General features: G+C 43.7%; 8 protein-coding genes and 1 long non-coding RNA gene across 15 annotated transcripts in view; all 9 read right to left on the bottom strand.

The window, feature by feature from the left end:
* The window catches only part of LOC306831969 (cell adhesion molecule DSCAM-like), a 100,652-nt gene extending 51,012 nt beyond the window's left edge, over positions 1–49,640 (bottom strand). For 3 of the 5 annotated variants that reach the window (XM_079356286.1, XM_079356290.1, XM_079356287.1), the window contains exons 1-4: positions 48,606–49,640; positions 25,697–26,014; positions 25,454–25,603; positions 24,954–25,004 (exon numbers count right to left, since the gene is read on the bottom strand). In XM_079356286.1, the coding sequence (XP_079212412.1) occupies positions 24,954–25,004; positions 25,454–25,603; positions 25,697–26,014; positions 48,606–48,648 (562 nt within the window). In that variant the 5' untranslated portion in view covers positions 48,649–49,640. The remainder of the gene's footprint in view (positions 1–24,953; positions 25,005–25,453; positions 25,604–25,696; positions 26,015–48,605) is intronic. The other 2 variants (XM_079356288.1, XM_079356289.1) reach the window with 1 other exon arrangement.
* On the bottom strand, positions 31,923–32,782 carry LOC306832056. The gene is made up of 2 exons (XR_013780176.1): positions 32,171–32,782; positions 31,923–31,966 (listed from the first exon to the last, which is right to left on the bottom strand). It is a non-coding gene; the product is annotated as an uncharacterized lncRNA (long non-coding RNA).
* Positions 49,641–74,046: 24,406 nt separating the features above from the next.
* Positions 74,047–82,279, bottom strand: tmprss2 (transmembrane serine protease 2). Of its 2 annotated transcripts, XM_079355538.1 has the most exons (15): positions 82,157–82,279; positions 81,057–81,100; positions 79,855–79,917; positions 79,512–79,710; positions 78,516–78,608; positions 78,307–78,423; positions 78,092–78,221; positions 77,320–77,436; positions 76,528–76,568; positions 76,219–76,387; positions 75,912–76,087; positions 75,688–75,783; positions 74,768–74,910; positions 74,502–74,654; positions 74,047–74,332 (listed from the first exon to the last, which is right to left on the bottom strand). In XM_079355538.1, exons 3-15 carry the CDS (start codon positions 79,873–79,875, stop codon positions 74,324–74,326), a joined length of 1,464 nt encoding a protein of 487 aa, XP_079211664.1. In that variant the 5' UTR covers positions 79,876–79,917; positions 81,057–81,100; positions 82,157–82,279; the 3' UTR covers positions 74,047–74,323. The 2 variants fall into 2 exon arrangements, with proteins under 2 accessions (XP_079211664.1, XP_079211665.1); XM_079355539.1 differs by lacking the exon at positions 82,157–82,279 and having other exon boundaries at positions 81,057–81,140.
* A 3,332-nt stretch (positions 82,280–85,611) lies between these two features.
* acat1 (acetyl-CoA acetyltransferase 1) lies at positions 85,612–94,195 on the bottom strand. Its single transcript, XM_079355720.1, has 12 exons — positions 94,039–94,195; positions 91,995–92,042; positions 91,790–91,907; positions 91,501–91,596; positions 90,602–90,702; positions 89,444–89,587; positions 88,971–89,121; positions 88,793–88,888; positions 88,563–88,676; positions 87,954–88,018; positions 87,066–87,223; positions 85,612–85,948 (listed from the first exon to the last, which is right to left on the bottom strand). The coding sequence occupies exons 1-12, from the start codon at positions 94,087–94,089 to the stop codon at positions 85,828–85,830; spliced, it is 1,263 nt and encodes a 420-aa protein (XP_079211846.1). The 5' UTR covers positions 94,090–94,195; the 3' UTR covers positions 85,612–85,827.
* Positions 94,196–95,330: 1,135 nt separating this feature from the next.
* Positions 95,331–100,542, bottom strand: mmp30 (matrix metallopeptidase 30). Its single transcript, XM_079356026.1, has 10 exons — positions 100,235–100,542; positions 98,817–99,064; positions 98,552–98,700; positions 98,350–98,475; positions 97,918–98,079; positions 97,642–97,840; positions 96,823–96,953; positions 95,865–96,024; positions 95,678–95,781; positions 95,331–95,606 (listed from the first exon to the last, which is right to left on the bottom strand). The coding sequence occupies exons 1-10, from the start codon at positions 100,331–100,333 to the stop codon at positions 95,503–95,505; spliced, it is 1,482 nt and encodes a 493-aa protein (XP_079212152.1). The 5' UTR covers positions 100,334–100,542; the 3' UTR covers positions 95,331–95,502.
* Positions 100,543–101,001: 459 nt separating this feature from the next.
* Positions 101,002–104,364, bottom strand: LOC306831966 (collagenase 3-like). The gene is made up of 10 exons (XM_079356282.1): positions 104,253–104,364; positions 103,894–104,141; positions 103,657–103,805; positions 102,750–102,878; positions 102,416–102,577; positions 102,182–102,311; positions 101,956–102,089; positions 101,689–101,848; positions 101,482–101,585; positions 101,002–101,349 (listed from the first exon to the last, which is right to left on the bottom strand). The coding sequence occupies exons 1-10, from the start codon at positions 104,349–104,351 to the stop codon at positions 101,240–101,242; spliced, it is 1,425 nt and encodes a 474-aa protein (XP_079212408.1). The 5' UTR covers positions 104,352–104,364; the 3' UTR covers positions 101,002–101,239.
* Positions 104,365–110,370: 6,006 nt separating this feature from the next.
* On the bottom strand, positions 110,371–114,143 carry LOC306831968 (collagenase 3-like). Its single transcript, XM_079356285.1, has 10 exons — positions 113,896–114,143; positions 113,543–113,784; positions 113,306–113,454; positions 112,243–112,371; positions 111,909–112,070; positions 111,674–111,803; positions 111,448–111,581; positions 111,181–111,340; positions 110,971–111,074; positions 110,371–110,838 (listed from the first exon to the last, which is right to left on the bottom strand). The coding sequence occupies exons 1-10, from the start codon at positions 113,992–113,994 to the stop codon at positions 110,732–110,734; spliced, it is 1,416 nt and encodes a 471-aa protein (XP_079212411.1). The 5' UTR covers positions 113,995–114,143; the 3' UTR covers positions 110,371–110,731.
* Positions 114,144–124,901: 10,758 nt separating this feature from the next.
* LOC306831967 (collagenase 3-like) lies at positions 124,902–129,817 on the bottom strand. Of its 2 annotated transcripts, XM_079356284.1 has the most exons (12): positions 129,673–129,730; positions 129,473–129,593; positions 127,872–128,071; positions 127,502–127,749; positions 127,273–127,421; positions 126,726–126,854; positions 126,482–126,643; positions 126,257–126,386; positions 126,023–126,156; positions 125,768–125,927; positions 125,581–125,684; positions 124,902–125,469 (listed from the first exon to the last, which is right to left on the bottom strand). In XM_079356284.1, exons 3-12 carry the CDS (start codon positions 127,968–127,970, stop codon positions 125,363–125,365), a joined length of 1,422 nt encoding a protein of 473 aa, XP_079212410.1. In that variant the 5' UTR covers positions 127,971–128,071; positions 129,473–129,593; positions 129,673–129,730; the 3' UTR covers positions 124,902–125,362. The 2 variants fall into 2 exon arrangements, with proteins under 2 accessions (XP_079212410.1, XP_079212409.1); XM_079356283.1 differs by having other exon boundaries at positions 129,473–129,817.
* A 1,470-nt stretch (positions 129,818–131,287) lies between these two features.
* LOC306831985 (collagenase 3) lies at positions 131,288–141,322 on the bottom strand. The gene is made up of 10 exons (XM_079356315.1): positions 141,266–141,322; positions 136,932–137,188; positions 136,499–136,647; positions 136,102–136,227; positions 135,532–135,693; positions 135,304–135,433; positions 135,057–135,193; positions 134,212–134,371; positions 132,646–132,746; positions 131,288–131,458 (listed from the first exon to the last, which is right to left on the bottom strand). The coding sequence occupies exons 2-10, from the start codon at positions 137,072–137,074 to the stop codon at positions 131,319–131,321; spliced, it is 1,248 nt and encodes a 415-aa protein (XP_079212441.1). The 5' UTR covers positions 137,075–137,188; positions 141,266–141,322; the 3' UTR covers positions 131,288–131,318.
* Positions 141,323–142,820: the final 1,498 nt, after the last annotated feature.

Genomic DNA, 142,820 nt, shown 5'->3' with positions numbered 1-142,820 from the left:
AAGCGTAAAGGATGTTTTCATGTTATTTTCTGGATCCAGAGGTGATCATGTGACGGATGAGAGGGTGGAGCTGGAGAGGAGGGAGGGTAAAATATCAGAGATTTACAGCATTAGCCTCAGTGAACAACAGTGTTCACATCACTGTTTGTGGAAGAACCTGAGCAGATATGTTGTGTTTTTTTTTTAATTGAATAAAGCTTGCAGTTTTCAGTTTGCAGCTCGCAGAAGCCGAAAAAAGAAGAAATGATGTTTCTCTGACTGAACTGATCTTTAAGTCACAACAGCCTGAAAACAAACAGCAGCTGACAACAGTTTGTGACCTGTTTGCTTGATATGACGATTAAATCAATTTCAGAAGAATACAACAAATCAAAAAGCCAGATGTAGTTCATGGAGATGCTAACCTGCTAATAAATGCTAAGATATAAATAATCTGATTCCCTGAAAATAGTTTGGACAGTCTGGTATTACGATAAACGAGACAGCAAGGCAGATTATTCTGTTTCCAAATTTTCATTAAGCTCCCCAAAAACTTTGACACAACACAAACAAACAAACAAACAACAAAATAACATTGACGGATGATTTTTTTTTTTTTTTTACCTGTGTCGCTGAATTTGAAATGTTTTTCTGCATCATAAAAATGTTGTTTAAGTTGAAGCGTCGCTCTTAATTATGGGGCTTAATGGGGACTGACTCGCTTTCGGAGCCAGCCTCAAGAGGCCACACGAGGAACTGCAGGTTCCAGCTTCAGCTGCAAAACACAGAGGACAGAACTCGTTCTATATAAATGATATTTAGTTGATTATTCATCATTGGCAGAAACCCATAAACCAAATAAAAACGTGCACCATGAATGTGTTAAAAGTATATATCCTCCTATCTATTAATGTTGTGATTATATCGCCTAGCAACAATCCCTTCTGGGTGGCAAAACTATCAGGAGACCAATCAAATGTTTTGCCTCTAATTGCTCTGATCTACCTTCCCATACGGTCCCCATTCCCACTCTGAGCCTCTCTCCAAACATGCCCCCCCCCCCCCCCCCCCCCCCCCCCCCCCAGCCTGACTGCTGTACATAACGCTGAGTGGTGAAACGACTCCCCGCAGGCCATCGTCTGTGCCACGAGTGCCAGCCCGCCAGCGGAGGGTTAAGTAAATATTGGGTGAAGCAGCTGCTCTCAGAGTAGCATCGTCTGCCTGTGTTTCTTCCTGGTCCCAACCTGGTATAAATCACACGCAGCAATTAGTGCCACGCCGTCCCCATGCCCTCGTTAAACAGCCCCGCCTGCACAAGAAGCCCATAAACAGCAGATACCAGGCTGCGTGGGTGGAGGAGAAGCGATCGACGGGTGGATGGATGGACTTGAGAGAATGGTGGGAAGTGTTTACAAAAATTACACTGCAAAAAAAAAAAAAACTAATCTGCTGTTTCAGCGAAATGCCTGAATCAACATTTGAGTTCCCCGTCTTCAGCTCTTTGTAGAAATAAATCTCCTCAGGGGGGCCGAGGTAAAAGAAATGTGTGAGAAACTATGGAGAGGAGACTCTTTGAGCTGCGCCCTTGAGCAAGACGCTGAACCCTGAGCTGCTCCCTCTGCTTGGTCAGCAGTGTATGAATTAGTTACGACTACATCACTGAGCATCCTGTGAACGAGTCAGGAGAAAAGTGCTACACGAGTTCAAGTCCATTCATCACCACCTTTACGTCTACTAACAGAAGACTCATTTACAGAGCAGGTTAAACGGCCCCTTCGTTCCCCGCACACCTCGGTGGCGTCTTTTATTGTTGCTGGCGGCAGAATCTACTTGATGTGTCATGAAGTCCGAACTGAGCATGTCATGTTTTGATGTCTGGGATTTATCATAAAGGCAGTTTGGCCTTTCACAGAGAGAGAATGTGTTTGAGTCCTGAGGGTCAATCATGATTGATCGGTTTCGTCGCTCCGCTGAGAAAAATCTTGAATTTATAGATGGCGGTTTTAAAGTTTAAAAGTCAAAACCACAACGATCTCACGTGAGCGCGAGTGCAAGCACAGACGAAAACAAACGGACGACACACGGCGGCAGGCGGCGGCGGCAGCGGCGGCGGCCTGCTATTCTGACTTTACGTATAGGAATAAAACAGCATGAGCCAATGATGGTGATAATCAATGATCACTGAGTTTATCATTCATCAACTGTGATGGCCGTGATCTAAAATACCCAATTAAACCTTCAGCGTAATTTAGCCGCCGACGGCTTTGTGAAAGGACAACAATGGCGTCTGGCGAGAGGAGAAATAGCCATCAGCGCCACTATTACCATGATGCTCTAAATTACTGGAATCAACCGGGGGGGGGGGGGGGTCCCACAGATTCTGTCAGAATGAATTCAAGTGATTTCCACTGTGCTGTCTTTGTGATGGTGGCTGTGGCTCAGCGGCTGCTGTGTGCGAGGTGGATTTCTTGTCTTATAGGGACAATGCTGTATGGGCAGCACCACCTCCACCCTGACTGCCCCCCTCTCAGACGACGAGGCGGGGGGTGTGCAGGAGGGGGATGGGTGAGGATGTCTGGAGCAGGTGGAGGATGCGGGTTACTGGTGCTGTAAATGTAACATGTCATTCTAGGAGTGCTTGGATTGCACACATGTGGCCTCCCAGCACATCTTTATTCCCTCATGCCTGCGTTTTTTTTGGTTTTTTTCCCCTCCCTCTGGCTCTTTGCTTTGTCTGCTTTTTTTTTTTTTTTTTTGTGCGTGCAAAGATAAGAAATGTAGAAAGGAAAGACAATAGTGCAATTTTTTTTTCCTCACACAAACCTTCCCCAATTTCCCTTTTTTTTTTTTTTTTTCCCCCCTGCGTGTCAGACTGAGACAGACTCTCCTGTTTAGGTGCATTGTGAGAGGGAGAAAGAGAGAGAGAGAGAGAGAGAGAGAGAGAGAGAGAGAGGTGAGCTGGTTACTGTGGCAACCAGGAGAGTGACTCTTAGGCGATGGCATATGCAAAGGGAGGGAGAGTGCTGGTGAAGGGATGTAGTGAGGGGGGGGGGGGTGGAGGTAGAGTGCAGGAGGCAGATCAGAGGGAGGTGTCAGTGGGTTACTGCGCACACACAGATTCTCCCTCTCTCTCTTTTTCTCCCCCTGCGTGGCAGAAGAAAGGGAGGCAGAAACAAAAGGAGCTGTCTTTTGAACGGTCTCCTCGCCGGATTGGACTGTCAGCGCTTCCTCCTAACGAGCTCACTTAGCTCCCCGCTCGCACTCCCAGACACTTCCTTCCTCCGTGGCCTCTCTGAACGCCGCACGCGAGCACAGGTGATGCTCACTTTTAAAGGTGACACACTGATGGGGAATGACTTTGTGATTCAAGAAAATACATGAATAGACTCGTTCTCTTTCAACACAATAAAATCATGAACTCCCCCCCCCCTCCGATGTTAGCACGGAGAACAGAACGTGTCAGCTGACCGGACAGAACCGAGACTGAAACCAGCCTGTACGCAGCGTCTCCCTGAAAGTAGTTTACACTTCAAATGAAGGCTCACACAGTAACTGGCTCCTGATTGGACGCACTCGTCTCTTTGTTAATTATGCAATAATGGATACCATACTCTGCATGACCCCTTTCTACAATGACAAGACCCGACTCATGTCTGCTGACTGATGGCAGGTCAGGAAGTGGGCCTCATGAGGCAGAATCACAGAGCCAAGGACATCACCAGTACTCAGAGTCTTGTCCCTCACTACTTGATAAAAAAAGGAGGTTTCACTCTTTGACAGATTTCCAGTTTGGGGAAGTGTTCTGGTTTGTAGCAGCTGTATGGACCAGTACCAGTGGACTCGTGTTTGCAGGCTCATTTCCTGCAGAACCGTCAGCCAATCAAATGTTTTTGTAGCGTTCATGTATGTGCAGAAAAGAGTAACCCTGCATGCTAACATGTGATGTGAGCATACAATCTGCAAATCAGCAAAAGCAGGCGCAGCACGGGTGTCACATGGGCGCGCAGCACGAGCCAATGGGCTTGGATCTGTGATGTCACACTGGCAAGAGACCGAGCGAGTTACATGCAGCTACTGCTACAGCTAATTTCTGCAGACTTTAAAGCATGAACAGAGACACCTGGAGAACATGCTAAAGAGAAAATAAAAGAGGAATATGAGACCTTTAAATTTGGGCCAATTAACCTTTTTCTCTTTCCGGGGGCGCTCGCACTTCGCCGGCCTCTAGTGAAGACGAGAGGAGGATGATAGTAAGAACCCTCTGACCTTTTGACAGGAGCCCACAGAGAAACAGACTGCCAGAGACAAACAGAGCCATGGGGTGGGTGTAATGAATATGCTGCCCCCTATAGTGGGGATGACCTTATAAACAACAACAAACTGTCACTATGGCCGGGCCTGCTGGGAGCTGCCCTCTGTGCAAGGGCAAACGGCCTGGAATTTACTGGACAGGACTGCCGAAGCTCACAGAAGAGACTGCTGTTAGGTTTCATAAACACGGGGCGAGCTCGTGTCGACTCAGTGAGACGCAACACGTGGAAGCGTCTGAACCCTGCACGGCCAAAGACACGCCGACAGGGTTCGATATCTGCAGGGATTCTTGTTCTCGGTCGTGATGATATTATTATTTTTAGAACGTATCGTTACCACGTGACCTTAAACTCTGGAGGCGTTTTATCTTTCATGTGTTAACGTGTTCATGAACAGAAACCTCGTCAGGTCAGGCTTTTTAAAGTCTCCACTGCTCGCCGTTTAACGACACGGCACCATGAAGTAGGTACTGAGGTGTCGTCCTTTTGTGCCGAGTCGGTTCAAAAAGAGGACGCCATGACGGATGTCGCTCGTCTCTTACAGACTCTGTTTTTTTTAAAGTCGGGATCATTTAACCCCAGGTGAGCTGTGCAGGAAGCATCGCTCACGTTACATCACAGGTTGTTTGTTGTTCTGGCTCAGGTCGATCATCAGAAGTCGCCTCGCTGATGTAAACGCGCTCCTACAGCGTGCTGCAGTGCTAAACGACAACTTTTATGATACACGACAAGCTACGCCTGTGATGGCTGTGATCTCCGCCGGGCGTGAATCAAACAGCGGAGGAGAGACATCCTCGTGTTTCAAACGCGGGGGGGGGGGGACTTTCATGTCACCATGAAGGAGACGGGGAGGGAGGAGCGGTGGAGGTGGGTTCAGAAGCCAGAGCGTGGCATATGGCATCTTGAATTTTGGGCAATGAGAACTGACAGGTTAAGCGAACATTTGGCAGGGAGGGGTGGCGGTGGCGGGGGGGAGGCACATGGAGAGAAAAAGGGGCAGAGGAGAGGTGGAGGTGTGTGAGGGTTCTGTGTGTGTTTTTGGGTGGGAGGGTTTAATGTGGGCAAGGTTGCTAAACGCTCCCATCTGTTCGTATCCCGAGGCGCCACCAGGGCGCCCGTCTCATGCAGATGAGGTGTTGCTGCGCCGACTCCTTCCACCCTCAGCTGATACATAACGAGAGAAACACATGAATACATCTGAAGAGGAGGAGCGGCAGGATCGGGGAAAACAAGGAGCAGCCGGGTCAAGCTGTTTCCTGGGGAAGGTTTTTAACCTCCCGATGATCGCGGCTCTCTCAGGACGAGTGAGAGCTTTAACTATGTCCTCATTACTGATTGGTTCCTCCGGGTCCCAGCGCCGTCCCAGGAGAGACAGAGACACAGATCTGCACACTGACGATCATTTTGGGGGATACGGAGGAATGCCAAACAATGCTAATAGAGGATTCATGTGCTGATTTTTTTTTTATCAATCAACGTTCGCTTCCAAAAGCCTTAACTACATGAAATCAAAGAATTCAATTAAAGAAGCTAATTAACAGAAAGGCCTCACCAAAGCAATGAGCACAAATAGGACAAATTAACCAATTAGCAAAAGAGTTAAAATCTTATTTGTAGCTTCATGACCATTTTTATGTGTTTTAGTTCCATGAAATAAACATTAGTAAGTCATAAACATATAGCGGCGTCACTGCGGCCGTGAGACGCCAAAAACATCCGACAGAAAAAGAAGAAATGGCTGCAAACTTCTGGGATTTTCTGTCTGCTGTTCTGGAATAACCCTGCATGCTAACATGATGATGTGAGAATATAATCCGCCCCCTTTTCAAAGGAACTAAAAAAAATAAAATAAAATAAAAAATAAAAAAAGGCTGAGTAAATTTGACTGAAAAATTCATCCGATTCTCCAGTAACAACAGTCTGAGCCGCTGGTGTCTTAATGAGAGAAATCAGACTTCTCATCACATCACTCCTGTCCTCTCTCCCCTCCTGACTACCCGTCAAGCTCCTCTTGGTCTTGCCCCCGGACCCCCGGCGCCCCCTCATGATCCCCCGTCAGCTCTGCTGCTCGTTCCAAAGTCGAGGCTCAAATCGATGCGATCAGCGCCCGCCCCCCCCCTCGACTTTGGATCGACCTGTCTGAGGAGTTAAAGGCGAGCAGAGTCGGTTTTTGTTTCTTTCTAAAGATTCATTGTTGGACGACGGAGAGAAAAACCAGGAAGAGAGAGAGAGCGGGTATCGACATGCGGGGAAGGAGCCACAGGCCGGATTCGAACGCCGACTGCCTCCGTACATGTGGACCCGTGCATTAACCACTGCGCGACCATAAAATCACTTTTATAGACTTGCTTCTACGTGATTCAACTTTTCTCACTCTTTTCCTTTTTACCCCTCTTAACGCTTCCTTTAATGTCTCATCCGTACATTTTATAAATGTTTTATTTCCTTTATTCATTTTATGGCTCTTCTTCTTTTTACCTTTGCTGCTTTTTTATTTTCACCAGCTTTCTTCGACTTTTATTTCACTCCATTTGTCTCAATCTGTTTTTCTAACCTGTGATGAGACGTCTTCTTCTTCTTCTTCTTCACTAAAATGGTTTTAACTGTCTTATTTGATCATTGTTTATGGTATCATGTCTGTAAAAACTTCTTTTTCTCCTCTATAAATAAAGTTATAATTATTATTGATGTGTGTCTGACGCAGTGTGTCGGGTTAGCATCTGTCTGAGATGTTGCTAATCTTCCCGGGCGTCGACGCCATCCTTCAAGGATTTCTCAGCGCGTCCATAAACACGGCCTCCGTCCTCCACGCCACGTGGACGTCACCGACTGACGAGGTTTGACGGCTAATTGAGCCAGATTCTTGCATCACCCACACGCCTGTTCTTAGATACAGTCAGGCCGCGTGTGTGTGTGTGTGTGTGTGTGTGTGTGCGCGCTTAATGATCACATATTCAAATGCGGATAAGGAGCTTTCGATGGAACGAGGAGGGGGAGGGAGGGAGGGAGGGAAAAATGGTTGAAGAAGAGGAGGAGGAAGGAAAGCAAAGCCTGAACTGATTTGAATCTGGTAAACTGTCAGAGAGAGAGAGAGGGATTACTCCACCAAATCCCCGGCGAAAATAGAGGGCCTGAGTTATTTACTAGCCTTACAACCAGCTGCAAACCATCTGGACTTAATTGTAAGACACAAACTTTATGAAGATCAACTGGGGATTTGTCCACAAAGCCTCTTAGTGCTGCTGAATTGGTGTCCCTGCTTCGAGGGAGAGTATGGACGGCTGCTCGAGACATGTCACATGTGCTTTGGAGGACATGGCCCCCGACCTCTGAGACACACACACATATATATATATCTATATATATATATATATATATATACAACATTAAAGTGTGACTGGGTCATATTACAGGAAAATCCTCAGAGTCAAGAAAACGTCAACTTGACAAACACAAACACATTAGAGATTGAAGTACGTTCGCTCCTTTGTGATTTTCAGCTTGTTTCTGTGGAGTGACCTCGGCTCGCTTAAATCAAAACTAAATGGACGATAAACTCTGTTTATTTTAAACAAGCGTCCATGTTGATTCTCTGGGAAAAAAACCATCAAACTTGTGAACAAAAAAAAAAAAAGAAGTTGTGAAAATAATCATCGGCCTCTCTTCCAGGAGCTCCTGAAGAAAATCTGAACTTTCACACATGAATGGCCCGGGCCGGCATCAAAACCTTTAATTGGCTCGGGCCTGCATGGCTGTCATCAGCTCCTGATTAGGCGTGCAAATGGCCTGGTGACCTCCGCTCAGTCAATGGAAACTAGCGGCGTGGAGACGACGGTGGCGGTGAGATAGCAGCAGACGTGCGTGCGCCATTGTTTAATGTAGGTCGCTGTGCATTATGTTGTTGTTGGCAGGCGTCTGAAGACGGGAGATAAGAGGTCCTGTCCAAGCGACCCGATGGCAGGTAGCCAGCTTAATCCTATTTACCAAGATCTGAGCTGCATCTGTGGGAGGGGCGGGGTGGGTGGGGTCACAGAGGCGAGCCCGGCGGGGTCAGGCTGTGGCTTTGTGTGTGTGTGTGGTGTGTGTGTGTGTGTGTGTGTGTGCGTGGGGAGGGGGGGACACTGCACCTCTTAAAATGACTGCACAACACACTTTGCCTACATGTCCTCAAAGAATGGACGAAAAGTCAGAACTGTCAAAATCAAACCATGTCCACGTCCTCTGCACCACATACTGGATTATTTCTTGTTTTTGTTTTTTTTATAACATGCACACAAAGTTCACTGCAACATTTCTGCAACTGAGACAACGTCGCCTCCTCTGGATCATCTGTTGGTTTGTACGAGACGTCAGCAGAACTTTTGCACCGCGGGACTTGAGAGATATTCGAACGTGATTTTTCTTTTTTTCTGGATTTTTTTGCTCTTTAAAACCATTTTAAATTACACAGTTTTAGACATTTAGACGACTTTGGTGTGAAGAAATGAGTGGACCTGAGGGATCTGTGTGTGTGTGTGTGTGTGTGTGTGTGTGTGTGTGTGTGTTCTGTGCAGCACTTCGAAGAAACTCCCAGCCGGGTCACCCAAGAACCAATATTGTCAGATCTAAGCCGCTGGCCGCTTTAACTCATTTATTTTCTTCCACTGCGCTAATTCCTCCCATCTCCATATGTTAAAGGGGCAGGGGGGGGGGGGGGGGGGGGGGGGGGGGGGTGCCTGCGTGTGTGCGAGGGGTGTGTATCGGCGTGGGGAGGTGGGGGGTGTCAGGGATTAGGCCGTCCTGTCTGGACATCCGCCTCGTGTAATCAAAGTGGAAGGGCTGGTCATTGTACAGTCCACTCCAGACCAGACCGACACAGGACCCCCCGTCGTAAACTCAATAACCACCAGGAAAATTAACCCCCCCCCGCACCCCCCCAATCTGACTACAGCTGCTGTGAGCAGCAACCTGTTCAAGCCTCCTCGACACACGGCCTGTTTGAGAGTTTGAGAGGAAGAAAATAAAAAAAGAGGAAAAGTTGAACAAACGTTTCTGTGACATGAAGAAACGAGACATTTGAGTTCCTCCTGAAGATTCAGAGTGAAAACGATCTCACGACTTTAACGATCAGCACAATTTAAAAAGAAGAAAAGCTGAAATTAAAAAAGGCATGAACGTCGACGATGTCGGTCTGAATTTGAACTTTTGCAGGAAGAAGGATCCCGACATCGGTGAAGTCTCGGACTGTGTGTGTGTGTGTGTGTGGGGGGGGGCACATCTCAGGAGTGAGCTTCAGGTGGGGGGAGGGAAACACGAGGATGCTGCACAGCTGTGGATCCGGAGACGAGTCCAAGCCCGCGGTTCTGTTTATCATCGTTCTATTTAGAGTCTAAATACACATTATGTTATAAATCCTGATGTTAAGCTTTGCTGCAACGAATGAAAAACTAAAACGTTCACATCGACTCTTCGTGAACATCCAGAGGAGGAGGTTTCTTCTGTGCTTAATTGGTCACATCATAACTTGTAATACAACCCCCCCCCCCGATCCTCATCTCTTCATTAGCAGGTATAATCCCCGATGGCCCATCTGCCAGACGCCAAAGCCACAAAACACAGAGCAAACAAGGCCTGGAGAAAAGCGGCCATTATGTCTGTGTTTGAATGGTGCAGAGTCTGACGGCTGACACGGACGCTGTGTTTGCTCAGGGCCCCGCACACCAACACGCACTTCACATCTGCACACAGATAAGGAAGGAGTGGAGCTCGGGGACAATGGCTGCAGCTGATGAGAGATGCACCTGTCTGTCTTTGAGGAGGAGGAGGAGGGACGTGTTGCATGCGTGACGTCCCGTCCACACAAACAAACAAGTGTCACTTTACAGTCTCCAGCTCCTGACTGGGAACGTTTTCACCTTTCAGCGTGGCCAGAATGATGAAGCGATGTTAAGAGTCCAGACCTGAGAGTGCTGGGAGGAACGTTCGACAGACTCCCTGAAAGAGTTCGCCATGTGCCGAGTGCAAAGGAAGGTCACGCCAAACAATGCAGACACGGTTTATTGGATTCCATCTGGAGTCCATAGATTCTGTTTGCATCGTCAGGAAGAGACTCAGTCATGAAGCAGCTCCAGGTGACCTCCGACAAAAAAAGCCTCAGTTCAGAATCAAAGAGGAAGTGAGTGTCTTTTTATGTGAGTTGAGATCCAGCTCTGTACACACACACACACACAGGCTCACACAAAATGGCTGCCTTGGACTGAAGGAGGCAGTAAGTCAGAGCAGCAGCAGCAGCAGCAGCAGACACGGCGAACCTTTTACCTCTCTGCTGCTCTCCTCCTCACTCTGCTGGAGAGAAGATTAACAAACCGTCACTAAAATCACCACTTGATTGCTTTTTTTCCCCTCCACAGTATCACCCTTGCACAGAGACATTTGGGGGCTGCAGTGTGTGTGTGTGTGTGTGTGGGGGGGGGGGGGGGGGGGGGGGGTGTAATCCTGGTTTGGGGGGCTGAAGGGATCAAGGCACAAGAAGACACAATGTAATCAGGAGGAACGTCTACACCCCGAGAATCAGACTGCCTGATAAATCCAAGCAGAGGTTTATCCACAATGTCAATTAGAACATATGTTGGAACCGATTCATCGACACGTCGTCGCTTAAAGACCGAGTCACAAGCTTTCCTTCAAAAATCCACGACAGACTTAGACGAGGAACACTGCTCAATCCTCCTCCGTGCACACATTCTCTTCTCCTCTCACTGGATTTTTTTTTCATGTTTGAGTTTGTTTTGGTTGAAACTCAGCGTTTCCTCCGGCTAACGAGAGCGCACGTGTGTGTTTAGGAGTGGGGTAGAATCGAGACAACGCGGAGAATGACTGACACGGGTAAAGAGAAGCACATAGAGCTCCTGTGTTCTGTGTTTGCTCAGCTTTTCCTCTGTGCAGAGTTGTGGTTAGCTTGTGCTAGCGTGCAGCAGCTTGCAGGGTACGTAGGTACACGCATTAAACATACATGTTACGACCTGCAGTGGGCGTGCACTTCTGCGGGAGGAGGAGCCAGGGAGGCGGGGCCAGTTTGGATGTTGCGCTTCGAAGCTGCAATGAAAAATCCTTCTGAATGTTCCTTTAATGTTTGCATGCTACGAGCATGAACACTACTTGTTTAAATCAGCCACATCTTCAAGAATAAAAGTAAATATAAAAGTAAATATAAATATAAATATTTCATGGCTGCACTTCCATATTAGTGCGTGTTCTTTTAGTGTGCACGGTGCAAAACATCTGTAAACAGAGAATCTCCATGAAGGACTGTGTTTGTGTTTTCCTGTTGGTCTTAAAGCTCTGCACAAGGTGACACCATGTATCGTCAGTTTAAGGAGTTCAGCGTGTGTGTGTGTGTGCAGCTGCAGCACACACACAGACACACACACACACAGGTAAACACACACTCTTAACTTTAAACCTGCACCTTGCTGACACCGAGTGCACCAAGGTGACAGCTTTAAAAAGAAAAAAAAAAATCAAGCTGTAGTGGAAAAGAAAACAGAAACTGGCGAACATGCAGAAGGCTTAATATCTGCAGAGAGAGAGAGAGAGAGAGAGAGAGAGAGAGAGAGAGAGAGAGAGAGAGAGAGAGAGAGAGAGAGAGAGAGAGAGGAGCTTATCTTCCCACCACAGCTAATATGAGCTTCTCAATTAGATGAAAGGCTCTCTCCCTTTCTCTAATTTTTTGTTCAATTTCTCCAGGCAATTTATTTAGGGTGGGGGGAAAAAAAAGAAGAAGAAAAAAAAAAAAAAAAAGAGAGGAGAGGAGAGGAAGCCGTATTGGCTCAGCGCATGACGAGTCATAGCAGGCCTCAGCCAATCAGGAGAAGCTGACAGCGTCAACTCAGGCCCTCAGCAACAACATGACTATTTACTGTATGCAAGAGAGAAATCTATTTGGAGTCCATCACTGCACATCCAACACACACACACACACACACACACACACACACACACTCAATTTAATTCTATTTTCATATGAAAATAATTTCATGCATTTTTTTCCCCCTGCAGTTTTATCATTAATTATGTTGAATGTAAAAGTTCAATGTTACATCTCATCCTGTAATGTAAGACGATTTCTAACTGCTGCAGGAACGAGTTTCTCCAAACGTGCAAATCAAACGTTTCTTCCTCGGCGCTCTGAATGCAGATATTTTTAGACGGCTCACTCTTTATTCTGCATTATGGATTAACTGGGATTATGCAAAGGACCCTTCATGCATTTACTTATCAGTTTAATTTCTTTGTCCTCTGAATTATTTTTACACACACTCCCTCTGCATTGTATCTCTCCGTGTACGTGCAGAGTGGAACTAAAGGATTATGCAAGCGTTTCCAAAACATTTACTTCCCTCACCTTCGACAAAATAATGTAAAGCGCTCGTTTGGGAGGATCAATATCTGCCTTTCAGTTCAAACATGTTAAATATATGCTGCAGAAAAGAGCTGCATAATTATTTTAAATCTTGCATTTAAATGATTTGAAATTCAGGATCACGATCCTTCAATAAAACAACTGTTTCTTTAAAAAAAAAAAAGATTTAATTTATATTCATTTAAATTAAGCAGCATTATGTGGTTATTAAAGGGGAATAAATCAGAGCATACATTTCTTCAAACAATCGAAAAATGTGCCGTATGGATTTCCTTTAGGCCCTGAATGCACCACAAATTAAATGTTATTATTCTCTGTAAAACTTTAATTACATTTCAATATTTTTATTAAGGTAATAATTTAAATCTATAATTTTTTATAATTTTTAATCATTCATTTATTTGTATAATTATTTTATTTTTTTGGATGGACAGTTTTGATTGGTTAATTTTTGAGGGATTGAGGGAGAATAATTGAAACGGTGATATTATGACGGTATTAAATAACAGGCATTTTTGATCATGTTTAATAAACACATGATGTGCGAGCCTGCGGGCCTCCGGTCGGATTGTTAATCATCCTCTCTCACCATCTGCTCCTCCTTTCTGCTCTCACACTCAAGGTTACACATCACAGCTTGAGAAAAAACTGCTGCGGGAGTGAAGCCGGACATGACAGGGCACCTGTGCAAAGATGGAGGGTTACAAATCCCAGAATGCACTCTGCATGCTACATGCATTGCTCTGGGATATCAGCTCCCTCGCTGCCTGAGACGTCCATCTATCAAGGTGATTTCCCATGGTGGCTTCTCTTAGAAAAAACCTCTCAGCAGGTCACCTTTATTCCGGCAGCGGCTCCTCACTGAATGAATTCACTTCATTACTCGTAGTTTTGATTAGCATGGAGAAGCAAGGGGAGGAATTTTTGCTGTCATTATCTTTGCTCCGGACTTGTTGGACAGCGAAGGTTGGTCTGACTTTCGGTGAAAACGTTTCTTTCAGTCACTGTTTGGATTTTATAAAAGCAGCAGAAATATTTGAGGCCTGCGAAGATTTCGTCTCAAAAGAAGAAGACAAACAGTCATTAGTGCGTTGACGCGGCGATGTCTGATGACAGTTCATTTCTTGCCTGTCCTGTGTGATAATCGCGAGGGCGAGGAAGACGAGGCCTGCATGTCATGAGTCTGCACGAAAGCTCAAGTCATGATTTTCTCCCCTCTTTTCTTTCTCCGACTTCCTCGTCGTGAAAATGCAGCACAGACTGGGTGAAAAAGGAGAGAAGGGGGGGATGCAGGGAGGGAGGGAGGGGGGGGGAGGGAGGGCGGGCGGCGGTGAATAGGCAGAGTGAGTGGCGTGCATGGACGGCCCCTCCGTCTCTCAAAGACACTGCAGCAGCTGCATGCACGCGATAAGAGCAACCATTCACAGCCGACTCCCCCTTTTTCCTCCTCCCACACACTCTCTCTCTCTCTGTGTCTCTCTAACACACACACACACACACACACACACACACAGGTTCATATGCATGTAAAGGTTCTTACACAGATGCTGAGATTAGACGCAGCCTCTCTCACCTGTCCAAGGTCTCCTCTGGAAATCATTTGGTTGTATTCTTTCTCACTGTAAGTGTCGTCACAGAACACCAGGGTTAAATGTGACAGCGTGGGAGGGGTGTGTGTGTGTGTGTGTGTGTGTGGGGGGGGGGGGGGACACACCTTTCTTTTCTTTTTTTATCGCAGGCAGAGTGCAATCACGGCGCACACAGCAGGCGCTTGTAAAGCGCTGTGAGTGACCCTCGTCGAGCTGTCACACCGCAGCACTCTCTGATTGCTGATGAGCTTTTCTATGAAAAGTCTGACAAACGTTTCATCCATTTCTGTCAGCTGCTCACATGCTTCACTGTCTCGTCCTGTGTTAGGGGGCCCAGAATGTTCTCTGGACACTCCCGCACCACCAACACAACTTTTGCATCCCGTCGTACTGTCGTATCCAAACACACGTTCACGTGTGCCGTCTTTCCTCTTCACAGCCTGACAGACAGGAAGTGATCTTTATGCTCCATCCATCCGAACCAAAGACCAAGAGGAACCAACGAGCACACGACCATCATACTGACCCACAGAATACACAGGTGGGTGTGTCTGTATGTCTGATATGTATTTACTGTATATATTTATATATATTCTTTTCTTTTTCTGGACGGTTGTTGTGAGATATTATTTCTTTTTATATATATTTATATATTTTGGACTTTTATTGGAGGGATGGGAAAATGGACAGAGACAGAAATCAGGGGGAGAGAGAGAGAGAGAGAGAGAGAGAGAGAGAGAGAGAGAGAGAGAGAGAGAGAGAGAGAGAGAGCCACAGGCTGGATTCAAACCCATCCGTGTTGAGGACTGTAACCTCCGTACACACTAACCACTGCACCCTCTTATCATCCTCGTTACCACGACAGATGTTTTCATCTTTTTAAAATATATTCTATTGTTTTATTAATCCAGATATTGTGCGAGTGGTCCTTGGATCAGAAATACGTTATTAATCCTAACAAAGCTCAAAAACACAGTCCAGAAGTAGAGAAATAAAATGTCAAATAAAATCGAGTAGAAAAGAAGTATGAGGTGGAATAATAAGGAAGAGAAAATGACTGAAACAATATTCACAGTTGCTGCTGGTGGTGGTGATGATGATGATGATGATGATGATGATCAATACTGTCAAAAACGTGATGTTTAAAATCTCTAAATACAAAGAATAAATAAGTTGGTGCAAAGATAAACTGGTATAAATGTCTTTTTTTTAAATGCTGGGGACGAGGCTAACGCCTGGAACAAACGGGCCTTCACACAAAGATGGCTTCATCCACTTCTTATCCATAAACATGACACAAACACAGCTCAGCACTAGCCTTCTGTGCAGCCCTGGAGCCTCTTATTCAAATGGAGCTCTTAGCATACAAACACCCACACATGTTTGGGGTTTCCCCCCCCCCCCCCCCTCAGTATGTGACACAGTATCTACACATGCCAATCACTTTGATCCACCGATAACGCCGCCCCAAATCCACGCAGTCCACAAAATGTCTAAGTGCCAATTAATTGGTGGCTCCTTCCATGATTAGCTCATGTTGCGCTTATAGCTAATCTGTATCTTGGCAGGGAGCCATGCATGACCTGGCATTCATCCAGGGCTGCGAGCGGCGGAGGCAGCAGCAGCAGCAGCCATGAGCTAGCCCGGCCCGGCCCGGCCCGGCCCGGCCCGGCCCGGCCCGGCACAGCTCGGCACAGCTCTGAGCTGCTGGGAGAAGATGTGCCAAACTGCAGCGGCACAAAGGAGACCTCACTGTTTATCAAAGATTAAGCAGTGTTTAGTATCCTCCCCCCCCCTTCTCCTCCTCCTCCTCCTCCTCCTCCCTTATCATGCCTGCGCTCAAACATACGCATGCGTACACACACACACACACACACACACACACACACAGCACCTCCAGCTCACACCCTAATTGTTCCCGGCCCCGAGAGTTTAATAAAGAACAAATTGCGGTTATTGGTGAGCAAACAGCACAGTACGGAGGAGGGAGTGTGATCATTGCAGCGGCGGTGCAGTAAAGAGCGAGCGAGCGAGCGAGAGAGAGAGAGAGAGAGAAAGGGCATCAGCCAATTTAATTACTATGTGTGTCAGTGTGAGCAGCAGGCTGTGTGGAGCACGCACAGAGTAATCTCAGAGTCATGTTTGAATGTCCTGTTGGACACACCTGTAACGTATGGACCTTAGACACACACCTGTAACGTATGGACCTCAGACACACACCTGTAACGTATGGACCTCAGACACACACCTGTAACGTATGGACCTCAGACACACACCTGTAACGTGTGGACCTCAGACACACACCTGTAACGTATGGACCTCAGACACACACCTGTAACGTGTGGAACTCAGACACACACCTGTAACGTGTGGACCTCAGACACACACCTGTAACGTATGGACCTCAGACACACACCTGTAACGTGTGGACCTCAGACACACACCTGTAACGTATGGACCTCAGACACACACCTGTAACGTGTGGAACTCAGACACACACCTGTAACGTGTGGACCTCAGACACACACCTGTAACGTGTGGACCTCAGACACACACCTGTAATGTATGGACCTCAGACACACACCTGTAACGTATGGACCTCAGACACACACCTGTAACGTGTGGACCTCAGACACACACCTGTAACGTATGGACCTCAGACACACACCTGTAACGTATGGACCTCAGACACACACCTGTAACGTATGGACCTCAGACACACACCTGTAACGTGTGGACCTCAGACACACACCTGTAACGTGTGGACCTAAGACACACACCTGTAACGTGTGGACCTCAGACACACACCTGTAACGTATGGACCTCAGACACACACCTGTAACGTATGGACCTCAGACACACACCTGCAATGATGTCACAACTTCCACTTCACGGAGGAAGTGCAGCTGCGTGGATTTTAAACACACGGCGGGCGCTGGAGCTAAGTCAACACGACTTTGAACCTGCGAGCAGAGAGACTTGAACAACAGGGCCTTTCATCTTTGCTTTTTTCTCCTCTACATCTTTTTAATGTGTTTTAACTGTAGAAATAAAAACATCTTTTTTTTTGTTTTTTATGAGTGACGTCTTTATTCAGGAGGAAACCTACAGGGCTACAAGGCTCTTTCCTCTCCCGTGTTCATAAGCAGGATAATCAAACAGAAGGTGTAAAATAAAGGTCACAAAGAGACCGACGGCTGGAACTTTGTAAACTCTTTACTCTTGAAAGGAATTGAATCTTTTTGTGTTTTTGGACCAGATTCACTTTTTCTCATTTCTACTATTCACTATTAAAAACCTCCCTCTTTTTTAGTGCCCCCCCCCCACCCCCCTTAAAGAGTCCAGTAAGGTAGGTTCTCTCTCCCCGCACCACGGCCCCGTGAAGTGTGGCCCTCCTGAGAGCTCCCCTGTCTCCCCCGCTCCTCTTCACAGAGATCTGATTGGTCTGAAAACACCTGCAGAGTCCGATTCCTCGTCTTCTGCCTGATGGATGACGCGTCTGTTTCTCACGCGTCATTTTAGCGTCGGCCGGCTTTCTGTGTGAACTCTGCTGGGATGTGTCTCTGTCTACATGAAAACACAGTCGATTGAAGGATTGATGGTCGCGTCCTGGTCGTGACGGGCAGCAGCACACACACTTCAAATATAAAACACACGAAACTTTACTTCCATTTAACTTCATTCAAACACATTTATTCTTTTTTTTTAATTTATTTTCCTTTAAAATTATTCAAACTGTTCAGTTCAACACAGCAGTCTGAAAATATTTAACTCACATTCATTTATGCTCAACAGCAGCAAAACCACTGAGGAGCTAAATTCGTTCAAACATTAAAATTAAGATTTTTTTTTTTTTTTTTTAAACTGAAAAAGAAGAACAAATGTTTTCAATCAATAAAAATCATTAAAAAAAAAATTGTTGTCATTTTTTGTCCTTTTCATTGGAGCTCTGTTGTTTTTTGTTTTTTTTTACCTTCCAGCCAATCACGCCGCCCGCACGTTGCCCAGCCCAAGTGTATCTACCCGTCATGTTCCCATAATGCTTTGTGGCAGCTGCAGCTAGATTCATGCACACAGGTATTGATTTTCCTCCCAGTTTTTTTTCCTCTCTCTCTCCTCCAGTGCAACCCTTTATTTATCTCGCTAAGCTCCTGCCGCTGAGTAAGAGGGGAGAGAAGCAGCTCGCCGCTTGTGAGAGAAAACACGCCGAATTCAACACGAGAGACGCTTTAACACATAACCAGGATTTATTTTCATTTATCTGTTATTTATCTGCCACCAGCAGCACAGTGTAATCCTGCAGCCGTGTGGGACGCATGTGTAGGTATGCATGTGTGTGTGTGTGTGTGTGTGTTTGTGCTGGTCCGTCCATCCATCCATACAAACACTCTCCATTCTCCACACGCCACCTGACCCATTTTTTTTTTTTTTGTCGGTGTGAATAACAATACTCCAGCCAATCATGGGCAGACAGAACGACCAACGCTGGAAAAAGACTCTACATCCCGCCTGTCACACGTCACACTCCCAACCCTGCCTGTCGACAGAGCGAGTGAGCGAGCGAGCGAGCGAGGGACAGAGAGAGAGAGAGAGAGTTAGCTATCCTCTCTCTCCCCCTCCTTAACTCCCCCCTCCCTCTCCCTTCACATCTCCACCAACACGGGGACCAGTAAAACCATTACACACCCACCCCAGCCCCCAGCTCAAGGTTGTGCTGCACCAATGGCTGCGCTTCCTACATCACAATCTAAGAAAAGGGCAAAACCGTCAGCGAGCAAGCTGCGAGGCTGCGCCCAACAAAAGGTATTCATTATCCCACACTACCTGTAGGCTTGAACACTACTGCCATCCTTCCATGTTTACAGTATAAATACACATGATACAGGAAGACCCGCAACTAATATATGATCATAATATGTCTGCTACTTGTTGACGCACACTGATTAAATGAACACAAAGAGGTCACCTGACCACGCTGACAGACGGGGATACGGGGAGAATGGGATGAAATGTTTCTTGGATAAACATCGGATGTTGAAATAATCACTGACTAGTCCATGTAGATTTGAGATTTCATGGTCGGAGCTGGATTCTGCTCTTCAGACAAAATTCAGTGAACGTCGGATACCTGGAGGTAATCAGAGAAACTAGCGGAGCTACATTTAGTTGCAGCTCGGCTAGCAGCCCCCTCACTGGGTACACTGTGACGCCAAAAAAAACAACAGACTCATGAGCTGCAACTCTTGGCTTTTTTTTTTTTTTTTCAGTGTTATTGAGATATTTGCAAGAAGAAAAAAAACTCTTCAATGCTCACCGTTGACCAAAAATGCTAACGTGAGTCACAGTTCTGCACACGGCCCACAAGGCCCGTCATTTTTAGCGTTTCCTTCGGTGTCTTTACCGATTTTAATAACTTTGGTTTTTGAGAGCATGAGACCCTTGCAGAAACTCCACTCCAGGTAAAAAAAAAAAAAAAACCTCCTGAATGATAAATGTAAGAAAGAGCTTTTAAAGCGTAACAGCAGCAGTGGCAGCTCAGCTTGCAGCCCCTCCTGTCTGACGTCGTCTTGGTGAAATGCTGCTTTTTTTAAGCTTTTAAGTTGACTCTGTTTTGTTGTGATTTTTAATGACGTTCACTTAAAAAAAAACACACACAACCTCGTCTGGTGGACAGCTGCTGTTGCATGTATTACCACTGTTAAATGTTTTCAGGCCTTTTTTAAGACAGGGAGTAATTTACAGTGAATAATATATCCGCATCACATCAGTCGTCCTATCGGTTATCATCAACAATGACGAGGACGAGTTGAAGTTCAGCTTCACTCATGGTAACTGTGTGACTGTAGTCCAGCTGAGGACGGAGGACGGAGGAGACACAGCGAGGACTGCAAACGCACGATAAGGTCCAGTAGCCCGTTTTCGATGGTGACTCTTGATATTCCTCTTCAAAGGATTATCATACACGGCCAATTAAAGCCACATGGTGTGGCTGGCTGTGCTCCCTCTCGGCGATGGCTGCAGGGCTGGAGGCTGGCTGCAGCAATAACTCCAACACACATCCCAAATGTCAACAAACATGAAAGAAACTGTGAAACACACAATATGGTTGAGCAAACGGGCCAGACTGAGAGTGTTAGAATAATAAGTGTTTCTAAACCCAGCAGCACTGAGGGCTGCTTTACTGGACACCAGCTATTCACTGCTTAACCTGCAATCACTGGTGTTTATTTCATGGCGTTTAATGTTGTCGTGGAATAAATAGGTAATCGCTTTATCGTCGACATGATGTGTGAGAGATAGAGACAGAAACGTGAAGAGGGAGCAGAACCAGAGAGACTGAAAAGAAGGAGAAATGAGGGAGAGCTGAATCTGTGTGATGGCCGACGGCCCCTGTGCTTTAGCTCGTGTGCTGAATGAAAAGAAGCCCCTGCGTGTGTGTGTGTGTGTGTGTGTGTGTGTGTGTGTGTGTGTGTGTGTGTGTGAGTCTCTGCAGCATTGCTGGGGGGTCGGCCCCCACTCGGCCCTGCTGCTGCTTGAATGCAGAGCAGGCAGCATCAGGCCAAGGCAAATGACTACAAGGCCTCCTCAGTGACTGCAGCACAGGCTGCACCTGGGGAATGGCCCTGCACAGAGAAACAGCCGCAGCCAGCCACGGTCCATCACTGCGCATCCCATGAAGCATCACTGCAGGAAGTGCACGCATTAACAACAAGGCACAGTCTTTCACCCAAGTACAAGCTTTCCTTTTTGCCGATTTTTTTTAATCTCTTCCTGGTGAGCTTCATTCACGCCGATCACGTCACCATTAATCAAAGTGATCATCGGGGCCCCGGGGCCCCTCAACACAGATATAGTATCCTGCTCTGTTCGAGCATCTCCAACACAGACACTCAAAGCAGCTCTGGATTATTACTAACTGCTTTATTACGCTCTATATAGAGAGTGATTACTGCAGAGATTATTAACAAGAAAGGAGAAAATGATGTGAGATTTTTGTTTCTGCTCTTGTTCTAAACATTCGGAGATGAAAACTAAAACAAGGAGGTTTGATCGATTTGTCCGTGTGCTTATTTGTATGTGATCTGATACTTTGCTTTCTGGACTTACCTGCCCTGATGTAAACGGCCATGACAGTAAAATCATGACATTCCTGTTAACTACTGTTTTTATTTTCAGACAAGCACATGAGCATCACTGTAAAAGGTAAATGAACCTGCAGCTACTGTTAACGGCATTACATCAGACGCACAGTGGAAATAAACAACAGTGAACAAGTTGTTTGCCAATACGAGCTCAATGATTTTAATTTTTTTTAATCCAAGAATCAATTTTTGTTCATGGTTGTATTTTTTTTTATTTTTCTTTCATTTTGCTCGTTGAACTCTAAAGTTGTCTCCTTCTGCGCTCCGACTTCTGTTTGGCATCTTGACAAAGATATGAAGACGGTGGTGCAGCAGCTGGATGAAAACGAGACTGACTGTTCTGAAATCAATGACTGGGCCTTTGATTGGTCACGTGCAATCACTGCACCATGGTAACACCAACAGCATGACATAGAGTTGGTTTGAAAGTAAAAATAGCCCGTCTGTAAACAATAACATGGAGAACAGGCCAAACCACTGAGCCCCAGTTTGGTTCATTTTTCCGTTTTTCATCCCTCCTGGCTTTTCTCAGAGCCAAATTATACAATGACTGATTTCCCCTTCATTGTGTCCAATCATTACCAGTAAACCCAGCGTGATCAAACTGGGACCTGATTGGTTCCCCTCCTTTAACACTGACTGAAATCCTCTTAGTGGGGACAGTGGGTAGCTTTTGAATCGATGCACGCAGAGATAAATAAAGCTTTTTTTTTTTTTTTTAAATGTTGAACAGAGATGGAAGTCGGGGATCCAGTCCTGCTCTGTACTCTTACTTCAGCTACGTTTAATAAGTCATTAAACTGGACGGAGTGATTAACCAACAATCAGTCCATATGACGGCTGAGAAGCTAATCCTGTCCTCCAAACACGGAGGAAAGTTGCAGCGTACAATAGAGCTCAACACAATGTGAGTTGTTCTAAAAGTCCAAGAAATAATAACAGATTTGTTTGAATATGCTAATTGTCATCGACAATGACTGGTCCGACATTGGCTACACAGTCGATGATTCATTGTCGAAAATCAGCGGGTTTGTCATTTTCTGGAAAATTGACTTGTCCTGGATTTTGGAGCATGAACTCCTTTTTAACCGGGGTCTTCATTTTGACGATTCACACGCTCACGACGAGCTAGCGTTCAGTCACAGGTAATCACAGTGTTCTGATTGGATGTCGTCGGCTCTTTTGGACACTAGAAACGTGAACAAATGCAGCATGGAATAAAACACCGAAGGTGTCATGCAACATTTTTAAACATTCAGAAGGACGACGTGAAATATATCTGCTTCTTTACTAAATAAATCAATGAGTGAAGCCTTCCTGTTAGCGGCTCTGTGTTCACACGGGATGGGCCGGCGCTTCCTTTCGCTTGTTTGGTGTTTACGTCAATCGCTCTCTGTCCAAGCGCGAGCGCCGCCTCCATGGTGGGGGAGGAGGGGCCAGGTACCAGAGGGCGCCACCTACTCAGGGACGGTGCCAGTAGAGAGCACAATTCAGAACCCACAGATTTAAGATTAGAATTGTTTTTGGCATAAAATACTTAAAAACGTAAGCAGTGAATCAACATGGAGCTGGTCGTAGATGTGTCTGCAATCGGTCGGAGAACTCGGGGAATGACGGGGAAGAGGGGTGCTGATGGTAGCGTTGTGTTTGCTTGAGCGGAGGGTGGTCAAATATTGCACTTAAGAGGTTGGTTGAAGGAGGAAAAAGTGTCTGGATTTGGACAAGACCAGGACCAGGTGTCTTAAGTCAAAAATAAGCGAGACGTTTAATCAAATCGATGAGTTTGTAGATGCTTAACGAGCGTAACGATCAACATTTCTCTGTTCTTATAAAACCAGAGTTCACCGGACAGCCACTTTTAAAGCACAACACGGTACACAGCAATGTGACTGAAGCCCTTTTTCATTATAATTTTCTTTTCTAATGGACCCGGGGCCTCTTCTGAGTGGCTCTTTGTTATTCGACTGAAAAAAGGCTCCACGTCCGGTGAGACCGACCGAAGGCCTTTCTGACGGCGCAGCACATCACGTTACACCTTCAAAAAATAAAAAACTGAAAAGCCGACTCAATTATTCATGTCTGAAGACAGAAAAGCGACATTTCACCAAGTTTTTTGTTTTGAAGTCAAAGTGTTGATATTATTTTTAGTCATTAAAAATTGAACCGTCGACGCTCGGCCTTTCGAGATGAGGGGTTAAGCCATCTTTCAGGGAGCTGTCAGTTAGTGTGCATATAGACTCACAGACATGGATACACACAGACAAAGTGCACTTAAAATGTGTGTAGAAGAGGCTGAGGGGAATGGACGCAGCGTCGGTAGGATGCGTGCACTGAGACGTGAATAAGGACCATTTGCTCATGGATTCATAGGCTTCCGTCATCCATTATTTAGCATGGAGAGGAGCGCTGGATTGGTGGCTGGATGATTTTTCTGACAGCGTTTACATGGCTGACGGCTAAAGACGTGAAGATTTTTACCGCTTGAAATAAACACTCAAACTTTTTTTTTTTTTAAGTCTCTCAAAGATCTGAAAACATGCAGTCGAGACAAAGAGACGTTTAAACAACTTAAATATCGTCACAGTAGGAGAAAGTGCTGAACATTTTCCATCATGGATACACCAGTATCTGAAAACATGCTGCAGGCAGATCCATTTATGGACAATTAAGAGATTGCTATAGATTTCAACATGGCTGATTTCGCCTCAGTGGACAAATGTGAAACGTCAACAAAAAAACAAAAAAAAGCAGTTGCTCGCCAGCGTTTGCCCTCCATCCAAAAGCAAAATGACATTAACTCTTGTCTATTGAGTTTGCTAAATGCCCCACATAAAGTGAATTTGCCCCCCAGGGCTGGGAAACAATCACGCAGGCGAGCGTTCCATTTAAGTGATTTGAATGATCGGAGAGCTGCAGTGCCTCCGATCAGCCGCACAAATGGGTCAATACACTGAGGCTAAGTGACACGGCTGGCAGCCTGCGCTCTCGTGGAAGGACGGGCGGAGGAAGGAGGACCGGGACCTTGCTGTCATTGGGTCAGACAGACATGGATACACACACACACACATACACAGAATGGGCCAGGCTGATTGGACGGTACGGGATAGGTTCAATGTCAGATGATAGGAAGAGTCCACACGTGCACCTGTGCCGTCACAGTACTCATCACCAGGACAGACTTCACTCCGCCCTCTGATCTCTGCAGGAGCACTGACCTGATGACAGCTACATGTGTTTGCATGTATACGGTCAAATCACTGAAAGTCTTTAAATGCTTCATATCTCTGAAATCTGAGCAAGCTGAGGTCATGAAGAGGTTATTGTGTTTTTTTTTAATAACTTTAACAGAAGTGACTGCAGTCACATTTGCACGTTTTCCACTGTGCACAATGAAGCTATGTCATGAGCAAACATACAGCGTGATGATGCAAAAAGACGAAGGCTGAATCTTTTCTCTGACAGGAAGAATAAAACAGTCAAGCTACGGCGATCAGGTGTGACTCTTGGATCAAGGTAAACATGTTCATAGTACCTATCTCCTGGAGCCAGATTGCAGCCGTTTTCATCCTGTTGTAGACCCCACCTTGCAAAATATAAGTGCATTGCATACGTAAAAACATGATTACATGAATGACAGAAATCTCAGCTTTTCGATTCTTGTCATGCTTTTTAAGAGGCTAAAGGGTTTTTTTCTTTTTTTTAATGGTTTCTACGGAACCACAACGTTCATACCAAAGCAAAAGCTGCTTTGCTACGTTTCTCTTTTCTGACTCCTCCATTTTGTTTTTTTTTACTCTAACTCGTGACGACCGGGTCAGTTTTATCTTAATCCAATGTGTGTAAAAAAAAAAAAAAAAAAGACAATCGATGTCCGACCAAATCTGACCTGGTGACACGCCGTGACTTGTGTGGAGTGTTTCATTACAGAGAGTAATGTGGTGCATCATTAATCCAGATGCTAAATCTCACGCAGACATAACCAGCGTGCTGACTGGGACTGTCTGACACAGAGACGACGACGCCATGACTTACTTTCAGCGTTGATTGACATTGTGTCTTTCTCCCAGGACACAACAGTGATGTAGGCCTCCACTGAGGCGGGGATAATGCACTTGAAGACCGCCACATTGCCTCTCATGGCTTTCTGGTCCTCCACCCGGACTGTGTAGGGCTCTCGTAGGACTGTGAGGAGGGACAGAAAGCAGAGTTGAGTGTGAGAGGACAAACTGCAAAGACAAGCACCTGAGAGAGCCCTGAGCATGCAGAGGAACTGACCGGCCTTAATGTGGACATCTTGGCTCCTGATTCTCCCTGAGGGGTTCTCCGCTGTGCAATAGTAGCTGTTGTCATGGATGAGTTTGCTGAAGCTGGAAGGGGGGATGTGGAAGATCTGAAGGGTGCCATTGGGGTGCACATGGCGGATCCCTGGCACATCGTAGATCTCCTCGCTGGTGGCCAGGTACCAGCGCAGTGAGACAGGGGGCACGCCGGCGGCGGGACAGGGCACCGATGTCCCTGTGGTGCTGGCAAACACTACCTCTTGCACAGATGCATTGACAAAATATAAGCTGGAACGTAGATCTTCACAGAAAACTGCAGGAGAGGAGGGAGAAAGAAGAAACAAAGACGAGCGTCAGACACGCAGACACACTTTAAGAACTTGATAAAACCTTGAATATTGTAAGCCAGAGCTCTTTGAATTATTTAAATGACAAAAATATTCTCTGCTGTTAAACCTCGCCACGTAACAAAAGAACATCCGCAACACTGCATCTGTGTCTTGCTCTGAATTGAGGCCAAGTGTGTTTTTCCCTGGTTGACCATTGTGTTTGTGCTCACTGCAGTAGGAGGAGGTTGCAGGAGTGAGTCTCTTGTTGTCTATGAAGAGACATTGCAGCAAAATTGTGGGAGAGGAGGAAAGTGGATGGAGAAATAACAGAGTGCTGCACAACACGCGTGTCTCTCGACGCAACGATCCAATAAAAACATGAACGCCAGTGGTGAGCAGCTCAGGACGCTGGTGGCTTAATCAACGGAAAAGAACAATAACCTTCAGATGTTTGGATCATCATTTTTATAGTTCAGTTTCAAAGATGACACGAACCTTGGTGACTTACTTGTGAAAATGTGAATTCTGCTGTTTTTTCTGATTTAATTCACTTTGAAGGTTTGAGATTAAGACCGTTGTTAAAGAAAATCAAGACATTTGTTTATGTTCCTTTTGACTAATCGGACAAATCCCTCCTAACAAATATCTACCTTTGTATACAGAATGTCAGACAAAGTCTTTGGTGTGTGCAGCTTTTGTTTTGTTGTTGTCTGCAGAAAGAGTCCATGTTGAAGAGGGAAAAAGGAGGGTGAGTTCAAATGCAATCTATGGTACGTCAATCCCTCTCAGTATATATCTGCATCTAAAGGCAGAAATCAATCTGATAAAAAAAAAAAAAAACATTGTCTCAAACTAAAAGTGCTTTCTCACATATCAGGTTGACACTGTTATTTAAACCCCACCTGTGATTTTTTTTATTCTTCAAAAAACTGTTTTTTTTTCTGGATGTCCACAAAAATGCAGCAACAGTTAGCACAATTAATGTCTGCGTCTAAGTGTGGCTAACGTTAGCAGTGCTAGCACCAGCCTCTTGGTTAACATCCACATGTCTGTGCTAAACGTTAGCACGCATTCCTCTGAGCGATGTGCTAGTTCAAGCTGACGCAAACACTTTCATCAAAAAACCGCCTGAAACCTCTGAGATACGACCTGTTTATTAAGCTAACGTTACCACAATTATGTTGCTAATTCTCTTAGCCCGTTTATGGCCATTTCCACTACGTGTTAGCATCAGGCTAAATGGCTAAAGTGTGCACATGTTGGTGCATCTGTGAGAAAGTGTGCACCTGTAGATGACGATTTAACAGTCGCCACAGCTAATGAAAACCCCCCAAGCTCCTTTCTGAAACCAACAGACGAGTTCGAAGGTCAAACACAACCAGACGGAGCAGTTTCTCAGTAAACATACGGAGGCACAAGCTCAACGCAATTCAAGCTCAAGTCATCATCCCAGAAAAGACACAAACAGCACGTGTAGAACACGAGTGGAAGTGTCACATTACCAGAGCGGTTATGTTCACAAGATTAAATTGGTGTTGTGAAGTTTTTATTTGTCTTCATTTTTACTGTTTTTTTTTGTGTTTTCAAACTGTCACTCAGCCAAACATCAGCCATCACTCTCCTCTGTGACAAACTCATTTGCATCAAAGCTTTCATGAAAATGAGAAGCTGTCACCGCTGACGTCACCTCCAAAATGTTTTATCTTGCTCTAAACGAGTGGTCACATCGCCGTCGCGAGCTCAAACACTCACCGAGAGTCGGCTGTCATGATTAGAATTTGGATTCGGGCAACAGTCCTGCTGAGCGGCCAATTCATCACGTTCATGTAGGCCTGCACTGAGAGCAGCAGAGGATGTCTCCAAGTCATCTTAACTAATGAAGCAAGTCAATGTAATGTGATGCACTTCCCCTGTAGTAAGTTACCATGCTGGAGAAAAACTGACAATGTTACTGTGTGCTGTAATGGACAGCCCACACAGCTGGCCTGAAGCCAGGATATGTACACTGGCTGGATCCCAAGGAGGAGCGGAGGACTGGTTTATTACATCCACGGACTCCTTCAGCGTTCCTGCTGTTTATTTTGCAGTTGTAGAGAAAACAAACAGCAATAATAAACAGTAAGTAACTGCATGCAAAACTCTCTCTCTTTTTATTTATATCTGCAGCTTTAGATGAAGTGAAATAAAAACCCTCTGGTTTGAGTCGAGGAGGTTTTAAAGAGAGATGGAGAGCTACGTTTAAGGAATACAATGACATTGTGATTATGGTTATAAATGTACATCGAGCAAGAAAATACAATACTGGATAGTTACAGCCTTCTTACACCAAGAAGTCAATCAACACGGCGAGGGCCGTATCTAAGAGTCCGGCTTCGTTATTTCCGACGGTTAAAAGATTTCTGCGTTGGCTTACATTTTCAAACACAGGAGGAGGATACATCCGCTCCTTATTCCCAGAGTTGTTCCTTTGACCCAGCTCATAAAATCCAGACATTTCATTTATTTAGGAATGGAAAAAAGACAACGAGCTAGCCTTGGTTTCAAACATCAGACAGCAGGGGACAAAACTTCTAAAAAAGTCAAACATCCATCCATCATTTTAGTTTCAGTTTCTACTCCTGCAACAATATATGGACAAAGTAAGTGCTGTAAATGTAGATGTTCTTCATCCACTACATTCAAGTTTGCAGGATAAATGTAATAAAGCTGCTCGTTTGCCCTGTGGACATCAGATGTTCAGCTTTGCAGCATCACTTTAAAGTGGAGGGCTGATCTCAGCAGCCACTGTTACTCGCAGACTGTAAATATTTCAGCTATCTCCTCAGTCTGTGTTCTCTGTGTTGTGGGCTCTCCCCGCCTGTCGCCCGCCCGCCCGCCCGCCCGCCTGCCTGCCTGCCTGTGCGACAGCTGCCAATCCCCCCTCCCCGGAGACCCAACATTTTAGCGCTTCATAAATTCCTAATGAGCGCGCTCAAATCACCGGCCACTTCCACCCACCGGTCGTTCAACCTGTTACGACAAACAAACACGGCGGCGTACACGTGTTTCCGCACGTTCGGAGCTACACTTACTTCACACATGCAGCACTCGGAGGGCCCGGGCCCCGAGGTGTGGAAAGGCAAACAGCTGTAGTTGTCGACAGCTACAAGACTGTAGTTCCTTATCTAAGAGGCGGTGAGAGCGGGGCGGGAGAGCTGCGTTTCTTTCTTCTTTTTATTGATCGTCACACTGACCAAACATTGACGAGTCATTTTGATCAACTATTTAATGTAACAAGGTCCAAACTGGATGAAAAAGGGACTTTTCTCAGGATATCAGGAAACACAAACCGAAGTTTGTGGCTAACTCACTCCTGTTTTTTTTAATTTATTGTTTTATAAATGTCCAGCTCTATCCACTGTTCTATCTCTACAATAAAGATAAATAAAAAGCTGTTGGGTGTTTTTTTATTTGGTCTTCGGTGTTTGGATTCTTTTACTTTGTAGTCATTTTGTATTTGCTGTATTTCACAGTTTTTAAAGGAGTTGTATAAATAGGATGCCAATGATATACAAAGTTACATCATAAATGGATTAAATCAAATGAACAAAGCTTAAAAAGCAAGGATTAAATGAAATGGCTCCGTCGCCTCATGACACATGAAGAACTCATCAAGAGTTAATTTACGAGCTTGTAATCACAGCGAGCAACAGCTTGTCAGCGGTTTCCTCGAGTAGAACAATCTGCCATCGAGACCGTCATAAAAATCTCAGCATCTGTTGTGACTGTTTGAACAATCGCTGGATGAACACCGCCACACGTTGGACTTAACTCAGCTTTAAAAAGGAGACATATTGGCTCGTCATATGCGGCGCTGCAGCAGCAGCAGGTGGTGCTTGATTTATTTAGAGGGAGGAACATCTGAAGTTTAATGAAGCAATGCGAGGATATGACGAGAGAGAGTCATAAAAAATACTGTCTTCAAATGAACCCATGTCGTATTTAAACACTGAGATTGTTTGGCTGACGTCAAAGATTGAACGTAACAAAAGCAGTAAAACAGCGATGTTGACGGAAACTTAAAGGACAAACGTCTCAAAGAAGAAGAGAGGCAGCGTCTCCTTTTTAACTGCCTTTGTCTCCATCCGTTTTGCACCAACTCATGAAAAATTGAGTCCCCCCCCCCCACCATGTTCACCAACCACTTCTGGGTGGCTGATTCCTTCAGACAAGAAAGCCTGATGGACGCAGAACTCAACAGTTCACATAGATACAGTAAGAGTGCATTTATTTTTCAGTGCGGTGCCAAAGAAAACGGTGAGGGTGGGGACTGAGTGGGGAGGCGAGCGAACTGGAAAGCACTCCGACAAAGACGCTGCTATAAACAGAGAGTGGAAGAGAAGAAGGGAGAGGTGTAGTTGATGTCACGACTGAGGTCGAAGGTACGCTCCATCTCCGCTGCATCCCTCCAACCTACTTCAATTAATACTTTATTTCTCCCCGTATTTCCTTTTCTTTTCATCCGGTCTCCATTTCTCTGCTTCGTATGCCGTCTTCCTCTGCAACCTTCGCCTCTCCTTCACGCTGCTCTGACCCCGTCTCTCACAATCTGACCCGCTCCACCTTCACATGAGGACACAGGTGCAAAAAAAAAAAACCAACACAATGCATGTAAAGGTAAGGGAGCCAGAGAAGGGAAAACTCCTCTGTATCACAATGCAGCCTTAAATGCTGCAGCTCGAGCAGGTTAACAAATAAATCATCAAAAATAAAACAAAAAATAACGTTGCTAAACACTTTTAGAAATGATGCAATCGCCATTATTTTTAGATTGATAGTATTTTAAACCGAAGCTTTAAATAAAATATTTTGTCTTAGTTTCACAAATATGTTGGCAATGTCTCAGTCCAATTCAATTATGGTTATCAAAACCAAGAAATCACCCTTTATATAGGCTAATAACAATAATTTGAACTAGAGTCGTTTCTTATGCTACAGTAACACTGTCCCTGCTCGGGAGTAATGCAGCCCCCGTCTTCATTTACAAGGCAGAACAGGTGAGCAAGCAGGGAGAAAAGTTTGCTTCAATACCAGGAAGAGAGTAGCCAACGCTGCGTTTCTTTATTTTAAAGGAGGTGCAAAAGTTCTCTTCAAACACTTGAAAAAGAAAACGATCAAATTCACAAAGTTAGTTTCTCTTTGAAAGTCTGTTGAGGTGTCTGAAACATTTGGTTCTGCAATGTTTAGTATTGCAGAGTTCTGCTTTAAGCAAAGTGTGTTGTGTTCTGTAAAAAGCGTCTTTAGTCTGGCCTCACAGCAGCGATGCAAGTTTTTCCCAAAAACAGAGTGAAGGGCGCATTTGGGAACATTGTGATGGCCATTGTTACAAAACACAGCAGTCCGAAAATGCCTGAATGAAAACAGCTATCTGACAAAATCCTACATTTGACGTCCCAGAAAAAAAAGACATTCTATGTGTACTCAATGAGGCCGAGTCAAAACTGTAGCAATCCTCAAGATCACTGGATCAGTCTCTCCACAAAGAAGGAAATCTGACAGAAACCTGCAGGAGCTAGCATTAGCATACCCTCGCTAATGCTAACGCTAACGCTAATGCTAAACTCAGTTACTCCAGTGCTTTGGGACTGTATGCTAGTGGGGCCAAATAACATTAACACCGAAGCTTTGGCTTCCACATGAGATGTCACACGTTCAGATCGTTGTTTTCCTCTCAAACTCGGACGAACAGACACACACAACCACGCTGGACACACGCAGACACCTGAACCCTCGGTTACAACAGGAGTCGGCGGCTGTTGATTTGGCTAAATTTAAGTTAAACGGGAAAAAAAAATGGTTTACTGTTTAAAGTTTTGCGTTTTTTTTTTTTTTTTTTATTCAGCCTGGTGCAGCTTCTCTTCATAACATAATCCAGCCCTTGGTATTTCCAGGACAACCTTCAGATTTTTTTTTTTTTTAAAGGATTATTTTTGGCCTTTTTTGATAGGACAGATAGAGTCGGAAAGGGGGAGAGAGTGGGGAGAGACATGCGGGAAAGTGGCCACAGGCCGGACGCGAACCCGGGCCGCCCGCGCGAGGAGCAAGGCCTCGCAACATGGTACGCGCGCAGTCGCTGCCGCTGAGCTATCGGCGCCCCGAACCTTCAGATTTATCCTTCATTGCTTAAAGTGTTTAAATGAAAAAGCACAGTGAAGAGGGAAGATTCTTTTCACACCAACCCTGCTGACATTACATAACCATATAATATGTCTGTTTAAAAAAAATATTTCATCTGAATATTTGCTTGTGAATTAATAGAGCATAAAAAGAACAGCCCAGTTTGTCACAATGCTGGCGTTGCAAGCAGAAGGAGACGGTATGTGGGTGGCTGTTGGCTGTAATCGAGTGTTTGTGTTCAGCACCGTTAAAGAATAATCTCATTAACGGCTGTCACAAAATAGTAAGATGTTACACACATGCAAAAGGCCCGTCTCAGAGATGTGTATGGCATTGTTTTGTGCAGGAGGAAGAAGAGCTCTTTGGGGGGGATCTGTTGATAAAACTGGGAACACAAGAGCAAGATGAAAAGAAGCAGCAGATGAAAGATTCATGTGGACCCTATCGATAGTCGGTCAGCCGTCAGCCAGCGCTGCCAGATTACGACTGCAGTCTGCAACACTTTGGTCCACATCTCAAAGTGTGTCTGTCTCTGGTGATAAAGCTGCGTCTCTCAACCTCAAGTTAAAAATGATTTATCTTTTTTTTTAATGTTGCCAAATGTTATTTAAAAGCCTTAAAAAAAAAAGCTTTATCTTTATTTTTAAAGGCTTTTATTTTGAAAATTTTCTGGGTTTTTTTTCCAGTGCCACGCTGAACATAAAGGAGATTTTTGATAAAACCTTGCAAGATTTTTTTTTTCTTCCAATCTTTACTTTAACATTGTTAGCGAAGCAGCTCTGCACATGAAACTTCACCATCTTCAGTCCTCTATGGATCCCACAGAAGAATGTTCTGAATGTTCCTGAATTTCCCTCGGGATCAATAAAGTATCTATCTATCTATCTATCTATCTATCTGGATGGAGATGATCATGTAGTCACTTTCAGACTGAGAGAAAAGGAAAGCGTGGCCATGTGGTTACATATCAAGCCAGCCAGCTGGTTCGAAGAGGAGCACACCTCGTCTTCTTTCCCCTTGAGTCCTGAAATTCGGATTTAAATAACAAATTCCTCCAATGTAACAAACTGTACAAAGTCATTCTCTCTCCGTCCTTGGCATCACACACATAAACCATTTCAATATTATGCCGAACACCAACGCACTCCCATGCCTATCCCACCCACCCACACACACACACACACACACACACTCGCTCGCTCTCACTAACAGGCACCATATGCCTGCCTGTGCTGAAGCTTGTCTTAATCGACATCAGTTTTCCATGAGCCAAAACCACAGAGAGGAAAAACTGATATTGTTTAATTATGAATCACACACATGTATAATAGATGGAGCCCTTTTTTTTCTGTTTTCTGTCTTCAAAGCTCAGAGAGGGGGCAGGCGGGGTGGGGTCCTGTTGGGTAAGCCCCTTCTTCTTCTTCTTCTTCTTCTTCTTGTTGCGTGAAATAAGGCTCGGCACGGTCCCAGATGTCAGCACCAATCGGTGGCTGACGCCTCTCATGACTTCTGATGCGATCCGCCCACGGAGGAAGGACTCTGCTCAAGGGCAGCAGACACGCTCCGGTCAAGGAGAGTGCATGCGGGCGTGTCAGAGGGAAGTGGGGGGATGAGCGCTAATGTCTAGAAGACCCTGAACATGGAGGCTGACAGCTGACACAATGACGAGTCAATGCAGACAGTTGTGTTCTGGCGTTGGCCTGCAACCATTTCTTCCTGCTCGGGTTGTCACGATAGCAGATTCTGAAACTTGAATTCGATTCTAGTAAAATCGAGGGAGATCAGGATCCATTTGGATTCCTGCACCAGAGATTGTCTTTCAAAAGGAGGAAGAAATGGCGGAGGATATTTTTTTAGCCTCATGCGTCAGAAAAGCATTTATCACGAACACTGTTTATATTTTTTATATTTGTCCTGTCAGCCTGAAAGTGTCCAGATATGTCTCAGTTTCAGTGAAGGTGGTTTCCTCTGTGCAGCGCTCCAACATGGCTCTCTCTCTCTTGTGTCTGGGAGAAACAACAGGAAGGGGCGATGCAACGCTGAAACTAACATTTGTAAATTATATTTATTTGTAATAATATTTATTCCCACACAGAGATGAGAACGTGAAACGTTAGCTCCTCAATCGATGCATGTCGACGATTTCATTTTTAAGTGTCATGAACACAAATTTATATCTGATGACCATCGATGCTCGCACGACATTTCAAAATAAGAGCATTGGGTGTATTTGTGGACCACAAATTGAATTAAATTTATAAAAATGAATCAAAGACAAACGTGTAGAAGAGAGGATAGCTGTAAGGACGTATTTATTAAAATGTACTTATATAATTATATTATATATATATATATATATATCATGGAGGTCTTTGTGTAAACATTGTTGACTGGCAGGACAAAGATGCGACGGTTACTTTTTTTATCATTTTTAATCAACTTCTGTTTCATCAACACAACAGAAATAATGATCATCAATCTTTCAACATGGAAATATATGATTAATACGGAGCCACTTTTTATTCTGCTGCTATTTGCCTTACATTTGCTTTTTTATTTTTTTTATTAAATATTGTAATTTGAGTTTAGACCTCTTTGTTTTTCTCCAACAGGCATGAGCATCGATGATTAGGAATATTTGAAGTCTTGGGCTTAAAAAAGAAACTTTGGGCCGTGAACTTTGAACTAACAAATAACGCTGTGATGCAAATACTTCACAGATCGACAGAGAAAACGTTTGTTTTTACGGGAGGACATTTTTCTGCATTCAGATCTATTCAAAGTAAACACAAAGAAACTCAGAACAAACTCAGGAGCTTTTTTTGATTTCCCTGTGAGGTGTTTTCAGTCGCTCTTTTTGACGATGCCCATCAGCGGTCGCCTCCAAATCATCCAGGCAATTTATTTAAGTAAATGTTGGATCAATATCGGTCCCACCAACACACCACATAAATAGGCCTGTGCATTAGTCTGTGCATTAGCGCACTGATGTGTCAGGGGCTTTTTAGCTGGGCCTGTGTTTACCTCAACCCAACACCATTAATCAACGCTGGAAGGATGAATGCGGTCTGCAGCCTCTTTGAAGCTTCGGAATATTTCTGCACGTCTTCCTGCACCGTCCCGATGTCCAGCCTGTCTTTGTATTCGACCACACTGAATCAGTAATTAGCCACACAACAACACGCCTGTCCTGCTCAAGGCCGCTGATGTAGTTACACATGGCCGTGTGATTGGCTCTCAGCCACAGTGTGGCCCTCAGCCGGTCAGAGAGCTCTGCGGCGCTGCAGCGGGCACCGGGGCACCGAGACATTAGGGCAAGTCCACTGGGGCAAACACACACTGACAGCTCATGGCAGGCTGCGCAGGTAATTAAGGCAGAGCTCTGCAGAAAGCGCCTGGGGAGGGGAGAGCAGGGGGGGTGGGTGGGTGGGGGAGGGGCTGGAGACGAGGTTGGGGACAGGACGGCCTCACGATGACAGTGAGTAAGCATCCACACCCCCCCCCCCCCCCCAGTCTCCTGCCTAGGGGCTTACACAACAAGCAGTAAAGACAAGTGCTGTGCTGATCTGAGACGCAGATCAGAGAACCAGGGTCCCCCCCTCACTCCCCCAAATCACCCGCTCCCATTTTGCCCTCATGAATAATGTTGAGGGGTCGCTTAGTGCCACGCAGCCACGATGTAAAACCAATGATATCCTCCTCTGATCACAACTCTCTGGAGGGCGGGGATGAGAGTGGCGGTGGAGTGGGTTAGTTTATGCATACGATGGGCTCATTTACATAAACGCTCACATTAGAGGAGGGAGCTCACGACGTGCACTTCGAGGGCGTTAATCAGCTACATCACCGGGGTGGAAATGGACCAATCCACCGATGAAGAGGCAAGCGGGCGGAGGAAACTCCTGCGTTTGTCAGTAAACAAACCCGACCTGCTGCTGCTGAAGTAAATATGCAAAGGCACATCAAGAGACAGAAGAAGAAGAAGCGGTAACAACAACCATATGAGACATCCGTGATGCTCCATTACCCTCCAGAAAGTGACACAGCACAGAAATGACAGAACGTTCCCCATGCAGCAACTTCTAATATTATTCCACATGAATATCAAAGTGTGAATCCGAGCTTGATGTCGACGCTGGTTTCCTCCCAGAGCGTCGTAGCCACAGAAAAGAGCTGATGGCGTACGAAGTGTGCAGCTGAAGACATTTAATCCCACGATGTCGAGTCGACATGGAGCCTCTCATCCGACACACCAGGATCAAAGAATTCACATTTTTCAATGTTCCCTTCTGCTTATTTCAGTTAAGCATCTTGAAAATAGGAATGATGTTAACATGTGTGTGATGTACTGTCGACCCCCCCCCCCCCCCCCCCCCCCGCCTGCAGAAACCTCCTGAAACACTCTGCAGGAGGAGACGTTCGCTAAGTGTGTGAATGCAAACAGTCATTTTTTTAGTTTCTCGTGCAGGACCCCTCGTATTGTTTTTTCAGAGCGGGGGTTGACGTGAGAACCCAGCGGGATATTCTCCGGAGAATTCACCACGAGCCAATCGGAGGGCGAGTGACTGCTGCATGGTGCATCGAGGGTCTGCACGCGACCGCTACCATCACCGTGGACGTAACTAAACGGCTGCATCACATTTTCTGTTTCTTGTCATTCAGTCAGATATTGTCACTCTTAGCGACATGAGATAAAGTAGTGTTGGGTTTGGACGTTTAGATCACCGTCCGACACACAGATATGAGTCTCAGTGTCGTCAGACTTCGGGACGATCTCAGTATTCAAAGTGTTATGAACGCCATTCGATATTTGAAATCCTGGGGGCCCCCCCTCCAAACGAATGTGAATCAAAAGACCTCTTTCCAAAGTGTAAAGTAATGCATGCATAGATATGATAACATTTCCTGTTTATCTGCCATTCACACTTTTTCCATGTGCTTATCTCGAATGTTCATCTTGCAATAACTAGCACAGCGCTAATGTACATAACAGAGGTCAAAGTACGAGCCACCAAAATGTTTCTCATAATTTTTAGGAGCATTTATGGAAGCCAACAAATCACGCTACAGATAAAGGCATCTTTATTGATTATTCATCAAATGTGTCCTAAAGAGGATTTATATACGTCGGCACAGCAAAGAGAGGCCAGAGTGTTCTCCTCTATCAGACACACGCATGTCTGAACAGTCGTACAGCACTTGACTGTAATTTGTATGCAATATATCCCGGCACATTAAACACTGAGCATGCTTTCAGAGTGTGAAAGAGAGGCTTTATTTCTATTTCGGTAAAATCCTCACCACCTCTGCCTGCTGTACTGTCAAGTATACTCTGCCTGACTGAGCTGATAGACGGCAGAGAGGATGAGCGAGGGGAGGTGGATCTCAGGTGAGCTGAGAGGGAGGACATTAAACCCAGCAGGGAGGGATGAACCAGGAGATTAGCTGAAGGAGGACGGCTGACAGCTTTAAGTTCAGCTCCATGTTATACGACAGCACGGCATGGGAGCCTATAGCACACATACAGAGGAGCTTGATCATTGGCTAATAAAACACCTGAGGTAGACCCATGTCTTTGGACTCCATTGCAGGTGTATCTTTGTATCTTCATTGGTGGATTCCTTTTTTTTTTTCTTTTTAAGAAAGCCAATTAAAAAGCATTTTAACGATATTAATATGTGTAAGTGGTGACATCACTTATGGGGGTGGAGTCACATGGTAACCATGCAATGTGTAGCGTAACGTTATGACACTGTACAATACATGGCCCACAATAACAATATCATGCTTCAGCGGCTCGGTCATAAAAATGTATTGCTGTTTTTATTTTTACATTTTTATATTTGTTTTACTTTTTTTTTTTTTTTTTTTTACATTTTTATATTTTTTTTACATTTTTAAATTTTTTCTACTTTTCTTTCTTTTCTTTTTTTTTTACAGTTTTATTTTTTTATCCAACGTAATCCTGCACTGTGATTTTTCTTCCTCTATCCTGCTTTGCTGCAGTCACTCTGTAAATGTCTCCGTCTGTGAGATGAATCAAAGATTATCTTAAACGATGCACAGATGATTCATCAGCACATCTGCTTGAGTCAAAGATGTCCATTCTTTTTGGTCTCAGTTTCACCTTTTAACATTTTTACCTTTACTTTTACCCGCCGTCTTCATCTTCCTCTTTGGCCATTTCACTCTGTATTACTTCATAATCACCACCGTGAGGAGGAGTCATGCAGTGCTGATGATGTTAGTTACATTTTTTAATAAAACTTTTCTTTTTGTACCATCATGAAAAACTGTATCAAACAAGTCAGGAGAAAGTATTCACTGCTGATTTGACAAATTCTCCCATCCAAAAACACGGCCACACTCTGAGTCGCTCTACAAAGTAAAACAATCAGTATGTTAAAGAACTGATTTTATCCCCTTTATTTATTACCAGTCAGGCTTCAATATCTCGTTATTTTCAAACAATAAAAATCACTTCTCTCGATAATATCTGATTATGAGGCCTTCCAAATACTCACTGCATGGCACATCTTTATTTAAATGTATTTTATTTTTTGTTTGTATTTTAGAGGATTTGTTAAAGTTATTCACATTTTATGTTTTGGAGTGTAAAATGTCCTTTTCCAAAATAAATTCTCCAAACATGGAAAAGAGAAAAGGATGGTAGAGGTTTTAATCCACCTGATCCTACTGGAGAGGGAAAAAATAAATAAATACAAATGAAATAATTCTATAATGCATTTTTTTCGTATTGGGCTACAAAACAGAAAAATAAGAGTGGATGTTTTTTGTTACTCTGTAAAGTTGTTTGCATTTCTTAAATTGAGTTTCAGACCTTCAAATAGATGAAACATATTTAACTAACATCTCAATCATGCTGGTTTAAATCCATTGTACTTCTGCTTGTGTAAAATAAAAAGCTACACGATTGTGTTTCTGTTTGTTTTTTCTCTCTCGTGCTTTGTGGCGTTGTTGTTGTTTTTTTTGCATCTTCTCTGAAAACCAAAGCGCTCGGCAGCACAGAGACAAAGAGGCGAAATAAGCTGGCAGTTGACAGCGGAGGGCAAATCAAAGTCCTGGGGTTAAATGGGATTGTGGGTCAGATGACTAGACATCGTTGCCTTTTCCGCTCACAGCCATCCTCTTATGCCTCAGAAAAATATCAACCACCCCCACCCACCATCGCTCCCCCTCCACCCTGCCTGCCCCCCCCCCCCCACTCCACTCGCCTCCGAGGCGACTATTTTATCTGTGAAAGACTCCTCCCTCTCCATGCAAACACACATACGGACCTATGTTTCCTTTTTAGAAAGTTTTCAGCATCAAAGGTCGCCAGGATGAAATAATCACCACATCAATTTAAATATTGATGCTAAAAGTGGCATCGAATGTTATAGTATAGGCACATGTTATAGGGCCCTCATTATGTAGTCCTACAGGAGCCTGTCTATACAGCGCTATAAATCACCCTGATGGATACACAGTCAATTGAGAGTAACACAGCCGGGCAATGGCTGAGAAAATGGCAGCAATCTGCATTAGAGCTGCACTCAATCTGCACACAGATGAGAGTGATTCTTTATTAATCATCATGTTCTCTGTGATCAGCCGACCAAAGTACATCAAAAACACGCTCTCATTCATGTTCAGAACCGTCTCCCGCTGCAGCGTGCCGCGCTCGCCGTCCTTCACCTGCGTCAGCGCGTGGATCCAGCAGCCTGCCCGGCGACAGGGCGGCTCTGCAAACACTGCCAGGCAGCCGGCAAAAACACATCCCAACGTATTCAGAGCGTTTAGTGCCTGGGATTAATCAAATTATAATTTAATCATCTGATCAAACAGCAATTAGCATAATCACTTCTGGGGGAGGCCTGATAGAGCGGAGACTGGAGCGGGATGGAGCTGCAGGCGAGCGACACTTTAATGAAACATTTGGCCCAATGTTTGAAAATGTTACACGTTTCAGGCTACAGGAACAGAGCGGGATTTTGAATGCTAATCAGCTGGAGTTTGGTTATGCATGATGAATACGTCCAACGCTCAGCCACAGGGGGGGGGGGAGAATCTCCAGTAAGGTCCGGCTTCTGTAATTTGTTGTTGGCAATGTCTTTTATGCTTCAACATTCAGTTATTATTCACACAAAAAAACCTTACAATGTCTTTACTTTAAGAAATGTGACATATTACATGACTGTTGTATTTAATTCTAATCCAGATCTTGACCGGCTCTTTTGTCCAAATATTTGTGATAGAAGACTTTAGCCTGACAGTCTCAGGCTCCAGCTGCACTTTCGCTTTGACTTATGATAAATTGAACGTCTTGATACAAGGCGTTTGTTTCATTTTACTATAAATATGTGAAAATGTTCAAAAAAGAATCTGACCTGCAGTCTGCGTTTAAAAGGTAGGAGTTTAAAGCTGGACTCAAACGGGTCGTGGTTTGTATGTTATGTGTCGTTAAATAAACAGTCTGTAATATGGAGCTTTAGCTGGCTCTTAATGACAGACGTGTGTCTTTTATGTGACACCACAGTATATAGAGAATAAGTGCAGCTTTGGGCTTTCTATAAACACACCTCAGCTGCTGGAGCTAAAAACAAGGACTGAATCAATCAAAGGGTTAAAAGGAAGAAAACTAAATGTCAAGCAGAATAATCTTTATGCACGTAAATCCAATATTTACACGTCAACATGAACTGAATGCAAAGATAAACATTCATGTAGCACACCGCTGTCAGGATGACATCATGTGTCGACTCTCTCTCCGAAGAATACCGTCCAATATACAACTCGTGTTTAAGTGTTTATAATCAGTAAAAAAAATAACATGTGAAATTAAACTTATTTATTATACATGTTCAGACCAAACGCAGTTTACAGTAATATCAACATTTATTTTTTATTATCATTATTATTTCACAAGTGGGATGGTTAACATACCCATAACTAATGAATCTTAAAGACTTTGATGTTAACATGTTATTGATTTGTATGTTTGCTTTGTTTGTTGTTTGTTTTTCCATTTTGTCACATTTGAAAAAAAAAAAAAAAAGTACATTTCCCTTCTATTTATGAATTTATGAATCAGAGAATCACCTATTTTAACTTAAAGAACATAAAGGTTTAGATCATGTAAACCTTTAGTGAGTGAATAAAAACAAAACACTCCTGTTTAAATATTCAAATGTCGTTTTGACTTCCAGGAAAAGGACGAATTCAAACCTCGATCTCTGCACTGAGGTCAAGCAGGACTCTATTAATGTCACCTGCAAGTCAATATTATTACTGCAGCTCGGTTACTTCATGACTTATTTTACTATGAAAAAATAACTCCAGAAAAGACCTGATAATTAGTCGTCCATGTGTTTAGCCTCCTTTAACCAAGGTTCCTGAAAATGAGACTGTATATAAAAATGGACGTAGTATCAGTGACATCACTCATTGGTTTCCTCAGCTGACACAGGAAACTCTACTTTCATTTATTTTTATTTAACTTTTAGTAAGAAAGTAAATATGAGCATTGACCCAATCGAAACTTTTGCAGGTTTTTGGCCAAACGGCTCATCGCACCTGCACAAACGACAAACCAGCCACACCTCTTATTATTTATTATCCTTCAAAGATGGATACTTTTTTTTTTTTCTTTTTTTTTCAATGTAAATGTGTGTCAGAACTCATGAGGTTTTTTTTGTATTTTGAAGCAGGTTGTAAACATGCTAGTTTTGGTACGTGCCTGCCGGGTCTTTTACAGCCTGCCCCAAGTGGACACTCAAAGAACTGCAGCTTTTTGCATTTCTGTATTGGCTTCATCATGACTCTCTGTATTCAAATGTATAATTATCAGTCAGGCAGTAATACTGAAACATGTCACACAAGGAACAAACAATCATGTTCATGACTTTGTGTGAGTGGGATCTGTTATGTATGTTGGTTCATTCACACCTGCAGTATAATGTGCTGAGGTCTATCTACACGACACAGGGTGCTTTTAGTGGGTCAGTGTAGCTGCACTAAAGAAAAAAAAAAAAAAAAAACCTGAATTTGTGTGAATCTGAAAAAGAAAAATCTTTGTAAAGTCCATCGAAATAAAAATATAAGTGGAGACAATGATTAAAGAGCGATGGCCTTTAGTTACAGAGAAGGCCGAGCTAAACTTACATCTTGTTGTACCTGTGTGGCTGCAGCATTAACCTACTGGCCTATTTCCCCATGAAGCCTACAGACACAAACAACACAACTAATTGTCATCTTGTTAAGTAACCGGTCCAGTTAGCATGCGCCAAATATATTGTACTACGTGTGCTACCTCCCCCAACACCGTCTCCTCGTCTCATTCCACAGTCACACAATGTCCTCGTTTTTAAGACATGCGTCACATGAAACACCAAAAGGCACTCTGGAGATCTTATTTTACAAGCTGCAGAGACGTCTCGCTGCCCCTTTACAACAGAAAACTATCAAGTGGGCTTTCTGTGTTTGGATGCTAATGAAGTCACGTGATGAGTGATTGACAAAGATCAGGAAACGCTGATTGAAACGGACGTTTTGTTGAACATCTGCGACACGTTCCCCGAGCTCGTGGATGGTTTAATGTCCTGCAGAGCTTTCTCACCCCCATTTCATCAACCTTATTAAATTCATCTTCCAATGTTGCTGCTGTGTAATAATTCTTGCACCGCTCTCATATCACTTGCAAACACTTAAAGCATTATTAGTAGCATTGTTCGAGGTTATTCAAACATGCTGTTAAAGCAGCACATGTAAAGGAAGGGTTTTCAAAAGCTAGCATGATTTTCGAAGTAGCATTCCCTCAGTGCTCCATCTACACGTCGGCCCACTCCCCTCTGTGCTCCCTCAGAAGCACACTACCTATTCATGTCTGTCAGGACCTGAAAAACTAACTCTTATAAAGTGGATCTGGAGGAAATGAGCGACGCTGCCTTTAAATGCACATTAGGGCTACAATAGACTCAACGATGAAGCAGGAGAAGAGTCTTCTGGCAGCTCCAAAGACGACAGGAGAAGAGGCTGTTGAGACTTAATCCATGTCCGACAATATAAGTGTGTGATATAAGAGAGCCTGAAATAGCTGTTTCTGCATGGAAAAGCAAGCTGATTGGATATGATTCTGTGAGCTTTAGATACAACATCACACAAGCTGACTTCCTTGTCCCTCTTCCCCCTCTCTTCCTCCTCTCTTTCTGCCTCACTACACACCATCATCTCCTTAAGCATTCCGGTCTGGGTTAAATGAAACCTTTAACAGTTCAATGTGCAGCCATTAACATATGCTTGAGTCTACTCTCGTCTCAACGGCCAAGCTAAGGCGCGAGCATACGCACACACACACACACACACACACAAAAAAAACTTGACCCGATGGCACTGACAAATCCGGCTGTGATTAGTGAGTCCATGCAAACAGCGTGTCACTAATACCTCCTAATGTTAAGCCTCGTGCAAAATGAAAACAAAACAACAAAGAAACCCTTCTTTAATCCTCGACATCAAGTCAATAAGAATTCAGCGTAATGACCTGTTCTGTCTTTTAAACCTACATATGAACAAATGTTACCGACTTGTCTCTTCTTAACGTTTTCAAAATGACGGATAAATTAAAAAAACCAAAAACAATCCCTGGGTTAAATGAAGATGTGATAATGTGATGAATCCAGTGAAGCAGCCGCAGTAAATCCAGCAGCACCGCTCGACACATTAACACATTAACAAAGTTGTTCCCAGTGGCCTACATTGTGTTGACTGCTGTGCTGATTCTAACGAGAGCCTGACGAGCTGAGCCGACTTGTTGTTTGCTGATGTGTGTTTCTGTGACTCCGTCAACCCGCCCCGGCTCCATGTGAAGTGACAGATGTGAACCAAAAGACACCAGTCTGCACAGACCCAGTTTCCCACTGGCCTTAATGTGACCTCTAACCAATGCACTGATCACTGCTTCAAACACGAACCTGTACCGGAGTGTAGACACAGACGCTGCATATGGAGCCCAAACGGATTGGCTTGTTTTAAAAAAAATTGCAAACCTCCTCATGACGGTAAGGAAAAGGAGACAAACGGGATCCCAGTTAAATTGTAATAAAGTGATCTTATCCTGCACGGGGCCTCAAGTTACTGCTGATATTTTTGAGCCAGTTGATCTCAGGACAGTCAGAGGAAGCTGTCGCTCAGTTTTCTATCGTAGCATTCGCTCTCATGGAGTTCGGTAAGATGGCGTATGCTCATCCGTCCACATGGGTGTGCCTCAGGGCTGCGTGTGAGGTCCACTTTCATTCCCCATTCAGATGAATAATCTGGGTCCAAATGGAGCGACTGCTACGTTACATTGTTGTGCTGACGACACGTTTGTGTGCTGCTCTGCTGCGTCTCAAACACAAGCTGTTTAAAATGTGCAAAATCCAACGACAACTACTGTTCAGGTCGGATGGCCCACTCTGACACACCGGTACACCTTTAGGCATATATAAGGAAAGTCTTGGTCTGCTATGTGTGTTTATTATCATAAATATTATCAAGTACTGGACAGTATTCTTTATGCTGTCTGTACCAAACGCTGGAACAGAAATAAGAAAAGGGGCCTTTGGGTGTTCTGCACCCTCAGCTTAAAACTCAAGGAGCTGAGTGTCCTGAAATGGTTTTAAAGCTAAAATAAAAGCCATGGAAGCAGATTTTATAGGATGTCGATGTTTCAGCTCGACTGTTCGAACAACTGACTCATAAACAGTCTTTCTATGTCAATCCAAAATGTTGTGTTTTGTAAATTGTTTCTCTTTGTGTCTCCGTCTGTAACTTTGTGTTTTTGCTGCGCTCTGTCTTGGCCAGGTCTCCTTTGAAAAAATAGGTTTTTCATCTAAAAACAAAATGACATTTTTTCCCCCAAATGTTGGAAAAAACATGAAATAACCATAAAAACTAATGCTGCATGCATGATGCATATTTTACAGCTGCAACACCCGACTCCCTGAAACACCACGAGTAAAGAAAAACTGCTTTCTGCTCAGGCGTCACACGGTCACACTCAGCAGGTGAGCTTGAGCCAATCAGGTGGGGTTAAAGATGCATCCACATCATTCTGCACCATCAGCTGATCTCTCATGTGTTTGTTTATCCCGCATCATTCAGCACACTGCACTGATTTAATGCAGTCCTTATGATAACTGTGCTTGGTTTGCTATCAGCAGATATTTCATGAAATGTGAAATATTTTTGAAGGAAAATTGAAAGAACTTGAGCAGATATATTAAAGAAACACAGACAGATAAATAAAGTGTTTCACATAATTACACCTCACCACATGATGTGCATGTTTGATATTGTTCTTGCAGACCCGCTCCTTTGCTCTGAGCATGATTGTTTATGATCTCCATCCTTATCAGGGTTCAAATTGATTGTGCAACTCCTGATCAAAATAAACAATCCTAACAGCTGCGGACAGCTGCTTGTTGTCTTTAGTCTCTGTTCAGCATGAGGAAGCTGTTTTGCAATCTGTGACGAACTGAAGTGGAAAAAAAAATATCCAGAAATACAAAAAGGAAATTCTGCTGCTACATTAAGCACGTTTGAAAAACTGGACTGAAAATGCTGATGTTTTAATCAGAGGTGGAACCTTTTCTCCAGCAACCCCTCGCCATCCCAAACTGAAAGCTAAAAATACACACGCACAGAGTGATGCTAAGAGCCAATTGAGGAGCTCGCTGTATATTTACACAGCTTATTAGTGTCCAATTGAGCATGTGTCAGATTTCCCCCCTCTGGCATAGCTGAGCAAAAAAAAACAAAAAAAAAAACAACATTATGCCATTCCCCGATTTTATCTCTTCATCACTGGAATATGTTGTTCCCATTCCATTTAGCTTTTAATAGACTCTTCTGTGAGAGCACTTTAAACGCTGAAGCACTGCAGAAGTGAACTCCACAGCAGATTTTACTCTCTCCAACGCTGAATTGTTTATATCTGCTGTAGCTGGGATTGCAAATGCGCGCTCAAGTTGGCAAACTGCAATCCACAGCTACGGGGAGTTATGACTTTGTATCGTTGATACTATTCATAAAACACCAAGCTGGGGATGTAATCAGATGTATTCCACCGAGGGGCAATGTAAATGTGCTCAAACAATCAAACATGTGCATGAGGAGGAAGAGAATCCCAGCTCTGCTATCAGGCCCAAATCTATCAGCAGGGTCACCTGAGCAGAGTGCAGTGCTGCCTGAGCCCAAAGCCCACACTGCAGCAGCACTCATTACCCAGTCTCCATAGAGACAACCTCAGCAGCCTGTACCGGGCCAGAGCCCTAAAAGCCTTTATTTCACAAACACAGGAGAGGTGCACTATGCTCATTAGGACTATTATTTGCAAGGGGGAAACAACTGTGCAGTGTAAGATCAACAATCACCGGCCCTTTTATTCTGCCGTACAGTCAATTTGGCGTGCTGCAGACGCGTACAAAGAGAGGCTTGTCGTCACGAACACAAGCTTTTTCTCAATTCTGCCACAAAAGCAACATTCGAACCTTCGAATCGTTAGAAAAGGTCAGCGTCGACACGAAGCGACTCTGTCGACATGAATGGCACCAGCATCAGCAGCGACCACAGACGTAGCATTCATCACAAATACAAGTGCTGCTGCTGCTGCTGCTGCTGCTGCTGCCATTCAAAGTTTCCATGTAGATGTCTGTAGCAGCAGCCATTTTGCAGCGCGCTTGCCTGGAACCCAAAGAGACTGAAAGAGCCGCTCGAAAGCAAAGCCATGATTGTGTTCAGCAAAAAGAGATTTATGCACGGCGCGGAGGGAGACGTGAGATGGACACTGGCGTCCTGTGTGTACGGAGAACGGTCTTGCGTTGCTCGTACAGAGGAGACGTTGCTGCACCCGTTGCCGCTGCTTTGCCTCCTACAAATAAACACTGCCTTCGTTGAACCCTTCAGCGTCGGCCACAAAATGGTTTTCCTGTCATCTTTGCTTGACGCATCGCCCTCGACTCTCTCGTTGCATTGTGTCCACTTTGATTTTTTTTTTTTAACCCTTTTCTTTCCGCCCACCTTTTTAAAACATCTCCTGAATACCCCCAATTTCTTTTCGAGCTGATTTCTGCCCCCCAACACGCGCACATCATCCCACCCCCCCCCCACCCCACAGCCCCTTGTCCTCCTCACTGCCCCCCCTTTCCTTACACACCCTTCTTGTGTTCGCTGTAAAAACCAGTCACCTTTACTCTAAAAAAACCAAACAAACAAAAGCCACTTATCAAACCGAGCTCTTGAGAATTTGCTGAACAAAACAGGATGTGGATGCTTTCTGCAAGATGCACACTTGGGCAAGGGTGATAAGGGCTTGTCTCTCTTTTTTTTTTTTTCCAATCCAAAATGACTCCATGTCTGTGCTTCTAATATGGCGGGTGCAATGCCAGAAAAAAAAAAGCACAGCAGACCTATTTAATCCTTTTTTCTAGAAGACAATCGATAGAGCAGACAGAGAGCGCGTAAACAAGCACTCCTGAATGCAAGTTGACTAAATAAATACTTCAAATCTAAAAGGAGGACTCGCTTCAATCATAGCATGCAAGTAAATAAGCCACATTCTGCATCAACACGTCTCGATTGACATGTTTTTTTTGGATTGAAATAATTTAAATGTTTGTTCAGAATGAATCGCTATCCCAGTCAAATTCACACAATAATATCTGTGTTCAAAGTCAATTAAGAGCAGCTTTAAGATTTAGTCACACAATCTATGAATACACCAGGTCACTGTGTGAATTTGTTTCAACAAAATGATTCACAACAACACAGTTTCTCCTGAGCTTTATGTGAAAAAGAGGAACTGGAATCTGTTGAGATGCAAATTGAGCATCAAAAAAATGAGGTTTGAAGATGCACCCAGACTCAGGCCTAATGCAGCTTGTTAAGAGCCAGGGGATAATCCTCCATGAGGCCGGAAGGAAAGGAAAGAAAAATCACTCGGAGAATTTATTCCCAAGCAAACATTTTGAAAATAAATCCAAAAAAACAAAACAAAAGCAGAATTATTTTTTAAAGCTTTATTCCTCTCACGGTACAGACTGCACCTATCATTCAACCTACATTTCTCCCCCCTCTCTCTCTCTCTCTCTCTCTCTCTCTATTTGATTACAGGCTGATCTTAAGTGCTTAAAATGCTAAAGTGGTTAAACGTTTGTAAAGTTAATCTCTAGAAAGGCTAATGTGTGGAACTATTAAACACCTAAATCAAGCTCATCATCGCCTGTGTCAGGACACAGCAACAAGCTGTTCTTCCCTTTTCACTAAAATCAATATCTTCATTGTGGACGTGTTTGCCTTTCATTGAGCATCTTTTTGTCAACAAGCAGCAAAACGCACAGTAATTCAGATGAAAGTTGAAGTTTAACGAGCATCACCTACCATTCAAGATGCACTGGGAAAAGATGAGAGCCAATATCCACATGCCCCGCTCCGTTCAATATCCAAGCTTATGCTTTTTCTTCTTCTCTCCCCGCACTCTTTCTGCTTGTTTTTTTTCTTCCTTTTATTCTTTCAACAAGTCAGTTGCAATGAAAGAAAAAAGGGAGCTTGCAAATCTCTCTCTCTCCCCCCTCTCTCTCGCTCTCTCTCTCGCTCTCTCTCTGTCTCTCTCTCTTTTTCTCTCCCTCTCTTTCTTTCAATCCTTCACGTTGGGAAGAAGAAGGAGAAGAAGAAGAAGCAGAGGAGGAGGTTTGCGCTTCTTCCTGCTGCTGATTGTCTCCGGGTACGGCGGGAGATACTGTATCATCCACAGCTGTGCGTCTCCCCCCCTTTTTTTTTTTTTTCTTTTTTTTTTTTGGACTGACCGCACCGCAACGCACCGCGCCGGGCCTCAGTGCAGCCGTCCCCCCGTGTCGGAGCGCCGCTCTGCGTGGATCATGAGGGAGCTCGGCTCGGTGCGCTCCGGTCCAGGTGAGCTGTGCCGCTGCTGCTGCTGCTGCTGCCGCTGCTGCTGCTGCTGCTGAGTCAGAGGCACGAAACGCATAGGACACACCGCCTCTGCGCACAGCCAACTCCACGGTTAAACAATTAAAATCACAAAAGAAAATACAAACGTCTCCAAAAAAAAAAAAAAATCAGAAAAAAAAGAAATCAAAAATAATGAAGAAATAAATCAGAGTTCTATGCTGTGAAAACACCCGAACATGTCATCTCAGGTGTGTGGAGAAAAAAAACGCGTAAAAGTTGGATATTTTCGAGGATTTTAGAGCGCATGGAGTTGATTGTTAGCTGCGCTGGAAACTCATTCTCTCTTCGCCGCCTCTCTCCGTCCGGCGAGCAACAAGCACACGCATCTTCCCCCCGCAGCCGCACACACAAACTGCGCACACTATAGTCCCTGCGCGTAAAACCTGCGCTGCCACACTGCACTGTGGAATAAACCCTCGCCTCCTTCTCCGCAGCCGCCTTTCTCCCTCTCCATTGCCTTAAAGGTGCAGGGGTGGGGAGGTAGTGTGTTTTGGGGGGGGGGAGGGGGGGGGGGGGAGGAGGAGGGGGGGGGCTAATGGGGCACGCACTGAACCTCTGAAGGAAAAAAAAACCTCTCTTTTGTTTTTATATAAGAGAAAAAAAGGATCACAATGTCCCACTCAAAGACGGAAAACTGTGCAGTAACATCAGCAGAGAGAGAGAATTAGCCCATGCAGGACATCCTTGTATGGTTTGCTGGCGCTGTAGCAGGCTGGAGGATGGATGCTGAGGGAGGGAGGGAGGAAGGAAGGAGGGAGTGATGTAGACTTCACCTGACTGGATACTATGTAGGCATTTTGTGAGGGGGGGGGGAAAAGGCTAAATTATCTTAATTGGAGGAGATCAGATCCTGTCTTTTAATGTGTTTTCTGGATAATTTATGAGCCCCCAGGGGCATTTTGGGGGATCCTGCAAGCCTTGCCCCTGCATTCATTAATTGACCTTGACAAATATAAGCAGCAACCCCCCCAATGCACCAGGGGGCATCAAACGGCAGCCATGTCAGCCCCCTGCCTGCTTCGCCTCCGTTCAGTGGATTGATATGTGAACACATTTTAGAATCGCCCTCGTCTGTGTTTAAAGGATGATTTGGCGAGATGTCTCCGTGTTTCCCAGCCATGCTGTTTGTGTGTTTCGTGTCGTTGCACGCTGAAGGCACTGACACAATGCTGACTGCAGCCACATCCGCTGCCACCAGGCTCTTTGGATTTAGCGTGGCCCGTTTAATGTTCAAACAGTGCAGCAGGCGAGCCGGTGACTTCAGCCCTGCACCCGGGTTCACTGTCTGTCTGTGAGACTCAGCATCCACATCAGACCTGCACATGAGCACGCTCACGCTGCACCAGGAACACCCGACCTGTCACCGCCTGTCTGGCCCCTGAATGTGCTTCCAGCCAGGCATCCCCAAAATAAAACAGATCATTATCACCAACTCCAACCATCCGGACGGAGGCGGCAGGGTGGAAGACGTCAGCTTTTCCCCACACATTGAATACTATTTTATTTGTGTGTGTGTGTGTGTGTGTGTGTGTGTGTGTGTGTGTGTGTGTGTGTGTGTGTTCAATTTGCCTAATCCCCCTCCCTGTCAGTCTCATTGGCTCCAAACGTTCAGGGGGGTTTGTTGTTCTGCTGTTCACGCTCTTGGGCACGCCTCCTGTTCAGCGCAGGTCTGCAGCCTAGTGTTTCCAACACAACACTACTCTTACTATTAGAAACCATACTTCACATGCAGCGACAGGAAGTGCCTGCAAATAACAGGAAACTCTTCATATAACATGTTTTTTTTTGTTTTTCTTAAACAGCAATGCACCAATAATAAAATAAAATAAAATAAACAGCACTGATATTTAACAGGCCAGAACGTTGATTTATTCCGGTTATTTTTGACCTTTTCTGGCCGAGCGCTTCGAGGATTTTGGGCCTGTTGTTTTTTTCTGCGAGGAGAAAAATATGACGATGGTACTGTACGTTTTATAAATCGATCAATATCCAACTTTTTGGCTCTTTCTGCCACTTTGAAGACATCAAACGAACACAGAGGCCTCAAAGCGTCGAAGAGCTGATTCTTATCTTTGGAGATTTTAAATAGAATCACAACTTTTTTTTATGCTAATTAATCACTCCCTGCTAAATGCTAAGCTAGCTCTTTAACTCAGTAGAACTCCGAATGGAGCGGCAAGAAATCCCCGACTGGAGAAGATCCTGAAGTTCGTACTGATTCATAAATAAACTTTGAATCCATGAAGCTGTGAATCCTAAATGGTTTTGAATCCGAACATAGAATCTCTTTCGAATTGTGACCCAAAAAAAATTGAAATTGCGAGACAATCCCGAGAATAATACAAATCCTCAAGTTTCAGGTTCAACATCTTGAACCTTCTGCAGACATATTTTAATCACGGCCAAGCTGCCATTAACGCCAATAAAATCAAACTCATGTTGATAGTTTTAGTAAAAATTCCCTCTTCTTACTTGGATTTATACAAAACAGAAAAACCCAGAAAGGCTGGATTTAAAGCTGCTGAGTGAACAAAAGACAACTTCACCAACACGACTGAGCCAGAGGAACTGGAGACCAGTTCTGTCCAATCATGCTGCCATATGGAGAATGATTGGTGTGTGTGTGTGTGTGTGTGTGTGTGTGTGTGTTGAGAGATTGGATTAAAATCACAGGCTCATAAAGAGCTCAATCCCTGTTTCTGTAATCCCAGCTTTAACTCCATGATATGTTGGGAGGTTATGATCACATTTAAAGCCTTCTGTTATTTACACATGAAACACGTTTCCACGACCTCTTTTTGAACCGGTCGAAGGTTTATCATGTTTCAACTGCTCGGACATAAACTCACTTTTGCAGAATTTCAAATATGAGCTCGCTGATTATTTTAATGATGAAATACAGATCAACAACAAAATGATCATCTGCTCATCCTGACGCTTGTTTTAGCGTCCCGGTCCTCTATCAGCTGTTTTAACATCAAGCCGCCATGTTTACAGAGTTATTACAGTCCAAACATGATGTGTGTGTATAAATACAAACGATCCATTGGCCAGTTTAGTTTGAGATCTTTTGTTTTTAAATCCTCGTTGACGACGACGACGACATGTGGGATGTTGATTTAAGATCGTCATGATGAAGATGAAGTTCATGCTGTTGATGCTGATGCTGCTTCTCTGCACATCTTGAGCGTTACATTTTTGCGATGTGTGTTGGCACACGGGCCTGAGTCGGTAGAGTCGGTCGTCTCTCAAAGTGGAAGGTTGTGGGTTCGATCCCCAGCTACGCGTCCACTGTGTCCTCGGGTAAGACACTTCACCTCTGCCATCAGTGTGTGAATGTGAAGGTGGGAAAGTCCAAAGACAAGAAGAGAACTAAACACACTTTTGATTGGAGGCCGATTGTTTCGTCCCTGCTGCCTCCCGCTGAAAATCGTCCGCTGAATGAAATCATAACATCCATTCAAATACTCCAACGAAGAATAAAACCCTGGTATCTATAGGTGTGGCAGGTGTGTAGTAAAGTGTGTACTATAGAAGCACTTACAGTGTGTGTGTGGAGTCTTAAATAAAACTGATTTTGAGCGAGCTGAGAAGCGGACATTTTGTCTCCCACACGTTCCTCCGCTCGACGTTGGTTCATGCTGCAGCTACAGACTCACCTGTATGAACATCCTTTCTCACCACACCTCCTCATTAAGACATCCACACTTTAACTGGAGGATTAACACACGCTAAGATCAAATACATGTGTTGATTTTGAGGAGCGGGCCGAAGCAAAGAGGCCCCCTGCTGACGGAGCAGGAGAGAGAAGGAGGACGCATCGAGAGAAGCAAAAGACTTGAATCTGAAGTGTTTGAGTAAAGCAAATGAATCTTTTTTTACTGGAGGATTGTAATAAAGTGAGCACAGATAACAAACAGAGATCAAAGCAGGACGCACGACCTCGTGTTTCACTTCTCACCAGAGAGCGGCGACGTGAGACGGGGAGTTGTATATTTTCTAAATTAAATTCAATTAAGCCAATTGTACAATAAGGTGGAGTTGAAACAGCTCGTTTATGATCACATGTATATATATGAGCTCATCAAGCAGCTACTTTACAGCAGGGAATCATATCGTCCATAAATCTTTACTGCACACGAAGAGATTCCCCAAAGGGAAACTTTTACGACTCTTATTAACGGGACACATCCGAGTACTTTGATTACACTCAAACAAGCCAATTAAAGGACACATCGGCTGATGTTTTAAAGATGACCGACGACGGCAGGTTTGTTCTCGGTGTGCGTCGACTCGCCACACAAAGAGGAGCCGCGCTGCCTGGGTCAGACTGCTGAATAATTCACGGCGCGTTATGAGCTAGAACAGTAGTCTAACGTACATCCTGAGACCCGGGTTTTATTAGATCAGCTTTGAATCCTCCTCGCTGCCCATAAATTCAGGGCAGAACACGAGACAAAGTCACAATTCAAGTTTAATGAGTCGACATGTCCCCCGGAATAAAGAAAATGGAGAAAGCGTGTTCCCTTTGAGAGTCGTTGGCGGCCATTAGAGGAGGGAGGAAAGTGCTGCGTCTGCGTGGAAACGAGCCGCGTGCCACGAGCGTCCCGCTGCACATTTCTGTTGTAACCAGAACTGATATTTAGCTTTTAGAGCAACACGGGATGGAAAGGAGCGAGTCAGCCTGTGACACAAGAAGAAGGAAAAAAAATATGAGTCTGCTGATTCTTCTTAAATCACAAGCACACGTTTTCAGATAATCTCACTATGCTGACTAAGCACAGAGCCGCTTATTTATTCTGGTTCAGTTATTGAATTGTAATAGAGATGCATGTTGGGAACATCATGGTGTTGCTGATTGATTATGACGAGGGTTAGGATACAAGAACTGTATGTTTCACGTTGGGCTTTGCTTCCAGCTGTCCATCATTACACTGATGGGATTAAATTCACACCTGCTGACGGCCATGTTGTTACAGCAGATATCAATGTTCAGCAGATACATCTGTGAATTTCATTTTCAATTTTTGAGATTTTTTTTTGTGATTTTTTTTAACCAGAAATCAGATTTATTTACAGACTTAGAATAAATGAGTCTTTACTCTAAGTCTCTTTTTTTTTTTTAAGTATTTTTTTTTTTAGTTTTTAGCTGTGTGCACTTTAAGTAATCTCGTTGTACAATTTGTATAACAACAATAAAGACTTTCTATTCTATTTTTTTTTTTTGACTTTTTGACTTTGTCCACCTCCTGAACAGGAACCGTCCGGTCCCAGTCTTTCATCCTCACGAGTGTCCATCAGTACAAATGTTTTTAAATGATTATTTTACTTTACCAACGTTTAACACTGAACACAAACGACTCAAACTGTAATGTCAGTCTGTCAGTCCAGATCTGAGGCTCACATTGGGGTCTATGGAGCTCCCCTCACAAACATGCTTGTGAGTCTTCGGATGGATTAGCTGCGTTTAGGAACAGAGAAGTCACTAAATGGCTGAAAGAGCTCGGGTTAAAAAGAGTGAAAAACACTAATTCTCCTTTATTGGTTTCCATAATCACCTTCCCTCATAGCAACCAAGTGAGTGGATCTATACATTGATTCCCCACATTGACTATTTTACATGTCATGGCTCAGTGCACTCCTGTCCAGCCGCTGAGTGAGTGGACAGAAGGGTCAACCAGAGGTAATTCAAGGATTTTAGTGCTTTTGGATTTCAGAATGATCCTCCGAGTCAAAGGATCAAAACGTTTGAACGTCGGCGACCAATCAGCTTGGCTCTCTGTTGCAAACAGCCAATCAGAGTCAGAGACGACCGATCAGAGCATCCAAACATCCTCAGACTTTATTTTCACTTCCTGAACCTGATTTGATCATGTCGCCAAACTGGAAATCGAACTCGCAACCGCTTCTTTTTCTGCAGGCTCGTACAGCTGACGAAGCCTCACAGGAGCAGACGTCCCCCAAGGGAGGACGAAGGATGGATCAATCGTGTGGACGTGGAGGGCCGCATCGCTCGCCACTTTTGATTCGAGTACGTAGACGTGCGTGGAACAGGAAGTCGTTGTCGCTCACTGCCGGCTGCACAGAGTTCATCACTTACAGCAAAATGGTTTCCAACATTACAAAGATTTTCCTTTTGAATATGTTTTAATGTTGAATACAAAGATCGCTGGTCAGGACGCCGCTCTCTCATCGTACGTCGGCCACGTCTCCCCATGTGTCCCTCCTCGCCGAGCGTTCGCAGCAGAGCGCCGCTCCGAGCGCTCCAGTTTCAAAACATTTCAGAGAGGCTCTTTTTTCTTAAAAAACGTCTGATATTACCTCGTCTATAACTCGTTGTCATGGAGACGGGGCGGACGCTTCATGCACACGCTCCCGAGCGCAGAGCCAGAAAAATAAATACATTTAAAAAAAGTCAGGGTCTGGCACCAAAATGTGAGGACGAAGTCGGGAGATTTAAAGTCAGCCTGAAAAGAATCTCTGCTCCAATCAGAAGTGGCAGAAGCAGCGGTCTGTATTTACAGATAATAAAATCATTTAAGACGACCTTTGAGGCGGTTTTAAAAGTCTCACGTAACGGAGACTTTTTGATGGAGTCCTGTGGAGACAGTCTTTCTGTCTCGTGTCCATGATATGAGACTGACCGGGGACGTCGTTCACTGTGAAATGGTAAAAGACTTGAGTTTGACTCTTCTGGTCCGTAACTGTCCAACATGGGGTGGCAGTGTTGCTTAGTAACCACAGCACATGACTGACCTTATCGGTGTGGTCATAAAAATGTATGAAGTCCTTTTATTCATTTCTCCTCCTCTGCAGTGCTCCCTCTCTCCCTCTCTCTCTTACACACACACACACACACACACACACACACAATGAAGATGAACACACCCGGATGCATTGTTCTGGTGTGCATGTGTGTGTGCATGTGTGTGTGCATGTGTGTGTGCATATGTGTGAGAGAGACAGCAGCAGGGCGGTAATGAAGGGCTATACCTGACACATGCCATAGAAGAGGGGGGGGGGAGCATCAGCAGTCTCTCACACACACACACACACACACACACACACACACACACACACACACACATACACATACACACACACACACACACACACACACACACACACACACACACACACACACACACACATACACATACACATACACACACACACACACACACACACACACACACACACACACACACACATACACATACACACACACACACACACACACACACACACACACACACACACACACACACACACACACACACACACACACACACGCTGTAATGTTCATTACATGTGTTCCTGTTACACACGCAGTATAATAAGGGACCATGTGACTCAGTGGTCATGGGTTCGATCCCCAGCTCCCGCAGACATCTGACCCCGAGTTGCTCCCTCTGCTTCAACGACAGCGTGTGTGTGTGTGTGTGTGTGTGTGTGTGTGTGTGTGTGTGTGTGTGTGTGTGTGTGTGTGTGTGTGTGTGTGTGTGTGAAACAGGGCTCTCCAACAGGTCGCTCAGGAGCAGACTGTTAAATAAAATAATCCCAATATTCATATACACTCAACAAAAATATAAACGCAACACTTTTGTTTTTGCTCCCATTTGTCATGAGATGGACTCAAAGATCTAAAATTCATTCCAGATACACAATATTACCATTTCTCTCAAACATTGTTCATAAATCTGTCTAAATGTGTGATAGTGAGCACTTTTGCTTTGCTGAGATAATCCATCCCACCTCACAGGTGTGCCACATCAAGATGCTCATCAGACACCATGATTAGTGCACAGGTGTACCTTATACTGCCCACAATAAAAGGCCACTCTGAAATGTGCAGTTTTGTCTCACAGCAAAATGCCACAGATGGCGCAAGCATTGAGGGAGCGTGCAATTGGCATGCTGACAGCAGGAATGTCAACCAGATCTGTTGCTCGGGCATTGAATGTTCATTTCTCCACCATAAGCCGTCTCCAAAGGCGTTTCAGAGAATATGGCAGTACATCCAACCGGCCTCACAACCGCAGACCACGTGTAACCACACCAGCCCAGGACCTCCACATCCAGCAGGTTCACCTCCAAGATCGTCTGAGACCAGCTACTCAGACAGCTGCTGAAACAATTGGTTTGCATAACCAAAGAATTTCTGCACAAACTGTCAGAAACCGTCTCAGGGAAGCTCAACTGCATGCTCGTCGTCCTCATCGGGGTCTTAACCTGACTCCAGATCGTCGCCGTAACAGACTTGAGTGGGCAAATGCTCACATTCGATGGCGTCTGGCACGTTGGAGAGGTGTTCTCTTCACGGATGAATCTCGGTTTACATTGTTCAGGGCAGATGGCAGACAGCGTGTGTGGCGTCGTGTGGGTGAGCGCTTTGCTGATGTCAATGTTGTGGATCGAGTGGCCCATGGTGGTGGTGGGGTTATGGTATGGGCAGGCATCTGTTATGGACGAAGAACACAGGTGCATTTTATTGATGGCATTTTGAATGCACAGAGATACCGTGATGAGATCCTGAGGCCCATTGTTGTGCCATACATCCATGAACATCACCTCATGTTTCAGCAAGATAATGCACGGCCCCATGTTGCAAGGATCTGTACACAATTCTTGGAAGCTGAAAATGTCCCAGTTCTTGCATGGCCAGCATACTCACCGGACATGTCACCCATTGAGCATGTTTGGGATGTGCTTGACCGGCGTATACGACAGCGCGTACCAGTTCCCACTAATATCCAGCAACTTCGCACAGCCATTGAAGAGGAGTGGACCAACATTCCACAGGCCACAATTGACAATCTGATAAACTCTATGCGAAGAAGATGTGTTGCACTGCATGAGGCAAATGGTGGTCACACCAGATACTGACTGGTTCTGAGTCCCCAGACCCTCAATAAAGCAAAAACTGCACATTTCAGGGTGGCCTTTTATTGTGGGCAGTATAAGGTACACCTGTGCACTAATCATGGTGTCTGATGAGCATCTTGATGTGGCACACCTGTGAGGTGGGATGGATTGTCTCAGCAAAGCAAAAGTGCTCACTATCACACATTTAGACAGATTTATGAACAATGTTTGAGAGAAATGGTAATATTGTGTATCTGGAATGAATTTTAGATCTTTGAGTCCATCTCATGACAAATGGGAGCAAAAACAAAAGTGTTGCGTTTATATTTTTGTTGAGTATATTTGGTCCATAAACACAAATTAAAAGTAGAAATGTTTTCTTGGACATTGATGTGATTGTTTTTAGTAAAATATCTGAATATGTGACTAAATAATTAGTGTCAAATATTTTTTTTTTCTTGGGCCTTGAAGTGAATTTTAGATTATTGATAAGGATTGGCTTATTGCAGTTCAACACGTGTACAAACAGCAGCTTCATTCAGCTCTTGGCATCTTTCATTGAGTCAAAGTAGCTCTGAGATGAAGAAAGGTTGGAGACCCCGTGATGTAAAAGCAGCACCAATTAAATGTAGAAGACGGGACCCAAATGGATCTCTATTAAAGAAACATACTTACATTGATGTCTCTGTGTAGAAGCCCCTCAAAGCAAACAACAGATTATTTCCATATTAAGAGTAAAAGCTGATTCAGCTCGGGGAGGTGTCAGCTAAAGTGATGAGCAGCCATTTTTCTGTTTTTTTTTTTTTTTTAAGATTTGAAAGAAATACTAAATTAAACTGAGAAAACAAAAAGAGGATGAAAGGTTCAGTTAAAATCAGTAAAGGTGAGCACGTGCAGGAAGTGTGACCCTCAGTTAATGCTTAGCTTGACGGAGCGTTCGGACCAAATTTGAAGATCGTCCATGTTTTCCAACATTTCTTACATATCAAGATGGAAACGAATGGAAATACTAAATATGGAGCAGGAGAAAGCTTTCATGTTTTAGTGCCTGTAAATATTCACAACCCTTCAGTCAGTCTGATGGCTAACTTGGACTCGGGTCCTGATCCCTGACTGTCACCAGATGTTATTCCCGATCAGAGGCGCTCCATGGATGTGCGAGTCGGAGGCACGAGACCCGTACGCAGAGGAAGCCGATCTTGGAATAATGAAATTTGGATTACGTGTTGTGTAACCTATGATCCGGAGCGCTTTCCGTATCACATCACAGTGATCTACTTAGCTGGCGTAAATCTGTCTAGTTTACGGTGTCCTAATCTGGCTTTAATCCCACGAACATATTTATGGAACTGACAAAGTGTTTTTGCAGGAGGGGGGGGAGAGGGGGGTAAAGCCTGCTGACATGGTGTCACAGAGAGCGGCTTCCTTGCAAAGTGCTGCTCTGTTGTTCCCACAGGGAGCACAGATGTTAGCGTTGCTGTCGCCATCTTGATGCCTCGACAACATCTGCACAGCTGTGTCGTCGGCTGCCACACGCAGGCAGGAACGCCACAAACTGCTCCTGAACCGCTGACAGCCAGGGGCAGGGCGGCACAGATGGCAGGAGGTGGGGGGGGTGGGGGGGTGTCAGGGGACTGCCACTGGGGGGGGGGGGGGGGGCAGGTAGAGACCGGAGCTCCCATCTGGCCTCGACGCTGGCTCTTTGCCCCGGAGCATCTTCGACGTTCACTCGACAGAAAGCCTGTCAGGAGTTGGAAGTCACCTTGTGGAAAAGGTTGTACTCTCAGGGCGGGGGGGGGGGGGGGGGGGGGGGCGGCAGCGGCGAGGGGGGGGGATCACACGCAGCAGTCTGAGCAGGGTGTAAAGACAAGAGTGGTGACTAACTAATTGATCCCAAGGCGACAGCTTTCCCAAGATTCTGTTTATAACCTGTAGTCTCACAAACAGTCGGGGGGGGGGGGGGGGTTCAGCCTATCACACTTGATCTGTGTTTTCTGTCACAACATATATTTGAACTGTAAATAGAAGTTTTCTCTCATTTTGTCCTCGGGATACAGAGGACTACATTTCCCATCTTCAACACAACTTTCTTGTTACTGTGTTGTAAGAGAGTTATGACATGTTAGTAACAACACTAATCTATTTAAAGAGCTGTTAATTAATATAAAGTAACTGTATGTTGTTGTAGTTTATTTTGTATTTACAGTGAATTTTTTAAAGTTTAATTACAATTTATTTCTTGCTTTGTTGTTTCAAAATAAAAGGATGTAAATATCCAAACTGCATCAACAGGTTTTATTTCTTGGATTTGTTCGAATGTTTTGGGGAGCTTCTCGTCATGCTGTCGATCAAACGTTTCTCAGTCTTCATATCTGCACACACTTTTTTTATCGTCTCTTTTCTTTTCATTTTCTGTCCTGACGTCCGAAACGCTTCCTCACCTCCGAGCGTTCTGCTGACGCTCAGCGTGTTACTGCGATTCGTTTTTCAGACGTGAAACCTCGACACCTCTGAACCGATTCATCACGACGACGTCCCTGCGCACAAGCGTTCACTCTCCGCTGTGTTCACACACTTCACACAGCCATGGTACAGTAACCTACAGCACCAGAGTCCCATGAACCAGGACTCTTCCAAACCAGCCAATCGGCTCGTGGGAGGAGTGATGGCAGTATTTCTGCCTCTGGGTTAATCTTCTGCCCTCATGTTTTCCACTTGAAGACAAGAGAAGAGGACTAAGCTCGTCCCCAAACTGCATCATAAGACTGCACGTCACAATGGCTTCTGGCTGCAGCACATGACATGGCGCCCAGTGGGGGGGCGGGCGGGGGGGGGGTCTGGGTTTGACCTGGACTGGCTGTGGCAGGGCGCGAGGCCAGCACAGAAGAAAAGCTCTTTACGGATGGAGCATGTGGTCAGGTCATCTTTCCTCCGAAGCTCCCCCACTCTTAATCCCTGCCCTCACCTCCCCTCCTCAACCAATCCGTGAGGAGATGCCAACAGATGCCCCGTGTCTAAGACAGGCATTATGTTCTTAGAGGATGTCCTGGTAATTCTGGTTTTTGCCAGGCGGGCTGATTATAACCACGCTGTCTAGAAATGTGGCAGATGAGAGGCGGCGGCGGCGGCGAGGACAACAGGTAGCCATCTCTGCTGGCCGGGTCACGTGCTGCGGCGGAGGAAAAACAACATCTTCAGCAGCCGGAGGGGACATATGTCTGTTTGCTGCAAATGATGGAGTGATGGGATTAACATTCAGGGAGCGAACAGGAAACACAGACGGCAGAATGCGTCTCACACCGGGGCCATCGCAGGTTAGAATATCGAGGGGAGAACGAAATGAGAACGCACCAACAGCGGCGTTTAGTCTTCTGTTTTATAACATGTTACTCATCAAGAATTTAAAACCGCGAGGAGCGGGACTTCATCGGCGATAAGGAAATGTGTCAGTCACGGGGACTCGGGGAGAAAGTGGTTTGTCAGACCCTGAGGGGGCCACACTGACCTAAATACAAAATTGTCAACAACAATCCGACGATGAGCGTCCAAAAGAGCGCGCTGGGGACACGAACATTTAACTCTGCAAAGACGGATAAAATATCTCGTGGGAATCTGCAGCTCCAAAGGCTGTTTGAATGTGACGAGGGTCAGGGGGGGGGGGCACAAACAGCACACGGCATACGGTCTGTGTCAACAAAATACATGTTTACATGTTTACTGGATGAGGAGGCCGTGTATCAGGAAGTGGGCGTCTTGTTGTTCCAGATGTTTCCGTCTTATTGTTCCTGACGTATGTTTTTAAACGGAGGCGGAAAAAAAAGAGATTGTTTAAAGATTAAAGCTGAAGCCTTTCCAGTAAAGAGGATTTCTCCTCAAGCTCATCAGTGGTGCAGAATCCATCAGCCAGGGGAGGGCTGGTGCCCCCTTGTGGTCAGGGGTGGTAGTGCAGCTGGAGTCCACTTCTGGGATGCACGAAGCTGAGAATGTCTTCTTGAAAATATATGAAATATTTGTCCTCCGAAAGATTCAATATATTTAAAAAAAAATAAAAAAAATATGTGCAGTATTTAAAAAGTTGCTGCCAACTTTGGTGCTGCACTTCAGCGCAATTTGAAAGGTTTAAAAAACGTAGTAACCGAAGCGTTTATTTAACTTATGAACCATCTTTTGTTCTGCCGACACAGCTGATTATAAGTAAAGACGACATGACAGATTCTGTGTGATTCTTTGAACAGCTGGAAGTATGATGAAGCTTCTCCTTCATGATGATGTGACGAGCGTCAGGGACGCTTTCTAACAAACGTGCTGTGTTGGATGTGGAGTCCAATCATGTCTGCCATTGTCCCAACGCTTACTCCCCTTCCCCTTTGTTTCCTCCCCTACAGACCAATCATCCTGCTTGTGTTTAACTGGTGAACTTTTGGTTTTCACAGCAGTAATGCATGTGATGCTCTGCAAGGCAACCAGAGTGCATGCTTCTTAAAAAGGGACCGCCTCAGGTCAGTTTGACTCAGTGTGTACTCACACCAGAAAAGTCCTTTAGACCAAATACAATGTTTCTGTTTTGGTTTGTTTTCACATTGCACTTTTCACAAGAGGCCCAGAATTCATAAACAAAACCACATGTGTGCGAAGATCGTTCACTCATTGGATAAGAAGGTTTAGGGCGGGGTAAAGCCGTAATCACAAGATGAAAGTAAACAATCATGGAGAACTTGCATGCTGCACTCGCTGTCCTGGTATTCAACATTTTAGCAACAATTTCATCCATTTAGTTCAGGTACGAAAATATTTGTGTAAAAAATTTAGATCTATGTGCGGGCCGGTGTTATGATGAATGTGGCCGAGGTTATAAATGAAGTCTGTGGCGCAGGGGAGAGGAGGAGGATCAGACTGCTGCTGTTCTGTTCATAGTCTGTGTGATTTAAATGTTTTGGATAATAAAAGAACAGAGCGATGAAACACCAGTGAAAGTGTCTGAAAGATAGACTAAAGATTACCTCCACGTCTTATATCAAAGAAGTAGGCAAACAAACAAGAACACTGTGCTGCTAACCAAACAGTTACTTCACTTAATGCGCGAGGCTACGGGAGCCTGTGATGTCCAAAAAGCCGAACGATTTTTAGAGCTGGGTCGGACTGAGGTCTGGTTGCTTTCACACCTCGAACGAACCGCACCAGGGTTCGTTTGGAAGCGGACCGAGACCACCTCTTTGGCCTCGTCTCGGTCCACCTGATGTTCGATGGTTTGTATTCACACCTACTCAAAAGGTCCGCACCGGGGTGTTAGTTCGTTTCAAGCGAAGCAAACAAGTTAGGTGTGAATACACGCTTACTGTCATTTCAAAATGTGCACGTTTTGGTCCTCGGCTGTGGTTAGGGGCCCCACTAATGTTCTGAGGCCCCAAGCAGTTGAAAAGCAAACGCCTCTGAGATCAAGTTTTGTTTTGCAGAGAGTCTCTGCAGCACGCCTCACGTTAGACGATAAACCAGCCCAGCTTCTATTATTGATGCCTTCGAGTGTTTCACCTCCTCTGAAACGATTCTTCACTTCTGAACCTTTGGAAATGTGAAGCTTCTATAGCTGAAAGTTTCCTGGTTGACTTTGATTCAAGCTCCGAGCTGACCATGACCCGGATGACTGAGAACCTGCACACACACACACACACACACACACACACACACACACACACACACACACACACACACACACACACACACACACACACACACACACACACACACACACACACACACACACACACACACACACACACACACACACACACACACATCATTCAAGCTGAAGATTTCATCTCTCCATCTGAGAAAGATTTCAGCTTGAAGTGAAACATTCCTCTGAGGGACAAAGCCTGACTCAGAGGTTTAGTCCTATGAGGTGTGTGTGTGTGTGTGTGTGTGTGTGTGTGTGTGTGTGTGTGTTTGTGTGTGTGTGTGTGTGTGTGTGTGTGTGAGTGAGAGAGAGCGTGACATGAAGGGGTTAAATTCTACATGAACACATGACGTCTTTGCTTTATAAAGTGGCACATCCCTTAGTGTGTCCTCCAGGTGTCTCGTGCATGTTCAGACACATTGTATCAGTTTTTATATTAAATATTAGGGATGGTAAAAAATGTCAATTCATCAATGCCTTGCATTTTTTTCCCCCCCAAATTTCATATCGATTCAGTAAATCGTGAGATGGATTATTTTTCGTTGTAACACCCCCCCTCCAGCTGGGGGCGCTGTGGGCGCTGCTGTACTAAACACCAACAATGCACACACAGTTATTTAACAAACATCAGAGGGTATTGTTATGTGTTATCTGGCCAGTTCAGTCATTAATGTGCATCATTAAATCGATATCGATCAATAACGAATCCGTGTTGAAATCGAATCGAGACCCAAAGAATTTAAAAAATAATCATTTGTGAGGTTGTTAAAAAAACTCTATTAGCGAAACAAGTCCACGCAAAAAATAAAGATACTTTTAAAAGGCGGTGCCGTCTTTAACATTAAAGTTTGACTTTGTCAACTCGGGTTGAAACATCTGAATGGATTTTAAACGATGAACATTCAAATGATAATAATACTTTACTATAATACTTACGTTTTTACGAACGCTCAAAGACACTTTACACGTGTGAAAATCATAAAATGTACCGTTAAAAACAGCAAAAGACAGAATGATGAATCTGTACTTTACAAACATCACACTGAATGTGGTCGAGAAACTGAACTAAAGAAAGGAAAGTTGCAGATGACCCCAGACAACCTAATGGAGTTTCCCCTCTGACCTTTGCTCTGCGTCTAAAAGCTGCACACACACACACACACACACACACACACACACACACACACACACACACGTGTGTTGGGAGCAGAGCTGCACCCGTAAAGCTCAATACTGGTTGACCTACAAAACCAGTGAGAGTGCTGATGTTCATCAGGAGCGCGGGACCCTGGTGTGTCGTAAAGACTCACGCTGATCTGAGAGTCTATGAGGCTTGACGCGTGACATCGACCTCACGGAAGAACGGGGGGCGGGGGGGGGGGTAAACACACAACTGCCCAGTAACAAGAGCTCTCTCCTCATTGGCTGCTCAAGAACGTTGCATTGATCATAGTCTTTGTGCAAAAATGACACATGTGGTCGGATCCACGCACACAGGCGGGATTACAGTATGATACTCCACACACACACACACACACACACACACACACAGCAGTGTGTGAGTGCACATGCATGGTTGGAGGCTTAGGCATCCACACACACACACACACACACACACACACACACACACACACACACACACACACACACACACACACACACACACACACACACACACACACACACACACACACACACACACACACACACACACACACAGAGAGACAGAACTGGTGAGAACTAGGGCAGAACCACACCAGTAAGCCTCTTTTTTACTTAAACATCCTCTGAGAATTCAGTTTTTCTTCGCCGCTCCAGATTAGCACTTAGCCCCCGGTAACAGCGCTGTCATTGTGTCGTTCCACGTCACCGTCCACGCTTCACACTCTAAACAAACACGCCGTCCTCGTTTTGCAGAAGCTTTAGTTTTGTGCATTTTCGAGTCCTCAGCGTGATCGTCACTTCAGAGGACATGAAGATCTGTTTGGTGATACGTTGAGCTGCAGTTCACCTGTACACGAGAGAACCACCACATCTATACAACAAACCCTCCTAGCTTTGCATTTTGACATTTTATGATATCTTCTATTATCTTCTTATTTACTGTGGGGGAGGAGATTATATGCTGTTATGTGTTTTGCTTTTATTGCTTCATATTAGTCTTTTTTTAATCGTTTGTTTCTCTTGAACCTGTGCAGCACTTTGGTGTGTTCAGTTTTAATAAACTTTAGTTGGATATTAAAAAAACAACAACAGAAAAATCTGGCTTTTTTTAAAGATTTGTGTGTGTGTGTGTGAGAGAGAGACATGAAGGGGTTAAATTCTACATGAACACATGACATCTTTGCTTTATAAAGTGGCACATCCCTTTATTTTAAAGCTCCCATATTCTTCTTCTTCTGGTTTTATATTTCCTTTAGCGTGTCGTTTTTTGTTTTTTAATGTTGTGTTTTAATAAACTTTGACTTGATTAGTTGAACATTAAAAAAACAACAAAAAAATCAGGCTTTTTTTAAAGATTTTTTTAACACCTTTTTTAAAATTTCATATTTTTTTAGTCATAGCACAGTTGGACTTCTCTAATTTCTCATATATATATATATATATTTTTTTTTTAATTATTTTTATTATTATTATTTATTTACTTTATTTTTTTATTTTTTTAATTTACTTTTTAATTTTTTTTTAATTATTAATATTATTTTTTTTTTTTTTTTTGTAGAGTTCATCAAATCCGTACCATATAAGAAATGTGGGTCTGGATGTTTCATGGAGTCGTCGGCCGGTTCTGAAGCTAGACCAGTTCAGAACTTTCTGGACCAAACACACGCATACAACTAGACTAGGCGGGCGCCGTCACACGCGAAACAGCTGGGAATAACACAGATGTGACATCACACCTCTCAGCTGAGCCGAAACAGGAAAAAAAAAAAAAAAAGACAGTCACAGTGGGACAGAAATGGGAAAAACATGATCACACCCAAAACCAGGAAGTGTGTGGACTTTGATGTGCGGTGTGACTCCGAGGCTCCTCCTCAGCTGAAACACTGAGTGTAAAGAGCTCATTGAGGGATCTGCTGAAAGGGCTGTTTGCTCAACACGCCGGGGTTCCCGCGCCCGCCCACGCCTCATTTGAGAGGCGAGGAGAAAAAAAAAGGCAAATAGATGAAAGGCGGTCCCTCACAGTTGGAGATGATGCACCGAGGGTCCTCGCGCTAAGCAGGCAGCTATTCAAATGAATGGCTAATTGTGGCATCTGTTAACCCAGTGAAGAGGTGTCGGAGCGGCATCACACGCCTGTTAATTGGTACAAACAGGTAGCAGATGTAGACTCTGCGATTGAGCAGCTGCCATTTAGTGAGCCAACCTCCATGAACGGTGATTAGACAGCCGAGCTGATGGAGGCAGAGCGAGGAGGGAAACCCTCACAAACTCCTCCATCATCAGTGTGGAGGATGGTTTACCGCTTATTCCTCTCATTTCTTTGGGACTTTTCTTTTTTTTTTTACATTTTTAAATCAAATTTTGAGTTCTTATTATTTGTTCCTTATTTAAAACGTTTTCAAAGCAGTCTATGATTTTGTTTTTTTTTATCATTTACAGCTGATTGAACAGCCTGTTTACATTTCCTTGCAAGGTTGCACAGTAAGTGAAATGTTAGCTATGTTAGAGAACACATCGAGAGGATGAAGAGGTTTTAAAACGGAGGCCAATTCTTCTCCCTCTGTTTTATTCAGGAAACACACACAGAGAGGCTCCGTCTCTCACTGTCCACGTGCTGCTCGAACATGTTGAACTTTTTGACGACTCACAGACAGCTGAACTTTTTTGCACACAGGCTAAACGAGTTGTATCTCTCTGTCACGACGATCACTGCTGCGTAGCGTAGCACACAGGTACATGACTTCATCACGTGCATCGTGCAAACACGAGAGCTTTAAAGGCAGCTTCGTGTTAACTCGCTCTGCAATGTTCAGGGGACTTTTAATGATGATCCACACTGTGATCCACAGTGGGACTGTCACGGGTTCGTGTTTTAAAAATGAAAAGATGATGGCTCAGGTGGGTTTTTATTCACCAAACAAAAATATATACAACCATGTAAAAATTGTGCCCAAATCCCGGTCAGTGAACAAACCAAAGGAAAAGCAAAGTATTTACAAGACTGTACAGAAAAACAGCAACATGACAACTTCAGCTTCAGCATCAACCTCCACTTTCAACTCCTACTCCCCACACTGGCAGAGCAGAAGTGCTCTGCTTTTATCCCCCCTGGCCCCTCCTTCGTGCAGACCAACATTAATTGAATGGGGGGGGGGGTCTATCCTAAAGCACCGGTTCACTCCATATAACCACAAAATTTAATAAAACATAATTATATTAATCCAACAGACCCAAACTACCCCACATTTGGCCTCTTAATGGTTACAACACTCTGATTGGTTGAATGAATAATGTGGTTTAAAGTCTTCACTTCTCACCAGCAGAGGGCGATGAAAGCTTGCTCTTTGCAGGCTTCGTGCTGCTCGTCTTAAAAAGTCTCCTCCACACAGAGAGCTGCTGGTTCTTCTCTTTGTTTAAGCCACCAGCCTCTTTTTTTTTCTTATTATGTTGTAAATACATTTTTATGTAACCTCAGAGCCTGGACGTACAGGATCTCCTCCTCTAAACTACTCAAACATTGCTGTGTTAAATGTTTTAATAAATAAAATATGCGTCATGTTTCTTCTGAAATCTACAAGTACAAATTCATATGAACTGACACAGACTGCAAAGGAAGTATCCAGTATCTACCTGCCCCCCCATCCAGGACTTATACCGGTCCATGCAGGGTCAGGGAACATCACCGCAGACCTCTCGCACCCGGGACACAAACTGTTCAGGCTCCGCCCCCTCCAGCAGGCGTTACAGATTTTCTAGGTTCCTCCCCCGGACTGTCACTCTGATCGAAGAGTGTCAGACCTGCTGCTGCTGTGAAAACACCCTCAAACTAAACCCTCACTGTCAATGTTCATATATATATATATATATATATATATATACATATATATATATATATATATCTCTTATTTAAATCATCAATCTTTGCACGCCTTTAATGTAAACACTCAGCATCGTTCACACTCCTCACCTCTGCACTGCTGTCTCATGTAGTTTATGATTATTTGTGTTCATTGTTCATATTTAATGTTTACACTGTACAAAGAGAGCCCAGCTTACTCATCCCTGTTCAGTAAAGCTGATCCTGATAAGCTCTAAAACAATACACCTCTAACCACAGACTCTCTGTTTTCCACGCTGCGGGCGATCAATGACAGATTAAGGTTTTGGTTAACCAAATGATGATCTGTGAACGATGATAGTGTCTGACCATCCACCGAGCCCGGTGCATGTTTGAGACAAATAAAAATAAAAACCACCCCTCGGTCATCGTCTATAAAAAGCCGGTATCTGGACTGCTCCTTACTTTATTTGGTGACTCTCTCTCTCTCTCTGACGCTGAGGTGGGCCGGTCTCTTCTCTCCTGACAGCTCGTCGGATGTCCCGCTCTGCTGGCACGTCAGAACATGATGCAAAGAAGAGACAGGCGTCAGACAGGACTCATTGTGTTTCACGTGTTTGTTTACTTTTTGCTAAATGTTCAGTTGTTGTTCATGTGTATTGGACTGTTATGTACTTGTTTCCATGCAATGATTTTCAAGGTCACACACACTGTTTGTTCAGTCACACAGGTTATGGGAAAGTTAATTCATTCAATTAAAAATAATCACTTGTGGACATGCACAATGTGTGACTGACCTCCTCCTCATCATTATAGCCATTATTAAGGTGGGATTAATACATGAATGTGTTCTATAGACCATAAATGACAAAAAGCTGCATAACACTTGTCTCATTAATAGACAATAATACAATTAATCTTAAGGCCTGTAGAGACCAATGACGCTCTCAATCACAACAATTCACTGCGTTTGCATTGTTTTTAATCCATATAGCAAAACTACATCTCCCATGATTCCAGAGCACACACTGCAGAAGCGTCCTCCTCACCTTACAAAATTTTTTTTAGGATTCCTGGACAAGCATAAGCACAGTTCATTTATGGCACTATAATTATTTAATTGACGCGGTAACAAGCGCCCGGTAGTGTGGCTCTGCGCATGCTCAGTAGCGCATTTGCCACACAACGAGGTTTAAGACAAAACTAAAAAAGTATTTTCTCTTCAAGTGACCTAGTAACACAAAACACGTTCTTTAACCTTCAATAAATAGACAATTAAATCGTTTATGACTTTTATCAGTTCTTGATTGAATTCACGTGGCGTTGCCATAGCAACACGACAGGAAACGTTTTGTTTGTTGAGGCCTGCTGCCAACAAAACACAAGCAACCAAAGTAAAGCCACACTCGTGTGTTTGTGTTACAGCTGACACCTGAAATCAGCAGCTTACCTGTGAAACGTCATGAGTCTTTTCTGGGGGAATCAAACTGACGTCGTCCACAATGTTTGAAAGTTTGCGCGCACATGGATGAAACAGCGACACTCACCGGTGGACGGTGTATACTACAAACACTCAACTCACCTTCCTCTAAAATCTACAACATACACAGAAGAGCAGACCGCTTTTTTTAAACTTTTACTGAAAATAAATGTTCATTTAAAACAATAAAACTAAGGAAGTAGTTAAATGATTATCATGGCTGCAGGAGTGCAATAATCAATCATTGTTTTGTTTTTTTATTGCCAGGTACAATTACACATACAAGGAAATGAATTTGGTGCAAAACAATTAGCAAAGGACCAAAGCAAAAATATAAGAAGTCAAATAAAATGAGATCAATTATAAGAAGCATTTAAAAAAGGTGTAAAGGAGGAGCTGTGCTGATATTAAATAATCTTACAGTATAGATAAATCTCCTGATTGTGTGCATGTAAACAGAAAAGATTTAAGACTGCTGGCAGGATTGCAAGTGTTTGTGAGTGCACACTAATGATGGTCACCACATAGAAATAAATGAGGCAGTTAGGCAGCATATTCAAATCATCAGTCGGACCATAATTCCTACTTGAGCACAGTGAGTCAGAATTTATTAAAAGTTGCTCGACCATAAAGAATGACACATGAGGTGCAGCTTATTGTCAGAGCAGTTAACACAGTTTATAATCAAATGTAGCTCAAAAGAAAAGTTTTGCACGTGTACCTTCTGCACGCAGTGTGTGAGTCATTGTAGGCCTGCAGCCTGTTCTCTCTGTTCTTTAATACTGTAAATCTTTTAACCTTAAAAAACACTTTGCTGGAAAACAGAAGATATAGAATCTGCTGTTGTTCACTGTTGAATTATTTGACAGGTTTGGAATTCAATCACCACATTTTAGACACATGAATGTTGTTGTCGTGAGGTGTGTTCTGCTTGTTCTGTTCTGTAAATATCTAATGATGTTTAATGTGCATCCTATCACCTGATTCAAATCAGCACTAATACCTTAGAGTACAGAAACAAATCTAAGTAAAACTATCTGCCTGGACAATCTCTGACACAGCAACAAAGACATTTTATTTTGCATTCATTTACATGAGGTTTGTCTCTGAGACGTGACCAAATATGGACTTCCTTGTTCGCAAATGACCTGAGTTAACTTGAGATAAGTAACAAGCCTTAATGTTGCTGTTCCCCGGTCAAACACAACCTTCAGATAGATCAATAAGAGATGAAGAAGCCTGTTTTTTCCTGATTCTTCTTTCTTCTCTTTTTTTATCCATTTCTTTTCACATATCCTCTTTAAGTTTACTCTCTAAACCGAGACGCAGAGACTCCCAGATGTGATAAGATATCAATTGATGTCCCATGAATCATTTTATTTGCTAAAGTAAAACCATGACTCTTCTTTGGAAATCACCTGATAAAGGGGGTTTCACAATAATAAGGAAATAAAGTGTGTGTAGACAATAAAACTTGGAAATGTTCAACCAAAGTCTGGGTTCAAATCCGACTCGTGGCTCCTTTCCCACATGTCCAAAGACTGTTCCTCATCAGCAACACAGAAGCATCAGTCACTTTAAAACATTTTTTAAAAAAAGGACTCTTAAAATACAAAAACACATATTTATTATTTCATTCGCTAAGTTAGTGCTTTAAAAAACAAATGATGAGACGAGTAAAGCGACAAAGCGTCAAAATCAATCAATCAATCAATCAATCAATCTTTATTTATATAGCGTCAATTCATAACAGGCGTTATCTCGAGACACTTTACAAAAGCAGGTAAAGGACCTTACTGTTTGTCTGTTTACATTAACAAAGAGCAGGTAACAAGACCATGCTCATTGTTATGTTTACATAAAGCAGGTAAAGGACCTTACTTATGGCTATATTACAAGAGCCCAGCTTAATCCGTCATAGCGTGGCAAGAAAAAACTTCCTTTTAACAGGCAGAAATCTTCAGCAGACCCGGGCTCATGACGGAACAGCCATCTGCTAAACTGTGCCGGGCTTGAAAATGGGACAAGATGCAGAAAGAAGAATAGGATAGGATAGGTTGGGGGGGGGGGGGGTCTGGGCAGGCCATCCTCGGGGGGGGGGGGGGGGGGGGGGGTGTTTGGGCAGGCCATCCTCACCAACGGTCCCAAGGAACCTAAGAGAGCTCAGGAGCTCCCAGAAAAAGGAGAGGTTAGAATATAAAGATAGAGACAAGCAGTAATAAGATATGAAAGCTGGGAGAGAAAGAGGGAGGGAGAGATAAGAGATCCTGGTGCCAGTTCCCCCGGTAGTCTAGGCCTATAGCAGCATAACTATGAGCTGGTCCTAAGCCAGCCCTAACTATAAGATTTATCAAAAAGAAAAGTTTTAAGTCTATTCTTAAAAGTACCTAGTGTGTCTGCCTCCCGGACCCCGACTGGTAGACGATTCCAAAGGAGCCTGATAACTAAAGGCTCTACCTCCCATAGTACTTTTAGAGACTATAGGCACCACGAGCAGGCCTGCATTCTGGGAACGTAATGTTCTTGATGGATAGTACGGTACAATTAACTCTTTAAGATAGGATGGTGCCTGACCGTTTAGAGCTTTGTAGGTGAGCAGAAGGATTTTAAATTCTATTCTAGATTTTATAGGGAGCCAATGGAGAGAAGCCAATACAGGAGTAATGTGGTCCCTTTTCCTCGTTCTAGTCAGAACACGAGCTGCAGCTTTTTGGACGAGCTGAAGGGTCTTTAGAGATTTACCATAGCACCCTGCTAAAATAGAATTACAGTAATCCAACCTGGAGGTAACAAATGCATGAACTAATTTTTCAGCATCATTTTGAAAAAAGAGCTCTACAAAAATAAACAGACAGGATTTGAATTCAGATATCAAACACATGTTTTATTCACGTCAATGTGACCTCTTAAAGTACAAAATAAAGTGAGTTAGAAGGAAATATATATTTTCTAATATATCAATAACATGAGGAAAAAAAGGTAATTGACAGGAACTGTTATTTAACAACAGGTTCAAGAAGGATTTTGAAGTTATCAAGAAGCTAACTCTTTCCTGCTTGAATCACAAATCACTCAGACCTAGTTCGTGCAGACACGTGCACGTTTTACTGTTTATGATCAGACACACATTGACCTACAAACCGACATTGGGGCAGTAAACTTCATGGGAGGCACGTCAGCGTCATTAAGCTGTAAAAATGACACACGCGGGAGACAAATCACATCGGGGTCATGAATGTTTAAAGACTGAGAATCAAAGTCTGCTTTTCCGCTTGGAGGCAAAAAATCTCTCCAATTATCTTCGGACATCTCTCGGTCTTCCTCAGCGGAGGGAGTTTAGCAGTGAGACAACTCATCTGAACAAAGTTAGTGTTTAGCGTCTCTGTGCTCAGATGTAATCACTCCTCATAGTTTTCATTGACACGCAGTGATTTGAGGAGTGATGGAGGATGTCTTAAACGCCCTCAGTCGGAGCCTACAGGTGGATGCTGGGGCGGCGCATGCGTGCAGGACTGATGCAGGTCAGAGCTGAGCAAAGAGGGAGAGACGGGAAATCTTACAGCTTAAACAGACTGCTCATTAGAAGGAGACGTTGTCGCATGGTTAGTGAGAATGATGCGTGAAATGAGAGCAGCTCCAGCTCACAGGCAGCGCCTCGTTTATTGTAAGTAGGTGGAAACAGGAAGTGAATCTTCTGCCAATAAAAGAGATGTTGATCCATGTGTTGCAGGTACATTGTGGAGTGTGCATTATGCTCTGCAGTCAGAGTCAAACCGAGCTTGAAATGGTTGATTCAAAGCAGATAAGTAAAGAAAAACAACTCAAACCGAAATTCTTTGAGAAAATGTTGTTTTATTAATGCAAATAAATAGTTTGATTCTGTTCAAAACAAACATTTAATCTGAATATAAAAAAAAATTCAAGATTGCATCCTTTTAATTTATACATTAATTTATAATTGATTTATTTCTGCTCTGTATTAAAAAAACAACAACTTCTTGATCAGTTTCCTCAGAGCTTTAGATTTAAAGTGCATAGTTTAAAAAGTAAAAAAAGTGGTTTATCTTCTGATTTATAAAAGAGGTTTATCTTCATGTTGACCTCATCAGTCACTCGTTCTGTGGAGATAAAAAAAGAAACAAAAAAAACCACTTTTATTAAAGCCGTTGATGACACTAATCATGGGAAACTACGAGTCCACTTCTTATTGAAAGTCTGAGGTTTGTCCAGACTGCACACATACGACGCTACAGAGAATTAAATCTGTGTCTCATAGTCAGACCGTACCTGCATCTGTGTATACACCCAGTCCATAAAGTAGGTAACGTTGCCGTAGACTCCTGGCTTGTTCCTCCAAGCACATCCGATCCCCCAGCTCGTGTCCCCTGCCAGCCACCATACATTCCCCTCCTTGACCACCAGGGGTCCTCCACTGTCACCCTGCAGCAGGTAAGGACACAATAACATACTTTAGTGTAAGTGTGTGTGTGTGTGTGTGTGTGTGTGTGTGTGTGTGTGTGTGTGAGGGCCAGACACAACAGTCTCAGACTCACCTGACACGAATCGACTCCTCCCTCCAGTTTGCCGGCACAGATCATTGTCTCGCTGACTTCCCCGTCCAACACCCGAGGTTGGTTACAGGTCTCTCTTTTGTAAATGGTCACTTGAGCCTGATTCATTATGTCAGGGGATGATCCTGTGATTAAAAAAAAAAGAAAAAGTGATATTGTGCTCCCTTAGTTATGCATTAAAAAAAACACTCTTCTATTGTTGTACATCAAGTCCCTAAAAACAGCTGAACCTTGAAACGTTTCAACAAATAATCTACAGGGACGAAAAGTGCTCAGAAATGAGATGACTGGTGTAGTTTTGAGTCCTAAAACCAGGAAGTGAGTTAGCATTTTAGCGCCCTGGGCTCCTAACTCTAAAAGTCAATGTGGATTTTGAATGTGTTTGTGGTTAGACCCCTGAAATAAGGTCTGTGGTTAACACAAGCTGAAGAGATGTTGATGTTTTGTTAGACGAGATAAACTACGTTAGCTAAGACCGCACTTGTGAATTTTAAAATTTTTACGCGAACTTTAAATGGCGGTTGCTAGCGAGTAGCTAACTGAAACTAATGTGAAAAATATTTTCTTTAATTTGAGGAAACGTCACGAAGAAAACAATGTCTCAGCAGCTCTACACCTGGAAATGAAACCCTCAAAAGGACGAGTCAGACGACAGCTGATGTTGGAAGTCTGGCCCCGCCTTCATTCTGATTGGTCAGTTAGGAAGAAAATGGCATCGATGAGCACGGCGGCTCAGGGCGCTGAACTACATTAGCTTTGTTTTGTATTTTGGAGTAACACGTAAATGTCGAACGTGGCAGTAACTTTAGAAACTCTACCGCTCACTTCATTGTATTTTAAACAACTTTGACTGCGAAAGTTTCAAAATAAAAGCCTTGGTTAAGAAGAACCATCTGACTCACCAGAGGAGCGTAAGGCTCCCCATCCTGTAATCCAGGCCTGACGCTCAGCAGAGAGGACAACGTCCACGTTGGGCAGACACACAGGCCTTACCGTATCTAGAACACACACACACACACACACACACACACACACACATATGCTTAAGGCTCGCTGCAGGAATGAACTCACAGCTCATATTGATATTTACTGCATGAAATTGGAGTTTTTATGAGCTGGTACGTACTTGAAAAAGTCAGAGGTGAAGTGAGCTTTAAGAGAGCAATGTCATTGTCGTTTGTTGCCGTGTCAAACTTTTCATGACTGATGATTTTCTGGACACTTTTGTAACCAACACGGTTCATTCTGATCAAGCTCACGTCACCGGAGTATACTCGCCAACGCCTAGCGTCGGAGTTCCCACTGTGTGGGGAAAATAACAAACAGGGAGAATGCAAATGTCAGATTATTTCCTGTTAAAATTCAATAATAATAAGAAGAAAGAGAACAAATGAGCTGATGGCATGACGGGCTGCTCAGGTGCAGCGACTCACTCCTGGAAGCAGTGTGCAGCAGAGAGGATCCACTCAGGGCTGATGATGGAGCCGCCGCAAGCGTGTTGACCAAAATAGTGGAGACTGACCTGCCACGGCCAGGCCCCGTTCACCGCCTCCGTACCGCCAACGATACGAGAGCTGGGTGCTGCTGAACTCTGACCACATCCTGCGGAGGACGGACGAGCACACGAGACAAAAAAACGTTCAGTCATGGCAGATTTTTGGTTCATCCTTCAGAGATAGGGTACAATAATAATAATAAAAAACACAACAGATAACAAAAAATCATGTTTAGATGAAACTTACCGATACAGTTGAGTCTGACAGCGGTTGTTGAGCAACTCTTGCTGTAACAGAAAAGAGTTTAAAAAAAAAAGGATTAAAAAAAGCAGCAAATCTAAAACAATAAAAGGAATAATATTATTGTATCATTCACACTTATAGTAGATATATGGACTGCTACAGAGCCCTTGAAGTCCCCAAAAGTAAAAAAAATAGATAAATAAAAAAATATTTAATTATTTTTTTTATATTTGATAGATTTGATTCAAACATGTCATGCTACTACACTTAAGAACACACGTCTACGTACTACAAGCACATGTGATGGAGCCTTGCAAACTGAAATGATTCACAGTATTTGTCCAATCAGATGAAGAGCAAGTTATCAAGAATGTTTGGAATTTGTTTTGTTTTATGCCCTTGTGGATCCATTAACACATTTAGTTGTTTTACTGCAGCGATGTCTCCACAGCTGTCAACCCCGAGGTTTGTTAGCGTGCAGTTTCTTGCACACATTCTCTACATGTGGCTTCATGTAATCCTGCCCTCCTGCACCCGTAGATGGACAGATAGAGATATGAAGTGTATGTTTGGTTTCATGGCGATGACAATCAGTGCTATCCATGTGATAAAAAAAGAACAGCTACTGTGACATATTAAAAACTGACGGATGATGGCGTATGAAACAAGCCGCACAGCAGACCTATAGGGCCAATATGCAAACTTAAATATTTAGTTTGTTTATCGTTCATCACATCTTCATGTAATTATAGAACAATGCTATCACAGGTCCCCCTGCAGTCACGGTTGTGTTACCTGTGCTCGAGCTGCGACTGTATGCGTGAGCCGTGGTGACTTTCAGACTTCAGCATCAGGTACCCGTCAGAAGCCGCAGATCCTGCAGAGGTCTGTGCGGAAGACACGTAATCGCTCCTGTGAGATGAAAACATGAACGAAAAAAAGTTAGAATATCAGCCAACTTTGATTTGATACGACATCTGCAACAATCTCATAACATTTAGCCTTAAAGATCACATATTATCCTCCTCTCCAACAAGTTCAAATACACCTCAGAGTGCCCCCAAAACATGTCTCTAAATCCACTCTGATCCTGTATTTGATCATGTCTATAAACCCCTCTATTTCAGCCCTGCTCAGAACAGGCTGTTTCTGTGTCTGTAGCTTTAAATATGTAAATGAGCTGTGTCTGACCACGCCCCCTCTCTGGAAGGGCTCGGGTGTACTCGCTGCTTTCTCGCTCCATGTCCTATTGTTTACGGTGAGAAGGCAGACTCAGAGGGCAGAACAAACACCTAGCTGTGGGAGTGTCACCCACCTGGGGGAGGGGCTACTGCCCTTTGTGATGTCATGAAGGGAAAATCTCCAAACGGCCTGTTTGAGCACACGTTTTCTGAAAAGTGGAGCAGGCAGAAGACGGACTTTCCTTTTCTTTTTTTGGGGGGTGGGGGAGTGTAGACAGACCAGAGACAAGTGTATTGTGCACAATATGTGACCTTTAACCTTTTCTGTCTGTCTGGTGCTACTACAGTGGTTGTAGCACAAACGATCATCATAAGACGAGCGTCACCTCTTGTATCCGATTTGTTCACACACAGCTTTCCCATAGTTGTCGTCCCAGTTTTCAGCGCACACCGGCATCCACTTCTGACTGTCGGAGGAGAAACTTTCCAGCAGGAAGTTCGTCCCACGAAGACGAACTGTGGTGCAGACAGAACAAAGCTTTTAGTGCGTCGACTTCATAAACTGTGTTTGATGTTCAGGGTTTTTTTTTTAATGTCTCACAGCACTGAGCTTCGTCTTCTCCATAAGTACAGTCCTTCACTCCGTCACACCACTGAGACAAACTCAGACACTTCCCTCCAGTCCGACACGACCTCCCCAGTAAACACTGGTAATACACTGAAACAAACACATGTACACATAAATACAGGAACACACAGGTATGTGATGATATTACATGCGGTGACTTAAACTCCTTTGCATAAACTCACAGAAGTACCAGAGCAGCAGTGCGATAACGGCCAGGACGACGAGCACACACAGAGTGGCACACAGGGCGTTTTTAAAGTTGCATTTCTTTCTCCCTGCAAGGCGAGACACAAAAAGATTCACTGATAGGACGACTGATACGCGTTTCTTTTCTGGTGTTACACAACAGAATGCAAATTGCAGGCTTTTCGGATTTACATCTTCACATGTAAATACTTTGAATGCACGACACACTGAGGTTCAAAGGTCAGACACAGTCTTAAATTCTTACATTAGCATTTCATGGTTTTTATTGCACCAATTTCACACTTAAATAGAAATGAAAATGAGGTGCGGTAAAAGATAAACCAGTCGTATCAAAACAGAGTCATAAAGTAAGAACAGCATCCATCAATGTATGTAGGTTCCTCTGGATCGTTGGTGGGGACGACCTGTTGCTAGGGACGACCTGTTGCTATGGACACCCCCGTCCCTTCCTCCTTCCTCTTCCCCAATCTCATCTTTCAAGTTCTGCTCGGCTTCGGCTGAGTCGTGCACAAAGTTTCTGCCCCTGAAAGGGAAGTTTTCCTCACCTCTCGAACTTTTACCACATGTTGCTTGGCGCTCGTGACGGATTAACTTTGTATAAAATCTAACAAAGAGTAAGGCCTTGTGTGGATATGTATCGGTGCTGCACAAATAAAGGTTGATCGGTCGAGTCTAAAAGGTTTTATTTGTGAAAGAGTGACGTGTTCTGTCCGACTCTTGTTCAGTTTTTAAATAAAAAATAAGAGGCTCCTCGTGTACAGAGGCCAAAGTCCCTGAGACGAGGAGTCTGACCTGTGTGACCTCTCTCTCTCTCTCTCTCTCTCTCTCTCTCTCTCTCTCTCCTTGACTCTTAAACCAGACTCTCCGAGCTCGAACATTGTATGTGTTCAGTCTTACGAGTGGATATTTGTATTATGATTTAATAAAGGTCAATATTTGCTCATCATCCACAAAGTCAAACATCACTGTACCTTTCCTTTGTCCCGTGTTGGGAGGCACTCCAGGTGCTACAGTGTGGTGAGTGTTGATGGGACTGGGAGAGGTGGCGATGTAGCTCGGGGTCTGCTGAGGGAGGTGAGGGTACATGCTACCCTGTGCTGGCTGGTTGTACGCAGGGGGTCTGACTTCATCGGGGCGATACGCGGTGTTGTCATAGATATGAGGATGTGCCTGCAGGGACAGTGACGAGATCAGCCAGGTAACACACATAGCTTCACACTGACAGATCAAACATGGGAAGAGATTTATATAAAAGTGTGAACAGTTGAAAAAACGAGGCGATGGGTGAAAATGTGCAGGTGTTACTGGACTTACCTGATTATTATTAATATTCATAATGAAGCTGCTGTCAGTGCGCAGGGAGGTCGAACGTCACACCTGGACAAAGTTTAAATTAAACATCAAACCATTCACAAAGAACTGGTCCTGTTATAACACACACACACACACACACACACACACACACACACACACACTTTGGACTCAGTGTATGATTAATTAAAGCTTTAACAAAATACAGTTAACTGTTAGCATGACGAACTCAAAAAGCTCCAGCAACACTCTGAGCATGACCATCATTGTTATTTTTCTCTATATTTGACTTTTTTTATTTATTTTTTTAGTCTATTTCATATATTGGTAATTGCTTCTCATATTTTATTTTATGTAAGTACTTGTTATTTTATAACTTTTTCTTTTGCACCAACACACCAAGACAAATTTCTCGTATATGTAAATGTACTTCAGAATAATAAAAAAAAACAGTCTGATTGGAATCTGAATCAACGTTATTATTAACCTCGTTAGCTTTTATTAGCATGTAAGAGCACACTAAAAAAAAAAGTCAAATCATAGCAACTGTATTTGTTCATTTCTGGTTTAAATAAATCTTGTTGCAGGGGTCGCCATGTGGTTAGTGCACGTTCAGGGAGCGGTTTGGGTTCAAATCCAACCTGTTGCTCCTTCCCTGCATGCCATTATGAACTTTCTTTCTCTGCACGGTTTCTGACTGTATCCACTGTCCTATATCTCTCAATTAAAGGCACAACAAATAACTATATGATAAAAAAAACAATACCAAACACGTCCTTATAAACATCTTATCCAAAAAAAAAGCAACAAAAAAAAGGTCTGATTTGCGTGTAATGAGTAAAAACATCAAAGCGTCCTCCATTATTCAGAGAGCAGGTGTTTACTTGTTTTCTCTGAAAGTCAGAGGTTTATGTTGACCTCTCAGGTGAGTCTGGATTATAATCAGGGTCATGAGATATTTCTGATCACAAACTAGAAACATTTTCTTTTTAAGATTTGGGTTCTTGCAGCAACATAAAAACAGTAACTATGACTGTCGTGGAAAAGAGATTCTTAATCTCAATGGAAACAACCTGATGAAATCAAATAATAGAAATAATATTAATAATAATAACAGCCGAACAAACGCTGAGTAACTTTTGACAAACAAGCAGCAGAAGTCTTTAAGACCTGTTCACACATTGCTATAAAATCAAAAAGCTCACCTCAGTATGCAGACTCACTTTGAGGTAACAGAAGATGTTTCCACCTGTTGGAGAAAAAACCTCGGATCGAATTGTGTGAAATTCCTCCAGCGCTCAGTTATCCTGTCTCTCCTGCACTCTCTCTCTCTCTCTCTCTCTCTCTCTGTCTGTTTCCTGCTCTCTCTCCATTCCTCCATGTAATCATCAGCCATGACCACACCTTCCCTCCCGTGTGCACGAGCCAGCCTCTTTTCAGTCTCTGCGTTTACACAACACTTAACGTGAACGGACTGCAGGTATCGACCAACTGCAAAACTCTAACTCATTGTGTCAGCTCAGGACTTGAGGTAAGAATAATGAGTGGACTTTTGATATTGAATTATATAAGAGGTTAAGCAAACATGATGTTTGACTCTCATGAATCAATATCTCCTTTTTAAACAGTCGACGCCCTCAGCAAAGCTCGTGTCTCCTCATTGAATCTGCATTGTCTTCACATACAGCACTCAAATGTTGCATCTCATCAAGGAAATTAAAACGTCCCATAAGTCATTTGGCAGTTTCTTTAAAGTAATGAGTCAAAGCCATCCTGCTGCCCCTCCTATTGGAAGAACAATGTGGCGTGGAGCAGGGATGACGCATGCTTGTTTGACATACCAGAAATCATCCAGCTCGAGTCTTTCAAAGGGAAGAGGTCGAGTGAAAAGCATATTGGACTTGGCTCTCCCTCTGTGTGTGTTATTGTTGTTTCTCCTAAAGAGCAGCGTTTGTTTAATCAGTAACGTCCATTCAAAATGCCGACGACCACAGGACGACGTTAATCTTTAACTGTGTGTTTGAGTTCACTGGAGGGAGAGCAAAGTGACGGGAGGAAAGAGACGTCCAGTTAGACGAAGTGGAACAAAATGTACAGAGAAACTCTCCTTTGACAGACAGACAGACAGACAGACAGACAGGCAGACAGACAGACAGACAGACAGACAGACAGACAGGCAGGCAGGCAGGCAGGCAGGCAGGCAGGCAGGCAGGCAGGCAGGCAGACAGACAGACAGGCAGGCAGGCAGGTGTATTGTGTAGACAGGTATTATTCATTTGACACACTGTTGTGCAATCACACTCACCTGTCTCATCATGCTCGGACCTGCAGGTGTAAATCGGGTCACAGGTGGCAGTTTGGTTCCTGCTTGAGCCGTCCTATAAATGCTGACAGTGACGGTTCAGACAAAGAGAGACAAACACTGATTTACAGCGAGGGCTGCTGTCGGTTTGGAACATTTTCATAAACACACAAAACACTGAAGCAGCTGCTGCGTAGAGTTCAGATCTGAGAGCTCCCACACAGTTTGGATTCACACGCTCGACTTTACAGACCATCAGCTTTATCATATCATTCATTCAAAAACAACTGATGACCTAATGAGCCTGTCATCCAATCACCAGCCATCATTACTCTTTATGTGTTTTCATCCTTCGTGCAAACTAAACCAAACGTGTATGACGTCTTCCTGAAACAATAAAAAAAAAATATATTTTTTAATTAAATAGGAAGAAAAAAATAATTAAACAAAAGTGACATAATGAGTCATGATGACTTTGCAGCCATGTTGTTTGTTTACAGTCTCCGTGGAAACAGGACTAACAGAGAAACAAATGGCCGGTTTGCTTCTCTGACAAATAAATCACTGCAGGACTCAGACAGCTTCTTAGTGTGATAAGAAATAATCAGAACAGGGGGTTTGCAACTTATTCCAAACTTTAACTTTTTTTTTTTATAAAACCAAAATAATAAACACTTAACCTTTTCACTTTTTTCTCTCAATAGATTCAGCTTCGATTGGTTAGGGAGAAGACAGGAAAGCTCAGGTCTTTATCCCCTTCAGTCTATGAAACGACGGCAGGCATCACTATGAGATGAGCCTTTTTAAACTGTTTTTTGTTTTTTTTCTTTTTCAACAGAAAGCATTTTAACTGTGTGTGAGTTTGGGCAGGGATCTCCAACAGTTAGCTTAGGAGCTAACGGTAAGCTAAAGTAGCTCTCCTTTAAAATCAGATGACAGTGAATACACTTTTTTACCACTATACATATATTTGGCTCGTAAAAACAGCTTCAAGCAGATATGTTTGTTTTGTTTTTTTACCTTGATGTGAGTTTAAGGTTATTGATCGATTATTGCAGTTTCACACGTGCACAAACAACAGCTGTGTGAATAAAGTAGCTCTTAGTGACTTTCACTATTTCAAAGAAGCTCTCAGGTGAAGAAAGGTTGGAGACCCCTGGATTCGAGTATTAATAATCAAAATACAGTTCAATTCACTACCTTCTATTTGCTTTGAAGGAGCTCATCATGACAACCTGCTGCACCGTGGGCGGGCGGGAGAGAGAGAGATGAATCTTTACATCTTAAAGATTCATTTCCATCTATTCCTGAAGCTAGCTCAAGCAGCAGAGTCGTGCCGTCCCTCACTGAAGTTTCACAGGTATTTAGACTCGATTCAGATCATCGAGCAGGACACTTGTGCCCGCGCACACACACTCAGTCAACAGCTGATCCACCTTCTCACACAGGTATGCGTTCAGTCTTCTGTCTCTCTTGGGCAGATGTTGACGTCCATTTGGGTTTGATATGCAAACTGTCTTTAGTCTAAAAGCTGCAGCCACACCAAGCTGTAAAAGAGCCTTTAACTGCGATGGGCTTAACCTGCTTTTTACGCTGATGGATGTTCATACTGAATGAAGTTTCTAATAACTTGGTAGACAAATGATGAGGATTTTTCCAAACCTGGAGAGGTCACAGATGTGGCTTTATATGGTCATCAGCTTCAGGAGCATGAGGGTCAAACCCGCTCCCAGCCAACAGATGGTACATACTCTAACACAGGTCACACCTACACACTCACACACTGATGTAAGAGGCTGCAACTGACCATCACAAGCAACCAATCACATTCACACAACGCTGACGAAGCAGCGGGAGCTTTTTGGGGGTTAAGTGTCTTGCCCAAGGACACTTCGGACACATTGCTGCAGCAGCTGGGGATTGAACCCCCGACTTTCGGATTAGAAAACGAGTCTACCACTGATCCACAGCCAGGACACTTTGTTGCCATCTTGAACAAAACAGTTGTTTGATAGAATTTATTTTTTTAATAATTACATTAAAACTTGAACTACCAGGCAGTCATTTTGACTGTTTTCAAAATTCGAAACGTCATAACTTGTTTTTAAAAAAAACCTATGTACCAATAGACTGGTGTAGTTTTGAGTCCTATAACCACGAAGTGAGTTAGCATTTTAGCGCCATGGGTTCCTAACTCTAAAAGTCAATGTGGATTTTAAATGGGTTTGTGTTTAGACACCTGAAATAAGGTCCGTGGTTAACACAAGCTGAAGAGATAAACTACGTTAGCTAAGACCCCACTTGTGACTTTAAAAGTTTTTACACAAACTTTAAATGGCGGTTGCTAACGAGTAGCTAACTGAGACTACAGTGGTTGTCACAGACATTAAACGTCATCACGCCGGGAACTCTCTCCCTAATCCTCCTTACAGTTTCTAGTCATGTTTTTCAGTGCTCTTGTAAATATTAGAATAATAAACAACTTATAAAGCTAACGTTTAGCTAGCTTGTCAAATCCACTGATTAGATCGATGAAGCATAACGGTCATGATGTCATTATAAATCGACCGCGGTGTAGTTCGCTAGCGCATAACGTTAGCTTTTTACTTCTCTGGGCTGCATTAACTCTTCAAACTTCATATAAATGATGTTCATCTGTAAAGATTATCCCGCTGAACAACACAGCAACGCGTCAGAAACGTGTGTTGACACAGAGCTTATTTTCTGCAATGATCCAAAATCCAATGCAAAAATCCCATAGGCGAATTTTCGTAGGAACCACCGGCGCCATTTTTTCGGGTTGGCCTACAAAAATACGTCATTACTATACCAGTCTATAGGACCCTAACTTTTCCTAAATGTGTGTACATTTCATTCTAACATTGTTTTATCAGTAACAATTCAAAACACAAATGAGATATGAGTGGAACTACCTCAAACTACCATTAGCAGTCAAATTGACTGCATGCTTTTTACAGGCGGCTTAATATGCTACATTTTCCCGCCCTTTTTCCTGCTCTGTTGCTGTTTGTTCTTTATCCTCTGTGAAGCTAAAACCTTTTTATAGTTTTACTCTAACCCCAAGAGACAAAAATGACAAGTAAAAAGACAATGACAGCTATGGAAGCTTTAGCCTTGATGAGGAAGATTCAGACGGAGGAGCAGGTTCAGAGAGTGATGTCTCATAGTGTAAATAAATAAAATAAATAAAACGCTCAATCATTATAGTTTTCATTTAATGTCCTGATGTATATTTACCTATTCCACCAATTAATTCTTAGATCTTTTTATTGATAATCCAAATTATGTTCGAGCAGTCGAAATGACTGCTAATGGTAGTTCTTGTTGTTGCGTAATTCTGTGTTAAGAAGGTTCATTAATCTTTATTCACAAAAATGAAAAATCGAACCTCCTGAAAGTGGAAATGTTCCAGATCCTTTAGAAAACATCGACAACAATTCAGAATTCAAAAACTATTTATTCAACCACTTCAAGTCAGAGTTAAATATTAATCCTTTCTTCTTTTGCACAACGTTTCAAACAAAGGAGTGTGTTAAACACTGGCGTGATGACGTCAGGCGAGTCGAGTGTGTGACGAAGGCCGCCGGTTTTAAAAGTGTCACAGACTGAAGAGTGTGTGTGTGTCAGCAGGAGTAAAGTTTACAATCGTTTTTCTACAGTTTCTGGATGAGAATAGAAGAAGCTCCGCCCCCTCCGTTACAGATGCCCGCCAGTCCATACTGTCCCGACTTCAAGTTGTGCGCCATGTGACCCACGATCCTCGCACCAGACATCCTGACACAGAAGAGAAACAGAGTCTACATCACTTCATGTTTGGACAAACATTAAAGGAGCTGTGTTCAGATTGACTTTAACATCTGAGCCATGCTGGATCACTTCCTGTTCGAGCTTCACCCCGCCTCAGAAACACGTCTGTGCACAGGCGTAGTCGACCTTCACAAATCTTTTAATAAAAGTGGAAATCTTTCACCTTATTTTCAGGAAATGAGTGCAAAAGATACAAACACAGAGCACACGTTTATTTTCTTTAAATCTCCGTCAGCGCTTCATGTTCCTGAAAACTGTCCGACACAAACGGTTCTGTTTAAGGATAGTGGGAATTCTTTCTGCGTACAGGGGACAAACAGCTCGCTGCTCAGCTGTCACACTGCTGCTGGTGACGTCACACACACACACACACACACACACACACACACACACACACACACACACACACACACACACACACACACACACACACACACACACACACACACACACACACACACACACACACACACACACACACACACACACACACACACACACTCTCTCTCTCTCTGCTGTTGCAGGTTCGTCACAGGAAACCTGGAGGTTTAGTTTTGCATCAATCGACAGAAGAGCGGCGGCACGGCGGGCTCCAGGTCACTCGAGTTTTTAGCACATCGCTTTTTAGCATCAGCGCTAACGCAGCGCGACACGATCGCCAGAGAACAAACAACCTGATGATAAGAACTGTGAAACATTTCTGTGTCTTTGATTATAGATCAATGCAGATAGGATCTTCAGGATAAGCACCTGCAGAAAACGCTTTATAAGGTTTAAGTTACTTTTTTTTCTTTTAAGATTTGAGGATTTTTTTGTCTTAATTTGACAGGACGGGTGATGATGTAATAAACTAGGCGGAGAGAGATGTGGGGAAAGAAACTTGAACCAGGGCCGTCTTCTTCCGTACATCGGATGTGACCTGACCGCTAGGCCATCTGTACCCAACATGTGTTATTGTCCGTCGTTCCTGTCACCCATTCCTTTGTTTTTAATCTACTGGACTTAAACCGAGAAAGAGGAGGTCGGAGACACGTTTCTACGTCTCAACCCACACGGTGTGTTCGAGTCCCTCTCAGCGACTCACCCGATTGGATGTCCCAGAGACACAGCTCCTCCGTTGACGTTGACCTTTGCAGGGTCGATGTCCAACATCTTGATGTTGGCCAGGACGACCACGCTGAAGGCCTCGTTGATCTCCCACATGTCGATGTCCTCCTTCTTCAGGCCTGCAGCATCCAGGACCTGAGACACACACACACACACACACACACACACACACACACACACACACACACACACACACACACACACACACACACACACACACACACACACACACACACACACACACACACACACACACACACACACACACACACACACACACACACACACACACACACACACACGAATAAAAACCTCATCCCTCACTCTGACCCGTGCTTTCATCCACTTCAGCACGCTCCAATCAAAAACCAACGATGGCAGAACGCACGGCGTGTAAATCTGAGCGAACGAGTGCTGGAGGTTTGTCTCCAGCTCTTTGAGAGATGTTTTTAAAACATGCTGACCGAGCATCGACTTCAGAACCACACTGCGTGCATGTTCAGATCCAGTCGACGGGTTTTTAAGGTTTTTTGTGGAGGTGAATTGAGTTCACACCGAGTACGAAGAAAAGCTTCTTTTTTATTTCCCTCGGGATCAATGAAGTATCTATCTTTGTTTAATGCTGTGGTTACAGTCTTTCATTGCTGCCATGTGTCGAGCGAGCCACCAGGTGTCGCTGTGTTTGCAGAATTTGAAGCCACGAGTCGGAAATCTTTTTTTTTTCCTTTGCTGCAAACAGAAAGAGAGCCTCACACTTTCACGAGATATTATATGGACTTAAGACAAAAACAACAACTTAAAGGACTTGTTTTAGACAGAAGAAGAAGAAGGATCCTGTTTCTGAGCGATCCCTGCAGAGACTCACCTTCGGCACAGCAAAGGCCGGAGCGATGGGGAAGTCAATGGGTGCAACAGCAGCATCAGCAAAAGCTGAAAACAGACAAACAATGACCGATTAAAACAGCTCGTTTATAAAAAAACTACCAAGATCTTGTTTGTCAGGGAAAGAGGAAAGACTCATGCACATTTTAAAATCAACTTTACAGCAAGCTGAGTAATGAGTCTGTGCTCAGAGAAGGTTCTAGATGGGCGTTTTGTATATCATGCATCATTATTATTATTTTTTTTCCTGTTTGAATTTGACGCACATTTAAAAGAAAATACGATCTCCCGTCTGCGGCTCTAAAATCATCTCTGCGTCTGTTGTGTCACTGAAGCTGCTGTTCAGGGTCGACGGCTTCAGTCAAACACCTGGAGGTGATCTGCAGCTCCTCATCACCAGGTGAAACTCTGCTCACTCCTGTGGTGTTGTGTTGAGTGTTTCGATTTTTGAAGGAGTGAAAAAAATAAAATAAAATAAAAAATCATCCTCACTGCATAGGACGAAGTTTTTGTAACGTTCACAGACTCACTGTGCAAAGGCCTTCAGAGTGTGTGTGTGTGTGTGTGTGTGTGTGTGTGTGCGTGTACTTACACACCACCCTGGCCAGTGGCGTGACGTTGAGTCTCTTAGCAGCGTCTGCTGTCATTAAAACGAGAGCTGCTGCTCCGTCGTTCAGCGTGCTGGCGTTTGCTGCCGTCACCGTTCCTAAATAAATAAATAAATAAATAATGTAGAGGGCAGAAAAGTGTGATTGTAAATAAAGTTAAAGAGCAGCAGAGCAGAAGCACAGTGTGATTGGCTGAAGGGTGAAAAGTGTTTACCGTTCTCTTTCTGGAACACGGCCCTCAGTTTGGGAACTTTGCTGAAGTCGACTCTCCTCCACTCCTCGTCCTCGGACACCACCAAATCAGCTTTACCTTTAAAAAAAACCAAACGCAACTCAAACACGCTGTGCAGAATAGAAGAGCGAAGGTCGGCGGGCCCAGAGCGCCGCCTCACCTCTCTGTGGAATGCTCACGGGGACGATCTCCTTGGCGAGCACGCCGGCCTCGTACGCCGCTTTGCTCCGGCTATATGAGCTGATGGCGTACGCGTCCTGCTCCTCTCTGCTGATGTTGGAGTTCTTCGCTGTGTTCTCTGCACAGTTTCCCTGTTGGAGACGGTCAAACGCACAAAGCAGCAGAGATGAAGCTCACTTTGGCTAATTTCTTTTTTAATTTTTTTTTTACAAATCTGCAGAACTTTACAGATTTACAAATGTAAAGTGCTCTACAAATAAAATATATTATTATTATCATCACAAGTGGTGAGTCTTCTAGCTCACAAAGCCCTCGTTCAAATATGTAAAAAAAGAAAAAAAAAATCCACTTGGATATTTTGACTGTTTTGATTTTTCTCCCTCCAGAATCCAGAACAAGTCTGAGCACAACCCCGAGCACGTCAACAGGAAGTGGATGGAGTTGGGTGGTTACCATGTGGAACTTGTTGTAGACGTCGGTGAGGCCGTCTTTGACAATGAGGTCCTCCATCCTGACTCCTCCGTAGGCCGGGGTGTCTCTGGGCATCACGTACGGTACGTTGGACATGCTCTCCATGCCTCCTGCCACCATGACATCCTGACAACACACACACACACACACACACACACACACACACACACACACACACACACACACACACACACACACACACACACACACACACACACACACACACACACACACACACACACACACACACACACACACACACACACACACACACACACACACACACACACCTGTGAGCGCCACCTACAGTCTCTCAGGAAGCAGTGGAAGACGCGGTGTAAAATGTTAAACACATCCACGGCGGTGAATGAAGTCTGACAGTGTGGAGCGGCGTCATGACCTCACACACAGATTTAACTGGGCTGCTGGCAGGAAGAAATGTAGGGTGAAGTCAGGATGTAAACACGTCAACATGTTGTTGTTCAAAGTTTGCCCGGAAATAAACAAACATTCCTGTGAGCGAGCGTGTGCGATGTGATTTATTTATTTTTCCTTCCATAAAATAAATACTCGAAGAAAGAAAGCACAGATTTCAGTCTTAAAAGAATAATGTGTAACTCTGACACCTAGTGTTCAAGATGGGTACTGCAGTCTGACTTTAAAACTTTGGAGAAAGCTGCCCCCCCCTCCCCCAATCCAACACTGATCCTAGTTTGAGCAGCTTTCTGCTGCTGGAGCTTATTAGAAACATGCAGAGGCTTTTTAGCTCGGGTACAATCACTTCTATCTGAAGCAGTTCCACTGCCCGCTTCCATCGCTGCAACACCTGTTCACCTGAAAACTGCTCTCATATCTGGCAAACCCAGGGGCGTCCAAAACGGCCTTCAAAGCCCCGCCTACCTTCTCTGGTCCAAACAAATCCAGAGCATTCAGGAGCAGAATCTAAAGTTAGAAGGAGGACATACTGGCTGCTCACTTCACTCTGCAGATCTCTCACAGTCACGTCTGTATAATCTCTGGACAGAATCAACAACATGGAGACGAAAGCTGTTTTCACTCATAACAAACCACCATCATTTCAGAGCTCAGATTGTGTGTGTGTGTGTGTGTGTGTGTGTGTGTGTGTCGTCCTGTATCTACCTGGTGTCCACACATCAGACTCTGAGCTGCCAACATGATGGACTTCATGCCAGACGCACACACTTTGTTGATGGTTGTTGCTGGAGTGCCGAGAGTCAAACCTGCACACACAATCACAGACAGACGAGGGTTTATATCAGTTATATTTTATATATAGATTTAAAATCTTTCTAAAGTTAGTTCACGCCGGGGTTCTTTCGTAGACTTGGATGCAGGCTGAGTGGATCCAGCACCTTTAAGCCCCTCCCCCTCCCCCTCCCTCCAGACGTCTCTCTCTCTCTCCTTCTTTTAAATCTCATCTCTGGACACGACTTTCAGTCTGCTCATTTTCCATCCCGTCTCCTGAATCCTCGTCACAGTGGCTGTGTTCACTCTTAATATGTCTCATCAGTCTGATCATTGTATCTGTGTACTGTCACGTTGTACGTCTAACTGGTAAAGGGATTACCTTTAAAAAATGTGTGGTTATAATCCAGATTACAGATGTAGACATTGAAGGTGTCGGCTGCTTTTAGTTAGCTCTCGAAATATCAAAGCGTCTGAGCAGGTTGACTAAAAAACATGTGTAAGGATTATTTGTTACTAGCTTTATCTTACTGATTATACCATTTAAATTATCGTTTCCTTATTGTATTTACTTGCCGTTTAAGCTGCATGTACTTCCTGTTTTTTTATTTGTTATTATTTTATTTATTTCATGCACCTAAAACAAACAAACAAACAAAATGGAAGAAATGAAAATGAAAACAAAGGAGAGCACAATGTTAGTTTATCCAAACATGGAGGAGCCAGTTAAAGGTGTAACACAGAAACACGTTCTTAAAGTCAGCAGCAGTTGAATGATAACTTCATTACTATGATGTCGTATTTGTGATAATGACAGGTGAGAGGAAACCGACCTGCTGCCAGTAAAGCTTGTCTGGTGGGGGCTTGTCCTTCTCCGGCCTGGAGAACATTTCCCATGTACACTTCCTTCACCTCTTCAGGAGCGATTCCTGCACACAGGAAACAGGAAGTCAAGTCACTGAATATCCGTAGCCTTCTCAAAGTCGCACGCTCGGAAAAAAAGAGTAAACCTAACATCCTTTGTTTCCTTTCATATTTTATCTGAGCCACACTTCACCCGGAGGCGATGATGATGATGATGATGATGAACAGGTAGAGACTAAATGAACCATCTGAACTCGCCTGCTTTCTGGATGGCTCCCTTGATGGCGATGGAGCCCAGCGTCGTGGCTTGAACGGCTGCCAGGCTGCCTCTGAACGAGCCCATCGGCGTGCGGACTGCGCTGACGATGACGACTTCCTGAAACCGATGAGATTAAAAATGTGAAATTAAAATCTGCTGTCAAAGTGTGCCGTTTATTTATCATGCATCTGTCACTGAACTTACATTGAGCGAAGGGCGAGATGAGTACGTTCTTGAGACGTACTTGTGAGCCTAAAAAAAAAGCACAAGAATTCAAATCACAAAACGCTCATCCTGACACAGAAGGAAATGACCAAAGTAATCCTTCCAGTGTTTTCTGCTCTTGAACGACAACTTGAAAACTACTCTGATTAAAGTGTTTCAATGTTTGCATCAGAAATTAAAAGGCTGTCTTTATTCAGTGACTGGACTTCCTGTTTCCTGTGTGCAGTAGAGCTGAAACGATTCCTCGAATAACTCGAATAATTCGATTACAAAAATTCATCGAGGAATTTTTGCTGCCTCGAGGCTTCGTTAAGTTTTTTTTTTTTTTTTTTTGCGTCATCAAAACTTTGGTATGAGTATAAAACACGTTTAATGTAGCTGCAGCTACCTGCTCCTCTCTCTGACACACAGACACTTCAACACGCACACGCGAGCGCGGCGCGCCCCTTTTAACTTTTAGTCAGCACACAGTTGATCCGTGATCCAGACGACCCAGTCGGGAACACGTGATCCGGTCAAATGGTCGGCTTTTCTCCGTTCACTCTCTCCGTGTTTGCAGCTAACATAACGATAGCAACGTCCTCTCACAGTCTCTGTCATAGACACGTCTATGGTCTCTGTAGTCTGTGAGCGTGCTGAATGTACGCGCTGCAGGAGCAGACAGAGATACACTTTTAATAATGAACAGGCTGATTATATGAAATGTCTGATGTCTTCAAAGCTAAATCAACACAGAACTTGTTTGTGGAATAATAATTTAGCAAATATATATTTAAAGTTTCTCAATCTCCTGATCTGACATAATGATTGATTCTGTGATTGATTCAACAGAACATAATGCTTTCTCTATTAAATGTACTGTAACAGATGTGTAGGCTACACAAAACAGTATTTGTTATTTCAGCCATTAAAACATGTTTGGCCTGTATTTTTAATTTACCTGCCACATTGACCAGTGAATCAAAAAGTTTATTTGGGACCCTGTCAGTAATATGGTGAGCATCATCAGCAGCTGTAGAGCAGAGGTGGTTGGCTGTAACAAGCAGGCGTTACCACGGTAACTGCAAAGAAGCAGGTTTGTAGGGACGACCCAAGACGAGTTAAAACTTAATTAAGCAAAAGTATGATTTATTCGATTACTCGATTAATCGACAGGATATTCGATAGAATACTCGATTACTAAAATATTCGATAGCTGCAGCTCTAGTGTGCAGGAATCGCTCCTGAAGAGGTGAAGGAAGTGTGCATGGGAAATGTTCTTCAGGCCGGAGAAGGACAAGCCCCCTGGCGGCTGTGGCTCAGTTGGTAGAGTCGTCATCCCTCAATCGGAAGGTCGAGGATTCGATCCCCAGCTACCTGCGAGCAACATGTCCGATGTGTCCTTGGGCAAGACACCCAACCCCAAATTGCTCCCCCTGCTGCGTCTGAATGCGTATGAATGTGGCGTGAATGGAATTAGTTACTAAAATGGGCATATAACCAGCCTTCAGTGTAAATGGGTAGGTGTGATCTGCGGTGTAAAAAGCACTTTGAGTAGTCGGAAGACTAGAAAAGACTATACAAGCTCAAGTCCATTTACCATTTATGCAAAAAACAGCAGGCAGGGGATCTACGACGACGTGTTTTACCTGTCACAGGTGACCTCATGACCTCTTGACCTCATGGAGGCTCTCTGCAGGTTCAGTAAAGCAAGCTGCTGTAGCTGCTGTTGTTGTTATTATAGTCAACAGTGTGTTGTGTGTTGTGCTGACTTTCTTTAATGAGAAGCAGACTCGGTTAGAAAACGTGTGATATGAAGGTGTCTGATAAAAACACACCTGTAGCGGCTCTCAGGTTGTATCATTGACGTTTTAACATTGACATTTAACTCTGTTAGCTCAGCTGCTTTAATGCGAGGAGAGAGGAGGGCCTTGTGTTTACAGCTAGCACAACTGTCGCTGAATCTCGCTTTCGTGTGCAAAAATAATGAGAAATAACAACAAAGCAGAAAAACTAAACCGGAAGTGTTGACTCCCTCACTCACCAGGTGTTTACAGGCACGTGCGTGCATGTTTAAAAGTCCACTGGATGACATGTCGAAGCGCAGACAGGAAACCGTGACACACACACTCACTTTGAGCCCGCTTCACCTTCAGCCATGCAGCCGAGAGAGCAGGACGCGTCAGCCAATCACAGCGAGAGGTGTGCTCCCTGACGTCATCGTTCGCAAGGCATTGTGGTTATTGAAGTTTAACGATGAAATTAAACAACTTGACGCTTTATTCCAAATTTAAGGAATTAAAAAGTATAGTCAGGGATGAGCTAAAAGAATTTAAGGTGATGAATCATTTTTATGCATCAACCAAGTGACACAAACAAACACTCGTTTTAATTAGCACACTTTCATGCAATTTTAATTATAGTCTAACTATATTCTTACCAAAACCTTCAAATGGAAATAATTACATAAAGAATCACCTGTCATATCTACAACGGGTATTTTTATTCCATCTCCCATCGATTTCGTATCTTGTTGTTGTTGTTGTTGGTCGTCCTACTTTTTAGAGCTTTTAGCACTTTCCAGTGAAATGCAACAAAGGGTTCGATCACGGTCACCTTACTGTATATCTTCTTTTTTGTTTTTAACTCTGTAATTTTGTGTTTGAACTTTTGTGCTTTCATGTTGACACTTTTGTTGACACTTTATTTTTGGTTAAATTGTAGTATGACACATTTTCGTGTGCCTTTTGAAAAGCCCCTCAGGGGCAAATTTAGTTTTTATTTAGTTGAATTGAATGCAGATTATCAGATTATGTAACACTTGATTAATCACATTTTTGTGTGTTTTGATGGTTTATTCTCCTTCTTGTTATCTTTGTGCTCACATCACATCACATGGGTGTTTATAATCTTGCGACCTAATAATTTACATTGATACTAAAGAACGTGGAGATGATAATTCCTCTGTACAAAAGGATTTCTCATCAATTTTCTTCACTTCAGAGAATTTAGTCAAACTGAAAATTATGAGAAAAATCCACATCCGCATAAATCTGCACGATGAGATGAGAAATAACCGGACAGAACCATGTTTTAGAGAAATGTATTGAATGTGTTAATTACCTCCTCCCCTCTTCCCTCACCTCCTTTCCTCTTCTCCTCTCTTCCCACTCAAATCCAGGAAGTGCTGACAAACTAAAACTTCCATTTTGTCCAAATATGGTCACTATAAAATCCAACTGGAGGCTCGAGTGACATTAAGATGACAAGAAACCCAGAGGCATGATAAAGAAGCAGTTACTACTACTGATGTTTTGCACTTTAAAATATTTGTTCTCGGAGGCATAAAACAGACAGAAGGTTTTTTATTTATTATGTACGAAACTACAACTACAAAAAAAAATCAGAGACGTGGAAAATCAGGAAATACTCCGGAGAATTGGAAGAAGACATGAACTGTTAGCTGTTATTGTGTCGTTACATGATTGTGTCTGCGTGTGTGTTTAGTTTATTTGCAATCCATCCACCCATTGTTTAACAAAGTGCGAGTCACTCGTCTGCGCTGGTAGTGGTACTCGGTCTGTCTGAATCCAGATGAGAAGTACAGGTAACCTGAAACGAGAGACCTGTTGTTGGTATCTGACAAAACAGGAAACGTTAACATCCTCCTGACTTAAACCCACCTCGGTTCTGAAAAGCAGCATCCACCCTGTAGCCGATCCCCCGCAGCTCTCTGCTGATGGTTTTTGGGTACCCGCCGTCCATTCTGCCTCGCCTTTCATTGTAGCTAAAAGGGGAAATATATGTTAGTGTTTCCGAACGTGCATGACCTTTTCTATTCAGAGTCAGCATGTCCTCGAGACGACTCACCTCCAGAATTTTCCCCTCACAAAGAGGAGGGTGCGACTGGTGAACGACACATGGACAGCAGCGTCCACCTTGGTGATATATCGAGGCAGGCCGAAGTCTGTGATCGGTTTGGGATAACCAGGGAGGACAGTGTTCCCACTGATCCCCCAGTACTGATCCCCTGTGAAGAGCAAAGGTCATGTGGTCTTAAGAAAAATAACCTGTATGCAAATCAAGATGGATGTAGCAACAGCTGCATGTGAGTGAAGCCAAAAGACTTAGAGCTCCCCCTCCTGACTGATTGCATTTTCATCCTCCATGTTAACAGATGGGAAAAACTTAAAGACATGTCAAATCATAGAATATGTTGTGACAGTATTCATTACAGGTGTTTATTTTGTCTCAGTAGTTTAGTTTGAATTAGTCATTTAGCTTTATTAAAACACGGGTGTGACGTCATGATTTGCAGCTTTTTCCAGCTTTTTAAAATAACAACGGCAAGAAATTTAAAAAAAAACAGCTAAGCTAACAATACTGTCATTAAACTTTCCGTAGACCTGCAGTGGATCTGCTCCCACCTGCCTGACCCGAGGAAGCTTTGATTTTTGGGGGTTTTTTATAGGACAGCTGAAGAACCGCTAGTTTAAATCAGCACATTTTAGCTTCTCATGCTAAGTGTAACTTCGGTTACCAAAAGGAGCGTTACGTGAATTCATCCAGAATCCAGTCTGTGCAAAACTTAGCTTACAGTTTATGTACATCACAAATGCCATCTGTCAGTACTGTCACAGGGATACTTTTACATTTTTCAGCTGGATTAGAAATGTCAAAATTTTGATTGTGTGTGTTCATAAAGTTAATAAACAGGTGTTACCAGATGAGTTTTTCCCCTCTTCAGGATCTTACAACATTTCAATTCACAAAAGGACCACTCCTCAAAACACCTCTTGTTGGATTATCAACTGAACTCTTTTTGTACCTTCAAAGAAAATCACCATGTTGTTTTTTTTGTACTCATAAGCAGCATCCACTTTTTTGATTCCAGGCCAGACAGACTGAATTTTCTTCACACTGATGCCGTCCCAGGAGCTGCCTCTCTTCCAGAAGTGTCTGGAAACAAGAAAAAACACACAATTACAGCAGCCAAGTATTAAAAACAACTATTTGACTATTTAACTCAGCTTTTTCCAGTTAAGCTATAATGAAGGACATTTTAAGAATCGATCTGAGAGTCGCATTAATACGTTGATTCTGTCAGGTGAAAGGTGAAGCCAGCTGCTTTTGGAGACCAATATCCAGACTGGACTAGATTTATTTTAAATGCTTAATTTTTAAAACAATTTCATCTGGCTGTTGAGCTATTCCCCCCACCCCCTCAGAAAAAATAAATAAATAAATAAAAAATATAGCATACATATAAATGCATCTAGCTTCAAGTTATATCAAGGTATAGATTATTATTTATTTTTATTTTTTTTTGGGGGGGGGGGGGGGGGGTTAGGCTCTGCTCTGGTTAGGAGTGATTTAATGAAGTTAAAACATTTTCAAACTCCTCTGATTACTTATTTTTTATATATTTTTGTGTTGTTTTTTTAGCATTTGTTGGCTGTGACAGGAACTGTTGGGAGTAGAGAGGGTAGATGACATGTGGCAATCAGTGGGGGTCGGATTGGAACCCACAGCCGCTGCAGTGAGAACTAAAAAACTTTAAGGTTTTTTTTTTTTCAGGATCAAATGTCACAGCTATATTTTTTGTTCTCCTCATTAAAAAGTTTATACAAGAGAATAAAAGTCTCACCCGTTTTTGAAGAAGTGAAGTCTTCCATCGATGGAGGTTGCAGCGTCAAAGATCAGGTACCTGCTGCACCGGTCTGGAGGAGGCTCTGATGTCGATTCAGGATCTGGTTCGGGGTTGGGTTGTGGTTTTGGCACCGGTTTTCTGGTGGGCTTTGGGTTTGGGTCGGGTCTCGTCGGTTGAGCAGATGTTTCTCTGACTCCTTTGGAAAGAACGAAGACGAGTCCATGTAGGTCAATGAGGAGGTTTGTAATAATCAGCGTGTGAATGAGCTCTCACCGTAGAGAGCCTGCACTCCCCGCCTGTCGTCCCAGGGCAGCTGGTAGTCCTCAGTGGTCACGTACTTGTATGTGGGAAACATCAGGGCCGTACTGACCTTGGAGTGACCTAATCCCAGAGCGTGTCCTAACTCGTGTGCAGCCACCAAGAACAGATTCGCTCCTGCAGAGACACACGGATACCGTCACTATAAAGATTCCCCGAATTCCCCTGTTTGACCTTTTCTGGATTTTTTGACTTTTTCCACATAAGCCTTGTTTTGCTTTTTGTTTTTGAAATATTGTTTGTTTTTTTGTTCTGTAATTTGCTCCTCCTCTCTTTTGTTTTTTTTTTAACATTATTTCGCTACTTATCAAGGAAGCAATCTACTTCAACTAAGACTTTAAAATAGTGTCCAGGGGGGGAGAAACACAATCTTAAGCTCATAAGTACCTGATGAGGTCAGAGTCCAGTCTTCATCTTCATCAAAGTGGGCGTCCCCTCCGTGACCCTCCCCGGGGGAGAAAGCGTGAGCTAAGACCCCGCCCTGCCCATCGAAAGGAGCGAAGTCGCCGTGGTCTGGTTCAGAGGAAAGCAGCGTTTAAATGAGATGAGACTTTTTTTTTTTTCAAACGCACAGAGGACAGATAAATACCTCGACCCTTGAATTTCATCATCATGTCGGCTGTTCCACTGAACACCTGTTTGAAATCCAGAGGAACCACGTCGCTGTAGATTTTCAGAGCCTTGGCTATGGTCCTGTCCACGTCGCCTTGATTCAGGTCTGGAGTGTACTGAGTTATCCTAGCATGACGTCAGAGTGCAAATGGTTTATAAAAACACACAGCAGAAGTTTTATCCTACTTTTTATTATGAGGACGTAGAAACGTGTTTCTTTACGTTTTCATCTCGTGCATCACCTGTAAGTTATCAAAGGCTTGTGCCACTTGGGGTTCCCGTCAAACAGGCTGTATCTGGTCACATCTGTGTAACCACAGCGCGGTTGAGCCATCACTTCCATGGTGTTTGAGTCCAGCTGCCCCGTACCCTCCAGCCCAAAGAACTGCTGCATTTTTCTCAGAGTGTCATCGAAAGAGTCCAGAGAGCCGCGCCAGATGCTGTTGGGCGCACTGACGCCGACGTCAGAGAAATACCGAGACAGATACTCCTGGGCAGAGAGGAGGGGGAGCAGCAGAGGGCAATAAATGGAACCGCTCTTAGTGAAGTCAAGACTGTTTTGAGAAAAATATGATTAATTACAAATTCAACAGTGTAACCTTTTTTATTTCAAATGTGTATCGCCTGAACACAGAGCTATTGGTAAACCAACCAACAGGTGCTCAGGTGTTCACTTCCTGATCACCCCCCCCCACACACACACACACACACACATACACACACCCTGATATCACCCTACATCCGTGCATCCTGTTTGTGCATGTGTGTGTATTTCAACCCGTATGTATGTAGCATGTTCAAGAAAAAAAAAATCTGTTTTCCCCTCGAGGTATTATAATGTATATTTGTGCTTCACTAAAATATCTTGAACAAAAGACAATAACAGGTGACAGTGGATTATTTTAGAGTGAATGATGGAACAGATGTTGATTTAAAAACGTTGCAATGTGCAAACAGATGTTCATCACTTGTGTCGGATAAAGGCCAATTATTGACATATACTTAAAAAAGACAAGCTAGTTTTTTCTTGTCGTTGCAGTTTAGAGATTCGTGCATTCTTCTGATGTACGACACCCCCCCCCCCCCCCCACCACCACCACCAACACGCTAAGGGTGTGTCCGACTAACCCTCAAAATGTCAGGATTATAGAGTCAGTGAAGTTAAGATGTCCTTATTAGGTGTTACCTCAAACTAGTAACACACGACCTTATTTGGTCATGTGGTATCTGCAGATGTTTGGTTTCCTTTACATAACACATCTGAGCTTCCTGAATCTTCTTCAATCACACCTGCAGATGTTCGGCGTCATTTTAACATTTTTACCTTTTATCTCAGCAGCATCAATTTTTATAGTGTGGCCCCTCAGAAAATAAAAACACTCACAGACGGGAAGTCAAGCAAAAGGTTATTTTAAACTTTGATTAAAGTGAAAACCTCAAATCGATCATTTTTCATCGATTCTGCAGCGCCAGAAGTAAACTGTAAAACGTGCAGCGCTGACATGCATGCAGGCCTCAAACCGACACGTCTGAATGTTGGTTGTGCATCTTGGATCTTGCAGGATCACAAGTAGAAAGTGATTCCCTTTCTTCCACCTCGAGGTGATGAGACATCAACAAACAGCACAACAACTCAATCACTGGAGCTTGTCCTGTTTACCTGTGCTTTAGAGATCTCTTCTTGGCTGGGCGTAGAGAGCGGCACAGTCCCACAGAGAGCTGCCATCACAAGTATCATCAGAGGCAATGCACCCTCCATGATTCACTCCTGCAGAGAAAAATCAAATCCAGAAACTCTTCCTCTCTGCTCGGCTCTGCTCGGGTGAAACGTCCTGATGCACTATTTGGTTCTTTCCTGAAATGTCCTCGTTTTGGTTGGGAGGTAATGAGCGGGAGATGATGCAGGATGGGGCAATAAAACATTCCTGCAAGAGTCTGAACATGAACAGATCGATTTAAAAAAAACAAAAATGAAAGATCAGGTAAGATAAGAGGTGTTGTGATGACAACAGGAGTGTGTGTGTGTGTGTGTGTGTGTGTGTGTGTGTGTGTGTGTGATGGGGCAGGGCGGGGTTCTTGGTGGGGGTGTTAGGCCTGCATGAACAAGATGGGCATGAACCAATCAAACGTTTTGTTTATGCATCTCTCCTCAAATGGAGTTGTATTGAGTGCTTCATTTCATCACAGTTAAAGATTCCTCGGCAGCCACTGGGTCGACTTCTGGAAATGGCCCACACCAGTATGTAAACTGGTGACACTCCACTTCCCAACTCAAGTCCCAACAAACTTAGCGTCTGTCGCCTTCAGAACGTAAATACCTCGAAGCACCTGATGCAAAATTAAACGTGTGTTCAAATATGCGTGTTGGTGATCTGCCTGTAAAAAGCCCAAGAGCCATGAATTTGATGTAAGATTTTTATTTTACTAACCATGCAGGACGGCTAAAATGGTTTGATGCCGACATCAAAACAAAGTAAAAAAAATAACAGCACACAGAGAAAATGTGTAAAAATAATATAAGACTTTATTCACACGTTCTTTATATTTCATATAATCAAATGTAAAAAAAAAAACCCACAATATTGGCCCAAATAAAAATATTCAAAGTGTACTATTTCAACGCTGTACATTAATTCTCAGTCAAAGCAGAGACATTCACATTAAATTAGAAATTGGTGCAGCGCAGGAAGTAGCTGTTCCTCAGCACCCGGTACAACCTCCCGGTCCTCAGGTAGTACTCAAACATGTACGGTCCACTGTAGATGTAGGTGAAACCTGCAGGACAGACACTCAGCGTTACCCTCAGTGCTCGTTGATTTAAGAATAATGCTCATTAGCTTTTAGGCTTTAGACACACGATAAATGTGTTCGTCGGTATTTTTGACGTTAGCTTGGAATGCTACACACCTCTGTACTGGAAAGCTGCAGTCACCTTCCCAGTCAGACCACTGAAGGTCTCATCCACCCTCTTAGGGAATCCCTGATCCATTCTTCTTCTGGCCTCGTCGTAGCTGAAGACACACAGGCAGAAATAAGTATTCCTAACGCCATAATGCACACGCCAGTCTGCACACGCCATTATCATATCAATCAAATCATCATGTTTAAACAAACCTGTAGTAATTGTCGCCAACGAAGAACAGAGTCTTTCGTGATTCAGCATCATAGAGGGCCGCATCGACTTTCCTCACACCTCTTGGTAAACCAAAAATGGTTAGCCTTTTAGGGTAGCCACGCACGGCTTGATAGCCATTGAAGGCCCAGACCTTCTGACCTGCAGACGGATGGAAATATTTTAAAAACATCGAACAAAGAAAACTGAGACTACCTTCAAAGTTGCATCAGATTGATGCTCCAGGAAGACGAGGGGAGGAAATGTACCTTTGAAGAGATAGATTCTGTCGGACTGTCGGCTTTCGTATGCGGCGTCGAGGTTAGCGGGAGCGTTGGGCCAGAAGTTTGAGATGAGGCTCTGCTGAGGCGTCGCGCTCTGAGGGTAGCTACGCCAGAAGAAGCTTTGAGAGCAAACAGAATAACCGTTATGCACACGATCTGGAACGAATGCTTCGCCTTGTTTTAACAAGCTGCTGCTCAGTTTGTCTCCTACCTGTCCTTGAAGAAGATCATCTCTCCTCGCAGGGTGGTGACGGCGTCCAACACCATGGTTGAATCGCAGGCATCAGGGGTATCAGGGGCCTCAGGTTTAGGACGAGCAGGATCCTTATCAGAGTTTTGACCTGAAGGTTCAGTAACATTGAGTTGATGTTTGAGTTGGTTTGAGTTTTGCAGGGACTACTTTTCTTTTTTTTTGGAGGGCAAACTCGTCAACGTGAGCGCTCACCATAGAGAGACTGGATTCCGTTGACGTCGTCCCGCGGCAGCACGAAGGTGTCAGGGTTTCTGAACGAGTACGTTGGGTACATGAGAGCACCGGGATCGTCAGAGTGAGACAAACCCAGAGAGTGACCGAACTCGTGGGCGGCCACCATGAAGAGGACGTAACCTGCAGGCAATACAGATACACTTAAGCATCCACTCAAATATCTCGGCTTTGGGTTACACGTTTGAAACTTCATATGGGTTTGCAGTATGTTGCAATGCATTCTTGATAACAAGCATGTTCATAGCACTTGAGTAAATGTAACTGAGAAGCATTATGTTCAGCATGTACTCACCTCTGTTTGAGCGTAAAGTGAACATCTCGTCATCATCAAAGTGAGCATCTCCTCCAATCTCGTTGCCCGGGGCGAAGGCGTGGGCCAGCGTGCCGTCAGGGCCGTCGAAGGGGTAATAATCACCATGTGCTGTTTGGAAGGAACAAATACACGTGAGTCAAGTTTTAAAACAATAACATTACCTTGGATGTGTGTGCTGCTAAACAATAAGTTCATGCTAAGACGACTCGTCTGTTGGAGAGCTAGCGTAGCATGAACAGCATCAGGTAGAAAAACAGCAGCTCAAAAACATTTGGCTCAGAGATGGCTGCATGCTGGGACATGCTGTCAGTGGAAAGATTGTTGTCTTGTTTTTTTTAAACCTTTCTTATGTAACCTTAAGCTGTGGTTAATTGTGTGTCATTAAAGGATTCATGTCACTCAAATATGTCCAAAAGGAAGTGATGCGTGTGTTCAGCTTCAGGCGCTTTTTGGGAGATTTTTCCTCTGAAATACAAACTTTAAACAAATCATCATTAATAACATGTTTAAACATACGAACAGGCCTCTTTGTACAACAAGTCAGAAACTTGTTGATTTAAACATGTGGCTGCAGCTGCTGGGGATCGAACCCTCGCCCTTCTTGAGAGAGGAGTGACTCTCCCACTGAGCCACAGTTTGGATCATTGCTATTTTTTTAGGTAGCTGAGACTGTATGTGAAATAACAACATTAAAATGCTGCTCATAGCTCTATGAGTAGATTATAAAACATCTACAGATTGATGACAGAACCGTGAAGCCTTCTCTTACAAACATGAGTATTTTAGTTTTCTTCTTCTTGTCCATTAAACTATTACACAGAAAGACTGCTCTGATCTACAACATCTCTGTTCATGTTTTAACAACTGAAAGATATTGAAGACTCACATCTGCGGCCAAAGGAGATCATGATGTCTGCCGTGCCTCTGTGGATTTTTGTGAATCTCAGAGGAGTGACATCGGCCCAAACCTGAAGCGCTTTCTCTATGGAGTGGTCGATTTCTGATGCAGGCATGTCGGGTGTGTAGTTCTCAATCCTGTGGAATAAACAAGGAAGAAGTTATTTTTAAATAAACCTGATAAAAAATTCCTCTTTTACAAATGTTATTTCTGTAGCTCATTCACCTGTAGGTGAGGCTGTTTGTCTGCCACTTGAGGTTGCTTCCAAAGGTGGAGTATTCTGCAATTTTCCCATCCGGAACGCCACAGCGGGGCTTCTTCATCATCGTCATGGTGTCTACGTCCAGCGTGCCGGTGATCTGGAGACCGAAGAATCTCTGCATCTCACTCAGCTTCTTGGTCAGGGGGCTGATTCCTCGCCGGATGCTCGGACCCGTCTCCTCCGTCAGGTTGAAGAACTTCTTCAGGTAGCTCTGCAGGAGAGAAGAAGCAAAGAAAATCAAACCCATGTATGCACATCTTAAATAAATACAAGAATGGTGAAAAAAAAAACATGCACGACAAGTCAAAGTGAAGACACTTACCTCTGCAAAACCTTCATCCTGCTCCGTCACTGGTGATGCTGGAGCACAGCGAGCTGTGAGAGCGAGGCTCAGTATGATGCACAGGCTGTAGGACTTCATGCTGCCTCGCTGGATACCTCTCCTGTTTGTCTTGTGTTGTGCAGGACTCAGCTGTTATATACACTGAGGCAGACATGTGGAAGTGCTGGGAGGAGTGGGCGTGTTGAGCAACCATTTACGTTGGTCCGTGACTCAAGTTTTCCTTAAATGGACAAAAGAAAACTTTGATTGCTCAGACAGATAAGCAGAAATCCCCCAAAAACTATATCATTATGAGGATATGACACATAGCAGGCTTATACCACATGCAAGATTTTAGAAAATTGACCTGATACTGTTGATGCTGATTTTCCAATTTTTTAAAATGTTCTCAACCAAGCTCACACAGCTGCCCAATTAGAAGATGTCCTTGTACTCACACAGTGTATTTCTAATTTAGTATTTAACATGATCAGTTAGTTAAGGCACCAACAGTGTGCTTGATGTAGAAATGTGTTGTTTACATTAAGTAATCCACAAGCAAATATCAGTAATGATATTCAGATATTTGTATTTTGATTTATTTTTCGGGAACCTGTCCTGACGTCCTCGATCACCCTCGAGCTGCCGCTGAAGGAGTTATAAGGAAGTGGTTTGTGAGCCAACACATGCATGCTGTGTCATGTCCTGATCGCGGCAGAAACACAACCAGCGGAGTATTTGGAGATATAAAAGGTTTGCTCATCACGCTGTCAAACTTGACTCACTGTCGTTAAATGGCCGTGCGTCATTTTTCAAACTTTTTTTGACATCATCAACAATTCAGGAAGTTTAAATTACATTGTCGTGTTTATGAGTTATGTTTACGTTCTGGACTGCATGATAAATACTTCTGGACCCTGGAAGGAGCACACCTGTTGTAGCTGCTGATAGAAGCAACATGTATTTGGTTCATAATTTTCATGGTTGGTGAAGATAAATAAATACAATGCATAAATAGAAGTTCATGTTGTACATAAAATGTGATTAAAAAGGTGTGTTTTTGGGTTAATTTATGCAAGTTCATGTACCTTTTATTTTGGTTACAAACCCATGTATATTGAGTGGGGAACATATTTTTTGTTCCGGTTGAATGCGTTGTTGGGGGGACAAATTAATATGTGGCGCATTAAGAAAGCAGCATGGGACGACAAGTGTTTGACGTGGAAGGCGTTGATGGAGTCTCGGATTGAAAGAAACTTTATTCCCTTGGAGTTTATGAGGCCAATTAGGTATGATTATTTCTGATATGTATGTGAAATCTATGTGTTTTCTTTTTGGATGTCAGACTAATCAGAACAAATCTTTTCTAAATGTCAACAGCGCCTCTTTTTTCTCCATAAGCTCCGCAAACTTCAGGTTCACCAATCCATTCTCGCAGTTTTCTATAAATGTTTCATTGAATCCATCCTCACATTCAACATCACAGCCTGGTTTGGTTCACTCACCGCAACAGTCTTAGTAACATCATCAAATTAAGCAGTAAAATCATTGGTCAGGAACAGCAGTCACTCACTGACATCTACAACAGCAGAGTCCTGAGCAAAGGCAGCCAGATCTCCACTGAGCCTTCACACACCCTGCACCCTCACTACACTCTGCTGCCTTCAGGGCCCTCAGGTACAGGGCGCTCCCACTGACCCTTCACACACCCTGCACCCTCACTACACTCTGCTGCCTTCAGGGCCCTCAGGTACAGGGCGCTCCCACTGACCCTTCACACACCCTGCACCCTCACTACACTCTGCTGCCTTCAGGGCCCTCAGGTACAGGGCGCTCCCACTGACCCTTCACACACCCTGCACCCTCACTACACTCTGCTGCCTTCAGGGCCCTCAGGTACAGGGCGCTCCCACTGAGCCTTCACACACCCTGCACCCTCACTACACTCTGCTGCCTTCAGGGCCCTCAGGTACAGGGCGCTCCCACTGACCTTTCACACACCCTGCACCCTCACTACACTCTGCTGCCTTCAGGGCCCTCAGGTACAGGGCGCTCCCACTGACCTTTCACACACCCTGCACCCTCACTACACTCTGCTGCCTTCAGGGCCCTCAGGTACAGGGCGCTCCCTCTGAGGACAAAGATGGCCAGCTCCAGCTTCCTCCCCACCTTAAATGGCTGACTGTGACTGTGATCACTTTCTTTTACCACTTAATTTATCACTGCTTTCAATCTATTGTTGTTTTTAAGATATTTATTAGGGACTTCATGACCAATCAGAATTTTTAAAGTGTGAATGTTGTGTGTGTTGTGTCTTGTGTTCTGTACTGGCGCTTTCCCTGCAATGAAGTTCCTAACGGATAAATAAAGTTCATTTGATTTGATTTAATTGTAAGTTCTGTTTGCTTATTTTATTCGTTTTGACGGCATTATTTGGCACTGTTTTGGCATCGTTGGTAACGTGAAGAAGACGTGGCTAAATAAATGTCTGTGAGCAAAAACAAACGACTTGAGCCTTGATTAAGACCTCGGAGGGAGTAACAGTCAGAACTCAGCCTGCGTCGTGCTGGAGAGAAGAGAGAGGAGCCTGTCGCAGCCGCGGAGCCGTTAAGGAGCAGCACGTTGAGGGGTGACATCGCTCTCAAACTTCAAAGGCCGCATGCACGGACATTCCAAAGGCGTTCAGGGTCCAACGGTGCAGCGTGGTTAACTCAACACCCAAGTAACACGTTTGAAAGAAGTTAAATGTGAAGACAACCGGACATTTAGAGAGTGCAGTTTAATGTGCCTCACAGAAACCTGGCTGACTCAAAACACCCCGGACGCTAACGTGGATCTACCAGGCTTCACTACAGTGAGAGCTGTTGGGTCCAGCCAGGATGGCAAAGTTCAGGCTGTGTACGTTTGGAGAACTAGGACAAAAGACTCTTAATCCCAGCATGCCTTGCAGGGACTCCCAGAATGCTTTGCCACACCTAACACATAGGTGTGAAGTTTGGGAGGGTATAAAACCGGCCATGCCCCATTGTTCTTTCTCTTTCATACGTCGTCTGGCGACGTTCGAGGATACCAACTCTGCTTCCTGTTTCAACACGCTTCTCTTTGTTTAAAAGTTTTGGCGCGCAGCTAATCCAAGGCCTTGAAGCATACCGACGTCCTGATTTCCGAGCTTAGATCATCCACTTGAACGCATCTCTAAGAAGAGCGTCTTATTTCTCCCGTAGTGAAACGGTATTGAGAGAGACTGTAAGGATTACGTCTCGTTCCATCCTGTAAAGAAAGGACATCCACGGAGATCACCTCGCTCGACGGAGGACACTACGGCCCCTGCTCAACCCCTTGGGCGCGCCGCCATCAGCATACAACAGCAGGAAGACGCTAGAGACCACCCCAGCGAAGGACCCTTTTGTTGCTCCTTTCATCAACCGTGGACAAACCGGTTACAAGTGAGGCTTAGCTAAGTCTGGGCAGTTAGATATAGAGAGTGTGTTTAATAACTGAGTTATTATTGTGAAACGGTGATAATATTTGCTTGGTATTTGACCACTGCGTCTTTTATGAGAGTAAAATCTCTTTTGTTTTCTTTATTTGGACCGCTGCGTCCCGTGTGTTTCTCTGTGAACTCTTGCGTCATAACCGGGTAATAGACTCATCATCAGAAAGACTAGTGTGAACGCCGTCTGATACAAATCCGGCCACTGGCTTCTGGTAGTGAAGTTAACTATGCTCTGAGTTGTGTGTGAGTTCCAGGCTGAGATTGAGCTTTCGAGGTGCGTTCTTTCCGCTCTCTCGCTCTCTCCCTTTACGCACACACGCACCTTTCGGCAGACGCACACACATAGAGATCTGTGGCTTTCCAGACGCTGCAGAAACGTAGATCAGGTAGAGACAGAGTCTGAGTCCGTCTCTAGACAATAGACCAGGTTAGGAGAACTGTGTTCTGTGTCCGCCATCGCTGCCATTTTGATCTCTCTCTCTCTCTCTCTCACTCACTCTCACAGAAACACGCACACACACACACACATGTGCCACGCTTGTTTGTTTATGTTTGTTACCTGTAGTTTTGTTTATAATAGTTGTTTGATTGAATTTCATTGATTGAACTTGATGTTACTTTGTTAAATAAATTCTGTTATAATTTAAAGAGCAGTTGTTTGTGATTACTGTGTATTCACATTGTGACTTAGGCTGGGTGAAAGGGCTTTGTGTTCGGATTTCACACCTTCAATTAAATACAGATTATTAATTATTGATGATATTGGTATTTAATTAAGTAATTTGAGACTGATATTTGCAATATTTTGGTTGTTCCCTGTTTACAGGGTGGTGCTCCGAGGTTTATTAAACTCAGTTTAATAATAATTATTGATTTATATTAATAATTAAGTAAACTTAATTATTAAATTTAATTCGACAACTAAATGTTACATCATAAAACCCCAACATAATGTTGCCGCCATGGAAGGTGCCTACAGCATCATGAAAACAATGTAAAAGAAGACCTCCAACAGGTCCTGAAATGTATTTTTAAATCAGACTGTGCTGCAACTGCACAGACAGGTCGTTATGTAGCTGAGTAGTCCTGTCTCTGTTTTAGATGACACACTTTAATCTACTAGTTCAACTTTGTTTTACCCGCTGACGTCGACATGTTTTACCACCACGTCTGCTTCATCACTAAACATCCTATTTTTAACAGTTTGTGGTTAGGCGCTGAAGTAACCACTCGCATATTAAGACTGACTCTTTTCTGCTTCAGGCCTTGCTGCTCTACAATACTATAAAAGGTAAGGTGGGTGGTTATGTAAGGCTACCTGACACAAACCTTTCTGGATGCAAAGCCACAGGTGTAGCAGCATTAGAAGCAGGCAGGTAAACTGGTTCAGATAGACCTGATTGTACCCGACCTAAAAAGCCTCTGCATGTTTATAATGAGCAGAATCAACACAAATCCTCAGCCACAAATCCTCAGCCTGCTGCCATCTGGGAGGAGACTGCAGAGTCTCCGTGCCCATACCAGCAGGCTCAAGAACAGTTTTTTCCACCAGGCTGTCAGGAGACTTAACTCCCTCCCTGCTCTCCCCCACATTCGTCCCCTCAGCCCTCCTCCCACCCTCTGCCTCCCCCCCCCCCTGCACCCTGCCACAGTCAGCCCCTACTGCATCGGTCATCACCCCCCCTCCACCTCCACCCCCCGCGTGCTCCACTAATTCACGCACCCTAAAAAACTGCACAGCCGTTTACTGTTTACTGTTTATACTGTTTATGCTATTTGCACCTTTCAACGCACTACCTCACTTTTTAGCTTAATCTGCACTCTGTTTATATTGTTAATATTTTAATTTATCCACATACTACCTCATGGTGAAATACTCACAAGTGCCCTTGTCTGTCTATTGTCTGTCGTTCGTTATGTCTTTAGTTAAGTTATCTGTTTTATAGTATTGGTTTTTTTTATTGCTAGTTTTTAGCGCTCTTCTTTTGCACTGCAGGTTTGCACTGGGGTTGGGGGGATTGCAATTTCATCTGTGCTGTATGTTTAACATGGAGCATATTTGACAATAAACAACCTTGAACCTTGAATCAGGGACCTTGTTTAAATATGAGACCCTGTATATGGGAGGGTTTGATGGTAATAGTTCATATTCTGTGTTCAGAGCGAGGTCAGGATCAGAGACGCCTCCACAAGGTTTGCACCTGTGATCAGTCAAGCAAATATTTTTAGTAGATCACCCGCAAAACGCCCACAAACCAAACGTGCAATTTTTTTTAGAGCACTCGCAGCGGTAAAGAACAAAATCTGAATTTGTCGACTTGCTCTAAAAGATCTCAGGCGGCAGAAGAAATCGACTCGTTTTTTTTGTTTTTGTCTGCTGAAATATTCAATGTGATTTTTAAGAAATATAAATTTCATGTGAAATTCATGTTTTTTAAATCTCGATTGATGGTAAATTGCTCTTTTCTACAAATCTGCAGATTCTCTAAACATCAAATAAAAAAATAACAAGAAGATACATGTAACTACTTTTCAAACATCTTTTATTGTAAATTCTTGGAGCCGTCATATTTTCTGAACAGCTTGGCAGCCATACATTCATCAGTCTGGTCACAAGTTTCAAAATCAGTGCAATTCCATTCGTCAGTGTGTATCCGTAACAGTGATAAATCTTTTCATGCAACATGTTCCGAAGTCATCAGTGAAACTTCATTAAACAGTTTGATAAATGGCACAAACGATGAGTATAAAGATAAATAAAATACATAAGATAGAGTTAAATTAATCTTAAATAGCAAAAGTGAAAAGCTCAAAAATATACCCAAAAAAAACCTACAAGGTGCTTTACTCAGGACGGACTTCAATCAAGGTTATACCTGTGAGTGTTTGACGATATACCTCTGTAAGATATGCTGTCACATTCACAGCTATAGTGACTTCCTGTTTGCGGCTATCTAAGCACCTCATTGGCTGAACTGGTCTATTAGTTGTTGCAGCTCAGGAAGTAATTGTTCCTCAGCACCCGGTACAACCTCCTGGTCCTCAGGTAGTACTCAAACATGTACGGTCCACTGTAGATGTAGGTGAAACCTGCAGGACAGACACTCAGCGTTACCCTCAGTGCTTGTTGATTTAAGAATAATGCTTATTAGCTTTTAGGCTTTGGACACACGATAAATGTGTTTGTCAGTATTTTTGATGTTAGCTTGGAATGCTACACACCTCTGTACTGGAAAGCTGCAGTCACCTTCCCAGTCAGACCACTGAAGGTCTCATCCACCCTCTTAGGGAATCCCTGATCCATTCTTCTTCTGGCCTCGTCGTAGCTGAAGACACACAGGCAGAAATAAGTATATATAACGCCATAATGCACACGCCATTCTGCACACGGCATTATCATATAAATCAAATCTTCATCATGTTTAAACAAACCTGTAGTAATTATCGCCAACGAAGAACAGAGTCTTTCGTGATTCAGCATCATAGAGGGCGGCATCGACTTTCCTCACACCTCTTGGTAAACCAAAAATGGTTAGCATTTTAGGGTAGCCACGCACGGCTTGATAGCCATTGAAGGCCCAGACCTTCTGACCTGCAGAAGGATGGAAATATTTTAAAAACATCGAACAAAGAAAACTGAGACTACCTTCAAAGTTGCATCAGGTTGATGCTCCAGGAAGACGAGGGGAGGAAATGTACCTTTGAAGAGATAGATCGTGTTGGACTGTTGGCTTTCGTATGCGGCGTCGAGGTTAGCGGGAGCGTTGGGCCAGAAGTTTGAAATGAGGCTCTGCTGAGGCGTCGCGCTCTGAGGGTAGCTACGCCAGAAGAAGCTTTGAGAGCAAACAGAATAACCGTTATGCACACGATCTGGAACGAATGCTTCGCCTTGTTTTAACAAGCTGCTGCTCAGTTTGTCTCCTACCTGTCCTTGAAGAAGATCATCTCTCCTCGCAGGGTGGTGACGGCGTCCAACACCATGGTTGAATCGCAGGCATCAGGGGTATCAGGGGCCTCAGGTTTAGGACGAGCAGGATCCTTATCAGAGTTTGGACCTGAAGGTTCAGTAACATTGAGTTGATGTTTGAGTTGGTTTGAGTTTTGCAGGGACTACTTTTCTTTTTTTGTTGGAGGGCAAACTCGTCAGCGTGAGCGCTCACCATAGAGAGACTGGATTCCGTTGACGTCGTCCCGCGGCAGCACGAAGGTGTCAGGGTTTCTGAACGAGTACGTTGGGTACATGAGAGCACCGGGATCGTCAGAGTGAGACAAGCCCAGAGAGTGACCGAACTCGTGGGCGGCCACGATGAAGAGGACGATACCTGCAGGCAATACAGATACACTTAAGCATCCACTCAAATATCTCGGCTTTGGGTTACACGTTTGAAACTTCATATGGGTTTGCAATATGTTTCAATGCATTCTTGATAACAAGCATGTTCATAGCACTTGAGTAAATGTAACTGAGAAGCATTATGTTCAGCATGTACTCACCTCTGTTTGAGCGTAAAGTGAACATCTCGTCATCATCAAAGTGAGCATCTCCTCCAATCCCGTTGCCCGGGGAGAAGGCGTGGGCCAGCGTTTTGCCAGGGCCATCGAAGGGGTCAATATCACCATGTGCTGTTTGGAAGGAACAAATACACGTGAGTCAAGTTTTAAAACAATAACATTACCTCGGATGTGTGTGCTGCTAAACAATAAGTTCATGCTAAGACGACTCGTCTGTTGGAGAGCTAGCGTAGCATGAACAGCATCAGGTAAACATTTGGCTCAGAGATGGCTGCATGCTGGGACATGCTGTCAGTGGAAAGATTGTTGTCTTGTTTTTTTTAAACCTTTCTTATGTAACCTTAAGCTGTGGTTAATTGTGTGTCATTAAAGGATTCATGTCACTCAAATATGTCCAAAAGGAAGTGATGCGTGTGTTCAGCTTCAGGCGCTTTTTGGGAGATTTTTCCTCTGAAATACAAACTTTAAACAAATCATCATTAATAACATAAACATACGAAGAGGCCTCTTTGTACAACAAGTCAGAAACTTGACTTGATTTGACTTCATGCAATTTAAAAGTTTGGTACTTGAGTTTGGACCGCACTTTTTCATTCTGACTAATTTCAGTCACTTTTACTCCACCTGCACATTTCAACACTGATTGCAGTGGCTGTTGTGTGAAGTATCCATAAGTATATTAACTAATCCCATGCACACACATTCATATGCAAGGGTGCATTAAACATGTGGCTGCAGCTGCTGGGGATCGAACCCTCGCCCTTCTTGAGAGAGGACTGACTCTCCCACTGACCCACAGTTTGGATCATTGCTATTTTTTTAGGTAGCTGAGACTGTATGTGAAATAACATTAAAATGCTGCTCATAGCTCTATGAGTAGATAATAAAACATCTACAGATTGATGACAGAACCGTGAGGCCTTCAAAAATGAGTATTTTAGTTTTCTTCTTCTTGTCCATTAAACTATTACACAGAAAGACTGCTCTGATCTAAGTGCAACATCTCTGTTCATGTTTTAACAACTGAAAGATATTAAAGACTCACATCCGCGGCGAAAGGAGATCATGATGTCTGCCGTGCCTCTGTTGATTTTTGTGAATCTCAGAGGAGTGACATCGGCCCAAACCTGAAGCGCTTTCTCTATGGAGTAGTCGATTTCTGATGCAGGCATGTCGGGTGTGTAGTTCTCAATCCTGTGGAATAAACAAGGAAGAAGTTATTTTTAAATAAACCTGATAAAAAATTCCTCTTTTACAAATGTTATTTCTGTAGCTCATTCACCTGTAGGTGAGGCTGTTTGTCTGCCACTTGCTTCCAAAGATGGAGTATTCTGCAATTTTCCCGTCCGGAACGCCACAGCGGGGCTTCTTCATCATGGTTATGGTGTCTGTGTCCAGCGTGCCGGTGATCTGGAGACCGAAGAATCTCTGCATCTCACTCAGCTTCTTGGTCAGGGGGCTGATTCCTCGCCGGATGCTCGGACCCGTCTCCTCCGTCAGGTTGAAGAACTTCTTCAGGTAGCTCTGCAGGAGAGAAGAAGCAAGGAAAATCAAACCCATGTATGCACATCTTAAATAAATGCAGGAATGGTGAAAAAAAAAACATGCACGACAAGTCAAAGTGAAGACACTTACCTCTGCAAAACCTTCATCCTGCTCCGTCACTGGTGATGCTGGAGCACAGCGAGCTGTGAGAGCGAGGCTCAGTATGATGCACAGGCTGTAGGACTTCATGCTGCCTCGCTGGATACCACTCCTGTTTGTCTTGTGTTGTGCAGGACTCAGCTGTTATATAGACTGAGGCAGACATGAAGTGTTGGGGGGAGTGGGCGTGTTGAGCAACCATTTACATTGGTCTGTGACTCTAGTTTTCCTTAAATGGACAAAAGAAAACTTTGATTGCTCAGACAGATAAGCAGAAATCCTCCAAATAATAAATCATTATGAGGATATGACACATAGCTGACACATCCGTGTAGTCACTTCAGTTGTTTGTTTATTTTCTATTTCTTTCTTTGCCTGTTCCTGTTTTATTTTGTACTTACCCTTGAGTCCGCTCTAATTACCCTCACCTGTGTCTCGTCATTCCCTGATTGTCTGTCCATATATCCCTGTGTTTCATTCCTCATGTTGCCAGTTCGTAGTGTGTTCTCATGACCCTAGTTCCAGCAATTATTTTCCCTGTTAGATTATCTGCTATTTTTGACCCTCTGCCTGCCTCTCGTTTGATTCTCTGCCTGCCCCTTTTGGATTTGTTTGCTTGTGAGGACTGACTTCTGTGTACCGACCTGGACCGTATTAAAACTACCCTTTTTTGGAATCTATCGTTTTGAGTCTGCATTTTTTAGTCCCTGTGGTTCCTGGCCTTGACAGTACGAACTGGCCAGAGAATGGACTCAGCAGGCTCAGATTCAGTTCGTGCTGCGTTCCACGAGCAGGAGGAGCATATCAAACGACATGAGACTCAACTAACTCAGGTTTATGGAGGAATTAAAGAGCTCACGGAACGTCATGAGAGCTTTCAGTCTGCCATTGGTTCTCAGGTGAGCATATCAAACTCCCAATTCCAACACCTTATGTCTCGTTTGGATACATTGATTCCTCCTGATTTGTCTCCTGCACCTGCATTATCGCCTGCTGCTCCACCTGTAGCTCCCCTGTCCTCGTCAGGCTACACTCCCCACCTGGCCAAGCTGGAACGCTTCTCCGGTGACTCAGAGAACTGCCGTTCTTTTCTAGTGCAATGTGGCTTGCACTTTGAGTTACAAGCAGCCTCCTTTCCCACAGAGCGAGCTAAGGTGACTTTTATCATCACTCATCTGACCGGGAGAGCAGAGGCTTGGGCGACTGTAGAATGGTCTCGTGATTCTACGGTGTGTCAGACTTCTGTCCTGTTCTCTGAGGCTCTTTCCCAGATTTTTGATCTGTCAAACCACGGTCGGGAGGCCGCCCAGAATCTTGTAAACCTGCAACAAGGTAAACAAACGGTGATGGATTACGCTATTAAGTTTCGGACTCTAGCAGCTGACAGCGGCTGGAACACCACCGCGTTAATGGAAGCTTTTCGCAATGGACTCTCAGACTTCCTCAAGGATCAGTTGGTCCCACTAACCCTTCCCTCAGACCTAGATTCCCTAATTTCCTTGGCCTCACGGATTGATGCAAGTCTGAGAGAGAGGGAAAGAGAAAAGAGGCACTCTGCTCTACGTACTTCAAACCAGCAGTGGCTGCCGCCCCGCAACTCCTCCCCAAGCCATCAGAACTACTACTCGGAGCATCTCCGTCTCCCTTCAGCACCCTGGGTCAGCTCGGAGGAACCCATGCAGGTGGGTCGAGCCAGGTTAACTCCTGAGGAGCGTCAGCGCCGTATGAGGGAGGGACGGTGCATGTACTGTGGACAATTGGGACACTTTGTGAACAAGTGCCCGCTAAAAGAACGGGCTCACCAGTGAAGGAGAGGACACTGGTGAGCCGAACCTCTGCTAAAGACTATTCCTCTCAACGTCTCACTCTGGTGAAGATTTCTGTGGTCTCCCAGTGGCATTCTCTGCAGGCTTTGATCGATTCCGGGTCAGATGAGAGTTTTTTGGATTGGAGACTAGCTGATCGGCTGGGAATTAGTAAAGTGCCGCTTCTCAAGCCTCTGGAAGCCAGTGCTCTGGATGGCCGACTTCTTTGTAGAGTGACTCATCGTTCTCAACCAGTTCAGCTCAGAGCAACAGGTAATCACACAGAGACTATTAGTTTTTACCCGTATGACTCTCCGTTTCACCCTCTCATCCTGGGCCTTCCCTGGCTTATTCAGCACAATCCTCACATGAACTGGTCCACTGGGGAAATATTGTCTTGGAGTGACAAGTGTGTTTTAACCTGTTGCTCCTCTGGTTTCACTCCCGAGCCCCTCATGGACCTGCAGAGGGTGGCTTCGCCTACACTGTCATCCAATCCATCTCCTGGTTCATCGGCTTCAGACTTTCCTGACCTTTCCATCCTGTTACCTGGATTTAAAGGAGGTCTTCAATAAATCCAAAGCTACCTCGCTGCCACCTCATCGACCTCACGACTGTGTCATCGACCTTCTACCTGGAGCAGCCCCACCGAAAGGACGCCTTCACTCTCTGTCCCCACCTGAACGCCAGGCCATGCAGAAGTATATCGATGATTCTCTGGCAGCAGGGATTATTCGGCCCTCCTCATCACCTGCTGGAGCAGGGTTTTTCTTTGTGGACAAGAAGGACAAGACCCTTCGACCCTGTATAGATTACAGCGGACTCAATGACATCACCATTAAGAACAGGTACCCCCTTCCTCTCATTTCCTCAGCATTTGAACTGTTAAAGGGTGCCAAGATCTTTTCAAAGCTTGACTTGAGAAATGCTTACCATTTGGTGAGGATAAGGGAGGGGGACGAATGGAAGACTGCTTTTAATACTCCCAGAGGTCACTATGAGTATTTGGTAATGCCTTTTGGACTAACTAATGCACCTGCTGTTTTTCAGGCTCTAGTGAATGAGGTTCTTCGTGATATGTTGAACATCTTTGTGTTTGTGTATCTTGATGATATTCTGATCTTCTCTCCTGATGAGAATACTCACATTCAACATGTTCGTCAAGTCCTGAAGCGGCTGCTTCAGAGCCACCTCTTCGTTAAAGCAGAGAAATGTGAGTTTCACGTCACCACCGTGTCCTTTCTAGGTTTTGTGGTGTCACCTGCTGGCATTCAAATGGACCCGTCTAAGGTCAATGCAGTTGCTGATTGGCCTACACCCAACAGCCGTAAGTTAATTCAGAGATTCCTAGGCTTTGCTAACTTCTATAGGAGATTTATTAGAAATTTCAGCCAGATAGCTGCACCTTTGCGTAAGCTGACCTCTCCTAATGTCAAGTTCCAGTGGAACTCCCAAGCTGACAGTGCTTTTTCCAAGCTTAAGAAAAGTTTTTCTTCTGACCCTGCCTGACCCTATGCTTCAGTTTGTGGTTGAGGTGGATGCTTCAGATGTGGGAGTTGGAGCCGTTCTCTCTCAACGCTCTTCTGCTGATGGCAAGCTCCACCCTTGCGCTTTCCTCTCCAGGAAGCTCTCTGCAGCTAAGACTAACTACGATGTGGGTAATCATGAACTGCTAGCTGTTAAGGTAGCACTGGAGGAGTGGAGACACTGGCTGGAGGGGGCAGAGCAACCGTTTCTAGTTTGGACGGTCACAAAAACCTGGAATACATCAAGACCGCCAAACGTCTCAACTCCAGGCAAGCCAGGTGGGCTCTCGTTTTTACTCGCTTTAATTTTGTTCTATCCTACCGTCCTGGCTCAAAGAACATTAAACCAGATGCCCTTTCTTGGCAGTTTGACTCTGACTCTGTCCCTAAGACACCCACCTCTATTCTTCCGACTTCCTGCTTTGTGGGAGCTGTTACTTGGGCAGTTGAGAGGAAGGTAAAAGACGCTATTGTTGGCATACAGACACTGTCTGGTTGCCCCCCTAATCGTTTGTTTGTCCCAGTACCTCTCAGGTCATTCGTTGGGCACATACAGCTCGGATTTCCTGTCATCCTGGAGCTCAAAGAACAATGTTCATCATAAAACAACGCTTCTGGTGGCCTGCTATGCTAAAGGACGTCAAGGAATATGTGGCGGCCTGTGTCGTATGTGCCTGCAGTAAGTCCTCCAGACGGGCTCCTTCTGGTCATCTGTGCCCTCTTCCAGTTCCTATGCGCCCCTGGTCCGACATCTCTCTGGATTTTGTCACGGGACTGCCCCCGTCCGAAGGTAACACCACAGTCCTAACTGTGGTAGATAGATTTTCCAAGATGGCTCACTTTATTCCTCTGCCTAAATTGCCCTCCGCCAAGGGAACGGCGGAGGTTATGTTATTTCATGTTTTCCGTCTCCATGGGTTTCCTAAGGATGTAGTGTCGGACCGGGGCCCACAGTTTGTGTCTAAGTTCTGGAAGGAGTTCTGCTCGCTGCTGGGAGCCAATGTTAGCCTGTCGTCCGGCTACCATCCACAATCTAATGGACAGTCGGAACGTGTTAATCAGGAGCTGGAGACTGGACTTCGCTGCCTGGTGGCCCAGAACCCCTCCACCTGGAGCAAACACCTCATCTGGGTAGAGTATGCTCACAATACTCTCCCTTGCTCGTCCTCAGGCCTCATTTCAGTGCGCTTATGGTTACCAACCTCCTATGTTCCCTGCATTGGAAGCGGAGTCTAATGTCCCTTCGGCTCATGCCCTCATTCGCCGCTGCCGGAAGATTTGGATGGGGGCCAGACAGATGCTACTCCGTTCCTCTGCCCGCTACAAGAGAGCTGCTGACAGCAGAAGAACCCCTGCACAGACCTACTCACCTGGACAGAAGGTATGGCTCTCCACACGAGACCTATCTCTTCCAGTGGAGTCCCGGAAGTTGGCTCCACGTTTCGTCGGTCCATTCCCAGTGTCCAAGGTGATCAACCCCGTGGCTGTCCGGCTTCAACTCCCTCGTACTATGAGGATTCATCCCACTTTCCATGTTTCCCGGATCAAACCTGTAAAGGAGAGTATGTTGGTCCCTGCCTCTAAACCCCCACCTCCTCCCCGGTTTTTCGATGGCGGTCCTGTCTAGAATGTGAATAGACTGTTGGGGATGCGTCGACGAGGGCGGCAGTACTTGGTCGATTGGGAGGGATATGGCCCCGAAGAACGATCCTGGGTCTCTGCCAGTAATATTTGTGACCCCTCCCTTATCCATAACTACCATTGTCATCATCCGGACCAGCCTGGGCCGTCCGGTGCCGTCCCTAGAGGGGGGGGTACTGACACATCCGTGTAGTCACTTAAGTTATGTTTGTTTATTTTCTATTTCTTTCTTTGCCTGTTCCTGTTTTATTTTGTACTTACCCTTGTCTCTGTCTTCCAGATCCTGCTTCTCATGTTCCAGCCTTGTGTGTCAACTCCGCCCTAATTACCCTCACCTGTGTCTCGTCATTCCCTGATTGTCTGTCCATATATCCCTGTGTTTCATTCCTCATGTTGCCAGTTCGTAGTGTGTTCTAGTGACCCTAGTTCCAGCAATTATTTTCCCTGTTAGATTATCTGCTATTTTTGACCCTCTGCCTGCCTCTCGTTTGATTCTCTGCCTGCCCCTTTTGGATTTGTTTGCTTGTGAGGACTGACTTCTGTGTACCGACCTGGACCGTATTAAAACTACCCTTTTTTTGGAATCTGTCGTTTTGAGTCCCTGTGATTCCTGGCTTTGACAATAGCATGCTTATACCACATGCAAGATTTTAAAATTAAACTTGTGACCAGGAAATTGACCTGATACTGTTGATGCTGATGTTCCAATTTTTTAAAATTTTCTCCACCAAGCTCACACAATTAGAAGACGTGAATTACAATTTATTTTCTCATCCTCACACAGTGTATTTCTAATTTAGTATTTAACATGATCAGTTAGTTAAGGCACCAACAGTGTGTTTGATGTAGAAATGTGTTGTTTACATTAAGTAATCCACAAGCAAATATCAGTAATGATATTCAGATATTTGTATTTTGATTTATTTTTCGGGAACCTCTCCTGACGTCCTCGATCACCCTCGAGCTGCCGCTGCTGAAGGAGCTATAAGGAAGTGGTTTGTGAGCCAACACATGCATGCTGTGTCATGTCCTGATCGCGGCAGAAACACAACCTGTGGAGTATTTGGAGATGTAAAAGGTTTGCTCATCACGCTGTCAAACTTGACTCACTGTCGTTAAATGGCCGTGAGTCATTTTTCAAACTTTTTTTTTACATCAACAATTCAGGAAGTTTAAATTACATTGTTGTGTTTATGAGTTATGTTTACGTTCTGGACTGCATGATAAATACTTCTGGACCCTGGAAGGAGCACAATTGTCCTCTTCGTGAAACTCAGGTCTCGAGTAAAGTTTGGTGAGAATAGATAGAAAACAAAATTCCTGTTAAATGGATGTATGTTTTTGTTGTTGTTGCTGTTTAGTTGGTGATGCAGAATAATGCAAAACAAGTGAGAGACATGATGTGATATGTGGGAGACGTGACAACAGCAATAACAAAACGCAGACTCAAGCTGGTTGAGGGTGTTAAAGGTGTTTGCATGCGTGTGCAGCGTTATCTGTTCGGGGGCAGCAGGAGGGTCGAGGTTTGAAGATGGGAGGATAAAATAAGAGAAGTATTCTTGCAGTTATCATCATGGTGTGATGCAGTGATGCCCCTGTCTCAGTTGCCCCCGGACCCTTCAGAGGAGGCCAGCTTGCAGGGTCGCTGACGGAGGTATACAGCGTCATCTAAATAAATAGTTTTTTTTGTTTTTCATTATTCTTGTGTTAAATATATATTTGTTGTTATTATTATCATCGTCCTTAAGTCGACCCTTTTTCACCCCTTCGCTTTGAAAGATGGACAGGGTAACAGGTAGCATAATGTAGACCAATGAAAATATAATATAATATAAACAATGCAGATCTTATCAATGATAATTATGTTGGAATAAAACTTGTTTTATTGTTTAACTGTACAACGCGTCTGGTTTAGATGTAAAATACTTTTATAGTAACAAGTGATGTCAGCTCATCACACCATGTACCACATGCATGCGTCATTGATCAGTGACCTATTATTAAACATCGTGGTTAAGAGAATCACACACATCTGCAAAACAGGCACACACACACACACACACACACACACACACTTCAGAAGTTCAAATATTATGATGGGATTAATAGAAGAAAAGTCACAGTAAGCAAGTTTTATGATTAACGTACCTCGACTCCTTGATTCACCCAGTGCGTGTGAGTTGCATTGGTTGCCATGGCAACATTGTAACGTAGATCTGTGGGCCATCTGCATAGTTCTGGTGACTGAACTAACGGGAGCATGGAGATGTAAAAAAGAAAACCGTTGGGGAAACGTCACGTTTGATATTTGAGCGCAGCGCTGAGATCGAGTCGAACCAACGCGGATGTTCTGTCTGTGTTAAACTCTTAAACCAGAGCTGTCTTAGTGCTGCGGTACGAAACCTGACTGGTAGACATCGAAGCTGCTGTTCAACGTCAAGAAATTCTTTAACAGATGGACAGACTGTGCTGCAGCTGCACAGACAGGTCGTTATGTAGCTGAGTAGTCCTGTCTCTGTTTTAGATGACACACTTTAATCTACTAGTTCAACTTTGTTTTACCCGCTGACGTCGACATGTTTTACCACCACGTGTCTGCTTCATCACTAAACATCCTATTTTTAACAGTTTGTGGTTAGGCGCTGAAGTAACCACTCGCATATTAAGACTGACTCTTTTCTGCTTCAGGCCTTGCTGCTCTACAATACTATAAAAGGTAAGGTGGGTGGTTATGTAAGGCTACCTGACACAAACCTTTCTGGATGCAAAGCCACAGGTGTAGCATGTGGGAAATTACCTAGACTTCCAGGAGACACCAAATGGTCTGAAGAATAGAGGTGCAAGAAAGCCACAGGAGGGCATCCTTTTTCTCAGACAACACCATACAAAATGTAAATGTAATTTGATTATCACAGAGTCACTGTATCCAGAGGACAGGATACAGTAAACTTCAAACAACCATTGTAATGTAAAGATCACCATTTGTTAACTGTAAGGTCACCTCCTCTCTCTGTATTGCATAAAAGGATTTGTAATGTGAAGGTTCGACAGAGAACGCTGCTGACCGCGGCCTTGTCTCCACGCTGCGTGATTAAAGAGATCTGATTCAAGCGCCGACGTATGAAGTTCTTCTGAGACTTAGCAACTCTCCACCTCACAAAGAAGAATTTCCACGACAAGCAGCATTAGAAGCAGGCAGGTAAACTGGTTCAGATAGACCTGATTGTACCCGACTGATAGAATATTAGGCCTTTTTCTGCTTATAATCAAAGTATTTACTACATTAATGTATTATTATTATTTATTTTTTTTAAGTTTTGTTTTAGGCCTTTTTGCATTTATTGATAGAGGTAGGACAGTGGATAGAGTCGGAAAGGGGGAGAGAGATGCGAGAAATGGGCCACAGGCCAGACGCGAACCCGGGCCGCCCGTGCGCGAGGGCTGAGCCTCAATACATGGGGTCGCGCGCACTGCCGCTGCGCCACCGGCGACCCCGACATTAATGTATTATTGAATAAAGGTTTGATCACCAAATACAAAGGAATGATTAGATATCCATTGTATGAATGATTGTTGCTCACATTTATATTATATCAGTTATTATATGTGTTTTAATCTAATTGTTTGAGATTTTAGTTCAGAGATTAAAGGTATTCTGTGAAGAGGGCTTGTAGGAGTGATTTCACATTCCAACGTGTGTTTGATGCGGCCCTTTAAACTGAATCACTCACCAAATCAAACATAGGTTTAGTTTAAGGCCCTGAACAGTTAATCACTCACCCACTTTTATATAGGTTGAGTGAGCCTTGATTCTTAATTACCTAAATTGTCTTCTCCTTAAAAGGAATTAGTTACTAGACGAGATGTCAGGTTGTGATAAGAAACAGGTAGGAAGTGTCTTCCCCTACAGATTGGACAAAGGATTCGGGAGTTTGATGCACAAATGAGAGAAGCGGAACCAAACATCAGGAGACACATAATTTGGAAAGCTGCCCAATCAGAGGAAGGAAACCGCACATTCTTGAATGCATAATTTGGAGAGATGTTCTCTGTCTAATGTATAAAAGGGTTCAGGGAAAGATAGTCGGGGCTCAGACTTCGCGAACTGACCAGGTATCTGTCTGTTGTCAGGGACACGTAGTGTTGAATCCAGAGACTCTGTAACTTCTATTCTTGATTCATCGGGTTAATAAACTCTGTTAACCTGAAAGAGACGCCTTCAGTCATTCCTCTCATCCCATCAAAAGACTGTGCAGAGATTTGAGGTAATTCTTTAGAGGAGTCAGATTTCTATTAACAATATTTAGGAAAAGGGTTAAATAGAAGCATTGAAATTCCTTCATGACCTAAAAAGCCTCTGCATGTTTATAATGAGCAGAATCATCACAAAATTGGGGCGGGGCCAAACAGCTCTCTCTCTACTGTTTTGAATGCAGTACCCATTTTAAGCACTAGAGGTCAGAGTTGCATATTGTTACTTTAAAAGTGGAAAGGGAATCTGCAGATGATGCATGAATGGAAATTAGGAATTAAATCATTACAAGGACATATCACTGACCTTAAAACCTCCATCTTTTGTTTAACCTTTAGTGGCCTACTCTTTAATTAATTCAAATACATAGCTTAGCCTTGATGCTAGCTAAGAACTCAGAATTACAATTTTCTGCCATTAAGACCACGTTGTACCACTAGAAAGCCATTACAATACTTAATAATGAAAACATAAAAAGAAAACAAAAGCCTTCACATCAGCCTCAAGTGAACCCTCTGAGCATGCTAACGTGCTAAATGTGAGGTTGAACATGATGGACATGTATGTTAAAATGTCTGCAAACGTCAACATACGGGTTTACATCATGAGTTTTCGGTTTAATTTGATATTACTTTATTGTCATACGTGGTCTAAAATGTGTCTTACATCACAGCGGCTCCATTTGCAACATATACAATTAAAGACCAGATGCAAAGAAACAAACATTTGACACAACATTTAAACACCAAAATATTCAGAGGCCTTAAATGTGGTTGGATCAGGGACCTTGTTTAAATATGAGACCCTGTATATGGGAGGGTTTGATGGTAATAGTTCATATTCTGTGTTCAGAGCGAGGTCAGGATCAGAGATGCCTCCACAAGGTTTGCACCTGTGATCAGTCAAGCAAATATTTTTAGTAGATTGAAGTGTATTTTACATGCGACATAATGTAATATGAATAAGTATGTGAAGTGTAAGTGTGCTGCTGTAATTTGTGAGCTATTGGTGGGACAAATGATGTTCTTAAGGTTAGAGATTTGTTTAACATCAAAGACAATGAAGGGGTCTATTTGGGGTCATTCCTTAAGACTGTGAAAGATAAACAATTTAGTATTGAAATGAGAACAAACCCTTTGGATATATTGGGGGAGATAAAGATTTGTAACCTTTGAAGTTATATGTCCTGAGGAACCACAGGGGGTGCAGGACTGTAGGAGATGCACACCTGAATGATTAAAGCCTAAATGAAGTCGTAAATGTCCTGATGTTGTTGAGCAACACTGCATAAATACCAGGGTCTTTTCTTTGTTCGAGAGGGATCACAATTGGCTGGTGACTCTCCCAGGTAACATGGCTAACCTGGACTGATGCTGTTTTTGTAAATAAATGTCTTATATTACATGCAAGTCAGTGTCAGCGGATATTTCTTCATCATCTACACATCATCGTCAAAGGAGGAGGACTTGAGAAACTACAAGATCACCCGCAAAACGCCCACAAACCAAACGTGCAATTTTTTTTAGAGCACTCACAGCGGTAAAGAACAAAATCAGAATTTGTCGACTTGCTCTAAAAGATCTCAGGCGGCAGAAGAAATCGACTCGTTTTTTTTGTTTTTGTCTGCTGAAATATTCAATGTGATTTTTAAAAAATATAAATTTCATGTGAAATTCATGTTTTTTAAATCTCTCGATTGATGGTCAATTCCTCTTTTCTACAAATCTGCAGTTTTTTGAACATCAAATAAAAAAATAACAAGATACATGTAACTACTTTTCAAACATCTTTTATTGTAAATTCTTGGAGCCGTCATATTTTCTGAACAGCTTGGCAGGCATACATTCATCAGTCTGGTCACAAGTGGGTTTCAAAATCAGTGCAATTCCATTCGTCAGTGTGTATCCGTAACAGTGATAAATCTTTTCATGCAACATGTTCCGAAGTCATCAGTGAAACTTCATTAAACAGTTTGATAAATGGCACAAACGATGAGTATAAAGATAAATAAAATACATAAGATAGAGTTAAATTAATCTTAAATAGCAAAAGTGAAAAGCTCAAAAATATACCAAAAAAAAACCTACAAGGTGCTTTACTCAGGACGGACTTCAATCAAGGTTATACCTGTGAGTGTTTGACGATATACCTCTGTAAGATATGCTGTCACATTCACAGCTATAGTGACTTCCTGTTTGCGGCTATCTAAGCACCTCATTGGCTGAACTGGTCTACTAGTTGTTGCAGCGCAGGAAGTAGCTGTTATCCAGCACTCTGTACAGTCTGCCGCTCCTCAGGTAGTACTCGAACATGTTGGACCCGCTGTAAACGTAGGTAAAACCTGCAACACAGAACAGCGTGTCACTTCCTGTGCAGACTTGCTCTTATTCAGTCGATTATTACTTTGCAAAAAAAAAAAAAAAAAAAACGATTAGCTTTCAACGCTGCTCACCTCTGTACTGGAAAGCTGCCGTCACCTTCCCGGTCAGACCGTTGAAGATTTGATCCACGTTCTTGGGGAATCCCTTATCCATTCTCTTCTTGGCCTCGTCGTAACTAAAGAAACAGAAGCAGGAATTAGACCGATCCCAAATCAGTGCATGTTCTTATTAATCTCACGTCACATTGTTTAAACTCACCTGTAGTACTTGCTGCCTACGAAGAACAGAGTCTTTTCACTCTCGTCGTCATAGAGGGCCGCATCGATTTTCTTCACGCTGTCAGGGAGACCATAACTGGAGATGGATTTGGGAAAGCCTGGCACCAGATCATAGCCGCTGAAAGCCCACACTCTACGATCTGTGAGGAAATGAAAAACACATGAGCATCAACATGACGTGACTTTAAATCCCAACGTTTTAGAGGGTGGTCTGATTAGGAGCGAATGATCGCACCTTTGAAGAGCAAGACGCTGTCCAACACGTGGCTTTCATAAGCAGCGTCGATGTTGACGGGAGCGTCGATCCAGAAGTTTGTGATGAGGCTTTGCTGAGGAGTCGGGTTCTGAATGTGGCTACGCCAGAAGAAGCTGAGAACACAGAAGGATAGAGGTCAGATTTTTGAGGTCAGATTTTGTGTGAAGACAGTCTGATGACAGGATGAAAGAATCGGCTGAGTGTCTTCAATACCTGCCCTTGAAGAAGAGCATCTCTCCTCGCAGGGTGGCGACAGCGTCTAACACCAGGGATGAATCGCAGGAATCAGGGGTGGTGGGGGGTTTGGGTCCTGGCTTATTAGGGCTCTTGTCAGGGTTTGGACCTGGAGGTTCAAAAGAATCAGCATATCATTTTTTTTAGTTGTATGGCAGTATTAACGATTGTGCTGAATGTTTGGGTCAATATATGAGCGCTCACCATAGAGAGACTGGATTCCATTGATGTCGTCCCGGGGCAGAACAAAGGTCTCGGCGTTATTGAAAGAGTACAAGGGGTACATGAGAGCACCAGCATCGTTAGAGTGAGACAATCCCAGAGAGTGACCGAACTCGTGGGCGGCCACCATGAAGAGGACGTAACCTGCAGCAGAAGCAATTCAATTAGTTTCAAACTGGAAGAAAAAGAAAAGAAAAGAAAAGCAGACAAATGGTGACTAACTGACCTGAATTTGAGCGGAAAGTGAACTTCTCATCATCATCGAAGTGAGCGTCTCCTCCAATCCCAGGGCCCGGGGCGAAGGCGTGGGCCAGCGTGCCGTCAGGGCCGTCGAAGGGGTAATAATCGCCATGTGCTGTTTGGAAGGAACACGTGGGTCAAGTTTGGAACAACAACAACAAGCCGTGAAGAAAAATTGTTTAAAGAAATATTCAGCTGGATTTTGGTTTTCAGAGTGCGTCTCCGTGTTACAGCTCAGAAGTTTTGCAATGTGTTGCAAGAAACCAAAGTTCCAGGTAATAAAAGCCAAAGTGTGTAAGTGGAGTTTGTCAGCTTCATGAGTAATGACATCCTGCTGCTTTGGAGACATAAAGTCTCTGTACACATGTTCACTGAGGTAATAAATCACTCCTCTGCAACCAAACCTTTGAGTCTCCCCCTACAGACCGATGCAAAGACTGCAGGTATGAGACGATTCAGCCCACTCTACCCCAACAAACTAAAACACTGAGAGTAAGCGACTGGGAAAAGGTAAAGGAGAAGTTAAGACTCACATTTGCTTCCGAAGGAGATCATGATGTCAGCGATGCCGCTGTAGATTCTGGTGAATCTCAGAGGAGTGACATCGGCCCAAACCTGAAGCGCTTTCTCTATGGAGTCATCGATTTCTGATGCAGGCATGTCGGGCGTGTAGTTCTCGATCCTGGAGGGAAGACACAAATGAAATGGTTAGTTACATGCAAAGATCAGAGTTGCAGCTTCTCTGACGCGCTGATTGCTCACCTGTAGGTGAGGCTGTTTGTCTGCCACTTGAGGTTGCTTCCAAAGATGGAGTACTCTGCAATGTTCCCGTCCGGAACGCCGCAGCGGGGCTTCTTCATCATCGTCATGGTGTCTGCGTCCAGCGTGCCGGTGACTTGGAGACCGAAGAATCTCTGCAACTCAATCAGCTTCATGGTCTGGGGGCTGATTCCTCGCCGGATGCTCGGACCCGTCTCCTCCGTCAGGTTGAAGAACTTCTTCAGGTAGCTCTGCAGGAGAGATTCAGGGAAACATCAGCCATGAAATGTTTACTGAGAGAGGGAAGAGAGTAAGCAGCATAGAATCATAAGATTTCCACTTTAACTATGAAACAGAAAACAAGCACACATACCTCTGCAAAGCTCTCATCCTGCACAGTAACCTGCGGTAAAGGCACACAGCACGCTGTGACGGCCAGGCTTAGTAAAACGCACAGATTGAAAGTCTCCATGTGTGTTTGTGAGTGTCTCCTTGTCCTGCAGGCAGCCGTTATAAAGGCTGCGATCAGGGAGTGTTGAGCAACGACCTCGTCGACTCGGTGACTCAATGTCCCTTTTATGGGCAACACAGGAAGTGGCACTTTTATTGCTCATCGTATTATAAAAAAAAAAAAAAAAAATTCCAGATAAAGTCACAGTAATTATCATGAAATATAATGTGGAAGATTTTCAGGAAACGCAGATGCTGTATATATTTACTATACTGTAATATATACTATACTATATATATATATATATATACTATACTGTGTTTCTTTGTACAACTTCTTGAAGATTTAGTTTTTAACTGTTTTTTTTTGTTACATTACTGAAAAAAAAAGAAAAGAAACATTAAAATCAAAATAAATGAACAATCATTAACGATTTAAAATGATTAGAAACAATTTGAGAGGGATCCAGATTTACTTTGAAATATGGATCAGATATTATATATATATATATATATATATATATATATATATATATATATATATATATATATATATATATATATATAATATCTGCTGCATCAGAAATAACAGCTCCTAAATGAACCTTGTGTTTCTGTTTCTGTTTATTTGGACCTTTAGCTTCAGCATAGTGAGAAACTATTCTTCCTGGGTTCCACGGTTTACATGGTGACAATTCCTTTAATCATTAATATTCATTCTTTTTACACTACACAAACATTACACAACATATCAACACTTGCTTTTATTGCTCATCGTATTAAAAAAAAAAAAAAATTCCCAGATAAAGTCACAGTAATTATCATGAAATATGATGTGGAAGATTTTCAGGAAACGCAGATGCTGTATATATATACTATACTGTGTTTCTTTGTACAACTTCTTGAAGATTTAGTTTTTAACTGTTTTTTTTTGTTACATTACTGAAAAAAAAGAAGAAACATTAAAATCAAAATAAATGAACAATCATTAACGATTTAAAATGATCAGAAACAATTTGAGAGGGATCCAGATTTACTTTGAAATATGGAGCAGATATTATATTATATATATTATATATATATATATATATATATATATATATATATATATATATATATATATATATATATATATATAATATCTGCTGCATCAGAAATAACAGCTCCTAAATGAACCTTATGTTTCTGTTTCTGTTTATTTGGACCTTTCGCTTCAGCATAGTGCGAAACTATTCTTCCTGGGTTCCACGGTTATTACACAACATATCTACACTTAATATTTATTATATTTTAAGGAGCAGATTGTAACTCTGACGCCTCGTGTTTATGTCGGGTAAAATCAGTGATACATCAACCAGTTTGCTTCTCTGCTTCCGTTGAGGTCACACCATTTGGTTTGCCGTTTGTCTGGCACAGGGGGTGAGGAGGGTCCACAATGACCTTGTGTGTGTGTGTGTGTGTGTGTGTGTGTGTGTGTGTGTGTTTGGGGGGGGGGCAGAATCTGAAGTTAGAAGGAGGACATACTGGTTGCTGCATAGTTGTCAGAGAAGCTTCAACACAGCAGGTTTCCTTCATGTCTGACGATATACTCAGATCACGTTCTGAGTTCATTCACCAGATATCTGACTTAAATCTTCTTTCAAATCTAATTGAATAAAGAAAAATATATAAGCAAACAAAGAGGCCTCCTTGCAGAGTTAGTGATGCTTTAATCTGAGTCTGACCTGAATCATCGATGATTCTCGGAGGTTTTTTCTCTCACAGACGTTTGCAGGATCTCATCCATGCAGAATGTTAATGATCCCCTCGGAGCGTTTACGGCAGTGACTGTCACCTCAGACTTGCATGACGGCTCATTAAATCACGTTTGTCCTCTGACACTGACATACAGTACCTGCATGTGAACTCTGACTCAGAGAGCCTGCACACTCTGGCGTGTCGTGTCATGTGTGTTTTAAATATTTAATGGTGATAATTGAAGCTGTAGACGGTGAACACTTTAATCCACACACCGCTCTGATCCCTGACATGACTCACTTTCTATTGTGGATTAATAAACTTTTGTTCTTTTACATCCGTGGAGCTTATAAAACAAAGCGCTGTCTGAGCGTCGGGCAGACTGGGACAGTATGCACATTACATGTAAGAGCGTTGTGAGTCAATATGCTGGTTACTTTCCATCTACAGCACTAAAGCCTGTCATTAACCCTTCATAGGACAGGTGACTATTTTAGGTAATTTCCACAAACATTAGGCTACATGTGGCCACGATTCTGCACCTCAGTGAGGTGGAGAAGCATGTGACCCTCACTCAGCCAATCAGAAGAGACCACCGTATGTCACTCATTCTGCTGTTGTGGCATTTGAACCAAATTAGTATTAGTTTATTTAAAAGGGGACAGTGCAATTTCATAAAACACATGATTATACATGGATATACATGGCTGGTTTTCATCTGTCGTCCCCCTGACCATGACGGGAAAAAGCAATAAAAAAATTACAATTTAAAAGGAAGAAAAGAAAAAGACAGAATGCATGTACAATATAATACAAAATACATAAAACACTTACTATACAATTAAGAAACAATGCATCATAACATTACATGATGATATGTCATGTAACTTTGTCAATGTTTATAACACTTAATGTTATAACAGAAATAAAGTTCCTGAATGACACTTTGAGGATACATTTTTAAATTTCAAAGTATTTCACTGATTGTCCTGTAAAGGGTTAATCATTAGCAATTTGTTAGCGGTTTTAGTGGAAAGCTACATTTGAGTCGCTTAAGTAATCCTGGACTCAGAATCCGCTGCAATCTGTCATCTCAATCAGTCATTACGCTGTCAGACTGACAGTGATGGAACAGATCAGGGGCAATCCAGAGTTTTCATCACCGAAGATATTTAAAAACAAGTAAAGAAATCAGACGGGCTGTGTCACAGTGATGCACAGTGGTGGACTAGCGGTCAGTATGTGTGCAGGCCTTGCACAGGGACCGAGTCCGACCTGTGGCTCCTCTCCTGCATGCAGCTCCTCTCTCTCTCTCTCTCTCTTCAGTTTCTCCCTCTGTCTGCTGTCCTATCTCTAAAATAAAGTCATAAAAAGAAAAAAAAAACTGGTCTTTGGATACAGAAACAACACATTTGAAAAAGGAACAAACGTTGGTATTACAACATGTTTTTTTCTTCACATTGATGAAACACTTTGGGACACTTCTCCATATTGTTCATGGGTTCCCACGTTGCATTTCGGCACATTGCGGTCATTGCTCATACTCGTCAGTGTATACAAACACGGCAGGGTAAAAAAAAAAAAAACAGAAGCCGTGTCGTCATCAGTCTGCATCGAGCGTCTGTCCTTCACGTCATCTCCTCTCCGGCAGGACTTCGTTGTCCCCGCTCTTCCTGCAGTCCAGCTCGTCATTCAGAGGGCCGGTGGAGACGACGCTTTGGGAGCGAGGGTCGAACTCGTAGTGAATATTTCCCTTGAAGAAGTGCACAAGTCCTGTTTGGAGAGACGATAGGTTATCTTGGTGTTTCAGTGTTTAGAGAAGCTCAGCTGGAGGAGTTCATCACAGTTAAACAGAACCACATTTACGTCACTCAAAATGTAACGCCTGAGAGACGCCGCACGTCACGATGAAGGATGATGGATTTAACAGATTTGTATGACCAGAGCAGCACACCAGAATCCAAAAGATTCAAGTCACGACTGTAAACCTGAAGTCTGACACGTCTCTCGAGGAAGAAATAACAAATACAGCTTTTGTTCCGGATTTGACTAAAAAAAAAAATCACAAAGAAAAACGTAAACGGACAAAGGTGTGGAGACGATGTAAACATGGAGTAGAAATCTATTCAGCTCGCTTTCCGATTGGCTTGTCGTGTAATGCTGCGTTCCAGTTGAACTGGGAAGTGATGAATTCCGAGTGTCAACTGGAACGTCATATTGACTCGTCGGAAAGTCGGAGGAGCCCGAGTTAGAATCCAACATGGCCGCCGACGTGCATCAATCATTAATGTTAAAGCTGGCTCCTCTTCCTGTGTGATTAAATGTGTCGTTCTCTCTCTCTCTCTCTCTCTCTCTCTCTCTCTCTCTTTCTCTCTCTCTCTCTGTGGACGTGTTGTCATTTTATCTTCGTGCACAAACTATCACGTAGTGTGTCGTCATCATCTGCAAAGTCAACCGGAACACGCTCACCTCTGGTGCGACGTCATTCCCAGCTCCGAGGTAAAAGTATTCTGTTCCATAAAATCGGATCTGTTGCTAGTACGAGTTATATTTCTAACAGGTAAGACGTTTCTTTTAATTGAACTTCCCGACGAGATATTTTGGCATCATTAATCTCCAGACTTTACTGAATATCTACAGAATTTAAATATTAAACAACAGAAAAATAAATTTGAAATATCTCGGAACGTAACATTATTCCACATGAGTGTTTGCTCGGCTGCCTCCGAGGGTTCCCACAAACACACGACAGGAATTCAAATCATAAATAAAATACATTACATTTATTTATTTTAAATCAGTATGGCCATGACTTACGTACCTCACGCCACAGGAGGAGCCGACAAGATCACCTTTAAAACCATGAGGAAATCAGAACCCCTTTGATGGGTCCTTTAAAAGCCTGACATTTATCTCTTATCTGTTAAACGCAGTGAAAACAAGGAAGCTGCTGTAACGACCTTCGTAGAAGACGGCTGCGTCTATTGGAGTAGGAACGCCCGGCCATTGCTCCTCTATCAGCGTCGGTGATCCCTCCATCGTCTCCTGCAGCTCGTTGTACCTTCGTATCACACACAGAGAAACACGATGAGTCTTTTATCCGCATTTGGTGACAATTTAAATCAAAGTATTCACCATTAGCTCGTTGCTAACTAGCATGCTAATTTGGACGTTTTCAAAGCAGGCGCGATTGCTCCCCCTCCTCCTCGGCTCTCCCCGGCCGGTCTGCCTTCACATCAGCATCACAGTTTTGAGTAAACTTACAGTACACCGTCCAGTACAGCAGGTGACAGTAACCATGGCAACCATCCCTGCTAGCTAGGAGACCCTGCTAACTGTGGATGTTCTAGTTACTTGCACATGGGGCCCCCGTGCGGCGCCAGATACAAGAGTTTGGTAAATTGCGTCATTTCCAGACAGTTGCATTCTCGACTTCCGTGGAGCGTTCTTGAGCACGCGTGAAGAGCGCCCCGAGACCACACCTCTTCAAGCGGACGTGTTTGCGTTCACACGCTGATCAAATAAAACAGGACTTTGTGGTCAAGCGCGTTCGGACCCGGGCCCGAGACCCAAGTGTGAAACCACTGAAGTAGCATGCTGGCATAAAACCTTATTCCACCTGACCACAGTCTACAGCTTTGTTTACTTCACCTTATAAGGGCTTCACTAAGCAAACATATTAAGATCATAACTCTTAACTAAGCAATCATTAAAAAACTCTTGGTTAATGCCTTAGCTATAGACTGTGGTCATGTCAGATTAAGGTGTCAGATTAAGGTACTTATAATGAGTGTTGAACAGCCATTATGACGCTAAATAGCATGCTGATGTTGAACCGGTTAGTGGTGACGATTGTGAGCTATATTTAAAGTGTTGCTGCGTGTCAAACAGTGGGAGAGCTGCAGAGTGTTTACTGATGATTTAGCTGTCGTCTTTTAAAACACACCTGGATGTGACTGACCAATCAGAGCCGTTCAGCTCTGCAGGGGCTGCATGGCCTATCGTCAAAAGTCCCTGCACCTCCTGAAAGGACATAACCCACGAGCAGGGACTTCTACCCCAGAACTACATGTCCACCCTGGTAGATTCAGGGTAAAGACACGTAGTCCCTCATAAAGATCCGAGTTCTGCGGGATAGTTCGCACTAACGGGACTTTTAGCTGAGAAGGTCAGACAAGTCCCTCTGCTTTGCTCATGTGGGACATTTGTAATACAGAGTTGCATCAAACCCTGCTGACAGGCACAAAAAAAGGGAAACATGTCCACTGACACAATTCTTCATTGTATGGTGTATATGCATTGCACAACCTGCTGCAAGAGCTTGGGAACGGACATATTCCTTTAATGCGGAACAAAGGAGTGTCACACTTTTTCATCTTTCATCATATTACTTGATTAGCAGTAGTTTGGTATTTCAGTAGTGTCTGTTCGGTTAAATATATTCACCCTGCCAACATGGTACTAACCTGAGCAGACAGAGTGAAAACAGAGGGAGAGAAGTCAGGTCACTGGATCTTATTAAATACCTCCAACACTGTTTTCCAGTGAAGAACACGGTGTAGCGTTTATTCCTGAAGTGAAGAGCAGCGTCCACAGATTTGATCTCAGAGGGGAAGCCAAAGTCTGAGATGTTTCTTGGGAATCCCTCTTCAAGTTTTAGCTGCCTCAGGATCCAGTATTGCTGACCTGCAAACAAGAACATTCGGAGTAACGTGGACCGCTGCTTATAGAGCGTCTGGTCTTCTGACTCCTCAAGGTGTTTTGTCCACTGCAGGTCACTCGGACACGTTCACACCCTGACCGCAGAGGTCGCTAAGTGCTGAGGCCATCAGAAGTAACTTATCCCTTTCATACAACACCACAGAGCAAATTAAGCCGGTTAAGTGTCTTGTTCAAGGACACTTCGGACATAGCGACCACGATAGGCGACGACTCTGCCAACTGAGCCACAGCCGCCCCTCAGCAGGAGAACTGTTGGTTGGTTATAATGAGGAAGCCTTCTGAATTCATGCACATAAAAAATGAATGTATGTCTCCTAAATAATAAGTTTAATTCTTCAGTCACTGCTCTCAAATCCATTTCTTAAGTCTGACACACATCACTCATTAAAGGGATACATTCATACGTTCATGAAGCTGTGTATCATTAGAAACATGGTACCTAGTGTTGAATGGTCGTGAGTCCAGCCCTCATTTTGCCCTGAGACGAGAAAAATATGTTTTTCTTTGCCTGGAAGTTTTCTTCATGTGATGCAATATGACGCTTTTTGCATCACATGAAGAAAACTTTCAACACATAGGTGTCACCCACTTAGACAGGAGCACAACGTAAGATAGAAACATATATATGAAAGATAAATATCGCTCTGACCTTTGAAAAACACAACAACATTCCTCTCCACGTTCCCGTAAACTGCATCCAGGTGAGAAGGTACACTGTCGGGCCACAGACTGCTGATCAGGGTGATTCCTGTCTCATCAAACTGAGGATGTTTGCGCCACATGAATCTGAAAATTTAGAATGTTTGTTTGTGTTAATCTCACTTCGCAGTGCAACCTTCAGGTGAAACATCTCTGTGACTCTTCGTCATGTACACATAGTGGTACACAGTTCATACCTGTCTTTGAAGAAGAGGACCTCCTGTTGTAGTTCTGTCACTGCATCGAATGATAAATCTGGATCACATTTGTGGGGGGTTCTTGGGGGAGGGTTCTTTGAGAACATTGAAGCAAAATTGGGATTTACACCTGCAGGCGACAAAGAAAGAGTTTCTGTTAGACAGAAACAATGCATCCCCAAGAAGCTAGCTGGTCAAACAGGTCATGCAGCGGTTTGATTGGCTCACCATACATGTTCTGAACATCTTTGACGTCACGAAAGGAGAGCTGGAGATCATGAGTGGGAGCGAAGTTGTACGAAGGGTACATGATCGCTCCGGGGTCGGGCGAGTGGGGCAGGCCGAGTGCGTGGCCGAATTCATGGACTGCGACGGCTAACAGGTTAAAACCTGCAGCATGAAGAACAAAGTATTACAGGCTGCAGGGAACACAACCAGGCGAGTTCTTTTACTCACCTCGAGTCTCATCAGAAATTGGCCGCTGGTCATGGATTAGTTTTAGAGTGAGAGAGTTATGAATTGACCCAACCAAGTCATGGTGGATGGTCAACGGCAAGATTGAGGCTGCTTTGTAAATATGATGTGAACACTACATGCCTCGTATTTATATCATTATGACTGGGACGTCATCCCATCCAACACCTGACCTCCCCCATGCATCATGTTGTGTATCATTTTATTGTATTGTGTTAGTATGCCCGGTCATATCAATCAAAGTGTCTTGAAGTGTCTCCAAACCGGATTCCTGTAAACCAACAGAAGTCCACCGTCTGTGTTTTATTGATTTAACTCTAATACCAGTAGAATTGAAGCTCCACTCTTCATCAGCATCAAAATGAACGTCTCCTCCGATACCGTAGCCGGGCAGGAAGGCATGAGCCAGGATTCCTCCTTTCCCATCGAAAGGTGAGCCGTCCTTATGATCTGCAGTGAATCAGTGAGTGAGGACAGTCAATCGCTGCTCGACAACAGGCAAGGCAGGCGACTGCTTGGGGCCCCAGAGCCAGTAGGGGGGCCCCCCAGCGGCATGACAGTAGGAAACCTCCCTAATGGGGCCCCCATCACTCTCAATGCCGTGCTAAATATCACATACATTATTGTTGTGAAATAATAATGTACAGAGGGTTGGAGGGGGCCCCAATCGGGCCCCAACAGACCCTAGAAGCGCCCCTGCTTGATGCTCGATGGAGCTCACCTCCATCGTGGAAGGAAACGACGATGTCAGCCTCTTTCCTGCTCCTCTTGCGAAATTTCATGGGTGCAACGTTGGACCAGATCTTCCACGCGGCTCGGAACACTTTGTGGACCTTCGAGGTCGGGATGGGGGACTTGTCGCCGGCGATCCTGAAAAGGAACACAGAATCATACGTGAGATGAATTGAAGATCTTTTAAAACCTCAGACGTGTGAGAGGTACTGGATGGAATGAGAACCTGCTAGCCATCAACACGTAAGCATTATTATCGTGTACATATTGTTATGCTTATGTCAGCATTCAGTACAAAGCACAACTTTGCCCACAGGGGTAATAAGAGGATAGAGGCTGTCATTTAACCTGATGCAATATGTTTGCTTTGCTTCGTCCCATCAGCACAATCTGCTCTGCCCGGCTTTGTGATCATCTCTCACCTGTAGCTGAGCGTCTTCTTCTTCCAGCGAATCGTCTCTTCAAATCGCTCCACGTCCGACAGACCACAGCGCGGCCTCCTCATCACCGCCAGAGTCTCGTTGGTCAGCTCTCCACTCGGAGGCAAGCCAAAGAAGCGCTGCATCTCCTGGACCTTATCGCACAGGTCGGTCGTCCAATCGGTGTCCACACGTGTGTCTGCAGCCCGCTCCAGCCTGCGTGGCTTTGGCTTGTAGTCGTAAAAGTGCCGTAGATATTCCTTTGAATGATAATGCATGAAAGTGCATTGCAGAATGAATGAAAGAAATGGAAATAACATCCTGGAAGAGTATCCCCCTGGTTGCACCTGGTCCCATGATGTCACCCAAAGCAGCCCATCTTTCAGCTCCAGCTTGGGGAAGTTTGGAAAAAGTCTGACTGAACATCGGTGTTCAGCGCTCATATCAAGCATATCATATCTTTGTTTTCACGGTGCAGCTCAGACGGACAACATTGGGAAATTTTCAAGGGGGCAATTTAAGAGCTAATGAAGTGTATTTTACATGCGACAATGTAATATAAATAAGTATTTGAAGTGTAAAGGTGCTGCTGGAACATGTGAGCTATTGGTGGGACAAATGGTGTTCTTGAAGTTAGAGATTGGTTCAACATCAAAGACAATGTAGGGGTTCATTTATGGGGGCATTCCTTAAGACTGAGAAAGATAAACAATTTAGTATTGAAGTGAGAACAGACACTTAGGCTACATTGGGGGAGATAAGATGTCACCTTATGGTGACCTGTGTAACCTTTGAAGCCAGATGTCCTGAGGAACCACAGGGGGTGCAGGACTGTAGGAGCCTGAATTGATCAAAGCCTAAATGAAGTCGTAAATGTACTGATGTTGTTGGCCAAAATTGTATAAATAAGAGGGTCTTCTCTTTGTTCGAGAGGATCACAATTGGCTGGTGACTCTCCCAGGAACATGACTAACCTGGACTGATGCTGTTCTTGTAAATAAATGTTTTATATTACATAAAAGTCAGTGTCAGCGGATTTTTCTTCATCATCTACACATCATCGTCAAAGGAGGACTTGAGAAACTACACTAAAAAGAGGTTTACTCTCCAACTAGCAGTTTGAGAAGCCAGAATGGAGTTTATGTTGAGAAACGACTGCAATGGCAGATTTTCTATTTAGAGACATTATTAAAAGTCGGTTGCCAATCGGTCAGCAGTCTGTTAACCTTTTTTTTTAAATAATTAACCCCTTGATGCCTGAATTTGTTTCCAAGTATTAAAACTTTTTTTTTACGAGATTCTACTTTCAAGTAGATGCTAAATTAAGTTGAGAACGTTTATTTGAAAATAGCACAAAAACAGATATTACATAATAATAGCACATCAAATGGATGCTGTTCTGCCTCCGACTGGTCCTATGACAAACTAACGCTTGCAAAAGGTTCCTAGGTTTGTATTGAAAGTGCAAGGAATACGGACGCTGTTTTGGATGCATTTGGAGCGGAGGCGGTTTGATGCAAATTCGCGACAACAGGCATCAAGGGGTTAATTTGGGGTCTTTTACGTCTTTATTTTAGAGGCAGTGAATAGAGTCATAGACAGAGGAGCGAGAGAGTCGGGAATGATGAATGCAACTGATGATACAAATCAACTTCAGAAACTAGAACTCATTTTATGTCCAATCACTGAATGCTTTTACATTCAATGTTTTTCTCATGTTTTTTTTAAATCCACCATATTTTTTGTCCTGTTTTTTGTTTTTACATCCTTTTCTTAGATATGTTTAAATGCTCTTGCATGATGTATACGGTGTACACATGTATAGGTGCCATACTTCCCGTGACTTACAGTAAAACATTCCAAACATTTTTCTCACCTTTAATAACAGTTTGGTGCAGAAACATGGCTGTGCTCATGTAATTGCAGGTGTCAACAGCAGCCACTAAAGATACAGCAGACCCCCAAACTTTAAGGATTATTGCAGCTCTGTGATGATTTGCATGAAAGGATTTTTGCAAAGGTGGACATGTTTGTGGATCAACATCCCAGCATGTACAAAAGAAAATCAGCTTCATGAACATGGAGCTGGAACAGCTGTAGCTGTGTAGCTAAGCTGTTATTACAGATGTTTCACGACGACAAACAAGTCAGTATAGGAGGAAAAGTCTGCTTCATAAAATAGAAGTTTTCTTTCTTTTATTAATGTATATTTTGTCATGACCAACATGGTCTTTGTTTAAAAAAAAGTAAAAAAAGAGTAAATCTTAAATACATTTTATGGTTCAACAAGACACCAACGGCTCGGCAGCAGAATACAAATAAAAGTACTAAAATAAAGCCAACTAATATTAAACTGATCATGTAGCTGGATCAGTAATATCTGGATTTGAACGGTTTGCTAAATTCAATTTACAAACAAAAATCGTGCTAGCTTGATATTAGCTAATCTGTTTGGACTCCTATTACACGACTTGTAGTTTAGTACTGTATGTTGCTAACAGCTTATTGACGACATAGGCAGGCAGTATGTTAGTAGGATCTGTGGTTTCATGCAAAGACTGAAAAAAGCCCCAGTTCAGTACGCAGTGCAGACGTTTCTGTAGCATGAATCCTCGTGGTCGCTCAGCTGGCGTTTCTTGGGTCCACCTCAGCAGACGTGGATGCTAACTTCCTGGTTTTGTGCAGTTTGGTTTGGATGCATCCTTTCAGGTTATTAGTTTTATTTATTTATTTTTTTTAAAGGTTTATTTTTGGCCTTTTTGCCTTTATTGATAGGACAGTGGATAGAGTCGGAAACAGGGAGAGAGTGGGGAGAGACATGCGGGAAAGTGGCCACAGGCCGGACGCGAACCCGGGCCGCCCGCGCGAGGAGCAAAGCCTCGCAACATGGTGCGCGCGCGCTGCCGCTGCGCTATCGGCGCCACCTTATTAGTTTTATTTTAACACCCACAATGCTGTGCGAAATAAAACCTCACTTCCTGTGCATCTCCAAATCAAAAGAAACAACGACAGAAAAAAAACGAAGATGGATCGGGTAATGCAGCTTTCAAACGTGAAGTTGTTAAATTGTTGACATGCATTGTGAAGTTTCGTATTATTAACTGAGCCATCGGGCATCTGAGTCTGAGCGTCAATACAGCAAACAAACATGACCAATCAGACGAAGGCTCTAACTGTTTAACAGGAAACACTTATTTTCCGAGAAATGATCAATGAATAACGACAGAACTTTCGCTGAGTCATGACTGTGTTTGTCGTTGTCACACAGGAAGTGACGATTCTTTCGACCAATCAACAGCCTTTGCAGTGTTTAGCTCCCCCTTTTAGGGTTGGATTGATATTCTTGGAACTCCAACAGAAGGGTCACAAAAAGTAGGACGCTACGGGTCGGTTATTTGGGAATCTTTCCCGGCTTTAGTCTCTGGAAACGCCACAAAATGCGTGACGAACCAATCCGAACAGCTTGGTGGAAACGGGGCCAAAGTCCATGAGAACGGACAGAGTAGGTTCAAATCCGACCTGTGGTTCCCTTCATGGATCCACCATCCACCATCCTGTCTCTGAATTGAGTTTAAGGAACACCCTTAAGTTGTTTGATAATGACTAACGGTCTCACTGTGTGTGGCAGCTCTCATCTTATCTCTTGATTTATCATTACATGTTAGCAGAAGATGAGCTGCCTCTGACGACTCCACGACTCCCGACGCCGCCGTTTCATCAGACTGAAAGTGAAGCCAGCTGGCAGACGATCAGACGGAGAGCTCATAAATGATCTCTATCACTTCCTCACTCTCACTGTAACTTCACTGGAGGTAGAAAATGCAGAAATCAATTACTGCATGTTATCTATGGTGTGTTATCTTTCCAAGGAATCACGGCTCTGTTTGTTTTAAGTCAACAAAACGATTACATTTTGGATCAATGCCGTGATAAAAGCAAATTAAAAAGCAGCTCATCGCTACCATGCATCCTGAACTCACACTGAAGATAAGCAAGCTTTCGACACTGTTTAAGACATACATGAGCATAAATAAGCAATAAGCTGTTCTTATTTGGGCGTCTGACCCCCCTGTTGGAATACTGTATGTACATCCACAAACTAAAGCCAATTTTAAAAGCCATTTTCTGCAAACAAAAGCACAGATCCTATCAGAGGCGTCAACAAAAAAGCCTTTTAAAAAGCTTTTAAGGAAATCCAGCCATTACCTTAACCAACAGATCCCAAGCATACCAGAATAAAGCTGCACTTAGGCCATAAAGATGTCCAGAGTGAGTCGTCCATACATACAAACAACCCGACTTTAGGGTACTATCTGATGCACGTGCTGCTAAAATACCTCTGCAAACTTCTGCTCAGCTGCAGGCGGTCCAGCGGCGTGGCGTTGTGCAGGCAGGTCTGCGCCGCGGAGAGGAAAGGCCGTGACAGGCGTCTGGCCGGGCATCACAAGAGTCAGAAGAGCGAGCCAGAGCATCTTCACGTTTGACTGGCAGGAGTCCCAACGACTCCGACTGTCTGTGAGCTGCAGCCGCACAGCGCTGAATGTATGCAGAGCTGAAGCACCTGTTAATTATGTCGAGTGCTCCTGTCCCAACAAGAACAGCAAGGTGGCTCCTCACAGAGCGGGGTCTTCACAACGACCCTTCATTACCGAACACGATGTGAGCAGACAGAAATCCTCGAAAAACATTCCTGGTTGGACTTTCAAACGTTGGGATTGAAAACATTTGACTCTCTAAATGTAAATATTAAAGGGGTTTAATTCTTGTTTTCTTCAACAGTATGTATGATGTCTTTATCTTAAACAAATCTCTACAGTATGCAGTGTAGACTGAACCCTCGTGGTCGTTCAACATGGATACTAAAACCGGGTTTGCAGTTTGGTTTGGATGCATCTGTAAGTAAATTAGTTGTATTTTAACACCAACAATGCAAAATGTGATGCAAAACTTCACTTGGCATGCGCCTCCAAACCAAAACTAACAAGGACAAATAGATTTAAAAAAAAAAAAAAAAGTTTGGCTAACACGCCATTCAACTGTTAAATTGTTGATAAGTTTTATTTGCTGGTACATCGTGCAGATCACATGTGAGTTGGAGCGTCGATAACACGAGGCGGGCTGATGACGCCACTTTCACTCTGAATAAACCAGCCGAACATCGACCTACTCTGTGCGCCTACTGAACACTATTTATAATTTAATTCAATTCAGTTCAACTTTAATTATAAGGGACATGTGCAACTAAAACATGAATGTAATCATTTGATGCATTGCACCAGAGTTAGCCTGAAGCTAATCTACTCGACAGCTACATAAAGACATCACTCAGCAAACAAAGGACAAGTAACATATAGCAATGTAACGTATAGGATATGTCCCTTGCAGGCACACACACACACACACACACACACATGCACACACACACACACACACAAACACGTGCACACACACACACACACACACACACACATGCACACACACACACACACAAACACATGCACACACACACACACACACAAACACATGCACACACACACACACACAAACACATGCACACATACACACACACACACACACACACACACACACACACACATGCACACACACACACACACAAACACATGCACACATACACACACAAACATGCACACACACACACAAACACATGCACACATACACACACAAACATGCACACACACACACACAAACACATGCACACACGCACACGCACAAACACATGCACACACACACACACACAAACACATGCGCGCACACACACACACACACACACACACACACACACACACACACCTTGTCAGCCACATGGGGAGATAAAAAATGAAAAATATTCAGTGATTGGTGAGATTCAAACTGGCTGTCAAACTGGACCCA

The sequence above is a fragment of the Symphodus melops genome (assembly GCF_947650265.1).
Source record: "Symphodus melops genome assembly, chromosome: 11".
NCBI lineage: Eukaryota > Metazoa > Chordata > Actinopteri > Labriformes > Labridae > Symphodus > Symphodus melops.
Note: the sequence above shows the minus strand (reverse complement) of the source record. Positions and strands in the feature narration are given on the sequence as shown.

Excerpts from the sequence above, each read along its gene's own strand:
- tmprss2 (XM_079355538.1), bottom strand. The coding sequence starts at position 79,875 with ATGAATATTAATAATAATCAG. Across the intron at positions 78,424-78,515 it reads ACTGCTGCTCTGGTACTTCT|TGTATTACCAGTGTTTACTG; the intron begins GTGAGTTTATGC and ends TGTTTGTTTCAG. Across the intron at positions 77,437-78,091 it reads GAACAAATCGGATACAAGAG|GAGCGATTACGTGTCTTCCG; the intron begins GTGACGCTCGTC and ends TTCATCTCACAG.
- mmp30 (XM_079356026.1), bottom strand. The coding sequence starts at position 100,333 with ATGGAGGGTGCATTGCCTCTGATGATACTTGTGATGGCAGCTCTCTGT. Across the intron at positions 98,476-98,551 it reads GATGAAATTCAAGGGTCGAG|ACCACGGCGACTTCGCTCCT; the intron begins GTATTTATCTGT and ends CCTCTGAACCAG. Across the intron at positions 96,954-97,641 it reads CTTCACTTCTTCAAAAACGG|ACACTTCTGGAAGAGAGGCA; the intron begins GTGAGACTTTTA and ends TCTTGTTTCCAG.
- LOC306831985 (XM_079356315.1), bottom strand. The coding sequence starts at position 137,074 with ATGCAGCGCTTCTTTGGCTTGCCTCCGAGTGGAGAGCTGACCAACGAG. Across the intron at positions 135,694-136,101 it reads GTGGAGCTTCAATTCTACTG|GTTTTAACCTGTTAGCCGTC; the intron begins GTATTAGAGTTA and ends TTCATGCTGCAG. Across the intron at positions 134,372-135,056 it reads TGTTGTTGTGTTTTTCAAAG|GTCAGCAATACTGGATCCTG; the intron begins GTCAGAGCGATA and ends TCTTGTTTGCAG.
- LOC306831968 (XM_079356285.1), bottom strand. The coding sequence starts at position 113,994 with ATGAAGTCCTACAGCCTGTGCATCATACTGAGCCTCGCTCTCACAGCT. Across the intron at positions 113,785-113,895 it reads AGGATGAAGGTTTTGCAGAG|AGCTACCTGAAGAAGTTCTT; the intron begins GTAAGTGTCTTC and ends TCTCTCCTGCAG. Across the intron at positions 110,839-110,970 it reads TGCAGCTTTCCAGTACAGAG|GTTTCACCTACATCTACAGT; the intron begins GTGTGTAGCATT and ends TCTGTCCTGCAG.
- LOC306831967 (XM_079356283.1), bottom strand. The coding sequence starts at position 127,970 with ATGGAGACTTTCAATCTGTGCGTTTTACTAAGCCTGGCCGTCACAGCG. Across the intron at positions 127,422-127,501 it reads ACAAACAGCCTCACCTACAG|GATCGAGAACTACACGCCCG; the intron begins GTGAGCAATCAG and ends TCTTCCCTCCAG. Across the intron at positions 126,855-127,272 it reads GATCTCCTTCGGAAGCAAAT|CACATGGCGATTATTACCCC; the intron begins GTGAGTCTTAAC and ends CCTTCCAAACAG.
- LOC306831966 (XM_079356282.1), bottom strand. The coding sequence starts at position 104,351 with ATGAAGTCCTACAGCCTGTGCATCATACTGAGCCTCGCTCTCACAGCT. Across the intron at positions 102,578-102,749 it reads CACTTTACGCTCAAACAGAG|GTTACGTCCTCTTCATGGTG; the intron begins GTGAGTACATGC and ends TATTGCCTGCAG. Across the intron at positions 101,586-101,688 it reads GTTGGCGACAATTACTACAG|CTACGACGAGGCCAGAAGAA; the intron begins GTTTGTTTAAAC and ends GTGTGTCTTCAG.
- acat1 (XM_079355720.1), bottom strand. The coding sequence starts at position 94,089 with ATGTCATCCAGTGGACTTTTAAACATGCACGCACGTGCCTGTAAACAC. Across the intron at positions 89,122-89,443 it reads TCTACAACAAGTTCCACATG|GGAAACTGTGCAGAGAACAC; the intron begins GTAACCACCCAA and ends CGTCTCCAACAG. Across the intron at positions 88,019-88,562 it reads GCCACTGGCCAGGGTGGTGT|CTTTTGCTGATGCTGCTGTT; the intron begins GTAAGTACACGC and ends GTCTGTTTTCAG.